This window comes from Nuphar pumila, chromosome 12 (assembly GCF_984573655.1).
Source record: "Nuphar pumila chromosome 12, dmNupPumi1.hap1.1, whole genome shotgun sequence".
Classification (NCBI taxonomy): domain Eukaryota; kingdom Viridiplantae; phylum Streptophyta; class Magnoliopsida; order Nymphaeales; family Nymphaeaceae; genus Nuphar; species Nuphar pumila.
The window spans coordinates 31,100,950-31,222,845 of NC_143260.1; the positions used below are offsets into that span (position 1 = coordinate 31,100,950).

At 37.8% G+C, this 121,896-nt stretch overlaps 1 protein-coding gene across 1 annotated transcript; it reads left to right on the forward strand.

The window, feature by feature from the left end:
* Positions 1-80,410: 80,410 nt before the first annotated feature.
* LOC149820523 (syntaxin-32-like) lies at positions 80,411-121,678 on the forward strand. Its single transcript, XM_089982292.1, has 6 exons — positions 80,411-80,558; positions 88,412-88,745; positions 112,275-112,525; positions 112,752-112,921; positions 120,766-120,963; positions 121,323-121,678. The coding sequence occupies exons 2-6, from the start codon at positions 88,511-88,513 to the stop codon at positions 121,480-121,482; spliced, it is 1,014 nt and encodes a 337-aa protein (XP_089838418.1). The 5' UTR covers positions 80,411-80,558; positions 88,412-88,510; the 3' UTR covers positions 121,483-121,678.
* The last annotated feature ends 218 nt before the right edge of the window (positions 121,679-121,896 follow it).

Here is a 121,896-nt window from a genome sequence, read left to right on the forward strand (position 1 = left end):
ACTCTTATTATAGCTGTTGGACTACAATCCAACAACTATTATTGAACTAGATGCTAAAAAAGAAAATAAAGGAAAATAGAAAAAGAAAATAATAAAAAGAAAAATACAATAATAATATTAAATAATATATATGTATTACAATTTACATTTTAACATTTCTTTCCTTTCATCATTTGTCCTTCCATAGTTTGGGGGTTTGTATGTTCGAACATGATTTCCTAGTCCAGATATGGAAAGAACCGAGTCATCATCACACTTGGTGATTCTACTCTTGAGCCTATTTTCTTCCATACTTAGCTCTTCTATGGTGTCTTCTATCGAAGGCACCTTCCCTCGATGAAGAAGAATGGACTTAGTAGATTCGAACTCCGGTTTTAATCCGTTAATAAATTGAAAAAAGTGCTCCACATTTATTTGGTTTTAGCAGAGTTTTATATCTTGTGGGCAATGCTGTTAAATTATGTAATCTCATCTTGTAATCAAATATATATTTTTTATATATAAGGTAATACATATACATATATATAATATATGTATATGTATCTACCTATTATATATATAAAATATATATTTATTTCTTTTCAGTTGTAAGGGTATATTTGTCTTTTTACACATTCTTTTTTGAGAATATGTATGTAATTTATTTCTTTTTGTTTTCTTTTTTTTGTTTTATTCTTTGTTGGCTTTTAGCACATGAAGGGGCCCACCCAACATGATCGTTGGGCCCTCCAACAATTATAATTACAACCGTTGGAGGGGTCCCAACGATCATATTGGGAGCCCCTCTATGGCCTCTCATTGTGTATATATAGGGGTGTTCCCCCTTGTGTTTGGCTATGGCTTTGGGTCAAAACCCAAGTATTCAATAAAGCTTTTATTCATTTTTTTAGTGTATTTGTAAGATTGATTGATTTGTGTTTTTGTGCACAAGTGTTCTTTGTGTTCTTGTTGTGCATATGTGCACTTGTCTTTCATTAAGAACATTGGGTCTTGATTATAGTATCTTGTTGAAGATAATTTTATATGGTATCAGAGCTTGGTTTGAGGAAGAAAGATCATGCATTCTCCACATTCTTGGGTGCCTCGAAAAACGTGCCTTCAAGCCATTGGAGATTCGAGTGGATCATTTCCTTCGGCCAAAATTTTAGAAGTCTTCTTTGTCAAAAAAGACTTAAAAATCTATTAAGGTACGTGTTCTTTTTTATTTCTATCCTCTCTAATGGGCGAAAAAGACTCTCACTTCTCCCTTGGGTTTAAACTCAATTGTTCAAACTATCATGTTTGAGCAAATAATATGGAAGCCCATATTAAAAGGAAGGGGCTTTGGGGGTATGTTCAAGGTTCGATACCGGAACCCGAACCAAAAATTACTATTATGGAAAAAGGAGATATAAAGATTCTTGAAGGAGAAGAAAGGCAAAGAGCTCTTGAAGATTATTCAAAGAAACATCACGAATGGGAAATGAAAAACTTCAAGATCTTATCGTGATTTTTCTCATCCATTGAAACTAAGATCAATGCCAACATCATCAAATTCAAGAAAGCTTCCGAAGCTTGGCTATATCTTGAAAAAATGTATACATCAAGAGATTTATCGCACAAATGCTACCTTCAAAAGAGGGCACTAACCCTACAACAAAATGAGATGACTATTCATGAATACTTTGCCGAATTGTCTTCCATTTGGGACGAGCTTGCTATGCTATAACCCAAATGGAGTGGTGAAACTATCGAGCTTAGACACAAGCAACTTGAGGAAGATCGTTTTTTTAACTTTCTAAATGACTTTAGATCCGAATTTGAACAAATTTGGTCCTCTCTTTTTTCTTCTTTCACGTCTTTCTCCATTGAAGATGTTATTACTAAATTGAGTGGGGAAGAAACCCGTATGGGTATTAGTAAGAGCAAACCTAGCATCATTGCTACCTCTTCTATTCAAGAAGAAAGTGAAGGAGTAAATGTTGTTTCAAGACCGGGTAACAATGTGAGGACTTACAAACCTCCTCACTTTAAGAATCAAAATCAAGGAGGAAATGGGCAAAATAGAAAAAGAGACTATAGCAAACTAACATATCATTTTTGTAAAGAATCGGGGCATATCAAACCTATTTGCCCAAAATGGAAGAAATTGCTTGCAATGGCTGCCACATTTAAACCGAAAGAACGGCCATCCTTTTCCAATGGGTCTCTTTCTTTATAACAAATTATGGAAGCTCTTCAACCTCTTCTCAAGGGAGGAACTTCCGGAGCCACTATGACAACCTCTTTACCTCTCGGTAAGATATCTTGGCTTTTAGATTCCGGTGCATCATTTCATATAACCCCAAGTGCTTGTTCTCTTTTCGAATATTCTAAAAACTTTTTTCCATCTTTTGTCTCAACGGCAGATAGAACATCTCTTGAAATTAAAGGAATAGGTAATTTCGAAAAACAAGATTTTTTTATTCCAAAAATTAGATTCATACCAAACTAAATTTGAATTTGCTTTCGGTTTCTAAATTCTTGGATCATGGTTGCGATATAAAATTCTCTTTTGATAAATGTTGGATACAAGATCGTCGGTCCGGGAGGTTGATTATGGAAGACTCTAGGAGAAGAGATCTCTACTATGTTGACTTTCTCCAAGTTCTCAAGAATCAATTTTGTAATGTTGTCCAAAATAAGGATACTTATGTATGGCATAAGAGACTTGGACATCCCAATATTGTTAAAATTTCATATTTGCCTTTTGTTAAACACCTTTGTAAAGGACGTTTTGTATGTAATGAATGTATTCTTGGGAAAATGAAAAGTTTACCTTTTTATCAAAGATCCATGTTTACAACAAAGCCTTTTAAAATCGTTCATTCCAACGTATGGGGTCCGACTTCTGTGATATCTAAAGGAGGATTCTCATATTATGTGATTTTTGTTGATGATTACACTAAGTATTGTTGGATATATTTTCTCAAATATAAACATAAAGTTTTTTCGACTTTTAAAACTTTTATATGATGATTTTAAATCAATTCAATGAAAACTTAAAAATTCTTAGATCCAACTCCGGAGGAGAATACCTCTCAAATGATTTCAAGAGTTATCTTGAAAGTTGTGGTATTCTTCATCAAAAATCTTACGCAAAAACTCAATAAAACGGATTAGCCGAACGAAAGTATAGGCACATTATTGAAACAACTCAAACTTTGCTTATTTCATAAAACATTTTAAAAAACCTTTGGGCTGAGGCAACCCTTACTTCGGTCTATCTCATAAATAGACTTCCATCAAAGAATTTGAACAAAATTTTCACTTTTGAAAAATTATACGAGAAGGAACTTGACTATAGTAGGTTAAGGTTTTTTTGTTGTAAATGTTTTGTCCTTACGGATAAAAATGATAAGTTTTCTCCAAAGGCCATTCCTCGTGCCTTTCTTGGTTATTCGGAAACCCAAAAGGATTTTAGGTGTTATGATGTTAGAAATGACAAATTATATGTATCCAGAAATGTGAGTTTTTTGGAAAATCTTAGTGGTTTCGAAAGTCTTAAAACTCATAATGAGAATGTGGATTATTCCTTTTTATTTGAATTGTTAGCTAAAGATGATGATACAAGTGATGATGAGTCAACTCAAAATGACTCAAGTGATAATGAAATCGAGGAAACTATCACCCCTCTGCTCTCCCCTCCGCATCAACGTATCGATGAGGGATCATCTAGAGATCCCATCACCTATGTTCATAGAGATAAGAACACCTTCAAAAGTGCTCTTGAAAGATATGATGACACCAGTAGGTCTGTTCCTCAAAGTAAGGAGAACCTGTGAAGGACCGAAAGACATAAAAAACTCCCTCTAGGTTTATTTCGTATGACTCTTTTTCACCCAAATATAGAGCATGTTTTAGTGTCATTCACTCAAACATAGAACCTAGAAATTTTGAGGAAGCACGAAAATGTTCAGAATGGACAGTAGCTATTGAGAATGAACTCGGGGCTCTGAAAAAAGCCAAGACTTGAGAATTTCAAGATCTTCCCAAGGGTAAGAAAACAATAGGGTGTAGATGAGTATTTAAGGTTAAAACTAAGAGCGATGGATCTCTTGAGAGATATAAGGCTCGATTAGTTGCAAGGGGTTATAGTCAAGACTATGGGATTGACTATGAAGAAACTTTTGCTCTCGTGGCTCGAATGGTCACTGTCTGATGTCTCATCATCGTTGCCTCCATCAACAAGTGAAACATCTATCAAATGGATGTTAAAAACACATTCCTAAATGGCGATCTAAATGAAGAGGTATATATGGATGTTCCACCAGAAATGGAGACTCCCAAAGGGAAACTGCTTCGCCTTCGAAAAACACTTTATGGTTTAAAACAAGCCCCCAAGGCTTGGTATGATAGGTTTAACTCTGTAATGTTAGAAAATGGTTTTTCATCCTGTTTTACTGATACTGCCTTATTTGTTAGAAAAAACAATGCAGGGATTGTCATTCCACTTTTATATGTGGATGATATGCTTATAATCGGAAGTGATTCTAAAGGGGTTAAAAGCATAAAATCATTTTTAAATAATAAATCTAAAATGTCTGATTTGGGATTCCTAACTTATTTTTTGGGTATTAAAGCAACATACTCTCACAGAGGGTATTTTTTATCTCAAACTAAGTTTGCCTCTGAGATTATTGACAGGTCAGGTATTACGAAAGATAATGTTTGTAAAACTCTTGCTATAGTGGGAGCCAAAATGAAGATTGATGATGGTATTCCTCTCTCTGATCCTACCCCTTACAGACAACTTGTAGGATCATTGATGTATCTGAGTATTACTAGACTAGATATTTCTCATGCAGTTCATACTGCAAGTCAGTTTTAACATACACCAACATCGGTTCACATGAGTGCAATTTTGCGGGTCATAAGATACATAAAGGGTACATTAAATAAGGGAGTATTCTTATCCTCTTCTTCTAAATTAAAATTAATTGCTTATACTGACTCTGACTGGGGAGGTGACCTAAATAACCGTCACTCCACCGCTGGTTTTTGTGTATTTTTAGGAGATTGTTGATCTCATGGAGATGCAAGAAGCAGTAAAAAGTGTCTTTATTCTCAACCGAAGCTGAATATCGTGTCATAGCAACTACTACCATGGAAATTGTATGGATTCATCAACTATTAGACGACATGGGGATCACAATAGAAGGGCTCACCAAGCTATGCTGTGATAATAAGAGTGCAATATAGATTGCCAAAAATCATACTTTTCATGAGCGGACTAAACACATTGAGATGGACTGTCACTATGTTCAGGAAGCGTATCTGAAAGGAGTTATAGATCTTCCATATGTAACTTCAGAATATCAATTGGCAGATTTCTTCACCAAAGCTCTGTGTGCTCCGCGGTTCAATTTCCTCTTCGACAAACTTTCGGTCATCCTGCCCTAGGTTTGAGGGGGGTGTTAAATTATGTAATCTCATCTTGTAATCCAATATATATTATATATATATAAGGTAATACATATACATATATATAATATATGTATATGTATCTACCTATTATATATATAATATTTATATTTATTTCTTTTCAGTCGTAAGGGTATATTCATCTTTTTATACATTCTTTTTTTAGAATATGTATGTAATTTATTTCTTTTTGTTTTCTTTTTCTTTCTTTTTTCTTTTATTCTTTTTTGGCTTTTAGTACATGGAGGGGCCCACCCAACATGATCGTTGGGCCCTCCAACGGTTATAATTATAACCGTTGGAGGGGTCCCAATGATCATATTGGGAGCCCCTCCATGGCCTCTCATTGTGTATATATAGGGGTGTTCCCCCTTGTGTTTGGCTATGGCTTTGGGTCAAAGCCCAAGTATTCAATAAAGCTTTTATTCATTTTTTTAGTGCATTTGTGAGATTGATTGATTTGTGCTTTTGTGCACAACTGTTCTTTGTGTTCTTATTGTACATATGTGCACTTGTCTTTCATCAAGAACATTGGGTCTTGATTATAGTATCTTGTTGAAGATACTTTTACAAATGTCACTTCGGTTCAAGAAGTGTCAACTCTTTCCATAACTCCGATAAGTCATTATAGTATTGTCTAATACTCTTGTCTCCTTGAACCATATTTTTAACTTTGATTTGTAAGTTGCACACATGTGCAATATCTTTAAGAGAATACATTTTCTTAAGATAATCCCAAGCATCATTGGCATGCTCAAATTTTGCAAGGCTTGAGCATTTCTTGATGTCCACGTTAGATATGAGCCAAGACATAATCTTGGCATGTCTCATTCTCCATTCTTTCCATTTTTTTCGTAAGTGGCAATAGCTTTATTTTTTTTCACTTCCGTGAGAGGAATTTCTCTCTCTCCTTCTATCTTTGTAATGATTAGTGTAGGTTCCAAATCGATCTCATTTACTAATCCCCACAAGCCCTTTCCTCATATAAGATGTTTCATGATAGAAGCCCATGTAACATAGTTTGAGTTATTTAGTTTGATGGGCTTAATGGTGACATTATCGTTGTCATCTATTTTACAAATATTAAGAAAGGAAATGACGAGGAGAAGAGTAAAGAAAAAGATGGGAAAAGAGAGGACCAAAGACAATGTTACTCCACCACGGATGATATGCATAAGAATCCCTCCAATCTCCCAAGCTTTCACACGATCACCACTTGTAAAGAACTTCACCTCTTTCTTTTAAAAAAATGATTTTTGAATGACATGTTTTTCAATGTACCGAGAAACCTTAGCTTGATCACTCCGATGACTTTGATACCATGTAAGGAAATGAAGTCGACAATTGGATCTCCAAATGATGCTCACAACCAATCTCACAAAAGAACCACAGAGGTTCGCAAATAGCATACACTCACAAGAACCACTAGGGTTCATACACCAAACTCAAAAAAAGTATACAAAGCAAAAGGGAATAAGAAAAGACTTTTATTCAAGTGGGAGAAACCCATACTCAAGAATACAAAATAAGAGGGAAGAATCTCCTATTTATAATACAAGAGAATGAGAGGGAAGAGGGAGTCGTTGGGCTCCCAACGGCTCACTCTTCTTTGTGCTTTTTGACTTTGGTCAAAAAGCACAACGGCTACATATGAGGGATGTATTATATATGAGATAAGCTATGAGATTACAAATGATAGTTTTCTTTTAACAGACCCCGTTATAACCAATTTGGATTAGGGCCAAGTACAGTCACACCAGCCAGGAGTAGTGGGAATCAGGAACAACGGAAAACACCAAGTCACCAGGATGCTAGGTGGGCAGCGACACAACATGTCAGGGGCGCTGCTGCTCCAGAGGAAGAACAGGAAAAGAGAATGGCACAACCCTCATGGGGCACGTCTCTACCTAAGAGAGGTAGAGGACACATGAAGATACATCAATATCTTCGTGCCTTTCGTACTACAACAGTACCGGTATCGTTAAGGATTCCTTCAAACTTGAAAGGCGAGGAGGAGCCCATGTATAGCCCAAGTACCCCTTAGTGGGCTAGTGGGGTTCCGAGATATATATAGTAGAGTGTGGAACCCATGGAAAAACTTTATTTAATGGTCACTTTGTTTTTTTTGTAAAGATGTTGTTTCCCATAATAAGTAATAGCTTTGTGATGAGTGTGTTTGTCTGCATAATGTTAATGAATGCTTAATATATATGTATACATGTATAACCTTACCTAACTTATGAATGCAATATAAAGACTCACCAAGGTACATCCTACCAATCGAGGGGCTTTCAGGCTAGTAGGAGTCAGGCTACACCCTCGCATATGAGAAAAACTGAGGATGACCCAACAACGAGAGATATTGCAAGCCCCAACATACTGGCCAACCCTTAAGCTTCTCAAAGCGCATCCCATCACAATATGGGGGCTAAGGGTGGAGGAGTGTCATCAACATCACAGGGACAAGGGCATACCAGCATAGAGAGTGCGCCTCCTGGATATACCACCAAAAGAATTTTGTGCCAATTGCTGCAGAATTCAAAGCAGTGAAGCTAGAACCTGGTAGTGTCAAGATACAGTTCTTGGGCTGAAAAGTTCAAGAATATGAGGGTGCCTACGTTTGACGGTATTACAAGGGAAAGATGTCGTAGAGAAGTGGATGATGCAAGCAGAGAAGATATCAGATGTCATACAGTGCCTGGAAGACCAGAAAGCATGGGTCGTTGCATCCAACTTGGTTAGAGATATAGAGTACTAGTGGTGATCCATCAAAAATGTGTTGGGAGATGGAGAATTTGTTCTCTGAAAGACCAAAAAGCATGGGTCGTTGCATCCAACTTGGTTGGAGATATAAAGTACTAGTGGTGATCCATCAAAGATGTGCTGGGAGATAGAGAATTTGTTCTCTGGAAGACTTTCAGGAACAAGTTCTATCGACAGTTCTTCCCAATAATAGAGATGATAGAGAATGAAAAAGAGTTCAGGAAGCTGAGACAAGGGAGTATGAACGTGGCGAGCTACACGACTATGCTCAACTCTTCTGGTTGGATAAACTTTTATCATTTTTTTCCCTAATGCTTTCTGTTTTGTTGATTCTAAGTGTCACTTCTTTTATTCAAAGAGATGGTCTTTTCCAGCGTTTGTGGCTTTGAGCATCAGTCACTAACTTAATTGTAAGGTATATCCATCAGCTACAGCTATAAACCAGCATTATACTATTATTTTCTTTTGAATCTTGCTATTATTATTGTTTTTGAGTTAGCATTACACTTTTGTTAATTCTTATATTTTTCTTCCTCTTTTCTTATGTATAGCTATTATTTAGATGGTATGGTTTAACATCTGATTGTCTTTTATATGTATATTATCCCCTGCATTTGCACGGATTTTGTATATATATATATATATATATATATATATATATATATATATATATATATATATATATATATATATATAGAGAGAGAGAGAGAGAGAGAGAGAGAGAGAGAGAGAGAGAGAGAGAGAGAGAGAGAGAGGTTCCAAAGAAAATTTGTCCCCAAGCCAATTTTTGGCTCATCCATTTAGCTATGTTCTTGGCCATCTTGTAAATTCTTTTATAGGAGCATGAAGGTACAGTTTATATCTTTGTGTACGTCATTGAAAGTGCCTATGATTCCTCCCAAGCATACTTGCCACAAAGCAAAGTCCCGTTGCCAACATCCAGTATGTGAATAATCTCCAGAATCACTCAGTGGGGCATGTAGAAGAGAGGCTGGTTAATTTGATGGAATGAGTAAAGGCTTAAAGTTGTTGCTTACATTTCTTGGTTAGTGACATTCTGTCATTTATCTTGTAAATTTTGCCACTTTTGATAAAATACTTTAATAAAATCATGTGGTTGCAGTTGCAATATGGAAACAAATATTTTGACATTACTTTTTGTGTAATTGTTTCAACAATTTGAGATTGGTGTTATGATGATGAAGCATATAGCTTTATATGGGAGTTTTGGTTTGCTCCATTTATTCTTCCTTCCTTTTTTTTTCTTTTTTTGGGTAACAGTCTCCTATCTACTGCTTGCTGAGAATGAATTTTCAAATTTTTAAACTTTGTGGTGAAAATGATTTAAACTTCGGTTTTCCCTTCTGATGAAATGCATTCATCTGTGGAAATTTGATCAGATTCATTGTTTCAAACATCTAGTAGAATGTATTTAAAGCAGACTGTAGCATGGTTTCTTCCTGAAATTTCTCCATTTGTTTATAGATTTTTAGGGTACGTATAGCCTTCACAACATTTGTGCCTTCTCATATATTGATTTTTTCAATTCATTTGATTGCTTATTACTCTGTATCATAGTCACAAATATCAGCGATATTTTCAAAATATCATGATATTATCATTGTAAATTCAGCGAACAATAATATAGGTAAAGTATCATGATATTTTGAATATATCGCCAATTTGATAGTATCACAATATTATCACGAGAATATCTTATACTTGTGATATTATCAATTAGTTTTACTGTTTTTATTTATTTTTTAGATTTTAAATATGTTTTTCTTCTTTCTTTCACATTTTACTTATTTCTTTTATCATTTATGTATTTTTTATCTAAACATGATATTTTCCTAGTTTTTATATTTTTTAAGCCCCGAGATTTTCCCAATATTTATGACCAAACCTTTAATATCACGAGAAATAACCTGGACCGATATTTGTGACTATGCTCTGTATCACCACACCTTTTGAAGAACTCTTTTTGTTTGGATGGCCATGGTGGGGTTTCTGCTAAGCAACCGGGCTTATGACACTGTAACATGTTGGTTATGGTTGTTGGCTGTATACTGCATCCAGTAATCTTGATTGGCCATGTTTTCTTTATTCGGGACTACATAACAGGGGAATCGTGCTTTAATTTTTTTCAACTGAGGCCATATTGCTGCATGCAGTCTTATGGCGCTTAAAACTGTTGTACTTTAAGCCCATTTGCTCCCAATGGTTCTGATAACAACTGATGAACGAACACCATGAATGTCCTTAGGTGGGTTATTTTGTTTTCAGTCATTGGATACATTCCAAATAGAGGATTTCATAGAAGGGTATCACATGTATGGATAGAATGACTCCTAAAATCCAGAGAAACAAGCCACGAGTTTGTGGTGCCATATCTACAAAGCAGTGTTGTAATGGGAACAAAAAGGATCTGGATGAGACCTTGTAGGAGAGTAGAGACTACCCCTACATGTGGCAGCACACCAATGTAAGTTTTGTGTTTCCAATGGTGCATGACGCATGCCTTTAGTTGGGTTAGGTGGCTAATGTTCATTAGGGATGGAGATTAGTATCGGAAAACTGATCCACTGCTCGATTGATCAAGTTGATCTTTTGGATCTGCACTTTTTTTTTCGTTCCCTTCTTTTTTTCTTCTTTTCCTTCTTTTTCACTAGGAATTCTGACTGGCAAACATTAGGTGCATTAGAGAAAGTTCATTAAGCAGACATGATCCACTTCCGAGTTCTGCGATCTCTAGATAAGAATCTAGTGATCTAATTTGCTTGATAAACTATTCAATAACTAGAAAAACTGCAAATAAGACAAAATTTTCTTCATATAATCCCATACTTGCCAATAACGTTTGATACTCCCTGATTTGTAATTGCCACACTCATAACTGCACCTGTTAATGACATCTTTTTCATTTCTTTTTTTACATGTACCTTTTTTTTTTTGCTAGGCCAAGGGAAAACCTCCAATCACCACATTACAGGCCTCTTTTAGTAAAGCCTTTGAGGTTCCCCCGGACTACCAAGGAGTACACGGAGGTTCGACCTTGCAGCAAGGGATGCACCTCATGGGTTTCGAACGCATGGCTTCCTGTCAACTTGGTGATGTTCACAAGTTGCCCCTACCAGATGAGCAGAGCTCTTGTGGGCATTCTTTACATTTTCATGTAATACCTAGTAACATTGATTTAGCTTTTTGTATGGTGTGAAAAAAAAAACTGAGCTATCATAAGCTTACTTTTCTTGGATGCTAAATTGCCATTGTATTTGGCATGTTGAAGATTAGATAGCTATCTTTTCAACACGACCATGCTTTAAAGTGAAGCATAAGTTGACCGCTAGGAGTTTTCCTCTAATCTATTCAAGCTTTGTGCAGTTCGTTCATTTCCATTTGCTCCTATCATACCAACAAGGTTCGAGTGATCATTAATGGCTTAGTGATGGTCTCTGTCACAGTGGCATGCCATTTAGAGAGCGTCATGGGTGACAGGAGTCGGGCACATTGACATGACCTTGACAAGCATGGACGCTATCTAATGTTTTTAATGGTTTTTAATACATATATTTTTGCATACTAAATTATCAAAAATAGTTTTTTACTGAATAAAAACTTAAAAAACTGTTCTCGTACTCTAATTTTCAATTTTTTTCTGAAATTGCGTATTTAACTTGCTGAATCTTTGTGACATAGCTAATTTGCTCAATGGCAAGCTGGGTTCTGACTGGAAAAGGCTGGCTTGATTCAGCCAAGTAAATCAGGGATGCCAAAGGCTGAAAGCCATTAGGCAAGGCTGAACTAAGATCAAAATAGGTTAAATGGTTGACTGGCCCCTTTGTTCCTGTAAGTCGTTCCTAAATTGTACCTATTTTTGTTTTTAACATTGTTATGACTGCAACATGATAAATCACTCATTAAAGTGTAATTAAAAATCCAAAACTTCAAAACCATGACATAAGAGAGAGAGAGAGAGAGAGAGAGAGAGAGAGAGTCCTATTGTTTTCTGAGAGTGAAAGCTGACTGTAATTCTTCTGTTAATAAAGATGGTAGCCATATGATAGTGACAGTGTCCTTGTTCTCCGACAGTGGAATGTCTATACTATTTTAAACAACCTATGCATCAACTGACTAATAAGTACCGTTGGGGTTTGGCACAGGGTTGGGGCCTTGGCAACTAAGAGGATGGTCAGGGTATGGGCGTGGTTTTACATTGCTGGAGAAGCATGTGTTGGATATAACTGATCTGGGTCCAACTCATTCAGGTGACCCGCTTTGACACCATTAGTGAGCCAATGGAGAGATAGTGGGTGAGAGTTACTTTGTAACTGCCTCTTTCTCATTATATAAAGGGTAGGCTGCCATGAAAATGATGAGAGTTTCGTTGTATGCTTACCCAAATTTCACATTCAGAGAACGTGGTATAGGGTCTTGCTCATCGTCGACCTAAGGCCTGGGCTCATCGTGGGCATCAACCCGATGAGAAGAATGTTGAACACTCGCATGCACACTCTATGACGTCGCGTGTGGGGCCTGTTGGCATTTGTTGTGACCGTCGCCATGGGGCGAGGTAAGTCGCAGGTTAACAACGCATGTCGCAGTGGAGCGACTGTAACAGATTGAGCATGCCATCGTGGGGCAACGTGACTCATCTATATTTAGCAAACTGTCGCCTGAACTCCAGCAACTGTCGCCATGGGGCGACAGTGTTTTCGGGCAGACTCGATCCATTTTTTTTTCGTTTGTTTGTCACCGAAATGGCTTTAAAAAAAAACAGTGGACCGTCGGCGATTTTGCTGGTGGCACTAGATGCAGTAGGCCAACAGTTGGTCGCCGGGTTTCAGGTTACCGGCCGAACATCGTCGTGGGGCGATGTGGCTCGTCGGTTACTGGCCGACTATCACCGGCATCAATCAATCAAAAAAAAGGAACGGATCACATTTTATCTGTGTCGTAGGGTTGCAGGATCGTCTGCCAGCGTCGGGGTTGCCTCAGGGTGTCTTCGAAAGGAGGGGAGAGCTTTCGCCGTCTGACGACATGCGGCATCCGAAACCCTCCTTTTCTCTCCTGTGGTCGTTGGGCTGCAGAGGGGTTTACCCTCGCCGGTGTGCTTTTGCCAGAGAAACGGGCTAATCGGCGTGAGGAGATATGTCGAAAGTGGCGGCCGTTGGTCGTTGGCGACTTTGTCGGCACCACTGGAGCATCGCTGGGGGCATTAGGGCTCCTCTGAGCACCGGCCGTCATCGCCATCAAGATCTGCATCAGGATCATCCGGTGTCAGTGACCTCTGGTTGTCGTTCAGGTGACATTGGTCGCTGCTTACAGCATTTGGCGTTGTCTTGCCCCTTTTCTCTACTCCTTCAACAGTTGGGCTACCAGTGGAGTTGCTGTCGCCGAAGTTTGAGAGGGGGATATGAGGTCGCCATCGTCGGCGACCAACCGATAGGAGCGTCAGTGCCTGCATCGGCATGTCACCATGGGGCGACGTACACCTTTCGCAGGCGATGTGGGTCACCACCGCGTGAAAGTCGTGTCATTCAGTTTTTTAGAAATCGAACGCACGTTGTTTCCGTTTTACCCATTGGGTAACCCAGATTGGACCGGGTTTATTGACCCGGTGACAGGCCCGATCCAAACCCATTTTGGGTGGATCGGGTCTGACAGTTTCCGTTTAGATCAGACCCATACCCATAAGGCATTCGGGTCTGATCCTGTGGACCCGGACCCATTTAGCAGTGGGTTCGGGTCTGGGTCAGAACCAACATTTTGGATCGTGCTTAGGATTTGATCTTCTAGAGGGACCCAGATCCATTTGAGTCTGGGTTGGTGATCGGATCCAACCCGGTTGGATCGGAGCCAAACCCATTTGGTTTTGGTTCTAGTATGATCCGATTGAACAGGGTCAAGATCCAAAACAATTTGGATCAGGTTATGATCCAGACCCATTAGGTATTCGGGTTTGGGTCTAATTCGAAAGACCCAGATTCAGTTTTGGATCGGGTTATGGTCCGAACCCATAAGATATTCGGGTATGGATTTCATCTCGATAGCTCAGATTCGACGCGGTTGGATCGAAACTGGACCCATTTGGTTCTGGGTCTGGTCTGATCCGGTTGAACCGAGTCAAGATCCAAAATATTTTAGACCGAGGTATGATCTGCACCCATCAAATGTTCGGGTCTGGATCTAATCCAGATAACTTGGATCCTATTTGGATCGGGCAAACCCGGATCCAGTAAGGGTTCAGGCACTATTTGACCTGAATCGGATCAGAGACCGATACAACCCTTTTTCTGAAACCGGTTCAGAGTCATTTTTGACCTGTTTCTTCCAGTTTTTCACCAGTTCCGGGAAGCTAAGACCCTGTTTTCATAAATATATGAAGATACATGGATTTTAGCATACGATTATAGGGTTTTATGAACCTTTGTTCATATTTGGTACCGGTTCATAAGGTTTAGAACTGGTTCGGACCCTTAGATGATCGGTTCAGGGCCGTTTTAGACTGGTTCAGGGTGTTTTCAGATCGGTTCCTGCTTGAGGACTCTGGGTTTTACCCATATGAGCATGTTTTTATTAATTTTCATTCTTTATAAAGTGTTCATTCTAAAGATAGCATGACTTATGCATGTTAATTCATGTGTTTTATGTTGATTAAGTTATGCATGATGGTTTTAAGCGTGAATTATGACTAAATTCATGAATATTAGTTTATGCATATTACTTGAAGCATGAACTTATATTATGTCACGAATATACATGCATTAAAATGTGAGTATGAGTGTGCTCTATAATACAAATATGTTTTCGGTAAAACATCTTGATTGACTGATTCATGTAATCACCAAAGTGATCTGAGTTGTGTTGATTGAGGATTCTTTAGACCATATTAAGATTCGTTATTATGATTGTGTGTGAGTTTATGAAACATCGATTCTGCCCAAAGGTAGGTTGTTGTGTTGCAAATTCACATAGAGTGTAATAGTATATATATATTCCAACTTATGAAGCATGTTCATACACAAAGGTATAGTGTTGAATTACCTCTGGTTACATAATATGCTAGTTTCATCAACTGAAGTCAATTCCTTGATAATTGAAGATACAGAGCAATTATGAGTATTGTTGTTTCCACCAAAGTGGAACGATAATGACTCAACTATGTTTGTATCAGAAAAGGTGAATAATAAAGGGTCTCATATTTACCTTTTTCAATATAAATCTCGTATAGAGTGATTTATCTTTCACTCATACAGAGAATAGAACAGTCATTCTGAGGATGTCTATGAAAAATGAGAGTGCTTAAAAAGATATCCATGAGAAGTGAAAGTGTTTGAATAATCTTAGTTTATTGCTTTTGCAATTGCGAGTGAATCAGAATATTTGAGGTGTCATCTCTCACTGCAGAACAGTGAAGAAATTTCTGAAATCCATTGGGACAGAAATTATTGATTTTATATAAGATTTTATCTCAGGTCATTTGGATAAGAAGCTTCATTATAGATCTTGAGATTGTGGATTCTATTGAGAGACCACTAAAGATCTTTTGTGATAATGAAGCAGCCGTGTCTTTTTCAAATAACAATAAGAGCTCAACATCGTGTCAACACATGGAGTTAAAATATTTTGTTATTAAAGAAAAGACTGAGAATCATCTGGTATGTATTGATACAATTGAGATGAAGAAAATAACTGTGGATCCCCTTACTAAAGAGCTAGCACCGGGATTGTATTTCCAACATGTAAAGGGGATGGGTCTTTTTCATTCCTTCTGATGTATGATAATACATTATGTGATCACATTTGTGTATATGAATTTGATTCTCTGTGGCTTTGTAAATTAATGATTTTGCATAAAGGATCTCTCATATGGGTTAGAGAGAATAGCAGAATAACAATATTAAAGGACCAATAGAATAGGTAAGAGACCAACTTATTCATAAAAGTAATTTCAACATACTTAAGCACTGAAGGTGAATTATAGTGTAGTACATGAGAATATGACATTTCATAAAGGTGTGTTTATTTTCATGACTCATATGATTCATTCTTGTGATAAAGGATAGCATGTGAACCCACATAAAGAATTAAATCGAGATAATGGTATAAACCTCGATCTAGTACACTTTAAGTGTCAATGGGTCAAGTGGGAGAATGTTGAACATAACGGATCTGGGTCCAACCTATTCAGTTGACCTGGTTTGACACCATTAGTGGGTCACGTAATGGGGAGATAGTGGGTGAGAGTTACGTACGTAACTGCCTCTTTTCCATTATATAAAGGAGGTAGGTTGTCATGAAAATGATGAGGGTTTCGTTGTAAGCCTACCCAAATTCCACATTGAGAGAACATGGTTTAGGGTCCTGCTCACCATCGACCTAATGCCTAGGCTCATCGTGGGCGTCGATCGGATGAGGAGAACGTTGAACACCTACACACACTCTATGGTGTCTTCATGTATGCTTTTTGTGTATGATATTGCAGGAAACACCAACAAAGCGATCGTAAGTTGGCTGGGTTGACCATCACCGCTTTTCTTCTGTTCATGTAAAAAAAAGTACCCTTAATGTGATGGCGCACAAGAGCTTCACACTCTTAGCTAAATGAATTGGCTTACAACATTCAAGTTCAAGGAAGTTGACAGTTTGGTACCTAAGGTCCTCTGGTGAGTAGTACTCGTAGAGTTTTACACTCAAGAACCACAAAAGGAGCCATGATCAACGTGGCACATCTCAACCTAAAAGAGATGTCCGAACAGTGCAGCAACACATTAAAAGTGTACTGCTTCACACTTTGTCAATAACTAAACAATAATTTTGTTAATAAAGATGGATTTTGTTAACCATAAGATCATTAGGCCTTTTTTAAACAAATCATGAAATAATTACTTTACCCCAATATGATGCTGCTTATCAGTTCAAAGCATGGTCTAATGGTAGTCCGTCATAGCTCGCTTTGATGTTGTTCATTCATACGATGAATGGCATCTCAAATACCATGGATGGACTCTGCGTCTTCTAGATGGGTCTCACATTTTTTTCAGAGAGCTGTTGATGCCCTAGATTAATGGCATTTAAGGTTTGCAAAATAAATGGCTGAAAATAGTTCATATGTATGGTATTTGGAATGCTGTTCATCACTGATTACTGTCAGAGCACACTCTGACTTGATACACACTTATGCCAGAGGAATGTTGTTCATCTTACAAACGGGGGCTCCACTTATCTGGTAGGAGCACTAGTGCACATCACCTTGTGTTGGGACGCTGCTGGTTCAAAACCCAATGGAATAGTTAGCAGTCTGCCTAACCCCAGCTAGACTTTCAAAAAAAAAAATGTTCATCTTAAAAATCAAAAAATCAATAACAGCCATCAAACAGTGAATAAGGCTCATTGTGAGCCGATCATTTTAAAACCATTAATAAACATAATCGACATCTAAAAAAGAGGGGGGCCCATCCAAGTTTGAATGTTGTTCATCTTGAGATCAACCGCATTCAAATGGGATCTGATCTGACATGATCCAAAGTCCTTGAAAACCATAAGCCTGGACAACTACTAGTGACATAAACGTTATGGGAATCTACTTTTTGGTTAGGTTAATAATCACCACTAGACCAATTGTGCATCACTTAGCAAGTGTATATTGATGTGATGGATGCAGGGGCAGAGCCAGAAATTTAAAGTAGGGTGAGCACAAAGCACTATTAAAAAGAAAAATATTTATTAATAATATATTTAAAAAAAAATCAAATAATTATTGTAAAGCTTACTTTTGACAATTATGCATTTCGACGAAATTAATAATGAACCTCTTGATTTAGTCTTGTAGAGCCTTTTAATAAATGAAGACCCAAGTTTGCACCAAATATGCAACATCAATCTAATGTTTACATTGTAAAAATATTTACCAAACTGCTTCCATAAAAGTGTAGCTATATGAAAGTTCAAAACAAATCATGTAAAAAAAAACTAAAATCATAACAGAATTAAACATGAGTTATGAATATTACTAATTGAAAAACACAAAGAAAACCCTAAAATCCTAATAAAAATCAAATCAAATCAACATTATTGCTAATTGAAAAGACAAACAAAGCAGAGAAAATGATAAACCTAGTTACACCTTCATGTCATTTGAGACAATCCAAATTCAAATCTTAAATCCTAATAAAAATCTTAGATCTCTCATATATGTTAATTGATTCAAAAAAATCCTAATATTCTAACCAAAATCAAGCACTCATTTTTTATGGTTTATGCTTAATGCTAATTGAAAAAGAAATTCACATAAAAACCCAAAAACCATAATTAAACATTTATGTTATAAAAAAACAAATCAAAACCCTAATTTTTACAAACATTATAAATTATGCATTTATGCTAATTGATAAAAAAAACTCTCTAATATTATAACCAAAATCAAATCACACAATATTCATGAATTCTTGCCTAATTCTAATTTTAAAAAAATAGAAAACCTTAAAATAATAACTAAACATTTGTCATTCTAAAAAAACAAAATCAAAACCCTAAATCCTAACAAACATCATACATAGATATGCCACTAGAGAAAAAAAAACCAAGTAAATATCTATGTCATATTTTTGAAGAAAATATTTATGTCATTTGAAAAACTAAAATAAAAAGTCTTAAATCTTAAAAAATCAAATATTTAAAGGTTTGGTCACCAAAATCAAGCACTCATTAATGGAATCGTGATTATTGGTAATTGAAAGTAAAAATAGCAAAAAAACTTAATTAAATATCCATGTTATTTGAAAAAATCCAAATTATTACCTTAAATCCTAAAGTAAATTATAGATTTATGCTAATTGAAAAAACAAATAGAACCAAAATTCTAACCAAAATCAAGCATTCATTATTCATGCCTAATGCTAATTGAAAAAAAAAACTAATCAAACTTTCACGCTATTATAAAAATAAATCAAATACCTAAACCCTAACAAACATTAAACATTATGCTAATTTAAAAAAAAAAGAGAACTCCTAAAATCAAAACCTTATCAAGAATTCATCCATGATTCTTGGAATACTTAAAAAATGAAAACAACTGAGAAGAAGAAGACCCGGCCACTGGGGTGTGCATCTGAAAACAGTGGCGTAGCTAGGATTCATGTGAGGGGGGGGGGGGGGGGGGGGGGGCAAACAGGGGTGCAGCAAAAAAAAAAAAATTGTGTGATAGCCAGGGGTTCGGGGGCAGCGCCCCCGAAAAAATGTTTTTTGAGATAAAATAAAAAATGGCTATAATTATTAATAAAAATCTATTGCATATGGACGAATCAAACTATTTGCTGCAGTCAGGGCTGGGCTAGGACTGGGCTTTAAAAAAAAAAAAATTTAACTGTTTCGGGAGGCAGGACTGGGCTACAGCCCAGTCCTGCCCACAGTGAAAGCACTGGGTCAGGGTGGGTGGGACACAACCTTACCTTTCAAAGGGTTAGGGTGGGCACTACCACCCAGACCCGACGTTTGACATGGTCAGGGTGGGCACTGCCCACCTTGACTGTCACTCCTAATGGAGAAATTTCTGGGTCATGGTGGGCACGTCATGGAGGGATGGTGTTATGGATATCAGAGAGATGCTGGATCCAATGCTGGCCATAAAAATCAAATAATATATAAAAACAAATGAAAATCGTTTTGGTAAAGGAATTCTAAGTTGAGTAGATTTTCATGTTTAGTCACTTGAAGTGCAAATATTAGCCAAAAAATACACTGGTTTCCTTTCGGTGTAGATTTGCCAACTTATACTCTGTCAAGGGGAAGACAAAGTTGTCAGGATAACATCTCTCACTAGAGATGGTTGTTTCTTAAACTGTCTCTCACTAAGAGAGAGAGAGAGAGAGACGAAAGTAATTCAACATTATCACTCATGAAGATCAACAAAATGTTGAACCCATGAACTGAACAAGAGCAAAAGCCAAAACAAATAAAGAAAGCACAAGAGAGAGAGAGAGAGAGAGAGAGAGAGAGAGAGAGAGAGATGTGGCATCAAACATAACCAAATAATTAATGCACTTTCATTTTTCACTGCAGTAATGATAGTGATAAAGAGTAGTACAAGCCCCAAATCAAGTGCACAATGCTACACTTTCACTTCTAAGAAACGAGTGAAAACGTGCTCCAATCTTTTTCCATACTTCAAGATTTTCAAGAGAAGTGTGAAGTAGCATGCCTTTTTCTTTTTCAATTAAAAACACAAGAAGCTACACAAAACTATGGGCTTCTTTCTAACTTGGATGTCAAAAGAAGAAGATTAATTAAGAAAAACCACCAAACTTGTCAGTTATTTATAAGAAGCGACCCAACATTTGGGTTCTTGCACTCGACTACCTACTCTATCAAAATGCTTTTCAAATATGCGCCTGAGGTATAAAATGGCATTTTTAGCCCGTCTTACAGAACACCTCATATATCTTATGGTCTTTTCTTAAAAAAAATAATAATGAGAGGCATTTTAATCAATTTGTTTTTGACTAAGCAAAGTTGAACTGATGATTTAAGACGGCACATGTCCTTAAGAAATAAATTATAAAATCAGGTGGTTAAATGTACTAAGAAAAGCATTATTTAGCTTTTTGTAAATAGCTGACAAGTTAGATGAGATGAGGGGTTTTTTCTTTAACCTAGCCAATAAAAAAAGACATATATAAAGAATGGCATAAATAGTTTTTTTTAATATAGTATAGATTTTTCTTTTAAAGAATATATAATCATAATTCATGCTATTTTTTTTTTTCGACAAAGGATAAGGCATGCAAAAGTCGTTCTCGTGGTTGGCTTTGCCTATGGAGTTTTCTGTACAGCCACACTGTGTGTGTGTGTAACTTGCCCCTAATCAACCAGCCAACCAGGAGGGGTTAGATCCCATTTTTTGATTTGTGAGCCCAATTAATTGACTTAAACTTGACTTAGGCCCATTCCCTGCTTACTCTTTGCCTTTTATTTGAAATCCTGAACTACAAAAATTAGATGAAAAAATACACCTTGATTTTGAATTAGAGATTTTAATTTCATTGAAAAACAAGTAATGATTTTAAGAAAAAATGGAAAACCGTTGTTCTTTGCAAAATAATGAATGACTAGGAAGATTGTAAGCAACCAACACCTTATTTCTAACAAAAACCAAGTAAGAATTCGACTGCTTTAATTATTTCCATTAATGCTTAAGAACACTAAGGACAAGATAATAAAAAACTAACAAACATAAAGTGGTAAAGCATGACATATAATAATAAGGGATCAGGTTATAAGAAAAGAAAAACAAGAGGTCTAGCTAAAAATTCATCTTTCTGGTTTGATAGATGGCATTCAATGATAGACCCTCAGTTTGGTTCATCATGGATCCACTGTCCAGGGTGAGGTCTTCTGGGTCTGGATCTAGGACTTGAAGATATGGTCTGGTTCATGTTTGGTCCATAAAAACACAATAATGCCACTTTAACGTGATCTGGCATGGAATGATACCATTCAAGTGCATCATGGAAACTTGTATGGGTCCCACATGTAGACAACCACCACAAAGGCCAAGCACCAAAACAAGATCTTGTGTTGCCCAAATAGTCCAAAGAGGTGTGGTCTATGCTTTGATAAAACCCCTCCTAACCAAGAACATGAGAAGAGTACATTAGTTCAGCAACATCCTCCCTCCAAGTAGAAGTGAAAGAAGACATGCAAATTGATTGTAGACCCTGTAGGAAGATTGCGCCAACTCATAGAGTTTGCATTGCCCTACCTACCTTGCATTCATTCCCATCTTGTTTGGTTTGTTTTAAGCCTCAAACGTAAAATACCTCTCTCTCTCTCTCCCTCCCTCTCTGTGGTTGTGGCTCTAGGGGTTCATCAAATGGGCTGCATTAGACAAATGGGCATGGCTTGCTGGCCCACAATGGCTCAAAACAGTTAATGTATTTGTCAGCCCCTCTTCATAGTTTATAGGGCCACTATATTGTTGTGCCCCTTTATTGGTTACAAGTTGCAGCTATTTACAAAAAAAACTGGCTAAATTTTGGGTTATTACATTGAACAGCCTACTTTATCCCAATGCATTTTAAAGATCCACATGATGTATAAAATGACATTTTTGTCTTGTTTATGTAGAGCAATTCATCTTGTGTTAGCCTACAATCTTTTGTTAAATGATCAATAATGAGGGTATTTTAGCCACCATGTTTTGACTAAACAAAAATCAAGGGAATGATTTTAGGACCCCAATTATGCCTTGTCTTTTTATAACCAAGCTGGGGCTAGGCAGACCCATACCAGTTATACAATAAGGGCTACACCCGTGGGTATCATAGTCATGATGTCCCAGTATTATCTATTTTGGTATTTTCTCAACGGAGCCTGGATACTTCATTTTATTGTTCCAAGTCAAGGAGAGCACTTGCCCCAAGAGGGTTGGCATAGTGGGGTGGGGGCCTTGGCTGCTAGAAGAGCAGGCAAGGCTAGATTCTCACAAGCCAACGCCTAGCATAGGCCTCCGGGGTAGGGGTCTTAGAGTTGGAGACAGGCTGCACCAGCACGACCAGGTCTTCGTACCGGGTGCGGTTAATTTCTTTGGTTTATAAATCCAAAAAATAAAGTCAAGGAAAGTACTTGGTGAAATTCACAAGTCCCGTTCCAATAGGGATGTCAATGAGTCAGACTTTATCTGATATCCAACCAAATTCAATTATGTTTAGTTGCATTTGGTAGGCCAAAATGATGCAGATATGGTTTTGAAATTTTGCCACCGAATCCAATAAATATCCGAATGTGTTTACATGTAATAAAGCAGATTTGTATCGGCTTTTTATCATCTGAATTTGGATCCGTTTGGCTAACATCCGATTAGTCGAATATACATTGGCTACATCAGATCTGAATCCCAACTGTTTACATCCCTACCTTCCAAGGACCAAGCTCGTCTTTGAAACCTAAATTATAAAAAACAGGGGGCTAAATTTGCAAGCTGAAATGTTGGGCAGCTTTATTATTAGCCAGTTTTTTGTAAATAGCTTATAAGTTGTATGGCAAGGTATCCTGTGATGATAGGCTACTTATGGATCAACCCAATATCCAAAGTTGCCTGAGTTTCCACATTTACTAACAAGGATAAGTCTGGTAATTTGAATTTTCACTGGCACCAACATGTTTGCTTTGATCCCACTTGAATCTATGAAATTCTGAAATCTGAGCTTCCTTCTTGTCGTGGGAAAAAAAATTCCAAGAAAAAACATAAATTTATAAACTTTCGAGGACAGCCATAGCTTGTCTCAAGATAATCTTGAAAACAATGCAACAAAGGGCTAGCTCATCATTTGGCTTTTCTAAGCTAAGGTACAACAATATGTGCCTGTGCATGCATTCACTCAAGTTTATGTCATGAATGTTCTATGTCAGTACATGTACAAATTCCAACACATAATGAACACCACAAAGAATGTACTGCATGCATAGTCCTCCTCCATACATGTAACACATGACATGCATTTGCACGTATAGCCACAAGCCACAGTAGATGTCCCTGGTCTTTGGCATCATATGAAACATGACCAACTTATATAATTCATTAAATCAAACCCCTCTATTTTTCCAGTGTGGCCTTTAGTGTCTTTGTGTCCTTGCAAAGGAAGATGCTTCATTTGTGTTCCACATTTCTTTGTTTCGTTCCTCTCTAAAAGCATCATGCAGTAGATTCATAATGCTCTGCTGGACCACAACCATATATGTATGGGAAAATATTAGCTACTTAATGAGCGAGAAATCATAGGTGCAAGTTGTATTGACTCAATCTAACCACATAAATGTATTCAGCATGGTTTGTTTGCTAAGGATCAAGCCTTGGATCGTGCTTTTCTAATGTAAAAATGTGATTTTTTGAGTTATGAAATTTTGACACATTGTGGGCCGTTGATTTTTGAACCCTTTTAAAAACCTAATTACTTGTCAAAATCACATGATTCAAAAGTTTTCTACTAAACAAACCATGTAGATCACATCCGTAACATTTTATCAACAGAAAGTCAGATATTTTTTAATTAAAAAGTGATTTCTACTCATTAGTTCCTTACCTTCATTAGTAGCCAATATATATATATATATATATATATATATATATATATATATATATATATATATATATATATATATATTCCACTTTTAAAGATTTTGTTCAGATATTTAGTATGGAAATTTTGTGTTATTTCATTCTCAGAAATACCTTTCAGAAAAATAACATTCATTTTTAGATGTATTTTTTCATAGCAAAGTTTATGAGGTTAACATCATTTCACTTTTTGCATCTAGAGCTTGGTAATGTTTGTTTAATATTCATAGAGATGATTAAGGCTTTAGAAATGCCATATAAAGAGCCTAAATAATAGTAAAACCATTTTTATATTTAATGTTTTTGACAAACCAGTTATACTATTAACAAATTAACAAACAACCGAATGATAGGAAATTTAGTTATTAAAACAAACAAATTTGATAACTTTTGGAAATACATTAATTAGACCATGCTTTTTTTTTTCACGCCAAAGGAAAAACCTCATTCACTGACCACACATCGGCAGACTTCTAGTTGGTAAAACCCTTGAGTTCTGCCCTGCTTGTTGGGGAGTACACCAACTTCAACCCTGCGATGAAGGATGTTGCCACGGGTTTCAAACCATGGCTGGCCCATGTCAGGTCACAAGCATGGCCACTTCTAGCCAGGAAAGCGGAGCCCTTATAGACAATTAAGCAGTTTTTAGTGATTATAAACAAATATCTCTGAATGACAAGAAAAAAAAAAAAACAGACTGCCATTATGGGTTACTGCTCCTTATAGGCTTAAGTATGCAAAGGGAAATTTGATTTCAATCAGAAAGATCTAAGTTAAGAACTGAAAAGCATTTGCTTTGATTGAGAGAGATCAATGGAGGAGAGAGAGACTGTGCAGATCTCATAAACACAACCACCATATGCAGGGGCAGATCCAAGGGGGGCGAGGAGGGGCTCGAGCCCCTCCTAGCATAAGTTTTGAAATTTTTTGCCCCCTTTTAAACACAAGTATCTTAGTCATCCACAAGTTTTGAAATTTTAGTTTTGTATTTTATTTTATTAAAAAAAAATTGCCCTCTTTTTAAGCAAAATATAAAAATTAATATTGCCTCCTTTATATTTTAGTTTTATATTTTATTTTAGTATAAAAATTTTTTGCCCCTCTTTAAGCAAAATATAAAAAATTATATTTCCCTTTATATTTTAGTTTTATATGTTATTTTATTATAAATATTTGTTGCCCCCTTTAAGCAAAATCCTGAATCCGCCACTGACCATATGTTTGAACCAATTGTACAATGCATTATCAACCTACACAGTAGTGGCAAAAAAATCGTTCATATCCTATAAAATGAGGAACATGCATCGAATCATAATTCAGAACCCACCACTAACTTAAGTGAGAAATAAAATCTACAAATCCAAAATGGTGAGCCCAATTGTGTGCAGAACCACCAGCAAGTTGTGCCAAGCCATGTGTTCCATTCTTCTATCTTGCTAGACTTTTTTATTTTCCCCATCAATGAATCCTAATGAAGATGCATTAACAATGTGTATAGAAGGTCCAGTGCTCCACTTCACAAAAAAATAGCAAAATTATAATAGCTCTCTCTCTCTCTCTCTCTCTCTCTCTATATATATATATATATATATACAAAACCTACTAAATGAAATATGATAGTAGATTTTCAGTATTTTTTTGAAATTCTGACCCCATAGATGTGTTGATTTACTAGAAATAGACACTTGGATCATGCATTTTGGATAAAAAATGGTATTTGGAGCCTCAAAAATTTATGAACATTTTAGGCCGTTGATTTTTGAAACCATATAAAAACATATCCATGCATTGGAATCAAATGTTTCAAGAAGTGATTCCTACAAAAACAAGCATATAGATCAACAGTCAGAATTTCAAAAAAACACCAGAAATTCATGAAAATACAATAGAACGTTTGATTTAGTAGGTCTTGTATTTTGTAGGTTTCCATTTCACAGGAAAAAAAATGAGCAAAGTGTCCAAATATACTCTGCAGACAACTTGAGTTGTCTATTTTGTGATGATAACTTTAATTCCTTGACCAACATCATCCTGGGGATACATGGAATCTGGAAACCAACATCCTCCCTTAACCAGAAAAAGAAAATTGAATAAATTAAAAAAAGGCAGACAACAGTGCAACTGCATGCAGGATTTTGACTTGTCGTAGGGTCCCATCAACTATGAGACTCGATTGTTTGCTTGGATCTAGCCACCAATTGTTACATCTAATCATATAGATATGTTTTAAAATATTTAACCATATAGATATGTTTAACATAGCTTATTCATCATGTTAGTAGGATTAATTGTTAACAATAAACTATAAACATTCATTTTGATGGTAAAAAATTGATGGCTCAATTCATAACGATAAGGGTGTATAAAAAATGGCCCCAAACATCAACTTTGACTCAACCTTAATACATGAAAAAAGTAAATAGAATGGGTCAAATATGATCCAAAGGTTAGTTTTTGCTTTTGAAGATCAGATCCATACAAATCAAGAGTACACCACTATAAATTATCATGGTTCGCTTTTAAGGATGAGCTTACACTACAAGAAAAATGTTATTTAGTGACAGAAATTTGCGATAGAAATAATCCATAGCAAAGTTGCGATGGATTAGCGAGAAAAAGCTATCCGTTCCTAAAATTAGAATTAGTTGTGGAATTAACGACAGAAAAATTCTGTCACAAACGTCATCACACATTTGCGATGGATTAGCGACAGAAAAATTCTGTCTCACACTCTGTCGCAACTTTGCGATGGATGAGCGACACCGTTTTTCCGTCGCAAATTGGCGACGACATTTATGACAGAATTTTTTCGTCGCTAATCCGTCGCTAAATTTCTTGTAAAACCCTAATGTGAGCCCCCTTTTTTTTTCCTTTCTATTTTATTCATCGCACACACTCGCCCTTTCTCTCGCCTTGTTGCTTGCCCTCCCTTCTCCCACTGTCCGCATCACCCAGCACATATCAAGGCGTTGCTCACCCTGCATCACTTGCCTCACCGCCAATGGCATCCTCCGCACAACTGTGCCTCACCATCGAGCATGTGTGCCCCTTGTCTGCACGCCCCTGCACTCCCTCCACTCCAACGTCGTGCGCCTCAACACACGGCCATCCTAGTACCATGCTGCTCACCCCACCCCTGCCGCATGTCGCACGCCACGCTCGCCGCAACGCCATGCGCTTCACGCACAGTCGTCCCTGCAAGTGCTGCAATCTCCCGCCTCCACGCGCACCGCACAACCTTCGTCGTGCGCCTCAACGCGTGAGCATCTCTGCATTACGTGCACTTTGCGCGTGCTCCCCACGGGCACTACCGCGCCAACTCTTTCCTACTCCCACACGGGCTTCCCTCAACACCTCGTGCAACCTGTCGCACTCAATGCGCTTTTGCCTGCGCCTCTTGCTCGTCTGCCGAAGCCGATGCCGGCGACCTCCTCCCCAGGTACGTCTCCTCCATTCCCTTCTTCTTTCCCCTCGTCTCTCTCTCTCTCTCTCTCTCTCTCTCTCTCTCTCTCTCTCTCTCTCTCTCTCTCTCTCTCTCTCTCTCTCTGCTCTCTATAACCCAGCGGGCCGACAGAAGGGGTCGGGAACCCCCCCCCCCCCCCCCCTCTTTTATTTTTGGCAGGGGTCGATGCCTTTGCCCCTCTTTTTATTTTCGGCAGGGGCTGATGCCCTTGCCACTCTTTTATTTTTTGCAGGGGTCGATGCCCCTCTCTCGCCCCCGCCCTTTCTCTCGCCCTTTCTCACCTTGCTCGCTCGATATAACCCCAGCCTCTGCCTCGCTCCGCAGCTGACCCACGACTGGATCTCCTTCATTGGTGAGTCTGCAAGTATACCGCCTCTCTCTCTCTCTGTCAGGCGGTGGTGGAGCCCCTGCCGCCTCTTGATGGGTTGCTACCTCTGTCGTATATAAATGTGCTTTGCAGATGCGTAGCTGAGCTAATTGCGCGATGCTTAGTGCTAAGCATCGTATGCAGCTAAAAATGCAATACATAAAGAAATAAGAAAAAAATGCAAAGGCAATAGCATGCAAATCGAGTAAATACCCATGGTGAGTAAGTGATGCAAGCGCTTAACAAGTTATTTAATTTCTTGGATGCAATAATTTTCTGTTCACACACTTACTTAGTTGTGGATATCTAGGACTGCTTTGATGGAGTTCGGAGATCATGTTAAGCATGATTTTAATGTATAAAAATAGAAGTGCTCTTATTTTTGGAGTTCGGATTTCATGTTAATCATGGTAGTAGTTAGCGGGATATACATGTTTGATATTGTTTTGATATAAATGATTTAAATGTATTGCAATGTTTGATGTGACTGTATTCATGCTTGCATGCAGTTATTTTCAATTTGATTATGCCTTCCATGTGAAATTGTATCATGAAAACATATTTCAAATAAATGTATTGTGTTATGAATGGGTTTGCACATGAAAATAAATGATAAGTTATCAATGCTTCAAACATGCTTCAAATGAATGGTTTTGCACATAAAAATATTAATTTATCAATGCATGCATCATAGTTCTTATGATTGAATGACATCACATATATATATATATATATATATATATATATATATATATATATATATCAAATCATTACATCCACCATGAATGCATGATAAATTAGATATTTTCTTCATCATAACATTCTTATGATTCTCTTTTAACTAAGTAGGATAATATCCGTAACATCATAGAATAAAATGGCTGCAAACCATGAATGGATGTACCGTAGGATAGTTACCAATGAGGTATCACTTGAATATATAGATGGTGTTGACAGTTTTATTAAATTTGCAACGACAAGTGTCAGTATAGTGGATCTCACTGGTCGGATCAGGTGCCCCTGCACGATGTGTAAGAACAATCGATTTGTAGAACCTCACGGCGTTAGACATCATCTATACAGGAAGGGTTTTGTGAGTGGTTATCAGAATTGGATGCTTCATGGTGAAGAATTTTAGAATAATTTTGATGCATGGGTGGATGTGATACACGATAATCCATATATGAATTTGATATTTGATGCTGCAAGACCAAAATTAGGTTCTACTATGGGTCCTAGTGATATACCAACTAGGATAGAGGAAGAAGCAACAAACGATGCAGCTAGTAGATTTTATGATTTACTTAGAGATGTTGATGAGCCACTTTGGAATGATTGCAAGAGTCACACTATCGTGTCTGCAGTTCTTCAACTACTGAATTTGAAGTCTGAGTATAATTTGAGTCAATCATATTTTGATCATCTGTGCTTTATTGTGAAGAGTATGTTGCCCAAAGATGAGAAATTGCCACAAAATTTCTATCGTGCAAAGGTTATGGTCAACGCTTTAGATATGGGGTATCAAAAGCTAGATGCTTATCCAAATCACTGCAAGTTGTATTTCAAAGATCAAGAAAATAGCATATTATGTTTGTCATGTGGGCATCCTCGGTTCAAGTCGAAGATAAGAGGCAATGGTAGTACGAGATCAAAAGAAGTGTCATACAAGTCACTCCGCTACTTCACTCTCACCCCTAGATTGCAACGATTGTATATGTCTTCGAGGACAACTAAACACATGAGATAGCATGCAAATAAAGTTTGACATGATGAAGACAAGATCACGCATCCTGTTGACACAAAAGCTTGGAAGTACTTTGATCATACTCATTAGACCTTCGTAATGGAAGTGATAAATGTTAGGCGATATGGCGATGACTCCACTCATTACTTTGTACTCAGCATGGGGAAACACTTTAATCGTACTCCTTACTTTGTAGGAGTCATATGAGCAACAGATGGTAAAGCAATATGGTGATGACTCCACTCACCATGCGTCTTTTGATCCTGCATTATGAGTGACTACAACCGATGAACCAAAAAAGGGTCGTGTGTTCGAGTTTTAGTGTAACATGGATATTACACCAGTCGTTGGCTTCTGCAGTCAGGGCTCTCAGAGTTCTTCTGCCAGCATCAACTCCCAGCGTTTGATTAACTCTGCTAATTCTTGGGATGGTTTATGCCAACTTCTTAAGGACACAGTGCGTGACTTTTTACATGAAACCATTTTCAAAGTTGTCCGTAATGAGTTGTGCAACTTTTTTCAGGATAAGAGAACTTCGTCTGCAGGTGCCTGTCAGGTATGAAAGTTTCATGTCATTTGTTTCATGTCGTTAGATTTCAAGCTAGTATATGCATGATTTCATCACATATGAGCATGATTTCATCATTATGAAAGTTTTTTTACTGCCTTATAACACATATATGCATGATTGAATCACTATGAAAGTTTTTTGACAACCTTAGAACACATATTAGCATGATTTCATCATTATGAAAGTTTTTTTACTGTCTTAGAACACATATATGCATGCTTGAATCACTATGAAAGTTTTTTAACAACCTTAGAACACATATATGCATGATTGAATCACTATGAAAGTTTTTTTACAACCTTAGAACACATATATGTTTGATTGAAGCACTATGAGAGTTTTTTGACAACATTAAAACACATGTAAGCATGATTCCATCACTATGAAAGTTTTTTATTGCCTTATAACACATATATGCATGATTGAATCACTATGAAAGTTTTTTTATAACATTAGAACACATATAAGCATGATTCCATCACTATGAAAGTTTTTTGACTGCCTTATAACATATATATGCTTGATTGAATCACTATGAAAATTTTTTACAACCTTAGAACATATATATATAAGCATGATTGAATCACTATGAAAGTTTTTTGACAACCTTAGAGCACATATATAAGCATGATTGAATCACTATGAAATTGTTTGACTGCCTTATAACACATATATGCATTATTGAATCACTATGAAAGTTTTTTGACAACCTTAGAACACATATTTGCATGATTGAATCACTATGATTTTTTTTTACTGCCTTATAACACATATATGCATGATTGTGATACAGAATACATTTATTTGACAGCCTTAAAACACATATATGCATGCTTGAATCACTATGATATTTTTTTGACAACCTTAGAACACATAACTGCATGATTGAATCACTATGATTTTTTTTTGTCTGCCTTAGAACACATTTGAATTCAGTTAATGTCCTTCACTTTATTGCTAGCTAGTCTATGTGTAATTCATTCATGTTACTTTGATTGCCTTAGATTATGTGCATCACATATAATTTATTTTATTATATTTTGTTTATCAATACTAACCTTTCGGTTCTCTTGTAGGATGCTGGAGATAATCAGCATAGAGGAATTGATGGTGGCATGGATGAAAAGGCAAATCGAGACAATGAAGAGGATGATGCTCAGAATCTTGACGATGATTAGATTCATGTATTGCATTTGTTGCACCTTCTTGTTGTTTCAAAAGAAACTCTTTGTATATGTTCACTTATAAATAATTAAAACTTGATGAGGATTATAGTGGATCGATAAATTTTTTCACCTTGTATCTTGTTTTAAATTTATTTCAGCTGCTTTGTATTTGTATTTTGTATGTGTACTTTGTTTTTTATACACAGGATATATAAATTGTATAACAAGAAAATTTTTCTCAATATTTATATTTCAAACAATTTTTTTTTAATTTTTTATTTTTATGATGGATAATATCCGTCGCTAATTAGTATCGGCCTCCAATTTAGCGACAGATTAGGGACGAATATTTATCCGTTGCAAAACTGAATCGGCCGATGTTTTGCGATGGAATGTAATCTGTCGCAAATCTGTCGCTATAATAGCGACGAACACATCTATCGCAAAACCAAATCTCTACAGATTAGCGATGGCCTCGCGATGGATCATGGCATTTGCTAATCCATCGCAAATTAGCGATGAAAGTAGCGACATATATGTTTCGTCGCTAATTAGCGACTAGAAAATTTGGATGAAAGTTATTTGTCGCTAAACCTACAAGAAATTTGTGGATTAGCGACGGTCGTAATCTATCGCTGAACAGTTTGGTGATGGATAACGACCATCGCCAATCCATAGATTTCTTGTAGTATTATATATATATATATAGAGAGAGAGAGATAGATATATATATATATAGAGAGAGAGAGAAGGTAGTAGCTACTAACAACCATACTAACCAAGAAGCAAGAGTGATGTCATCTCCAGACAAGGACAAACATATTTCAAATTACCTACTATGGGTATTGCTACACAGTTCCTGATCGGATTCATGATTGTCCTCCCTAATAGAATCTTCCACTATAGAAGTAAAACCTGCATCAAAAGATAGTCCAAAGAATAGCAAATCTAATTCTAAGGTTTCGAGATCTGAGTCTATGATTATGTTATTCTTTAGGTGTTTCAGAATTTTAATGGGAGTTTATGAAGAATTGGGATCTGCATTGTCAACTACTTTGAGTGAAGTGGAAATGGATTTGACTTTTCAAAACTCCTCTTGAACCTTTTTAGAGGAACACAAATCAAATCTCAATCTTTTTGGAAGAGATCTTGTAGTCTGAAGTCCACTCATTCTGAGTCAAAGAGATTTGGTTTCTCTCTAGAATGCCTCTTGTAGGATCCTTGATGAACAAATTGACCAAACAAGGGCTTCTCAAATGACTTGTACTGATAAGTTGTCTTCTTTCTGTATCCAATACATTCTCTCCAATTTCATTCAACAACTTTCACTGGCCTTCTCAATTCCTCTTCCGGATTTAGACTCATTTGTAGCATGTGTTGCTAACACCACCTTCAGGTTTTCTAATAAGTAAGATAGGGATCTTCGGGTTTAGGAACGTGCTCTTATGTCCGGAGCTTTCAAAGATTTTTACTATGTATTACTTAAATATATATATATATATATATATATAGTGAGAGAGATAGGCATAATGTGGAATTCATTGTGAGTTTGACGTTCCGTAGGACAGGACGCCACTGATCGTGTGCATGATCATCCGCTGACACGCAGTTAAAAAATATCTTCAGTAGCGGTTGTGGCTGACGCTAAAGACCCCTTTTCGCACCACATCAATACGCGAGGCCCAATCGTGCATGTGTGTGTATAGGGTAAATATTGGCTATCAGTGAAGGTAAAGAATTCAAAAAAAATTGATTTTTCATAGATCAAATGTTAGATGTGATCTACCTGGTTTTCTTAATAGGAAACCTATTTTGAATCATATGAATATGACAAGTACTTAGGTCTTTAAAGGGTTCAAAAATCAACAGCCTGCAATGTGCCAGATTTTCATAACTTAAAAAAACCTGTTACATCAGAAAAGCAAGATCCAAGACTTGATCCTTAGCAAACAAACCATATTGAACACATCTTTGTGGTTAGATTGAGTCGGTACAACTTGCACCTATGATTTCTGGATCATTAGTTTCTTCCCTTCATTAATGGCAAATATCTTCCCATATAGTTTCTAGATCATTACTTTCTTACCTTCATTAGATTTTTCTGATTTTAAGGGTGAGTCTTCCTTCGACAGTTTCCTCCAAAAAAAAACAGAGGTTCATACCAAAAACTTAAAAAAAGGTAAGGCCCATTTTGGAATTATGGGCAAAAGGTTGGTAACTAGATGGAATTTTTCCTTAACAAATCAGAAGGAAATGCGGTAGGGTTTGGCGGGAAAATTTTGGACCTATTAGTTGCATAAAAGTTTGGATCGGGTGCAATATGGTTTGCACAAAAATCTGTGCATTAAGCACCCGATCGCCCTCCATCAAGTCTTGGGTCCCACACCTGACAGGCCCTCCCCAAGATGGAGGGTGATCAGGTGCTTAATGCACAAATATTTGTGCAATCATATTGCAGCTGATCTTTTCACCATATTTTTGTTATGCCTCTTCCTATATGTCCTTTTTCTCTAGGAACATCCACCTTTAATTCTAAAGAATATGGGGCTTTGGCTTCTAAATACAGGGCTAAACCATTTCTGTCCCTATGGACAAACTTCACCATGACACGCTGACAGACTGTCCAAGCCTGGACTAGATAGGCCTCTCCCTCCAAACGTTTGTTAATCAGACACACATCTCTTCTGGGTGCTTCAATCACCACGCATTGGTCTGTTGCAACCTCGGCCAAGACCTGCACCCATATTGACCAATCCCTGTACTGAACTGGAGAAGTGGAACATCTATGTTGATGACGACTCTTTAAACCAGTTTCTGCATTCATCTATTACAATTAAGCAGCATATTCTATCTTGTTATGGAATAAAATATTGATTGTGTATCTTGAGAATGTTTCTAGGTATTGGCTAATCATGCTTCCTACGTCATGCTTAGTAGATAAGCCATTTACAACTAAAAACATAACTGACTTTGTTTTTTAATTGAAATTCATACGTGAAAATAATTATTATTCAAAGTTGTACCAAGTTATATTGGTTTATCTCTTAAATTTATAGCCCTGGTATATGCTGCTGCATCTCAATTATAATTAAGAGTTAAATTAAAATACGTTTCTCTTTGCATATTTTACCCCTCTTTATATATATATAGAGAGAGAGGGAGAGATTAATGGGTCAATTATGAATGAAACTTGCTAAATGAGTTTCATGTTTTTTTTGTTTTATTTTTAATTTTTGACTGTACATATGTGATCAGCTATTGAAGTGTTCCATTATGATACATGGGTGGGTTTTTATAATGTTCAAAAAATCAATGGTCCAAAATCTTTGTAAATTTTTTAGGCTCAAGATATCATTTTTTTCATTGAAAAACACATGATCCAGGTGTAGATTCCTTGTAAATCGACCATGCCCAACACATTTATATGGTCGAAACTGCGAAAAAAAATCAGATAAGCAAAAAAACCCATTTAGTACATTTCATTTATCACTGACCCATTTTCTCTCTCTCTCTCTCTCTCTCTCTATATATATATATATATATAGTAATGCACTCGTTCTGCCCCATTTTCTGGTTTTGCCCCATTAGGACCCTTCAAAATTGGTAGTTTTCACTATTTTTCTCATATCTAATACCATATATGTGATCTATAGGTTTTGTTTAGTGAGAACTGACTTTTGGATCACTAGAATCTGACCTGTATACAGGTTTTTTCAGTGATCCAAAATCACTGGCTATCAACTTTTTTTCAGCTCATAAAATCACATTTTTTGTTGAAAAAACATGATCCGAGAGTCGATTTACACTAAATCGAGCATGCTAAACACATCTAACGATTCAGATATATCATAAAACACTTCAAACTATAGGGCCTAACGGGACAAAATGAGAAAAGAGGGCCTAATATGATCAATTCTCATATATATATATATATGAAAAGGGGACTCTCAAACCAAAGGAAGGTCCAAAATCTACAACAAATGATAATTGATGGAGAACGATCAAGTTCTCTATCAATCAGACTTTACATATTGGATTTTTATCATTTAGTAAGCAACATGTTTTGGATTATGAACTTTAGATGTTTAGATGTGTTTTTTAAAGCGCTAAAAATCAACGGCCCACAATACTTTGTATTGTAAAGTTTTAAATGCATTATGAGCCATTAATTTTTCTCATTTTGAAAAACATGTCTTCATGTAAAACATATTTCTTACTAAATAAATTATAAAAAACAAATATATAAAGTTTGATCGATGAAATGATCAAGCATTAGAGAAGGGGAGTTATTCGATCGTTGTTGGTTGCAGATTTTTGACGTTCCTTTGGTTGGATAGTCACTCTTAAAAAAAGCAATGAAACCATGTTTGCCTTCATGTAGAAGTAGTTTTGTATGAACTGTGTAAAACTTGGTTGCAGTGTTCTTTTTTCTCTCTTTTTCTTTAAAATGGTTGGATGAACTCGAGCCCTCAATCTGTTGTTGGATCAATTTTGGTGTCATTCCAAGCTTATGGACCCCTTGTACTAGAGCGCCAAACTTCCAAGTGGCTTCTGCTAAAATATCTAGGAGTGCCTGAATAGCTCATTTTGACTTAGAGATCATGAAGACACCTTCATTTTTTCAAGACCAAACTTGCTCTAACATGTTCCTTGAAACCATAACATTGAAATTGTTGGGTGACAATCTAAGATTTTGTCATTGGTTGTAGATTTTGGACCCTCCTTAACTACCTTCAATAGGAATTAGCAAACTTGGCTTCAGTCTCGACTGGAAGGATGTTGTTGCTTCTCTCTCACTCTCTCATTATTGAAACTTGGTGGGTTCCAAAATCTGATATGGATCAAATTACTGGATCAATTTGGGCATATGCTAGAAAGAGGACTCAAACCTCCATCTATGTAAAAACACATGCTCTCTCAATTGAGTTATTTTAGCTCAGCTCTAAATATGGGGCTCTCCACAATCTTCTGACTGAGCATAAAGAATGTTTTGTCTTATGAACTGATGACCATGATCTTCATTTATAAGCATTCTTGAGGATTGAATTTAGTCCATCACTAATTAGAGATAGTGCCCCATAAAATTCAATAACCCCTTTCATAACCATTTTTTAGGTTATATATAGCCCATAAAGTCATAAAATTATATTCCATAATTTTGCTTAATGAGCCCACCAATCTTGTGGCCCTTGGGGTTCCATTTGTGAGACCCTATGATCACATTAGATCCAACATCTCCCACTTAGTCGTATAGGCAGAATACTCATTGAATCACAATCGGTTCATCATGTATTGCATATAACATGTCATGATAAAACATGCACTAAATAACCATGCACAATTCCTTGGGTTATATGAATGATATTTTTTTCACATGTTATGGGTTATTTCCCAAATAATCATGTGAATTTTCCATCATTCAATTTTAAGTACAAGGTTTTCACATATGCTATGGGTTATGTATTACTTAGTCATGTAGTTTTTTCATCAATATATGAACCATGATTCTTTTTCAAATATAATATGAGTTTAACCATGGCATCATAAGGTTTTACATACACTAGTTGGATTTTTCTTATATGATATATTACCATCATGAAGATTTTCACAAACTAGGTTATTAGGTTAATTTTTCATCATAATTCTTTCCTTAATGTGCAATATAATATACAATAATTTATTTTCAGTATTCACCATTCACTTCATACTCTACTATGTAGTTCATAGTTTTTGAGCAAAGTGAATACATCATAATGTGAGTCTCGCATAGTTATGGGGTTTCACATTTATTCTTTCATGACCATACCATAGGACATCATAATATACTAATAACCTAGCATAAAGTCTTACTATGAATTTTCATCAATTCATGATTAAATATGATTTGCCAAACATAACAAATACTTTCATTTTTCAAAATTTTACCATAGTTCGTACTCCCACTATCCATATGCATTATCACATGCAACATTCTTAAATTCTCATCAGATTAACTACCACATGATCATCTTGAATCAGTATATCCACATTCAAATCTCATGGGGTTATCTCATTACCATTTGAATATGTCAAACATGATAAGACCATCTCAAGGCTTTAATCAATCCACAAGCTTGTGAATATATAAGTTCAGGTCTATTACCAGATCCACTTAAAAAAATCTAGATCCAAATTCATTAAATTTATATGAGCTCATATCCAAATCCAACTTGAGATATTATCTATCAAGTCTAACATTATCCATATTAAAAATTCAAATGGATATAACATTATTCTTATCTTACATCCAACATTATTCTTATTTAGATCTATCTGGGTCAAACGAGGACTCATATTGAAATATTTTATTATTAGGTCCAAATATCCATTTTGATACTATCCAGATAAAACCTAGATCAAATCTAGATTCATATATCATATCTGGGTATTATACTATCTAGATCTAACACTAAATTTGTTCAATAAAAAAACTATCCATGCAACAAACCATAATTGGGTTCATATCATAATATGAGCTTTGAGTCAAAACATATTTTAAACTGGATCTCAATACTTGATCCATGATCCATGTTGAGTTATTTGATCAACATCCAAATAACCTCAAAAATACTCATAAAATGACCCATTTCGATATAATAATAGTTCAAGTATGCTCAATGATGTTTTCTGAATCTAAAACTTATTAACTGGATATATTTAGGTCTATTCAAGTTCAACAAGATCCAATAGCATTGTCTGGATCCAAAACTAATTCAACTGGATCTAAACTCATTTAACTGAATTTATCCAAATCCATACAGGTGCAACCAGATCCAAAATATTTCATCGGATCAAACCAAAGTCTATATCACCTTATTTGATCCAAACATTTGATTCAATACTGATCTGATCCAATCTTGATCCAAATATCAGATCTAATGGATCCTAGTCTAATTAAATGTGATCCATATAAAAAATAGATCAATACAAATCATATTGAATCCAAATCCATATATATTAGCATCCAAACATGAACAAAATATATAGCATATCAAAAACTAATATATAAACACAGTATTTCAGGATCCAAAAATATATGCATGCTAAAAAATTAGACCTCTCTCATGCCAGAGTAGATTATAACTAGATCCAAAAGAAATTTACTGGATCCAACTAGGTTTATAAGAAACTACATTTACCAACTTGATTTAATTCAGCTCCAAACTTGTCTGGATAAATCTTTGAGAGGTATTCTGCAAGCTAGAAGCACTTTTCTATAAAATCAAAAAGTTAGAAGATAGTTCTAGGTAAAAAAATAAACTAGAACCATGTAACAGAGTATTCAGAATTTTTTTGAGTTAAATAGAAAATTCCAGGTACTTTTTCTATAATTTAAAAAAAGTTCAAGGGTTGTTCTAAAAAATAGACACATAACCCGGTCTCGGGTATTTTCCAGAGAGCATGCCTATTTTTGGAATTTTCTAGAAATAGAGGTCCATGTTCTGTAAAACATAGGGGCACAAAAGAAATTAACTAAAAATATTAGGGTTCATATCTTAATTTTATCTCAAAAGTTTTTCTCAAACCCTAGCCTCCCTTTTTTCCTTTTTTCCTTTTTTTTCTTTTTCTCTTTTCTTTTCTTTCTTTTATTTTTTTTCTTTTTCTTTTTTATTTAATTTTTCACCTTTTTATTCTTTTTCACCCTCCCTCGTAAAAGGAGGAGGCCTTTAGGGTTTCTCCCTTTCATGAAAGGGGGAAACAAAGAGAAGACAGAAGGTAGGGAGGCATCCGCCTAAGCTGTGAGTTTCGGCAACTACTCATTCGATGGGGGTCTCCACCATCTCCAGAATCCCAGCCTCAACTCCCTCTGCCTTCGCCGAATCTTCGACTCCTTAGATAAGAATGACGATGGGGAGGTCTCCATCGACGAGCCTGGCCGAAAGCTGTAATGGCTTGGCCTGGAAGACAAGTGGTCGAAACATCCTAATTCCAACAGAGTCAAATCTGACAGCGTATGTTGGTGTCTCGTCGGGCTTGAAGAGCCCGTAGTTCATCTCTAACGTTGGCTCGGGCCTCAGGTTCTTGTTAAACAAGGCAAACATATACACATCGGCATCTGCATTTGCTCTACCATGATCTTTATCAGGTTCCTGTTGTATGTCTAGGCATTCTTCAATGAAGCGTTGGTCTCCTTTGGGTCCCCCTTCAACGTCCACCCTATCTGTGACACCTTATGAGGGTGATCAAGCCATTGTACGAGCACATCTCCAAGAGGCATGACAAGAAGGTGAGCTTCTCTGCCCACCTGAACCACTCTCCACTGGCAAAGTGCTCATCGTCGGAGACCATCTCGACATTGCCTCCTATGCCCGCCACTGCTTCGGTGAGGCAGGGGAGCTTTCTAGTTGGACTCTAAGTCATCTACCTCACTAGTGTGCCTAGCAGGTGTTCTTCCTCTTCTTATATGTTGACTTGAGTGCCTATTTTTTTCTGCAGTGGTCAAGTTTTGGCGGCTCGACCAGCTCCCTCCAATAGAGTTGTCGTAGGGGTGTTCTTCCACCCTATGATGCCAACTACGTCCACTCTGCTCTACTGCCTCTCATTGAAGGTTCTGCCAGACTTAGCAACGATGAATACAGTCTCTTTCCTCATGTATCATCATCGGTCGTGCCCGATAGTTCTTGGGTTTTCCTGTGAGGGTTATACTTGTGTCGATTGGCAACAAGTCTTTGTGCACACCAAAACTATGGCTCTAGTACCAATGTTTGAACCTGATGGTTCTGAAATACGATATAGATTGAGTCACTAGATCGAATGAGGCATATGCTAAAAAGAGCACTCAAAATGCATGCTTTCTCATTTGAAATATTTCATCATATTTCTAAATATAGAGCTCTCCACAATCCACTAATCACAAAGAATGGCATGTCCTAATGATTGAATTTAATGCATTACTAATTAGAGATAGCACCTCATAAAATCTAATAACCCTTCTATAATCAATCTTTAGGTTACATACATCCTATAAAACTATATAATTATATTTCATAATTTAGCTTAATGAGCCCACCAAGGTTGTGGATCTTGGGGTTCCATTTGTGAGACCCTATGACCAAACTGGATCCAAATCCAAGATCCAACACTCACCATGTTGAAGGTATTCTCTAAAAACCTTGTTTTGGGAGGCTGTAGGTCGTGCGCTAACATTTGTAATCACCTATTGCACAACATTAAAGATGGGGCTTATCTATTTTAAAAAGGTAAGCCTGCTACAAACAGGGGCTTTGCTTGTTTGGTAGGAGTAGTTAGTGCATGTCACCTTATGTGGAAGGTTGCAAGATCAAATCCTAATGGTATATGGTTGTATAACTGGTAGAGGTCAGACCTAGCCTCAACTTTCTCTATAAAAGAATGATAATCCACCTTATAGTCCCCGGTAGAGCGAAGGTGTATCTAATATTTTTTTATTATCACTAATAAAGGGTAGGAGGTCTTTCCTCCAGCGATTCCTATTTGGAAAAAAGAGTGGCAAAATATGGAAACCAATGGTTCAAATCTATGGGACGGTTTTGCATAAAAATGCAAAACCATGGTCCACAAACTGTAACATTTTTTATAACATTATGCACATCAACACCAATCTCACCTACCAATCATGCTATGTCACAAGCGCATGATGACATTTTGGCCACCTGTCCCGGATGGACATCAACCATACACTTGTGACATATTGACATGCACGGACATATATAAAGTACAAACATTAATTCTGTCACGGGCTTACATTTTTCAATAAGCCAGTGCAACGCGACAGTCCTTCCATACCGCCACAAGCCTTTCTATTGCACTCTCACGGACATAGAATGCTTCACAAACCTGCGATATGTCAAGTTACCTAAGCTAGCCAGCCTAATGGCCAAATGTCGTGTAACAACACCTTCCCATGTGTTGAATCATTTTCATTGGCCTTGTGCACCACCCCATGCGCAGCTGCCTAGCGGAAGCTAATTAAGCACATTTTCAAATGCGTATTCCATGTAGTTTATGTCGCTTAGTGTATAGTTGTCTCATACCAGCTATCACTTCTGAAAGAGGCACAAACTTTGCCTTAGCCTTGTGTGTCATGGAGCGTATTGTGACTCCATGCGCACGACACAGCAAAACCTCACCACCGAAGAAACAAGACCTTGCGACCCCCAGTTCAAAACCAGTTGATGATTGAACACCATAGTGAAGAGCATTAGTCAGACTCATTCGTCGGTGCCTAGGCATTTACTCACATAGCTCTGAGTCACCATACTCGGTTGGAACCACCTAAGGTGATTCTTGGGAGAATTAGCCCTAACCCACTCGCACCCGTGTGCGTCCAACCACTACACGTGGAAAATTCTTGCAAGCTGAGAGGTCCTTAACCAAATCTCCAAAGGCAACAAATTCTGATTTGCTGGCACTGCTAAACCAAACAACGCTCCACGTCTGTGCCGCCACACAGTGATGCACTAACGACGATATCAATGCCTATCACATGTTGTGCTACCACCACACATCATCGATCAAGCGAACACATACCACGCGTTCCTATACTCGATGCATTTTTCACTCAGTAGAGCTTTGTATTGCACATGTCTTATTCCGAAAGATCAACCTAGGACATTCTCCCCCACCCAAAACCATTGTTGTCCTCGACAATGTTGGTGTAGGTAAGAACACAGTCTTTACTGATATGTTAGTTTTTCTTTGTACTTATCTTTGGTTTGCTTTTTCTTCAGCCTACTTAACTTGTTCTGGTTTACATCTACCATCGTCGCAACCTTTAACACTCTAATTCACATACCTTTAACGTATCTTTGATCACTTAGACAGTGGTCTTCTACTTTATCAACATCGAGCTTTTTTTGCTCGTGAGACCTAGTGTAGTCTCGTACACAAGCAAGTCATTCTTGCCTACATGACAAACTTGTCATCTTTATTCTTGTGGTTGAGGTGCCTTCCAACCCTAGCAAGGGAAATTTCAATCCCTTCATGGTCCTCTCAGAGAAAGACGACCACCAATGCATGTCGCAGGGATATCAACTCCCTTAAGCACCAACTTGCAATTTTTCAACAGTTCAAACTAGTCCTCAAGTGGGGGATACCTTCTTGCGTATCACCTCAAAGTAGTCATTCAATGCATCTTCGTGAGAACTCATCCTCACAAGGGAACCTTGGCCCAATGTTGTAACTTCCCTCCTGAAGTCAGCACACTGTAACTCTCTCTCAAAGTCAGCAAAATATTATCGCAGAAACTGACGAGCCACGAACAACAACTTTTTTTGCACATACAATCCATAGAGGATCTGCCAACTCAAGAAACCAAAATAGTGAGCATTTTGCTCAACATGGGCACTTTGCTAACCCACAATCTTGAGAGAGAATCTAAAAGTTTAGTTGAGTTTCCCATACCCAAAGGTGCAAATTCATCCAACCAAATCCAACGTGCATTTTCTGTATACACAAGGCAAATGTCACGCTCCACCTGTGAGCTTAACGCACAACTGGTAGAAATATTTTGGCTTATTTATGCTCCCTTAGTCAACTGAACAACAACCTTACACTTTTACTTATCATTGACAAGATGTCACATACCATCCTACTAATATCTTGCTTTTGTGCTCGGTCAACCACACTTCAGCTGCGAAAATTTGCATAACCAAGATAAATCATCATTGTTCTCTACAGTGTCGCACATAATAAACAACAAGGTCTCCGTGAATCTTTCTTCTCTGATACCAATTTGTTACGGACTTACTTTTTTTAATAAGCCAGTGCGATGCTAATGGTCCTTCCATATTGCAGCAAGCATTTCTATCGCTCTATCACAGGTATAGAATGTTTTACAAATCCGCAACATGCCAAGCTGCCCAAGCTAGCCAAAAGCCGCGTAACAACACATTCCCATGTGTTGAATTATTTTCATTGGCCGTACGCACCACCCCGTGCGTAGTTGCCTAGCAGAAGCTGATCAAGTGCATTTTCAAATGTGTATTCCATGTAGTCCATGTCGCTTAGTGCATAATTATCTCATACCAATTATCACTTTCAAAAGAGGCACAAACTTTGCATTAGCTTTGCGTGTCATAGAGTGTATTGCGACTCCATGCGCACGACACAACAAAACCTCACCATCGAAGGAACAAGACCTTGCAGCCCCCAGTCTGAAGACCAGTTGATGATTGAATATCATAGCGAAGAGCACCACCCAGACTCATTCGCCAGTACCTAGGCATTCACTCACATAGCTTTGAGTCACCATACTCGATTGAAACCACCTAAGGTGATTCTTGGAGGAATTAGCCTTAACCCACATGCACCCCCATGCATCCAAACACTACATGTGGAAAACTCTTGCAAGCTGAGAGATCTTTAACCAAATCTCCAAAGGCAACATCCTCTAATCCGCTGGCACTGCTTAACCAAACAATGTTTCACGTTTGTGCCATCACACAATGATGCACTAACGATGATACTGATGTCTATCGTATGTTGTGCTACTACTGCACATCATTGATCAATCGAACGCATACCGTGCATTCCTACACTCGGTGCATTTTTCACTTGGTAGAGCTCTGCACTGCACATGTCCTATTCTGAAAGATCAGCCTGAGACAATTTCAATATATTTAATAAATGTTAACTCATTTTTTTGACAGAAAGTTGGGGTTAGGCAGACCCTATCAGTTATACAATCATATATTACTGGAATTTGAGCTTGCAACGTCCCAACTAGAGGTGTTAACGAGTCTGGTTTACCCGAACCCAACCCGTATATGGGTCTGAATATGGTGATAAATAATATGATGTGATTAAGACCTGGATTTGAAGGTTCGATTAATATATAGATCTAGGTATAGTTTGTGAAATTTTATATCAGGCTTGGTCTCGATCCGAGTTCTGGTTAAGACCTGTAAATTTTCAATGTAAAAATGTAAAAAAATATTATTTTATCGAGTATGGACTGAGTCTAGTTAATGTAGTTTTTATCATGTCCGAGTATGGTTTCTTTTATAGTGGACTCGATTAGATTGAGGGTTCGAACCGGATACCATACCCAAAAATCGAGCTCAAGTCTGGTTCTACGTGGGTTCGAACTAAAACCGACCTGTTGACAACCCTAATCCCAACACAAGGTGACGTGCACTAACTGCTTATGCTAGATAAGCAGAGTCCCTGTTGGTAATATTAACTCTCTTTTTTTCCACGGAGAAACCTGAGGTTAGACAGACCCTTACCATTTGGGGTTCAAACTTGTGATGTCCCGACACAAGGTGACGTGCACTAACTGCTCCAACTTGACAAGCGGACCCCCCTTGGTAATTTTAACTCATTTTACTAATACTTTAGTTTGCAAAATCGTGTTACGGGTATCCTTGTGACGTACTTTCATAATAATTTTCAAGCTCACGTGTGAAATTCGTGTCACGTGTTGGGTGTCTTTGTGGCGTAGTATTCATTGACAAGGATCCATATAACCCTATTAACCAAGAGCAGCAATTAAAGACCAACTAACACACACGTGCATATAATTGAGTTTTAAATGTGTTTATTTTATTTTTGACATGTAGCCCCTTGGTGTTAGTGTAGGGATGTCAACGGGTTTGATTCAGGTTTTAATATAGGCATTATCAAATCCTACTTAATCATATCTGACCTAATCGGATTCGATTTCGCAAGGATTGTGCGTATCCCTACTAGGAAGTATGTTGCTTAAAATCTTAATCTTGTCTTTTCAAGAATATTCGGGATTATCCTACTACAACAAGATGTGATGTAGTTACCATAAATGAAAGTGGAATATTTCTCTTGGGACTCATTTTACCCAACTGATGATGCTAGCTTGAGACTAGGGAGGTAAAAATGCTCATTAATTTTCTTGAAATTAATGCATTATACAATAATAAATATATATTCAATAACTAGATTTAGTATGTAATCATAAGTACACGTCTTATTTTTTTGGATAACAACCATCCCATGGAACGGGATGAATGACATGAAATGAGAATGATGGTCAAAATCAAAACCCCTTAAAACCAGAATTATGAAATGAGAATGATGGTTAAAATCAAAACCCCTTGAAAAGCAGAATTTTGAAAGTGCGAGAGTAACCAATAATCTTTGCTCAGCCGATGCCAGGTGACTCCTGGGGGCCAAAGGGTGCACTTTACACGGTCGAAAAAGCTTGTTTCATCACCTCTCTCTCTCTCTCTCACAGGACCCCACCTAGAGAGCTCCCCAAGCCTATAAATGCTGGGGTTCCTCTTCTGGCGGCCTCCCAACCTCGACAAGAACCGATGGCGGCCATCTCCCAATTTACGGCCGTCTCGGAATCTCAGCCAATCCGCCTGAAAACCGGCTCGGGCAGGCGGTTTTCCGAGGTGCTGAAGCAGCAAAAGACCAGACTGTACATACTGAGGCGCTGCATAGTGATGCTCATGTGCTGGCACGCCCACGCTCTCTCTGACTGACCCACCGGCGCCATATCCGGCTACCCAGCTGATAACTTGCCGGAAACTTATCACAGGTCGTGCATCGGTAGGACGACAGCCGCCTCTCCAGATCCACCCGCTTCGGTAGATACCCCGGAGGTTTCTCGATGATGCCGGATTCACGATCGTCAAAAACTCCGGCTGCTGGATTCTGGCGAAGTTGTGAGGAATTTCACTTGCTGCTTCGGACATGTCTGGCACACTTGCGGTGGGAAGGCCAGTGGTAGTTTGTAAATTATTGGTAGAAATAGGGTTGTTTCTATTGCTAACGGGCGATCTTTGCTTTTTTTTATTATTACTTGTGTGATCTAGACTGTTTATCTATCAACCAACGGCTTGGATCGGGTGTCTCATGGTTTTTTTATCTCAATGTAGTATGACAATTTACACCGGAACCAATTAAATGGTTTGGACTTGGTCGACTAGGGATGGGCTCACCTGGATGTCATTCGGATTTGGGTCGGATATCCAACCGAACCCAAATCTGTTTATCCGGACTCAGTAAAGGAAGTCAGATTCGACTAATACTGTTTTAGTATTTTATTTCAGAATCTGTATCTGACTCTAAAACCAACAAGGCTAGGTCAGGTGTTATTGGACCATGTCTTAATCATGGATCATGATCCAAGTCCTACAGCTGGGCCTAGCACATGAATCGGTGGCAATTCTAGAAAATCTTTTTCTTTTTTTTTCTTTTTCTTTAGCCAAGTGCTTTGTCTAAATAAGATGTTCGGATTTCTTAGAAATTTTGCTAATTGAATGTGATATGTGTCATTAGGTTGAGAAAAAAAATTTGATGACTCATAATTCTTTATTTTTTTCACTTTACCTATATGGTTTTATTTACACAAATAATCATCATGGTTAACCTTTTTCTATTTCCCACACTTAGTAAATAATAGAAATACTATGAACTCTTATATATTAAAAGAAAAAAAGGATGCATTAGCTGATGTCACTCTTTAATGGATGCTTGTCTAATATAATGCAAACTGCCACCCTTATCATAGAAAAGACCTAAGTCAGTGGCACTAGTTTTGTTTGATGTAATAAGAACTTTTTTTGAAGCTATGCATTTATTATTTGTTTGGGCCCACAGACATGAATTTATGAAATTTTGGCCTTATTTGGTTTGGCTTGATTTATGAGGTGTTTGATTGCCTGAGAACTCAAATACAAGGATTAGCCACAGACCCGTGTATTAGAAATCCAATCACATTAATTTCAAATTACCTTCAAGCCCTGATACAAGGCAATCAAACGCACCATTAGAGTATGTTTTAGCTTACATGATAATCAAGCCTTACCTAGAACCTTTAATGCCAAAAAGAATAAAAAATATTGGAGATGTTTTCTAACAACCAAGGTGAAAGTTCACTGAATTTTTAGTTGATGGCAAGAACTATTTTTTTACTAAGTCTTAGGGGGGGATTTGTTTCATGCTCTTTCCTGCGAAAGAGCTCTCTTTCATTGGAAATAGAACATGTTTCTTAAAAGGGTGAAACAAACAAATGGATGATGAATATGTGGTAGCATCCCCTAAAAAAAAAGATAAATATGTGGTAGGACCATATTGTCACGGGCCTATTTCCTTCGATAGGCCAATGCGGCCCGACGGTCCTTCCTTACCGTCGCAAACTTACTTGTCAGCTCGTTTGCTAGTCGCAAAAGATTATAATCAGAGTGCAAGAGAGAAAGAGAGAATAGAGGGAGAAGAATTGCAATCATAATGAGGGTGAACAAAAGAAAGCTCAACGCATTTAATTCATTCATAATTTTGCCCGCAGGCTATTACAGTTCAAGTATACAGCTGCCCCTTCGGGGTTTGATTCACCTGAACTGGGCAGCTTACATCAGACTCGACAAAAGCAAAACAGACTCTAAGCGCAACTTTACAATGTAAGTTATAAGGGAACATGCTTCCCCCTTCAAATAATGTGTCGTCCTTAGCATCATATGTTTCATGGTAAGCCCTGACTTCAGCCGGGTAGCGGTTGTTCATTCGGAATGCAGGTTCCCACGTTGGTTTCGTTGTTTCCTCCCACTGTACTAAGTATTTCTTCGTTTCGCCCAAGTAGTTGACCTTATGACGAAGGATCTTACTGAGATGCTTCTCGACTCGTTGTATTGGCGGAGCCCTCTACATGATGGGAGCATGTTGTGGCACGCTGCATTCTGGATCTCTATTGTCTGGATAGAACTGCTTGAGGTTGCACAGGTGGAACATCGAGTGCACCTTGAATTCTTAGGATAACTCTAATTTGTTGACCTTCTTTATGATGGTGAAGGGTCCTTCATACTTTCTAAGCAGTCTGTGGTGCTACCCACAAAAGATGTTTGTGCGACCTGGATATAACTTCACCAACACTTGGTCCCCAATTTGGAACCCAGTGAGCTGACGATGCTTGTTCGCCTACTTCTTCATTTTATTTGCCGCCTTGTGTAAGAATGTCTTCACCAACTCATTATGTTTGTGTCAGTCGCGAACAAACTGATAGGCGAAGAATGACCTTTCCTTTTCTTGTGTGGTAAGAGTATGTGGGGTCAGTGGTTGTTGCCCCATGGCTATCTCAAACGGGTTGTGGCCTGAAGACTCACTCTTCTGCAGATTGTAACAAAACTATGCAACGTTAAGGCGTTTCACCCAATTTTTTTGATTGACATTAACAAAGTTCCTAAGGTACTGCTCAAGTATCCCATTGATGCACTCTGTCTGCCCATTTATCTGCAGATGAAAGCTTGTTGAAAATAGCAAATCAGAGCCAAGTAGCTGAAATACTTCATGTCAGAACTTGCCCGTGAAGCGAGTATCGTGATCACTTACAATACTCTTTGGTATGCCCCAGTGTTTCACCATATGATTTATAAACAACTCTGCAGGGCACTCCTTCGAAGTTGGGATGAAGGTGACATACTTTGAGAAATGATCCGTCACAACCAAAATAGAACTGAAGTCCTCTAATTTTAGCAGACTAACAATGAAGTCCATGGAGATGTTATCCCAAGAACGTTCTGAAATTGGTAGAGGCTCAAGGAGATCGACAGCTTTCTGGTTTGTCCTCTTATCTTGCTGGCAGATGAGGCATGTCCGCACATACCCATTAACATTGTCCCTCATCTGCAAAATAGTAGCCGCGCTCAAGGAGTGCTAAGGTCTGCTCCTAACCAGGATGGTTGGCTTATAGTGTATCATGGCAATCTTTAAGCAATTTTCGACGGAGGCTTCTTCATCGTTGTACAAAGACGTGTCACTCTTTTGTCACGAGAAGGTCATCATGTAGCCAAAATCGCTGAGTATTCCCTACCCACACCAGAGAGATAAGGTATTGCATTGTCGGATCCTGCTGTGTACCTTTGCGAATGCGGCTCAGCAATGCACCCTCCAAATACACTTCATAAGGCTCTCCGTGCATAGCTGTCAGTTCAGCCCTGCGGCTCGGAGCATCCGCAACAACGTTCGTCTTTTCAACCTTGTACTTCAAGATAAAGTCGAACTCAACAAAAAACATCTGTCACTGAGCTTGTTTAAGCGTCAGATTCTTCTGTGTCTGAAACTAGCTCGTGGTCACATTGTCCATCTTGACGATGAACTCGATACCCAAGAGATAGTGTTGTCAGGTCCTGAGGCAATACACGATGGCGGTCATCTCACATTCATGAACCGTGTAATGCCTCTCTGTATCCTTTAGCTTACGACTCTCATATGCAACCGAATGACCCTCCTACATAATAACTCTGCCAATGGCAAAGTATGAGGCGTCTGTGTGGACCTTAAAGAGTTTTAAGTGATCATGTAGTCGCAACACTGACTCTCTCACAAAGGCTTTCTTTAAGCCATCGAAGGCATCTTGGCACGCTCCTGTCTAGAGTCATATCTGGTTCTTTTTTAATAAATCTGTGAGGGGCGCAACAATGAAGAAATAGCCTTCGATGAAACGCCGATAGTAGTTTGTCAAACCAAGGAATGGCCGTAACTCTGGCACTTTGCTTGGCGGGACCCATTTCTGGATGACCCTTATCTTTTGTCCATCCATACGCAACACACCATGCCCCACAACGTGGCCAAGGAAGCTGATTCGGGGGGCATGTTACAATCCCTGAGATTGACAGAGACAAAACGTGGCCAAGGAAGTTAATTCGGGGGGCATGTTGCAATCCCTGAGATTGACAGAAACGAAATCACCAATATTTTGGAGATGTTGCATGGACAAAACTTTGAGGTGAGCTTTAAAGATGAGGAGTTATGATGTGTATATGTTGGTTTTTCAATTTCAAATTCCTTTTACTGTTATGTATCAGAAGGAGCTATGATTCAACCTGTTAAAATATTCAGATCCAGATTCTATAGTTGCTGAAGGCAATAGACCTTATTTGAAGTAGCATAAGGTGATTGTCTTGCTCTTTAGAGCAAGCGGCTACCTGCCTATAAAAACATTAGGTCTGAACTGATTTTTTGGTTCTTGAACGAGTTCAATTATGTGCTCACATCACATGGAGCAAGTATTATGTGTAAATGCTAGTACTGAGAAGGTGTAGATCAACTATTGAGATTGTGTCCACAACATAGAGTCTTAATTTTAGATCTTAGAATTAGAGAATACCGCAAAAGGGATAGACATATGATAGATCCTAGAATTAAGTGGTGGGCACTGAAAGAAGCTAAACAAGGAATGTTTGTAGAGCGGGTAGTTAAGGAAGTTGATTGGTGTCTCGAGGAGGATTCATAATCTATGTGGAATAAGATAGTGGGTGACATGAGAAAGGTGGCTAAGGAGGTATTGAGTGAGTCTAAAGGCGGTGCACCGCTAGGTAAGGATACATCGTGGTGGAACGAGGATGTCAAATTAGCTATTAAGGTTAAAAAAGAGTGTTATAGAAATCTAAGTAAAAATCGTGATAATGAGAATTTGGAGAAGTATATGATAGCAAAGAAGAAAGCTAAAAAAGTAGTTAAGAATGCGAGGGATAAGGTATATAAGGAGGTTTATGACAAGTTGGATACCAAAGAGGGTGAGAAGGATATTTATAGGCTTGCAAAGATGAGAGATAGAAAATCGAGGGATCTGGGTATGGTTAGATGTATCAAAGATGAAACGCAAAGGGTTTTAGTCAAAGATGAGGAGATTAAGGAGAGATGAAAATATTATTTTGATAAGCTATTTAATGAAAGTCATGCTCAGGATCTTGGAGACTTTTCAATTCCTTTTCATGAGATGAATCGTGACTTTATGCGCAAGATTCAAAGGAAAGAAATTGCAGAGGCTTTGAAGAAAATGAAATCAAGAAGGGCAGTTGGCCCATATGGTATACCTATCGAGGCTTGGAAATGCTTGGGAGAGAAAGGTTTAGAATGGTTGACAAATCTTTTTAACAAGATTTGGCGGACAAATAAGATGCCTAATGAGTGGAGGAAGAGTACTTTGGTGTCTCTAGATAAGAATAAGGGTGATATACAAGATTGCACAAACTATCATGGTATAAAACTCATGAGTCATACTATGAAACTTTGGGAGAGAGTGATTGAGTCTAGGTTGAGGAAGATTGTCATGATATCGGAGAATCAATTTGGTTTTATGCCTGGAAGATCAACTATGGAAGCTATACATCTTCTTAGACAACTTATTGAGAGAAATAGAGAGAAGAACAAAGATTTGCATATGGTTTTTATTGATTTGGAGAAGGGTTACGATAGAGTACCTAGGGACGTTCTCTGGTGGACAATGATGAAGAAAGATGTTTCTCTCAAGTACATTAGTATAATTAAAGATGTGTATGAAGGAGTAGTAACCAATGTCCGCACTTGTGGAGGGGTGACAACCAATTTTCCTATAACGGTTGGGTTACATCAAGGATCTGCTTTAATCCCTTTCCTATTTGCTATAGTGATGGATGAGCTTACGAGATCAATTCAAGAAAATGTATTGTCGTGTATGTTGTTTGCTGATGATATTGTTTTGATTGATGAGTCTAGAGCTGGGGTTAATGCTAAGTTAGAATTATGGAGACAAACATTGAAAGCAAGAGGTTTTAAGTTGAGTAAGAGTAAGACAGAATACATGGAATGTCGATTTAGTAAGCAACGAAGTAGTGATGGGAGTGTAGTGAAGCTTGGTGAGCAAGAAATACCGGTGAATGATTATTTCAAATATTTGGGATCCATCATTCAAAAGTATGAAGAAATTGATGGAGATGTAAATCATAAGATAAAGGTTGGGTGGATGAAATGGAAAAGTGCAACTGGAGTGCTGTGTGATCGTAGAATGTCATTGCGGTTGAAGGGAAAGTTTTATAGGACGACTATTAGACCCGCTTTACTATATGGTATGGAATGTTGGGCTGCCAAGAGACATCATATTCAAAAAATGAGTGTAGCTGAGATGCGGATGCTTAGATGGATGTGTGGAAATACAATAAAAGATAAGATTCGGAATGAGGAGATACGTAAGAAGGTAGGTGTTGCACCCATTGAAAATAAGATGAGAGAGAATCATTTACGGTGGTTTGGACATATTCGACGAAGGCCTAATGATGCTCTAGTTAGAAGGATGGAGAAATAGAAAAATATATTAGTTAAAAGAGGTTGGGGTAGGCCTAGAAAGACATGGATGAAGGTGATAAGAAAGGATATGAATGCTTTGAACCTCGCCGAGGACATGTCATTGGATAGAAATGAATGGAGGAGAAGGATTCATGTGGAAGACCCATAATGATTTTCTTTGTTGGTTCATATCGCCGACCCCAATTGTTTTGGGATGAAGGCGTAGTTGTTGTTGTTGTTGTACTCATTTTCAGCATCACTATGTGCATTTTTTATTCGAGTCAAGGTAGTTGTTGAACAACAGTTTTGGGTTGATGCTTGAGGTGGTTATGAATAATTTTTTTCTTTGACAATTATGAATAGTTTCTATAGTTCTTTTTGGGAGGGAGAAGTTGTACTTCAACTATTTGATGAAATGCCTAAAAGAGATTGTGTCTCCAGAATCCCATGTGTTTGTTTCTCTATCCAATTTGAGTGTCACTATATGTAAATTTTTTTTAGTCTAGTAGTTGTATAGCAAATTTAGTTTGATGCTTGAGGTAGTTGTGAATGAGAACTTTTTTTTATAACTATTTGGATTTAATTCCTTTATTTGAAGTTTTTGTTCAAGTGAAAAGTAGAAGAAATTTTGTTATCAGTTACTGTTAAGATTTTAGTGTAAATGATAGGAAACAGTCAAAATTTTGAAAATTTTGGCATTTCTCAAACTTGTATACAATATTGAGAATGATCTACAATTCGGTGTATGGTGATCGTGCATGAGGTTTGTTCCTAGTGTGGTGACTATAACTCAGATGTGCCTAGTGATGGAAGTTTACATGCATCTGTATGCATTTTCAAAGCTAAATTCAGTGGGATATTGCATAAGCACTCAGGCATGTGCGAAGTGTGAACATGCATGTGGGTTGGCATCTAGATGCCAGACCTTGACCGATAAATAGAACCTGGTAGTCACTGTGGGCAGAGCTTCATAGCCATTAATTTTAATGGTTTTTTTTTTCTAATTATTATCAATGGTAACTATTTTTTTGTAAAATTTTAATGGTTCACACTCTTTTTAATATTTTAGTGGTATTTGTTCTTAGAAAATACATAATCTTGATGTTATTGACATGTCTAATTGATATGAATTGTTCATTAATTATTTGCACACTTTTTAAAATGCAGGTAAGAACATTATGTGAGAAAGTTAAAGAGATCTTGACAGAAGAAAGCAATGTCCAAGTGTGAATGTGCTCATGTTCCTTGTAAAATATTTCTTTATTCAATGTCTTTTTTGTCAAAGCTTTCCAAAGTTTTGATGCTTATATCAAGATGTAGTTGAACTTTCATATAATGATTGGTAATTAGCTTAGATCAGATATTCATGTGCTTTTCTTGATTTAACATCTAGAAATATGTCTTTTAGTATTATTTTAACTTCAAAATGAGGTGATTTAAAAGTCGGTATGCTCTGTATGAATATATTTTTTAATGCAATATTTTCTTATATTACTATCCAACACTTTTTGGTTGTTTGTCAAGAATTGTTGTTTTTGTGAGAATGCTACTCTTATTACGCAGATTATAATGCATAACTTTCAATATATATTTTTTTAAATGTGGATCCTTTTTCTCCTATATGCTGATTGTGAAAAGCCCTGCGACAATTTGTGGTGATACCCATGGACAATTTCATGATCTTACATAGCTCTTTCTTAAAGAAAATGTACTTCATATCATCTCAGTGTTCTTCTTCTTGAGCTTTGGATATTGGTAACAAATTTAAACAAATAATTAGCAACAATGAATTCTTGAGCATGTGATAATTGATTTGTAGTTGCGAGTTAGTAGCTTCAATTGTTTGTTGTGAAATTGAGTCTTGGAGCATTATTTATTCAATGCTATAATTATTCAGTCCTCTAGTATGTTCCATGGTATATTTTGATTTGTTTTTTTCAAAAATTTGGTTCAAATATTTTTCTTTCCATGTAAGTATGAAAGTTTCTTGTCATTAATAAACAAGACTATTGTTATGACAATAGAGGAATTCAGTGGCTTTTGTTTTTTGTCAGTGGTTTTTCCTCATATACAGTGGTTGTCTGCAAATTTTCGCTAGCATTTTTTAGGTTTTTTTTAGCCGTAGATGAGTACTAATGATGGCTCAAGCCATCACTATTAACATGTATTCATGATGGTGTGAAGACGTCACTTGTGTGGACCTACAGTGATGGTCAAACAAGGAATTAGTGACTATCTCTATAAGTAATAGTGACAGACACTAAGCTATCACTGTCACTATTACTTATAGTGATGGCTCCACCCTTTTAAGTGATGGATTGGAGCTGTCACTATAGGGTCATTTTGGTGTAGTGACCCCAAAGAGTCCCATTCGGAAGCCATGAAACTCCATCATCAAAACAAGCAAAGATGATAAAGATAAAGCACCCTTGTTCGTAAGTGACCACCTAGGCGGCGAAGTTGAGTCATGAAAAATCATGAACTGCTTAAAACATTCAAACACTTTGGCAATCCCTTTCCACACACTGGATCCTTTCTTCCAAGATGAGTTAGGACCTCAAATAAGTGGAGGACCAAGTAACCTGTATTTGCACTTTAGGAAAGAAACCCAAGGTGCTTGGATGGTATACAATCGCCAGCACTATCGGCAAAGCAGTGCATCATTAAGGCCAGAGAGTCGCCAAAAGCCCCCCACCCACCATGAAACAAGAGCCTTAGATGGGATCGACTCTCCCCAAAGAAAATATCTCAAAATGTGATTGATATGAGCTTCAACATGCCGTATGAGTGTCACTGGGACCAGTTTTGAGATATATGGGGGTCCCCCATGACCCCACCCATGATCTGATCCAATCTTCAAGCTTGGACCAAACCGAAGAGTTGTTGTGGCCATGAGCGATTTGCAGCCACAGATAAGTGCATCAGCCTGACAACCAAAAAAATTCTCAGCTAGGGGTAAATCATGGCTGGAAGCATTAAAGACCAACAAGCTTGTTGTCACGGGCTGAGAAGCGAAGGCCTCCGTGACGTAGCTTCGGGCAATCACACACACCGAAGGCAGGCCTTTTAAGCACACAAGCAACGCACAACACACGCGCACGAGCGGAAGCAAGAGTACGCGTATGCACAAGCACAAAGAGAGAGAGATGCAAAAAGCTTCTTTATAGATACTTGAAAGCAAAGTACATCAAGAGGGGAAGAGAGGGTCCGAATACATGAGGTTCTTAGGCCATAAGGCCTTGTGGAGCACTCTAGAGTGCCAAAGAGGTATATACATCAGAGCAAAAAGGTGAAAAACATGGCGGTCCGGAACACGCTCCCCCGCCTAAGTTGGCGCCGTCCTCGACGACAATTGTTCATGGTAGCCTTCTACAAGCTGTCGATGCTGAAACATGTTGCTGGCTTTCTCCCAGGTGGCTTCACATTCTGGCAATCCTTTCCACTGCACTAAGTACTTTTTGACTTCCCCTAGATAGTTGTTGGAATGGTTGAGGATGATATCTGGATCTTTGTCTGGTACACTAACTGCTGAAGGTGCTCGCTGCGGGATCGGAGCACGTTGAGGCATGCTCCATTGAGGATCTCCTTCATCTTCGTGGAATGGCTTCAGGTTACATATATGGAATACCGGGTGCACTTGAAAGTTTGCTGGCAAGTCCAACCAGTACACCAAGTTTTCCACACGTTTGATAATGGTGAAGGGGCCATCATACTTGCGAATAAGGCATCGGTGGTGGCCCCGAAAGATAGCTGTGCGGTCAGGAAAGAGCTTGGCCAATACTTTGTCTCCAACTCAAAATTCTGTTGGGTGACGCTTCTCATATGCCCATTTCTTCATGCGCTTGGTTACCTTGTTTAGATATGCCTTCACCAACTCTGTCTGATCTTGCCAGTTTCTGACAAACTGGTATGCATAAGATGCTTTTCAACGTCCTCGCGCAGCAAGAGAGTGCGGAGTTTGCGGCTGTTGTCCAGTTGCGACTTCAAATGGACTATGGCCGGATGACTCGCTCTTTTGAAGGTTGTAGCAGAATTGAGCCGCATCAAGTAAATCAACCTAATCCCTTTGGTTGGCACTGACAAAGTGCCGCAAATATTCCTTCAGCATGTCGTTTATTCTCTCTATCTGTCCGTCGGTTTGGGGGTGGAAACTTGTGCTGAAATACAAATTCGTCCCTATTAAGCGAAACACTTCTCGCCAAAACTTGCCAGTGAAGCGTGCATCACGATCACTAACGATACTCTCTGGCATTCTCCAATGCTTAATTACGTTTTGCACGAATAACTTTGCAGTATCAGCGGCTGAGCAGGTGGCAGGGCCAGGCACGAAGATAGCATACTTCGAGAACCTATCCACAACCACATAAATTGAACTGCATCTTTGTGCTTTCGGCAAGCTTACAATGAAGTCCATGGTTATGCACTCCCACGGGTGACTAGGCACAGGTAGGGGCTCCAGTAGTCCACCGGGTCTCTGATTGATGGGCTTGTCTTGTTGGCAAATCAAGCAAGTCCGCACATAGGCATCTACGTCATCGCGCATTTGCGACCAGTAGAATGCACGTTCCAACAATGCCAAGGTCCTCTATTGTCCTGGGTGACCCGCCCAAGTAGTATCATGGCACTCGTGCATCAAGCGCCTCCTCAAGGTATCTTGTCGCGGAATATATAGACGATCGCCCGCAGCGCGGAGCAAACCATCCTCTAGCCAGAATCTCTGCGTCTTTCCTTCCTTCACCAATGCAATCAATTGTTGAGCCATTGGGTCACTTTTCGAAGCTTCTCGCACTTGTTCAAGAAGATCGCTCGTTGGTTGGCTCACACTGCCCTCCCAAGCGAGCAAAGCTGCAAGTTCCGCCTTTCGACTCAAGGCGTCGGCCACAACATTGGTCCTACCTGGCTTATACTCGAGGACCATATCGAATTCTGCCAAGAAATCCTGCCAACGTGCTTGCCTTGGACTCAGCTTCTTCTGAGTTTGGAAGTAGCTTGTCGCAACATTGTCAGTGCGCACAACAAATTGTGATCCCAAGAGATAGTGTCTCCATGTGCGGAGACAATGCACGACCGCCAACATCTCGCGCTCGTGTATCGACGTTCAGCGTCGTTCAACTTTCTGCTTTCAAATGCGATGGGATGTCCTTCTTGGAGCAACACCCCACCACCATCCCCTTTTACAACTCTCACTTGCCAGTAGCCCGATCTCAAATCCAACTTAGAGAATACCTTTGCCTTTCCAAGTTGATCGAACAAGTCTGTGATCAAAGGAAGCGGGTACTTGTTCTTCACCGTCATTTTGTTCAGTGCCCTATAGTCGATGCACAACCGCTTCGACCCATCGTGCTTTGTTGAAAGAGCACGGGCGCTTCAAAGGGAGCTTTGGATGGCTGGATGATTCTTGCTTCGAGCATACCATCCAATTGTCTGCGTAATTCCTACAGCTCAGGAATTTCCATGCGATAAGGAGCCATTGCGGGTGGCCGTGCACCCGGTATTAATTCAATCTGATGATCTACCTCACGCCTCGGAGGTAGCTTCTTCGGCATCTCGGCGGGCATAACATCACTGAACTCTTTCAATACTGGCGCTAAGGCCTCTGGGACATCCGCAACTTTTTCTACCTCATTTGTAGCACGGATTGTGACAAGAAAAGTCTCGTCACCACTTTTCATGCCTCTCTTCAACTGGAGCGCAGACACCAAACGCTCACAAGGCTTCTCTGCCATCGCAGTAACCATGCAGGGTTGACTCTCACTCTCAAAGTTGACAACATTGAGGTGGGGCATCGACACTGCCTTGTTGCTTCTCAAGAATTTCATCCCGAGGATGACTTTAAAATCATCCATGGGTGCGACTGATAACGCGATCCTTCCTGACCAGTTGTGGATCCGCACTGGTACATCCCGAGCGACACCTAGATGGCTTTAGCCTCTGAATTAACCGCTTTCATGCGGCTCTCTTTTTTCTTCACTGTAATCCCAACCGTTCTGCTTCTTCATGCGAGATGAAGTTGTGTGTGGCACTTGTGTCTACCAATGCCTTGGTGAGTCTTCCGTTGAGCAAAAGTTTCAAATACATCAATTCTTTGCATACTGTCGGTTCCACACTGGTTGTGACCTTTACTGCATTCATCATCTGCATTGCACCAACTGTTGGCGCTACTGCAGGTTGATCCTCTTCCTCACCCTGAACAGCATTCGCAACTCGGGGTGCACGGTTGTCTCTATTCCCTTGACCGCGGTTTCTATTGGGACATGTATCCTGCCAATGATCCCCATGGCAGATGCGACAGTCACAGCGACAATAATTACCACCTTGAAAGTTATTCCAATTCTGATTATTATTTTGGCCATCTTGTCGGCCATGATTCTGCTAGTTTCTCCGACCAGCATTTTGTCCTTGGTCGTTCCTTCGATTGTCCATTCGATTATTGCAATCATTTCCCTGTTGTCTGCCTTGAAATGCAGAGTCATTCCTATCCAGCTCGGCAAGTTTCTCTGCAACCACAAGTGCCTCAGCCAGTGTTGCGGGGTCATGCCGAATGAGTTCTTGGTTTGCCCATCCTTGCAACCTGTTGCCAAAGTAAAACAACCGATCCTCATCATCCATTCTCTCCACTTCCAACATTATCGAAGAGAATGCCTTGACATAGTCATGTACTGACCTTGTCTGTTTCAATGCCAATAACCTTTTGCGAGCCATTTTCTCTTGATTTTTAGGTAGAAAGTAGTCTCGCATTTCCTTCTAGAGGTCTTCCCATGAGACTATAGCAACCAATCCCCGTTGAACATCACCTAAGCGACATCTCCACCAAAGGATTGCTTCATCCGCAAAGTACATTGTTGTAGTGCGCAGCCTATCTGCGTCCTCCTCTATCCTCGCAGCTTCTAGAAATTGGTCCATCTCGTAGATAAAATTCTCAAGATCCTTTGAGTCCCGCGTGCCTTTATACTTTGCGGGCTCAGGTAGCCTGTAATGTGGTCTATCCACATATGTCACAACACCGCCAGCCGGAGCAGTTCTCAACTGTCGCTCTAACTGTTTATTTTTTCGTCGAACAACATCCAATTCAGCAGCCATGATGTTGAACCGACCCAACAAATCATCAAATCTGGTGGAAAAGTCCTCCACCGAGTAGTTAAGTTTAGTGGCAAGACTTTTCACCGAGTCTTTCACTCCCTCTACCGCTGACTTGATCTCTGCATTGAGATCTCTAAAAGCGACACAAGTTCCATTAACCAACTTCTCCATGTTGGTCACTGACTCAGTCAGCTCCGCCACATCGCGCGAGATGTCTGACACCTGATCATCGGCCATGAAGTCCTCTTCAGCAGGAACCACACTGCTTGAAGGAGTCATGGCAATCTTCTTCGACGCCATTGTCACTCCCAATGTCGACAAGGCTCTGGTACCAACTTGTCACGGGCTGGGAAGCGAAGGCCCCCGTGACGTAGCTTCGGGCAATCACACACACCGAAGGCAGGCCTTTTAAGCGCACAAGCAACGCACAACACACGCGCACGAGCGGAAGCAAGAGTACGCGTATGCACAAGCACAAAGAGAGAGAGATGCAAAAAGCTTCTTTATAGATACTTGAAAGCAAAGTACATCAAGAGGGGAAGAGAGGGTCCGAATACACGGGGTTCTTAGGCCATAAGGCCTTGTGGGGCACTCTAGAGTGCCAAAGAGGTATATACATCAGAGCAAAAAGGTGAAAAACATGATGGTCTGGAACACTTGCATTGTTGCTCACTAACTGAAACAGCTTCAAAGGCTTTAATGAGTAACCACGTATGAGCCAACTGAGATGGGAAGGCATTCTAAAATCATCTGCATACTAAATCATGTACAGGTTATCTAGCTAGGCCCGTAAGTGATATTGGATCAATGAAGTTTAGGTCTACAGATTGGCGAAAGAATACAATAAAGCTCACCCTTATTATCTTAAATAGCAAATGGGAGAGGGGACAACCTTGACATATTCTCATCGGCCACCAAAGAGATTTGCGCATTCGAAATAAGCTCCATAACCCAACTGATAATTTTTTTCCCGCACCCCATAAACGACAAGCACAACTCCAAAAAAGACCATTTAATTGAGTGAAATGCCTTATGAATTACTGTCGAGTTGTAAAACAAAAGTTGGATTTCCATTGGAGATAATCGAGTGAACAACCTCGTTGACAACAAGAATACCATCATGAACATGATGGCTCTGAAGAAAATCGAATTGATAATGTGAAACTAAGTGTGGAAGCACATCTTTAAGGCGGTTGGAGAGGAGTTTGGCCATAATCATGTTTGATATTTTAATTGTTCATATTCATTTCTTAGCCACCCCTTGATATGAACCGAGATTTTCATACGTTTTTTTGTACATTCAATCCTGCAGATAAATTCAGCATGGTCCATTTGCTTGGAATAAATTATTTGATCATCATAATCGGATAAAAAAAAGTACTTGTATATTTACAAAAATTCTGAGTCATTGATTTTCAAGCCTTAAAAGATCCTTATTATATATCGAAATCGATGATCCAAGAGTACGTTTCTATAAAACTATGCATCTAGTTTACATATTTGATTGGTTTATATATTTTAGTTACCCTATATATATATATATATATATATATATATATATATATATATATATATATATATATATATATATATATATATATATATATATATAAAGTAATGATAGGATGCTCCTTGAGCGCCGACTCCCACCTAATAGAAGCTTTAAATTTTCAAATTTCTTAAACTTTCTTTGTTGATCAGACCCTATAGATATGATCTAAAAGCATTAATTACTAGAAAACAAGTTTTGGATCATGTGATTATAGCATATATGTTGGTTTTTTAAGAGCTTTATAAACCAATGGCTTATGATGTATCAAAATTTCATGACTTAAAAAAACATATTTTTATGTTAAAAAAACATGATCAGAAGTATGATTCTTATCAAATAAACTATGCTGAATACATCCATAAGGTCTGATTGAGAAGATGCAACCTACAAATATGTGTGTGTCCTCATGTTCTATTCAAAAAATAATAATTTGAATTTGTGTCCGTGTGTGTCACCTATCCATACCCTCTCGTGTCTTTGTGATATAGGGCACGTGTGGTTTTTTTGATATTTCAGTGTTTTTTGCCTGTGCCTCTCTCTCTCTCTCCTTTTTGTTGGTACCATTCTCTAACATGGAATTCCATCAGCGAATCATGTTTTTTCCTTTTCGAAAGATGGCTTCAGTTTTTTATTGTTAACCATGTCTAGAATTACAATGTGTTCTTTGTATTTCTTGTTCCTCCTCTTTATATATATATATACATATATATATATATATATATATATATATATATATATATATATATATATATATATTACCTTTAGCTTGCAGCATGTAGAGTCTTGCTATTCAATTTGTCTAACTCAAATTCTTGGTTTTGGCCTTGTAATGGGAGTGCTCTCTTATGCTTATCTTCTTAAACTATTTTTAGTTTGTAATCTGCACAAAAAGATGGGATCCTAATTTGTTTTGTGCCTTGCATCAAAATTTGTTATTAATATGAAGATGATCACGTCCCTTTCAAGCAAAATATTATTTGGGTAATGTCATTAATACATATATTATTAATGAATTGCTAATTCCCAATTCATGCAAGGGCTTGCTATATTTGCAGGATTCGGGCTAACGGCATTCAATTTGGATTTCTAATTCCTACAAGGGTTTGTTGATCACATCACACAATATCAGGTTAATATGGAAATCTTTTGGGTAACGGCTGCATGAACACGCCCCGTAACAATCGCAGAGCTACTACTTGTCATGAATAGAGGGCGGATTAGAGTTGACAAATATGGCTTTCTATTTTTCCTTTGTTGTATTTTATTAGTTGTTGTCTACTCTCATTTTCTTTTAGGGTGATCTCTCTGGCACCCTTCCATTTGATGTGCTAATTCTTTGTATCTTTAAGTCGCGATAAGGTGCAATATTTTTCTTTTTTGAAAGAATTATAAGCATTAATAGATCAGAAACAGTCACAATAGGAGCATAGTTGGGTATGATGAGATGACACGCCCACTATGACCTATGACCAAGATACAAATGGGATCCAAACAAGCCAGGAACAACCAGGCCCAACAAAGTGGGAAAAAAAATACAAGCAGTAAGAGGAAACGAATACAGTAAAAACTCTGATCACAGATTGAAATCAGTCCCACAAAGCCTCATAAGATCACTTGGTTCCTTCCAATTCCAATTCCAATTCCAAAGGGTTTCAGCGTTGCACTATATGTCTCAAGTGTCATCCGTAAACGACCATACATTTCTAACCTTTGATAATTTTCCTCTAGTGACACTGTAGAGGCTAGAAAAAATATCTCCAAGGCTGCCATCACCCCCACCAACTTTCTTGCCAAAACAATGTGTTGCATCCATCCCCAACAACGAGTAGAATCCCTTGACAAAAATCAGCTACTAACAACCATTTTGCAAGTAACGCTCTATTGCGAGTATGCAAATTATGGATTCTCAGTCCCCCTAGTTCGAGGAGTTTGAAAATAGTAGAGTAACACACCCATAAAGTGTGTGAAGCTTTGGATTTATCAGACCATATGAAACGCCTAAAAATAGCTATAAGACGCTTTTCAACCACTTTTGGCAACATGAAGATCTACAAAAAATGTTGTACTATAGGAGAAATTTTGAACTTCACCAGGTTTATGCAACCCGCTCTAGATAACAAACAAGCAGCACAAACTAGAGGACCGTATCAGAGGGAAAAGATAAGGAGCAATATTATCTCGCCATCCCTACTAAAGCTAAAGACAAGATAGAGAAGGAAGGTTAAATGAATCACCAGAGAAGGCACTATGCACACTGCATTTTCCTAGATATTTATAATCCTGTAAGAGGTTGAAGTTTGGGACACACCCTAGAATAAATCCCTTCAACCCAAGAGACACTACTCTTGGTGTCAAGACATGAAACTGTATATATTTAACCTTTAATTGTTTCATGTCTTGTATATACATATTTGAGAGAGAATGATGGTTGGGATGGTCTCCCAACATTCATCGTATGGCCACACAACCTTATATCTCTCACTTGGCCATAAGAGATATCATATATTTCCATAATTGTTCTCAACTAGAACCTTATATACGTGCTTTTTGAGTGATATTTTATTAACACTGTTCATGTGATCATGTGCACTTACCACTTAGACATACCAGAGTCCCATCTAACTCACATGTCTAGTGAGAACATCCTTAATGACTGCCTTGGTTAGCGGATCTACTACTATGTTACCTGAAAAAATATAATTCATTGCTTTTTCATTTTTAATAAGCATATCATGAATATATTGATATTTAACTTCTATACGCTTACTTTCAAAGTTATCCACTCTTGTTTGAATTAATCTTATAGCAGTTTTATTATCATAATAAAGTTGAACTAGATCTCTTGAAATATCTAGTTTCAAATCATTTAGGAAATGATTTATCTATACACCAAAGGTGGCTACCATATTACAGGCAATATACTCAGGTTTCTGGATATGTTGTGTTACGCACCCTTGTTTATTGCATGATCATGCAATTGCCCCACCTCCCAACATAAATACACAACTAGAAATTGACTTTGTTTCATCTTTATCTCCAGCAAGGTCGACATCGAAATAACGCACAAGCTTTAGTTTATCTAATTGATATCACAGGTTGAGTTCCTTAGTTTTCTTTAGATATCAAAAAATATTTTTTACTGTTTTCCAATAAAGGAGCCCATGATTACTTTGATATCTATTCACTAGACTTGCAGCAAAGTTTAAATCAGGTCTAGTGCAAAGCAATGCATATATCAGGCTTCTAATTTCCTCAGCATAAGAAACAATCAACTTTTTGTGTTCATCTTTTGGACAATCATTCTTACTTAGTTTAAGGCCTTTACTACAGGAGAACCCTTTGCCTTGATACTTTTCATTCTAAATTTTTTAGAATATGGTCAAGATATTTCTTTCTACTTAGACATAGCATTCTTAATTTTTTATTTTTTTTATTTTAATTCCAAGGATATATGAGGGTTCACTTATATCCTTCATTTTAAATAAAAAACTTAACCATGATTTGGTCTCATTTATCGTGTCTATATCATTTCCTTCAATTAATATGTCATCAACATAGAAAGATAACAAAGTAAACCTACTTTCACTATTCTTGGCATATACACAGTGGTGCAGACTATTTGCCTCATAACCCAAGTTGGTTATAGCATTATGAAATGTCAAGTACCACTGTCTTGGTGATTGCTTAAGTTCACATAAAGATTTACTCAACTTGTATACATTATCCTCTTGACCTTTAATTTCAAAATCTTCTAGTTGCTACATGAAAATAATTTTATTTAGTTAACCATTTAAGAAGGTTATTTTCACTTTTATTTGATATATATATATATATATATATATATACCAGCTAAGAATCTTGTTCAAGAACAGGAAAACGCAATCATATATGTATATATATACCTACTGCATTTTTTGTTCAAAAACAGAAAAATGCATATTCGAGTTTTTCTTAACCCTATGCAATTTAGCTCATGCTAAATCCTTATTCTATTGAAAGAAGAAAAGAACCTGTACCATTACTCACTACTGTGAAAAAGAAAAAATTGAAGAAGAAAGTGGAGAAGGAGAATCGTTGGAGGAGGTGACGGCCCCTCTCTATCTCTCTGTCTTTTCCTTTTTTCTCTTGTTCAGCCTCACCTCTCTCTCAAAATCTAATTTTGAAAGAGAAGGGCTAATGAGATTATATAACACATGGGAACTCCCATAGTGTGGGACATCCCTCATATATATATATATATATATATATATATATATATATATATATATATATATATATATATATATATATTTAGTATATAGTTTTAAATTTGTTATTTATTTTAAACACTTATTTATCCACATACATATGGATCTAAGATCCATATATATGTCCCCACTTAACGCCAGCCTCTATATATGTCTATATATAGGTCTCAGTCAATGGATCATGGACCATGTCCAGATCCATTTGACATCTGCCCATATATATGTATATTATACTAATTTCAATAACAAAAAATACATTCATTTAATAAATTTTATATTTATTAAATTTTTAAAATTAAGAAAAAATCGCAAGATATTGCATGGCCACCACTAACGACTGATCTAGTGGGTGAGGGAGTAAGAGCAGAGAACTGAAAAACCCTCAGTTTTAAATTTTTTGTTTTATTGTTTTGCTTCACCCTCCTCAAACAAAGTTTTTTTCTCCATAGAGATGAGTCAAAACCCTAAAAAAATGAGAAAGGGTTTTCTTTTTCTTTGTCTCTATATTGTGGTTTCCCTCTTTCTAAGGGTTTTCCCTTTCTTCAACGTTTGAAAGCCTCTGGCAACTAAAAAAAGGTTTTTTTTTCGCAATTGGATCATGGTAGGTCTGACTAAAAAAATTTGGGTCACTGGTAACAGACCAGGCCCAAAAGGAACAATTTTCATAATCGAGAATTTGTTTCACCGTTTGCACCCTCTATGAACAGGAAAAACATCTACTAACCTTAAATAATATTTCCTTATTTGATTTTGCTTTGAATTTTATTTTTTCGATGATGCACATGATTTTGACTGGCACACACGACCATCGACAAGGATGGACATGCTGACTCTGATACCAATGTAGAAACTTGCGTAAGTGAGTTCATAATTTGGTGGGTTAAGGCATGCACTGTTATGCTCAAAATCACCAAGAACAGTCTAAATTTCTCAACCTCTTATACTGCAATAATTATTTTTAAACGAAAATTTGATTTCTATTCTTCGATGTGAATTTACTTGCACTATGTACATTTTTTGGATATTTATAATCCTGCGACAGACTCAAGTTTGGGACACACCCATGGGAGAAATCCCTTCAGCCAAAGAGACATGACTCTTAGTGTAAAGACATGAACCTGTATTTTATATGTATATTAGTTATCTTTATATATTTAAGTTTAATTGTTTAACCTTTAACCATTTTATGTCTTGTATATACCTATTTGGGAGAGAGTGACTGTTGGGATGGCCTCCCAACAGTCATTTTATGGCAACACGGTCTTACAACGACAGTCACTTAATGTGATCATTGATTACCCATTCATCTGTGGACATAGGCTACAATAGTCAAACCATGTAAACTTATCTTCTAGCCTTCTTTCTTTATCTTCTCTTTTAGTTTTATGGTATCAGAGCCATAACCATGAGTTTCCTTATGGTTTTTTCAAGGTTTCTCAACTTGGTACCCAGCAACTCTTAATGTTGTTAATTTTGTGTCAATTAAATTGATGCATTTTAATTGTTTGTTATGAAAAACACAAATCCTTAGACTCATTGAGAGCCAAGATATATATAGATTCATTGATTGCAGATCATATATGCCTTATCAGTTCATTGTGGAAATGGATGACATTAGGATTGAAAATCTCTAATATACATCATGAAAAAAAATCTGATAAATTTATACAAGGTTGGATAACGGGAACATTATCCGAGGATATTTTCGACCTCATCATCAAATTTGAGACTCTGCTTAAGTTTGGATTGCTCTCAACGAGAAATTCACCCTTGACTCATAGGAACATGAATATGTTGCCTCCTTCAGAAGCTCCAAGTTTATCATAAGAAAAACTAGTTCATGGCAAAATACATTACCTCCTTTACAACAATAAGTGATGAACTGGCTATGATCGAGAAGCCATCTCAACAGTCTTTTCTCTTCTAAATAGCCTTAAACCTAGCTATGAAGTCTTTATTATTGCAACGTTGAAACCTCCAATCCCCATATTCAAACAGCTCATCCTTCTTCTCCAAAATCATGAGACTCTTAAGGTCATTCAAAATCTCACAAATAATGTCTCAGCTAATCTGAACTTGGCTTTTTTAATCCAACAACATGGAAAAAAATTTGGAAGAAGAGGTGAGATATGTCACATGATTATTGGTGGTGTTACCACTAATTAACATGGGAGTTGTAGTTACCATAAATAAATATAATGATCACAATAGTCTTTTCTTTTCTAAATGGCCTCGATCCTAACTATGAATCCTTCATTACTTCAATGCTGAAAACAACTCATCTCTCTCCTCTAAAATTATGAAACTTTTAAGGTCATTCAAAATCCTGAAAATAATGTCTCAACTAATTAGAAGGTGGTTTTTTTAAGCCAACAACACGAAAGAAATTTTGGAAGAGGCGAGTTATACCATCGTGATTATTGGTGGTGTTACCACTAGTTTTACCACTATCATGGGAGCTATTGTTGTTATTACCATGATTATTAGATTACAAGACCAAGGTAAGAATATTGCCTATCACAATTGTGGACAAATCTCATCAACAAAATTGTTTCTAGAACAAGAATAATTTGCCCTCCTTCAAACCTAATAAGATAAGTTGGCTAAGATTGGTGCGAGCAATATATAGTTGTTTTTTTTTCTTTTGCATCTTTTTTTATTTATGCACTTCTATTTAACTATGTACAACAATGGCAATAATAATATGGTAACAATGCGCTCTTTTGCTTCCATGGACATAGGTTCTAAAGTAGAACCATGTAAACCTTGTTTTTTGTTTTTCTTGTTGGATTTTGGATCAGATTGGATCCAACCTGAATGTGACCCATATTGACATGGACACATCAAGGGACATACATGGGTGTGGCTCTTGAGTTTTAGGGGTTACAAGATAGTTATGAGGTCTCATAATTGTCCATTCATGCCCATTAGGGACTTCCACTAGTGCCCATTATAGACTCATTATGAAGCTCCACCAAATCTTTGTATAAATAGGAGACCTATAGTGGTGTGATAAGTCTCACATTCATGTACTATTCCTCTTTCTGGGTTCAAGGGACCAAATCACCTCTCGACATTCTGTCCTGGGCTCATTGAGGGCGTCGATTGGCTGAGGAGAATGTTGATTGTCTCATCTACAGAAGCACTGTTCAGATTGTCCAAGGTTGCATCCGGCAAGTGGCTCTTCTGCAGTCCATTTTATGCTAACATTGGGTTATGAGCCTACACCATATCTCTATTGCGTATATCTTTGGTGTGGGATGTCGGATTCCTGTTTCAATTAGGTTTTGTAGCCCCACAAGAAGCCCCCTATCATGACCAGAACACATCAGGCGCTTGAGGGATGATTTAGGCCCTGTCGCAACAGGGACTGCTAGCCACCTAAGGTTGGCCATCATTGACGGCTGCCATGGCAGTTGTCGATGGTGACAAAAGGGGGTTGCTGGTGACTGTGGTTGTAAACAACCACAATTGACCACAACAGACAATCAGGTATTTTGTCATCTCCAGATGGAGATCGACTGTCACCATCAGTGGCGACTGCAAGCAGCGAAGGCACGAGCCCCCCCCCCCCCCCTGTTTAGTTTTTTCCAGTTCTCTCTCTCTCTCCACTAAAGTTGCTGGTAGGCGATTGGGTTCGACGACTCAAGGTCATTGAAGGGGGGTTGTCATCGACAACCACCTTGGCCACCTGTCGGTGGTAGGTATTGGCAGTGGATACAGTAGAAGGGAGGAGGAACCCCATTCGAATTCATTTTTATAGCCACCAGCGGATGGCCCTGGTCGACAGTGGCTGGTTGTCGGAGTCTGATGGTCATCAACAACATCTAGGGCCGACTGTCGGAGGTCATCGCCAGCTACGATGGTCAGATGGAAAGAGGAAGGGGGGTTGTTCTGAGAAACCAAAAGGTTTTAGATCAGGATTTAACTAGCTAACATCATCGGCCTCCACCGACGGCTGACCACTAGAGGGTGGTCATCGTCGATGCTGACTATGGTTGGTCGCCGGTGGTGGTGGTTGGATGGAGACTAGAGGGGGCAGAACTCTAAGAAAAGAGAAGGGTTTTCAGTTTCAGAGGGTGAAACGTCGAGTTTCCAAGGGTGAAACGTAGTGAATCTCGACTTGGTTGGACCAGGTCTCAGTCTCACCCAGTGAGATCTAGTCTGAGACACAAAACCCCTTAGGCATTCCGGGTGGACCCTATCCATGACCGACCAGGTCTAAACTGGACCAGAACTCGTACCCATTAAGGGTTTCAGGTGGATCGAGTCTGCGCTCGACCCTGTCAGACCTAGTCTGAGAGTCAGACCCATTTTAGATTTTGAGTGGACTGAGTTTGTGCCTCACCTGTACATGTTAAGGGTCTTTGGGTGGATTGGGACCACACCCAACCCTTCCTAGGTGGATCGACTTTTCACTTGATCTAGTTGGATGTGATCTAGACTCAGACTCATTGGCGAGACAGGGTGGATTAGGTATATGTCTGATCTATGGGATCCAGTCCAAGGTCAGTACCCATCTTAAGGTTTCAGACAGACCAGGTTCATGTTTCACTCTATAAGATTTGATCTATGACCCAAAACCATTAGGGGTTATGGGTGGATCAAATCCATGCCCAACCTGGTCGGACTCAGACTCATTTTGGAGTTTTGGGATGGACTAGGTTTGAGCTCGCCCCAGCGGCACCCAATCCGAATCCAAACCTAGTAAGCGGGTTTCAGGTGGATTGGTGCTAAAACTCGGTTGGACCCGGTCTGGGACCCAAACCCATTGGAGGTTCCAGGTGGACCAGGTCTTTATCTGACTCGGTCCAGGACCTGGACATGTTGGGGTTCAGGGTGGACCCAATCTGAGTTTGACCCAGTCAGACTTGGTCTGAGACCCGGACGTGTTGGGGGTTCTGAGTGGACCAAGTCTAAATCCGACCTGGTCCATGATCTGGACCAGTTGGGGTGCCTAGTGGACCGGGTGTAAGTCTGACCCGGTCAGGACCTTGACCCGATATAGGTTCTGAGTGGACCGAGTGTTTACCCAAACCAGCTAGACTAGGTCCTTAAACTTGAACACAATATTTGTGTTTCTGTTACACCGAGTCTGGTCCTGAACCGGTCTGACCCATTATTGTTTTAGAGTGGACCGAGTCAGACCCTTGGATCAGATCAAATCTAGAACCAGACCCACTTAACTATATCACATTGAACTGGTCCATGAACTAATTTGGTCCTTCTGAGACCGGTTCAAGTGATTCTCAAACTGGATCTAGTCCTTTCAGAATCGGTTCAAGTCATATTAGCACCAATTCAAATGGTTTTTTGGTTGGTTCATGCTTTTAGGAACCAGTTCAATGGTTTATGAGACCAGTTTGGGGATTTTTCTGACCGATTCAGGTGTTTTCTAGATTGGTTTTGGGCTTCATTGATCGATTTAGAGCCTGAAGTGACTAGTTCAGAGCTTTTAGTGACCAGTTTAGGGTTTTAAAGATCTATTTAGGTTGTTTTAAGACCCCAATCACGAATATTACTCAAAAATGCATGTCTTGATCATTAATCTCATACTTTTTGGTAACTTTAGAATGATATAAAACATGAACTTACGGTAAAAGATTTTAATCAACTCACTCATGTAATCACCAAAGTGATTTGAGTTGTGTTGATTGAGGGTTCTTTAGATAGTGTTGAGATTGATATTTGATATTACGATTGTGTGTAATTTTATAAAACAATGATTCTACCCAAAGGCAAATCATTGTGTTCTAAATTCGCATAGGGTGTAATAATAGGTATGTACACCAACCCATGAAACATGATTGTACCTCAAGATACATTGCCGAATTGCTTTTGGTAACATGATCTACTAGTTTCACCAATTGAAGTCAATTCCTTGATAATTGAGGATGTGAAACAGTTCTGAGTATTATTATTTTCACTAAAATAGAACGATAATAACCCTATTATGCTTGCTTTAGAAAATATGAATAATAAAGGGTCTCATGTTTACCTTTTTTATCTGAATCTCGTATCGAGCGATTAACTGGCTCATACAAAAAATAGAATAGTCGCTTAAAAGGATGTCTATGAGAGGTGGGAGTGCTTAGAATGTTGTCTATGAGAAGTAAGAGTGCTCATATAGTATTAGCTTGTTACTTTTGTAATTATGAGTGACTAAGAATATTAGAGGGATCATTTCTCACTGCGAGATAGTGAAGGAATTTTTGAAAGTAATTGGGGCAAAAATTATTTATTTTAAAAAGATTTCATCTCAAGCCATATGAATCAGAAACTTCGTTATAGGTCTTGGCATAGCAGACTTTATTGAGAGACCATCAAAGATTTTGTGTAATAATGAAGTTGTTGTGTCATTCTCAAATAACAACAAGAGTTCCACCTCAAGTCGACACATCAAGTTAAAGTACTTTATTGTTAAAGAAATAACTGAAAATCATTTTAGTATGTATTGATATAATTGGTATGAAGAAAATGATTGTGGGTCCTCTTACTAAAGGGCTAGTACCGAGATTATATTCTCAATATGTGATATATTTGATTCATTCTTATGTATGACAATACATTATGGTTATATGTAATCACATTTACGAAACTAAATTGATTCTATATGGTTTTTTATGTGTAAAGTATCTCTCATTTGGGAAGAGAGAATAGCAGAATAATAATATTAAAATGACCAATAGAAGAGGTTGGAGACCAACCTATTCATAAAGGTATTCTTAACATACTAAACACTGAAAATAAATACTTCGTAGTACATAAAAATTTGACATCGCATATAGAGGTGTTCATTTTCATAACTCATATCATTCATTTTGATGATACAGGATAGCATGTTAACCCACATAGAAATTAAATCGAGATAACGGTATAGAACCTCGATAAAATGTTTTTCCATGTCAATGGGTCAAGTGGGAGAATGTTGGATTTTAAATCGGATTGGATCTAACCTGGATGTAACCCATATTGACATGCAAAGTATTTTTTTTTTTTGCTAGGCATAGGGGAAACACTCTTGTCTCGCCACCAACCACACCCCGAGGGAGGAACAAGTGCAATGTAATTGCACAATTTTAGTGTGCTGCTGCCTGCTGAACGTGACTATTGCACACTACAATTGTGCACCTGATCCTCTCTCCCACCTTCCCCCTTCTCAAAATTACTGACCATACATTGGTAGGCTTCTTTTTATTAGAATCCTATGTACACCGAGAAAGTACACCTAGCTTTGACCTTGGAGTAAGGGGCACTCCCTGTGGGTTTCGAACCATAGCATCCCATTTTAGGCACAGACCATGTTCACTCCTAACCAAGAAGGAGAGGGGGATAGCATTAGCTACTCTTGTGGGTCGAAGAAAACCTCTAGTTAAAATTCATTGGGGAAGGTTGTTTTGACCAAATCTGACCCGTGGATGTGTTTAGAAAGGTCAAAATAGTGAAAATCAACTCTTAGATCATAGTTTTTGGACATAAAAATATGTTTTTTATGTTTAAAAATTGGATACATTGTAGGCTATTGATTTTTCAACTCTCATAAAATCTGACATATACTTCAGAAAAAATTGACCCAATGGTCAATTTCTACAAAACTTGATATGTAGATCACATCTGGGGGTCAAAAGTAAAAAAACTAAAAAAATATAAATATTACATTTTTTCACTAAGGGTTCCTGAGGGTAGCAAACATTACCCCCCTTGTGGGCATGCATGGTTTAAACATATAGGAAAATACAAGTTTCTGTCTTGCTCAAATTCAGGTAGAAGCAACAAACAAATCCAACCAAATTGTGACCTAAACATGAAACGAACCTGATTTTATTGTGTAAGTCTTTGGTGAGGGTCATTGCCATATGTGAATGAGTAGAATTTCACCAACTCATGCAATTTCAAATTTCAACTTGGTTGGACCATATGAAATGTGGTTTGATCATTAACCACTTAGATTTAGCAGTTTAGAGTGATTTTTTTTTCGTAAAGTTGCCTCTTGATGCAATCTAGACCGTTTGTTGTACTAATTAAATCGCACATATATATTTAATCTTATTGATTCATGTTAAATAGACGTAAACCAATCTATGCAGTCTGATACTTACAGATCAAGGCTGGGCTCTAATTATAACATGGTATGATCCAAATTTTTATCCTCTCCTATTTTCTTCCATTTCCAAATTTACCAATAAGCAAGGGGAAATTCTGGGTATGATTAAGAAATAGTCAGAGGCAAACTGGGTCTGGAAATGCTAAACGTAGGCTAACATAAAACCCTAGCTCAATGGGCATGATCTGACCCAAACTGAGACTTGTTTAACACCCATGGTTGCTAAAGCCTGCAAGACGTACCATTTGAATGGATTTGCTCCATTATATCAGAGTTGAATTCACAAGGCATTATCCAACTTGGCACTTTTGGAAGTGGGGAAAATCTCATGGGAAAAGAAAAAAAATCCTATGAGAAGTTGTCTTTATTCTCTTGTTTGTGTGACATGAGAAAATCAAGTTGGAAAAATGTTAAGAGTGTTTTGATTAGAGAGAGGGCGTACCTAAAAACAATAAATCTTTTATAGGAAATTTTTCTTCATCTCTGAAATGAAGAAAATTTTAGTCAGGATCAGGATAAAATAGAAAAAAAAATCTTTCAAAAGTTTCTATTGTTTGGAACGAATAGAAAAGTTTCCAACTTTTCCTTGTCGACTTTGATTTTTTTTTCTAGCATTTTCCCACTTCCAAACTTGGGCATGGACTTGTAAGCAATCAAGCTTGGCTTGTTTAAGTAGAGACCTATCTTGAACTGACACTTAATTTTGACAAATTGGCAAAGCTTGAGAATTTTTTTATATAGGCAAGCTGGGGTTAGACAGACCCCCACCAGTTACACAACATAACATTGGGTTTTGAACTTGCAACGTCCCACCACCACATGGTGACGTGCACTAACAACTCTTACCAAATAAGCTGAGCCCCCATTGGTAGCAAAGCTTGAGATATGCATACTCCTAATGACCTAACCACGGAGGCATTTCAATGGAGCATGGTTCGTTTACTACCCAACCTAGTGGTGTGGCCCGCCAGTTAGGCCCGCATGTTTAATTGGGCTGGTCCAGGCCTATTATATTATATGTAATAAATATATTATATTATATATAATATGTATTTAGGTTTTATATATATATATATATATATATATATATATATATATATATATATATATAATGAAAAACTGGAATGTGTTTACCAACCAAATATGTTTGCTGGTATGAATCAAGATTTTCATAGGGTTTTTTCAAATTTAACCTTGCATCCGGCATGGTCTATTTGCTAGGAATCGATTGTTGGATTATCGTAATCAAATCAAGAAATGCAATTTTTATGCTTGAATATTTATGAAAATTCTAGGCCATTGATTTTCAACCCATAAAAGATCCATATTATACATTTCAATTGGATGATGCAAGAGTTTGTTTCTATAAAACCAAGAGTCTAGATTACCTCCGTACAATGCAGTTTTTTAAAAAAATAAAAAAAAAACTATGAAAATCTTGTTTCATACTAGTAAACATATTTGGTTGGTAAACATGTTCCATATATATATATATATATATATATATATATATATATATATATATATATATATATATATATATATATACATGGACGGGGCCAAAAGCCAGGCTGGGCCGGGCAGCCCAGGTCATTGCCCACCTCTAACCCAGCCCACCTGGAACTCAGCGTAGTAGAACCCAGACCTGCTTGAACCTAACAAGAGCCAGGTCTGACTTTTGCATGCATGGATCAAGATTGGTATGGCCTAATGCCCAACCCTAATGTGCTCTCTTCACTTTCCAATTGAGACAAATTGAATCTTTATCTAGGGCACATTTGGAAGTGAAAAAGATGTAGGAAAAGTGATTCCAAATGGACAACGGTGACGGGCTGGGCCGAGCAGCCCATGCCATTGCCCACCTCTAACCCAACCCACCTGGAACTCGGTGCAGTAGAACCCAAACCTACATGAACCCAACAAGAGCCAGGTCTGACTTTTGCATGCATGGGTCAGGATTGGTCTGACCTAATGCCTAACCCTAATGTGCACACTTCACTTTCAAAGTGAGACAAATTGGATCTTTACCTAGGGCATGTTTGGAAGCGAGAAAGATGTAGGAAAAGTGATGCAAAATGAGCTACCTACAGATTTTTCAACCCTTCTAAATGAAAGAGTTTTTTTCTAAAAATACACTTTTTGATAGAGAAGTAACAGAGTGACTTATATGACACTTCTTTTGACCTTGTGCTACCATTTTTCTTTGTCTTTGGCTTGAACTGAGAATGTTCACATGATGGACATGATCTGTTATTTTCTTGATCTTTGAAATACAACATGCAGTGATTGGGACAAGCATCTATCTTTTGATACCTCATACCTAGAGCATTAACCATAACCTTCTCACGGTAGAGATTTTGTGGCAAATTCTCATCTTTGGGCAACATACTCTTCACAATAGAGCACAGACGGTCAAAACATGATTGACTCAAATTATACTCTGACTTCAAATTTAGTAGTTGAAGAACTGCAAACAAGATAGTGTGACTCTCGCAACTATTCCACAGTGGCTTATCAGCATCTCTAAGTAAGTCATAAAATGTATTAGCTGCATCGTTTGTTGCTTCTTCCTCTATTTCAGTTGGTGCAGCACTATGTTCCATAGCAGAACCTATTTCTGGTCCTACGACATCAAATATCAAATCTACATATGGATTATCGTGCAACACATTTACCCGTGTGTCAAAATTATTCTAAAATTTTTCACCATGAAGCGTCCAATTCTCATAACCACTAACAAAACCCTTCCTGTATAGGTGATGTCTAACACCATGAGGTTCTGCAAATTGATTATTCTTACACATCGTGCAGGGGCATCTGATCTGACCGGTGCGATCCACTGTACTGACACTTGCCGTTGCGAATTCAATAAAACTGTCAACACCATTCATATATTCATGTGATACCTCATTATCAACTATCTTATGATACATCCATTCATGGTTTACAATCATTTTGTCCTATAATATTACAGATATTATCATCACCAGTTAAAAGAGAATCTTAATAATCCTATGATAAAAAAAATATCTAATTTATCTATTAATTCTTGTTTGGTGATTGTTTGTGAGTAATTTTTTGAATGCGTAAATTTTTATGTGTAACACCATCACATCATATTTATACATATCATGAGGATATTTAGAAATATGAAATCACATTTCATAAAATGATACATTTATTTGAAGCATGTTTTCAAGATACAATTTTACATGGAAGGCATAATCAAATGGAAAATAACTTCGTGCAAGCATGGATACAGACACATCAAGCATTGCAATACATTCAAATCATTCATATCAAAATATATATCAAACATGTACCTGCAACAAATGCACTCTAATATCCCGCTAACTACTACCATGCTGAGCATGAAATCCGTACTCAAAAAATAAGAACATTTCTATTTTCATACATTAAAATCATGCGTAGCGTGATCTCCAAACTCCATCAAAGCAATCCTAGATATCTACAACTAAGTGAGTGTGTGAACAGAAAAGTGTTGCATCTAATAAATTAAATAACATGTGATGCACTTCCATCACTTACTCACCACGAATATTTACCCGATTTGAATTGCTTATGCCTTTGCATTTTTTTCTTATTTTTGTTTGCATTATATTTTTAGCTACATGTGATGCTTAGTACTAAGCATCAGACAATTAGCTCAGCAACGTACTTGCAAAGCATAAATATACAGTACAATACAGGGAGGCGGACCGAGGAGTTACCTGTGAGGTCGCTGGAGATGGGGGTAAGGTGACAGGGATATCCGGATGGGGGTGTCGGCCTCGATCGGGTGCGCGGCGGAAGGGGGTCGACATGGTTGCCGAAGAGGTAGGGGGTAACAATGAGTTACGTAGGAGGGTCGACAGGGATGTTGTCGGGCTGGGGGGCGACAAGAGGCGGGCTAGGGGGCGACAGGAGGCGGCGCGGGGTGGGGGGGACAAGAGGCGGGCCAGGGGACGTCGGGAAGCAGGCCGTGGGGCAACAAAAGGCGGGCCAGGGGTTGTCAGAAAGCGGGCCGGGGGCGACAGGAGGCGGGTCGGGGGGCAACAGGAGGCGGGCCGGGGGGCGACGGGAGGCAGGCCGGGGAAACGCGGTGGAAACAAAATAGAAAAGAGAAAGAAAGAGGGAAAATTAGAGATTTACGAGAAAATTAGCGACGAATTCGTGACGGCCAAATTATGTCGCTAATCCATCGCTAAGTTGCGACAGATATGGAGATGAAATAAAATCCATCGCTAATCCATCACAAAGTAGCGATGGATTATTGACAGAATATTTGTCGTCGCTAAAATCGCAAATAAATGATATTTTAGCGGCAAATATCTTTCTCTCGCTAATCCGTCGCTAATTTGCGATGGATTTTGTCTGTCGCTAATTAGTATTTTTCTTGTAGTGCAATTATATTAAAGCCACACCTCTAGTATGCCTTTCAATATAATCTTAGTTAGTATATTAGTAAATATGCATATATTGAGTCAAAGTTGTGATTTATCAAATAAGAATTTTGTAAATCTTATTTTTTTTTTATATTTTTATAATTATTATATGTATTAAATTTTGTTTTTTATCTCTAAAATCTTTACAACTTTTAGAGTCTTATTTTATTTAAAAACATTACTTAATGAGAGATGACCTTGTCAATTGGGAAAGTGTAGTTGAAGGTTGACATTAATGGGGTTCTTTTTCTTAATAGAAGGTTGGAGTTCTCATACCCTATAAATAAATGATCTCACTCTAGAGAGAAACAATGAAGAGATCCTTCTGAGTAGTTTTGTGTCATATAGTTAAGAGGCAAGCCCAAGTTCGCCTCGTTCAGTATGCTCATGAACCTAAGGTGGACAAAAAAGCTTGAGTTAGATTCTATTTTGATGGTGATTCAAGTTAAAGTAAATTGATCTAGCTTGTGCCTTATTTTTTCTTTTAACCTAAATAGATTTGAAAGATTTAAGTGGTGAAATGTATGTTTTCACTTTCTCTCTTTCTTGATGTTATTATTAATTTATGTATATTATTTATTCAAATTTGTGCTTGAATCATCTATATATATATATTTGGGTCATATCATACTTGAAATTAAATAGTACTTGATATAATTAGATTGTGAAAGCTATAAGTTTGCAACTGTATATTTGATTTCAATAATTTTTTATGTGTTGAAAAATTTATTCAATTATCAAAATTTTAGCTTTTTAAAACAAAATAAAATCCTTCTCCATCGTATTCGAAATTACATGACAATCAAATAGTTTCTATTTTGATATATTTGATTGCTTATTTAAATAAGTTTAATCTTATTTATGAGTATTGATTATGATTACATGTTTGTTTTTAGTTGTAACTATCTATTATTTTAAATATGATACATCTAGATAAGCTTAAATATTTTAATTGATTATTTATAATCATATATACTAATTTAGAACATTGATTTTGTCATGAAGATTTCATTTGCATATTTCAATTGACATGTTATATGGATTATGTATAGCGAATCTTATTATTATGATTGTTTTAAAAAAATAAAAAAATAAATGTATTTAGATTTTATAAAATAAATTAATTATATTTGGTACTTTATTGCAAACATATGTGGACATGTTATACTTGATTGATAATATTTTTTGTAGTATTTAAATTTTATAAAGTTTAAAGGTTAATTTTTAGATCATGTACTACCATGTTTTCTAATAATAACATGAACATTAGGTACTCAGCCCGGCTCAACTCATATAAGCTCGTCAAATAATAATAAAATATATTTTAGACATATTTTACATCATAGCATATCTAGAGCATAAGATGAAATTAGTTTGATGCAAAATTTAGATTTAATGCTAAAACTTTATTGTTATTAGATCAATAACAATGCATTTTTTTGTAATCTTATTTCTTACAACTCTAAACTAGATCACGGCTTGGCTGGCGACAAGAATGGTTAGCACTAGCATATTTTTGGGTCATTTACCAGCCCTACAGTGATGAGTGATGACATATTATTCTCAGATGTGGATCTCAAAACAAGGTCCACATTTTTGGTTTGTAATTGGTGTATCATGAACTGAGCTCTTTGCACTTGGATTCAGATTTGGAAATTGTTATTGCTTATGGGCCTTTATTAGAACCTGGATCAAACCCAATCCTTTCATAATTTTACATCTAAAACAGTTTTTTCTCAACCTTTTCTGTTGGATTTCTAATTTCTTTCAGATCTGAATCAAATCCAATCTGTTCTTGATTTTTACATGTAAAAACACATGTTTTCAATCCTTTTTTTTTGCATAAAGTTTTATCATTTAAAAATTGGATCTGGGATCAACTGATTGGATCCGGTTCTGGATTCAGACTTGGACTTGTTTCCCAATGTCAGCTCCTTCTTGAAGTATTGGTCGTTGGATAGGGATGTCAATGAATAGGATTTTATTATCGGACTGAATTAGATTCCATTTAGTGCTGAATTTTTGCTATCCGAACTTGATGGATATCCAAATTCATTTACATGGAAAAAATGGATCCGGCATGAGATTTTCACCATACGAATCCGAATTCGAGTTTGAATCCATTTAGCCAAACTCTGATTAGTTAAATATGGTATTGGCCACATCCTACCCGAATTCGAACCGTTTACATCACTAGACCTTGGAGTCTATCTGCTTCGGATCCGGACCTGCTTGGTACTGCCATGGCCGTGTGGGGCCCACTATAAATGAAGTTTAGCATCACAATAGCTAATAAGAAACCCTTCGTGCTTGAATTAATTACGATAATACTTCCCAGGTCCCTTTTGTTTTCCTGCTTCTTCCCTTCCCAAAGCTGATGCATTGATCTTTCTCTCTCTCTCATTTTGGGTGATGCATCGATCTCTCTCTTCTCCCCTTTTCTTCCCAGATTGAGGTACGTTACCAGCAATTCGATCTCGTTTTCTTTCGCATATGATTTTGGTTTTTGTTCGATTTCTTTTCGTTACTTTTCCCCCATTTTTTATCATGTCGGTGTTCCATTTTTTATCATGTTTTCTTTTCGCATATGATTTTGGTTTCGCCCATGGAGACTCCAAATCTTGGGCTACACGCTTTCGATTTGGGGTTGGATCTAGGGTTTCGAAGAACACACTCTTCGTTTTTTTCTGTAATTCGTTGATTTGGTCCGCAATTGGTTCCGATTGTGTGGATCGAAGTCCTTTTCTTGTTTTTTCTTTGCGCGCGATTGCGTTCAGTAATGAAAACCCCTCGATTTCGCGCGCGAAGCGAATTGTGGGCGATCCGTGGTGTTCGTGGTTTGTATCCGTAATTGAGCGTTTTTTCTTGTTAAAATTGTGATGCACCATGGTCTGTGAGGGTATTAGTGTTATTCGAATTTGGGAAATGATTGCTTTTTAGTGAGATCTCTCTCGTTGCCGAATCTGATCGGGAGAATTGGACGTACAATAGCGAACTATGTTCATTAGGGAATTTGTCTTGATCAAAGGGTGTCTTTTTCATAGAAAATTATGTGTTAATTCTTTACTTTTAAATTTGTGAAGAAAGAGAACTGAAAGAAAAATATAGTAGCTGCAGATGCATCCGTTGGAGTCACCCACTTATAAGGACTCTCCCAGAGAGGTGTCCCTATCGGATAAACCTTACCATTTGGAGGGAACAGCTATCTTAACTGTTTCCTAACGAAGGTTAATGCTATAAAAGGGGGTATTGATGAGAGACCCCAGTGGTAGCAATAGCAGAAGCTAATCAACACAGTTGATTGTCCTGGGACTGGATTCTGCTCACCATTGCTGAAGGGCCTGCGCTCATCAAGGGCTGCGACCGACTGAGGAGAGGAACGTCTCATAGACGATAGATCGGGTTCACTCATCGGCCATTATCATATGAATATGGACGCTTTAGGTATATTCCGTCTCATCTTTTGTGCAGGCGCCAACATTGAGTTATGGGCCCACCGCCATGTATTCCTCTGCGCATGGGTGAGTGTAAGGCCTTCTGGCGTTCTTTGAATTCAGGCGCGCTGACTGCATGTCACCGTGGGGTGACATGGGTCACCGGTTTCTGCGGCAAACTGTTCCCATGGGGCGACTACCATTCTCGGCAGCCATACGCCGGTGGCGTGTGCAGTCCCGGCGATCCTCTATAAAAAAAAAAAAGGATCAGACGATTTTACCTGCGCTATTGGGTTGCAGGGTAGTTTGCCAGATCTGAGGTCGCTGTGGGTTATTGTCGGAGGGGGAGATTGCTTTCGCCGTCCGGCGACATGCTGCATTTGGGGTTATTTTCATCGGATGGCTGATGTCTAGGGTTTTTTAAATTCCTTTTTTTTCTCTCATTTTCTGTGTTCCCTTCAGTCATTGGGCTGTGTTGGGGCGGTGGGTCATCGCCGGAGATCCGGGAGGCCGGATGCAGGTCTTCTTCGTCGACGTTTTTTTGGCCGGAAGGAGCCTGCAACTGCACGTCGCCGGGGGGGACGTGCATTGCCGTCAGACCATGCTGATGCCGTCTCCATCAGGATCTGCAGGGGGATTTGCAGGTGCCGGGGTTATCGTCGAAGGTGCATCACCGGGGATAGGTGACCACCGCTGGCTGGGCACCAACGTCGGTCACCGTACTGTGACGTAGGTCGCCATGGGGCGACGAAGGCGGAGAAACTGTTTCAGTAAACAAAAACCCTCGGGTTTCTGTTTTACTGATGGAAGCGGACCGGGTCCAGTATTCTAACCCCCTGACAGGCCCGATCCAAACCCATTTTGGGTGGATCGGGTCTGCTATTTCAATTGGATTGGACCCAGACCCATAATGATTTAGGGTTTGGGTCTAACCCATGTAGATCGGGTCAGATCTGGGTCCATTTTGGACCGGGTCAGCCCCGGGTCTAGTTCAGACCTGGTCCAACCCGGGTTCAGTTCGGTGATCGGATCCGACCCGCTTGGATCGGAGCCAGACCCATTTGGTTTCGGGTCTAGTCTGATCCGGTTGATCCGGTCAAGATCCAGAACAATTTGGACCAGGTTATGATCTGGACCCATAAGGTATTCGGGTTTGGATCTCATCCGGACGGCTCAGATCCAATTTTGGATCATGTCAGACCCAAATCCTCTTTGGATCTAGTCAGACCCGAATCCTATTTGAATCCATAACAGGGTCAAGATACTGTTTTCACCTGAACCAGATCAGGGACCGATATGGCCCTTTCCGGGACCGTTCGAGAAGCTAAGACCCTGTTTTCATAAATATATGAAGATACATGGATTTTGGCATACGATTATAGGGTTTTGTAAACTTTTGTTCATACTTGGCATCGGTTCATAAGGTTCAGACCCTTTGATGACCGGTTCGGGCCATTTCAGACCGGTTCAGGGTCGTTTCAGACCGGTTTCATCTTGAGGACCCCGGGTTTTACCCATTTGAGCTTGTTTTTGTTATTTTTCATGCATTTTATTTGTGATTATGTATGACTGATATTGAAATCAAGGATAGTTAGATAACTTAGTGAATTCATGTTACCAAAGTAACTGAATGCATGTATGTTATCAATTTTGTTCTATCATACAATTTCATCTAATATTAATGTTGTACTTAAATTCATGAAGCGATAAAGCGACTCAAAGGGAGTTTCATCGTGTTTGGAATTTATGTAGGGTAAAATAAGGCAAGTGTGTTGAGATACACCATGCATATGTACCTAAAGGTGCCATGTGTTGATGGTCTAGCTTCTCATGAGCCTTAAGTTTTACCAACTATGGTCGGTAGGCGTAGTGATTATGTGTGTCAAAATTCTTACCAAAGTAGGACTCCGATGACTCCCTACACTCACCCGAAAATAAGCATATCAAGAGCCTTTTATTTATTGCTTTTTCCATCAGGGTTGTCTCGTATATGCTTTCTTTTGATATATGTCTTTTGCCATGCAATTTCTGGTCATGTGATTTTAGATGACTCGAGTACTATCCATTTTCTTGATGGATCTAATTTTAGTGATTGAAAAGAAATTGTCCTTTTCACATTAGGGTATATGGATTTGGATTTGGCCTTAAGAAAGGATGAGTCTGCTGCCCCGACAGATCAGAGCACTACTGAACAAAAAGTGCTTTTGAGAAGTGGGAGCGCTCGAATAGACTTAGCCTGTTGCTTTTGCAATCTAAGGTGGCTAAGAATATTCACAGTGCTATACCGCAATGCAGGACAATGAAGAAATTTTTGAGTGCCATTGAAGCACAATTTGTCAGTTCGAATAAAGGCTAGGGCCAGTATCCTGATGTCAAAACTCATATCTATGAAGTATTCTGGAGGGGGTAATATTCGTCAGTACATTTTGGAAATGAAGAATATAGCGTCCCATCTAAATGACATAAAGCTGACCATTTCTGACTCATTCTTAGTGCATTTAATTTTGGCATCCCTACTTATGAAATGTGGTCATTTTAAGATCTCTTACAACACACATAATGATGAATGAATGTGCAATGAACTTATGTCTAAATGTGTTGAGGAAGAAGAGAGATTGAAAGGAGAGAAGGTGCAAACTACAAATATGGCTTCTCATGGATCCAAGATAGGACCAAAGAAAAATGCATTTAAGAAAAATGCTATGAAGAAGTCAGCAGGAAAAAAGCCATCTCAGAGCAAGCAACCCAATTATGCTCCCATGAAGTGCTTCTTTTGCAAGAAGAAGAAACACAGGAAGACAGATTGCATAAAGTACAAGAAATGGTTAGAAAAGAAAGGTAATTTGTCATTTGTTTCTCATAAATGTAATTTATTATATATTCTTGAAAATAGCTGGTGGATTGATTTTAGTGCTACTGTTCATATTGCCAACTGTTTGCAGCCGTTCCTGAATAGAAATGAACCACCAATGCATGAGAAGAGCATCTATTCGGGGAACAAGATGTGTTCGCATGTGAAGGGTGTTGGGACCTGCAGGATCACTTTAGATATCGGCGTAGATTTGGATCTTCATGATGTTTTTTATGTTTCATCATATAGTAGAAATTTTATTTTAATTTTAAAGTTGGATAAATTTAGATATTGTTTTAAATTTGAAAACTCCAAGTTATTCATATACAAAAATTCAATTGAAATTGGTTCTGCTTTTGTTTATGATGGTTTGTACAAATTAAACGTGAAGATCTAAACTCAGGAGTCTTTGACTTCTGAATACGCGTTGGTTGAGAATAAACGTAACATGATTAATGATAAGTCCTATATGCTTTGGCATCGAAGGTTGAGTCATATCTCTGAAAAGAGAATAAAGAGACTCGTAAATGAAGGGATTTTGAAATTCCTAGATTTTACTGACAATGACCCGTGTGTTGATTGCATAAAAGCTAATCAACAAACACATATAAAGAGGGTGTCAAACGTAGTAGTGAGATATTGGAAATAGTCCATACGGATGTATGTGGACAATTTACCCCTTATTACACAGGCAAAAGATATTTTGTCACCTTTATTAATGACTATCTCTATTTGATTTATGAAAAATCTGATATTTTTCAAATGTTTAAAGAATTTAAGAAAGAAGTAGAGAAACAAATCGATAAAGTTATTAAGATAGTCAGGTCCAATAGAGGTGGCGAATATTATGGTATGTTTACTGAGATGGGGCAAGGGGAATGGCCATTAGCGCGATTTTTCAAAGAGGAAGACATTGTGCTTCAATATACCATGACTGATAGTGCCTACCAAAATGGTGTAGCTGAGAGGAGAAATCGTACGCTTAAAGAAATGGTCAGGGCCATGTTGAATTATTCAACACTTCCCATCAAGTTGTGGGGTAAAGCCTTAAAGACTGTTGTGCATATTTTGAATAAGGTTCCTACGAAATCTGTACCTAAAACTCCCTACGAGTTGTGGACTAGTAGAAAACCATCATTGTCTTATATGCACATATGTGGTTGTCCGACAGAAGCTAAGTTGTATAACCTCCACATTAAAGCCTTTGATCTAAGAACAACCAGTGGATATTTCATTGGTTATCCAAAGAGATCAAAAGGATACAAGTTTTATTGCTCATCTCATTCACCATAGATTGTTGAAACAGATAAGGCAAAATTCTTTGAAGATGGTTCAGTCGGATTAAGTGCACTTCAAAATCTTGGTTTTGAGGAAATACATGATTCAATTTCATTACCTGTTGAGGAGAACACCGAGAGATACCATATTGTTATTCCTAATAATGATGTGGTTGATCACCCGGTTGTTGATGCACAAATCCAAAATGAACTCAATGTGGATAATGCAGAAGAGCACGAACATGATGAACAAATTTAATCTGAACCTGTAGAATGACCTGTTTGGAGATCTACAAAAGTTAGAAAATCTGTCATACATTCTGATTATGTGGTGTACTTTTAGGAGCCTGATGATTTTATAGATTTAGATTGACTTTTATAGAAGCTGTTGAAAGCAAACAATCTTCGCACTGGATAAAAGCCATGAAAGAAGAGTTGGACTCTATGGCTAAGAATTAAGTGTGGGATCTTGTCGAGTTACCTAAAGGAGTAAAACCTATAGGGTGTAAATGGGTTTTTAAGACCAAAATGGACTCCAAAGGTGACTTAGAGACATAAGGCAAGATTGATTGCTAAATGATTCACCCAGATGAAGGGCATTGACTATAATGAGACATTCTCACCTGTCTCAACTAAAGAGTCAGTGAGGATAATTTTGGCCCTTGTAGCTCATTATGACTTAGAGCTACATCAGATGGATGTGAAAACAACGTTCCTCAGCGGGGATCTGAATGAAGAAGTATATATGGAACAACCTCTTGGTTTATCTAAATATGATCGTTTGGTTTGCAAGCTTAACAAATCAATATATGGACTTAAAAATGGCTCTCGACAATAGTATATTAAATTTTCCCATATTATCGTGACTTTCGGGTTTATAGAAAACATCATTGATCGATGTATATACCTTAAAGAAAGTGGGAGTAAGTTCATCATATTGATGTTGTATGTAGATAATATATTACTTGCAACCAACGATATAAAGTTACTTATAGAGACAAAACAATTTTTTATCACATTTTGACATGAAAGATATGGGTGAGGCTGCTTATATACTTGGCATAGAGATCCGCTGAGACAGAGCAAAAGGTTTTCTAGGTCTCTCCCAAAGATCTTATATAAATAAGATATTAAAGCGATACCGGATGAAGAATTGTTCTCTTGTTACATCACCCATATCAAAAGGTGATAAACTCAGCCTAAAGGATTGTCCACAGAATGATATTGACAAAGCACAGATGAGTGCTTATCCATATCCATCAATTGTTGGCAGCTTGCAATACGCGCAGACTTGTTCACGTTCAGATATTTCTTTCGCAATAGGGATACTTGTTAGATTTCAGTTTAATCCAGGCATATCCCATTGGAAAGCTGCTAAGAAAGTCATGCAGTATTTGCAAGAGACAAAAGATTATATCTTGACGTATCATAAAGTTAATCACCTTGAGGTTATTGGCTACTCAGATGCAGACTTAGGAGGGTGCCTTTATAGTAGAAAGTCTACTACTGGTTATGTCTTTCTACTTGTTGGGGGCGTGATCTCTTGGAGGATTGGGAAGCGGACGACCACTGCTGCTCACACCATGGAGGCAGAGTTCATAGCATTGTACGAGACTACTTCGCAGGCCATATGGTTGAAGAACTTCATATCACAGTTAAAAGTGGTTGATTCTATCGAGAAGCCACTGAAGGTCTACTGTGATAATGAAGCTGCAGTGTCTTTTTCGAATAACAATAAGAGTACTACATCATGTAAACATATGAAATTAAAGTACTTTGTTGTTAAAGAAATGATAAAGAATCATCTAGTGCATATTGTTAATATTGGTACCAAAGAGATGATTGTTGATCCTCTTACTAAAAGGCTAGCACCGAGATTGTATTCCGAACATATATTGATGATGAACTTGTTAAACTCTTTTTAACATATGCATATTAATAAAGTGATCACATACAATTTTGATTCTCATTATGGTCATTTTTGTTAATCTCATAAGGATTAGAGATTTAACTAAGGATCTTTAGAATAGATTTTAAAGGCCAATCTATTCATCAAGTCATTCCCATAAGGTATTCGGTTAAGGGTTTATTACTGGGACAAGTGAGAGAATGTTGGAGTCACCCATGCATAAGGACTCTCCTAGATGTGTCCCTATCGGATAAACCTTACTATTTGGAGGGAACAATTATTTTAACTGTTTCCTAACAAAGGTTAATGCTATAAAAGGGGTATTGATAAGAGATCCCAGTGGTAGCAATAACAGAAGCTAATCAACACAGTTGATTTTTCTGGGACTCGGATCCTCCTCACCGTCGTTGGAGGGCCTCCGCTCATCAAGGGCTGCGTTCGGCTGAGGAGACGAGCGTCTCAGAGACGATAGATTGGGTTCACTCATCGGCCATTATCAGACGAACATGGCCACTTCAGTTATATTCCGTCTCATCTTTTGCGCAGGCGCCAACAACATCAAGTTTTCACTTGAGTTTCTATCGGTTAGGTGTTTGATTTTTGGGGGAGACCAATTTTTCAATCTTTTCTTGGTACGTTTTCGAGTGTACAAGTGTGAGTTGCTTTAACTATGCCTTTTTTGGTTTTGTGTTTTGTTGGAAAGCTGGGATATATATATTTTTTTGCGTGTTTTCTAATTGTTGGGTTCTTGTAAGTAATTGTTTGTGTTCATTTCTTTCTCATGTTTTATTTGTAGATGTATAACTTACAGTGAGTCCGAACTTCTCTTGTTTTCAGGTGGTGCATAAGTGGAAACTAGGAATTGGGTATTGATGTTGGTTTGGTAGAGGATCTACAGCTTAGTTTTTGCCAATTTGATAAGGCGATTTATCAGATATGCACATGAAAGTTGGTCAGTCTTCTTATAGAGATCGTACAAATGAATTCTTGAATGTAGCAGAGAAGCTTAAGAAGTCGATTTCCTCTACTTCTAATGGCCCCAGCAGTGGAAGTTCAAAGCCAGAGAGGCCACAATCTGCTATTTCTGTTCAAAAAGAGTTTAACAAGAGAGCTTCCAAAATCGGATTTGGAATTCATCAGACATCGCAAAAACTTTCAAAGCTCACACAGTGTAAGTGATTCTATTTTGTTCTGAAATGTTTTTTGGCATACAATTGTTTTCTTTAATCTTGTTCTTAGAATTGTCGCATGGTATCATAAGAATGTAACTGGCCTTGTATGGGTTGCTGACAAATTGTACTTATTCTCATTTTCCTTGTTATCATGTTTTTAGAAATCATTTAATATGTGCCTGATAGGATGGAAGCTGATCTTTTTTTCTAGACTTTCTATAATTTTTTAGCTTTGATATTTTATGAGCTATATTCTAGGGGAAGTAGAGGATGGAATAAGAAGTGGAAAGTTGAGTCTTCTTATCTAGTGGAAATAAAGGATGGAATAAGAGGTGGAAGGTTGAGTCTTCTTAGCTAGTGGACAAGGGGGGCACTACTACACAGTTAGCTGCAATGTAATATAATACTGCATGTGAATGCTCAATATTATGATGTTTTTACTGAACAGTATTGTAAGAATTACATGCAGAACTATGATAATGTTTTTGCTATATTATATTGGTTCCTAAAGTTTTATATTTTGACCCAGTGAAGACACTTGATCTCCTTCTAGAACCAGTTCTTTTCATAGACCTTTTGGTTATGTTGCAATGCTGCTTAAAATCTTGAATATAGAGAATAACAGTGACATGATGGACCAGATAAAAGCTTGAATTCTTCATTATAGCCGTATTTGCAATTTTTTTGAGTTTTATAGCTAAAGTTGATGAAGAAATATGTGGATTTCTTCAATATATGTTAGTAGGGTATTCTGTCGTACATATGTCTGTATAACTGTAGTCCAACATAGCTTCAAACATGTTCTGATTTTTCAAACATGCTTGGAATATATTGCACGGGAGAAGGGGGGTTAAGGAGTTGTAGTGAGATCCGTGGCAAAAAATAAAACTGTTTTTCTGTTAATAAAACAACCAAAAATAGGAAACAAGGTGTAACAAAATGATTTGGAATGTATTTAAGTTCACTTTGATAGTTCATTGTCAATGAGACTGAGCTTTTAAGTTCACTTTGCTAGTTCATTGTCAATGAGACTTTGAGCTGCTAGAGATTTGTCCATGTAATTTTCTTGACTGTAGGCCTTTTACTTGCTCATCATCTAATAAAAGATGGATAACTAGTTTGCTACTTACCCTTACTACAAGTATGTTTGAGTAACTAAGTTGACTCCATGGCGTATTACTTAATCATCAAGTTCAAGCGAGCAGTTTCTTGTCTTCTCTTATCCTTTTGTTCCTTTTTCATTTTGAGTGATCAGTATTTTGAAAGCTAAAGTTGATAATCCATCTTAACCATTCAATGAATAATTATTGAATTGTAAAGCCAATGGGTCGCATCCCCTGCCACAAGGTCGAAGCTGGGTGTACTCCCCGGTGGTGAAGGGGCACCTCAAGGGTTTTACCAACCGGAGGCCAACCAATGTGCGGTTGGTGATGGGGGCTTTTTCCCTTGGATTATCCAAAAATATAAAATTGTAAAAGATTGTGGACTGTTGTTGCAAACATCTGGTTCATGAAAATTAAGTGAAAACATCTACATGAAAAATTATGTGAAAGTCTAGTGTTCATGGAGTGCTATCTGTGTAGTAAAGATGGTATATACTTTCTTTTTGTTGGCAGAGATAAACACATAACAGACAATGGAAAGATGACATTTTTTGTTCAGAATATTCCACATAATATCTGGTATGAGTTCATTTATAATTTGCAGCACTGGAGTGTGCAAAGAAGGAACATTTCTAGCCACTGTTTACATGTCATTTATATGAGAGGAAAGAACCATAATGTAATTACTGAGACTCATTGAGAATTTATCACCATGAAAAGCTTGATGATGGGTGACTAGCCCATGCTTTGACAATGTGAGATTGTCAAGCTTGTGATCAACTTGCATTTCATAAGCCAGATTACCTAGGCAGTAACCATTATTTGTGCAATCAGCTATTAGCAAGATGTGTTGATTGAACTTGTCCAGATATGAAATAGAAAACACATTTTTACAGGGGCTACAAACAATTGTTCAATAATCCCACTATCCCAAGGAACCATTAATTGTTCTGATTTAAAAGAGTGCCATTCGATGGTTCAAACTGGTGCTGATTGAATCTTGAGATATTTTGAAAGTTGGAACCATAAAGAGCCATTGGATATTTTGCTTTACTTTAAAGGCTGCGAACGAGTGTTTCCCAAAGTTGTGATGCACGCCAATATCTGGAGATGATAGATTTAGTTGTCATTTAGACAGGAAAACTTTAATTTCGGTTCTGCTGTGTATATATGTGTGTGTGCACACACATGTACATGCTATCAGTGAACAAACTTAATTAGCTGGTGGCAGATCCTCTAAACAATAGGGTTTACCAGCTAGATCATCAGTTTACAATCTAAATTCCATCCTTATCATTGGGATCCCAATTCCCAAGCCTTCTATAAAGGTATCTGCCTGTCTGCATGCTCTAAATACAATGTGTAAGCTATATTTATTGGGTTTTGAAAGTTCATGATAAGGGAATTCATGCTTTCACTAGGGAGATGTGTGATGGTTGGACAGTTACAATGCTTCAACATTTTACTGATTACCAGGTTTGTCAGATGATTCACTCTGGTCTTCGATAAAAGATGGCCTTCATCTGAATTTGATGTGGATAATAGGTCAATGTACAGTTGAATTGGTTCAATCATCCAGCCAGGCTGATTTTAAAACTGGTAATAAGGACTAATGTGGTTAGTATGTGTTTTATCAGCTCATAAAAGATCAGGCTGCTCTCAGTTAGAATATCACCTGGCATCAGAAAGTAGCATCTTAAAAGTTCTCAAATGAATAACATATCAGATTGTCTTTTTCATAGCTCCATAACTTTTACTGGGCCCTTTTTTCCTGCTTTTGCAAGAGCAAATAATTCCAGAAAAAATGAGTCCTATGAATGATTGGCGCATTCAGAATTACCTATTCCCTTACACATGGCAAATATTAATCTGTTTTGGCATTTTTTGGGTTCTAGTTCTTGACTGATGCCTTCTTTCTCGTTTCACTATGAGTAGGAGCTTATCTTTCGCTCTAATCTGAGGCATTAGGCATCAGTAGCCTAGTGTATGTTAGTACGCTTATTGATAGGTGATGAAAAGAAGCATAAATGGTCGTGATCAGCGTTATCCTATCATACAATAAGATATAAACAATTGTACTATTTCATCTTTGTGTGGCACACGGTGATTCTCGTTCAAATGCAAAGGAAGCAAAACCAGGGAAACTCCATACATGGTATATCATTTGTGTTAAATCATGGGGTGTATCATGTTCTTTTGTTTTCAGAAAAAAGTGGGGTGTATCATGTTTTGTTTTCAGAAAAAAATGGGGTGTATCCTATGTCACATGGGTGCAGGTGCGGGGATGCGGCACTTCCAAAAAACCCGGGTGCGGGGGTGCGGCAGGGGCAAAAATGTAAAAAAAATTTATATATATATATATAATTTTAAAGTTTTAATAGTTTAACATTTAACAATAAACATTGTCATAAACTCATAATATGATTCATCATGCATGCAGTATATCAACCTAAATATCAAATTATCAATCAAATAAGTAAAGCAATTACATAAATCGACCTAAATAATAATTTTCTTCTTCATCATCAAATGCATCATTAGAAGGAATACTGGGCTCAGCTAAATCCATGTTTGTTACGTTGAATTCATGTTCTCCCTCGAAGTCACACTCTTCTGGGTTTACATCCCAAAATTTGGATGTTCCTTGTTTGCATTATAAACCCAATTTGAAAATGATAAATACAATACAAGTATATTTAAATGAAAACTAAGAAATAATCCAATAACTAAGAGAGTAAATTAGTACCTGTATTCATCATTGCTTCGCGAAAGTAATCGAAGATTTGAAAGAACATATACTAAATCCTCTGCACGCTTGCTGGTGAATTTGTTTTTCTTCATGTTGTGGATTTGAGAATATGTGCTCCAATTTCTTTCACAACAAGATGAACTAGCAGGTTGTGCTAGCAATTTTAATGCAAGACGTTGCAGAAGAGGTGTTTCTGATCCAAATGTTGACCACCATGTGATAGGATCTATATTATCTTCTTCTCTCGCGAATAATGCCGGTGCATATAATCTCGAAGATGAAAATTTTCCAAACTCTTGTGTGACTTGATGTAGAAGATATGCTTCTGGAAAAGTCTTGTCATACACATATTTCTATGTCTTGATAGCTCTGGGTCTAAATTTGGAGGGACACGACCAATACCACCTGCCCGCCACTTATTTGCATAATATTTTGGATTAAGAGAATGTGCCATGCAATGCAAAGGAGTGTTGCTCTTATCCCATCTTCTGACTAAAATTGAATGAATATGATTAAAAAAATCTGAATCATCCAATGCAAGATTTTTTTCTTCATGCATGAAAACTATAACTTGTATTTTTTCAATCATATTATCCCACATTTCATAAACTCTGTGAAGCATGGGTTCATCCTTATCAACTTCTCTTAACATTTCCCAAATAGGTTGCGTAAATTGAAGGAAGTATACCACTTTGTCCCAAAACTCATCATCAAGAATGAATTTCTTAATTTCTTGAGCCTTCATATCATCAGCAGCACGATAGAATGTCCAATTTTCATCAGTCACCATGTTAATCAAAGCATTCTTCACTCTTTTAATCCTCTTTATCATCACAATGATGGATGCAAAACATGTTTCAGCGACCTTCAACAATTTCAAATCAGAATGCCTATTAAATATAGCATTAGCACGATGGTGGTGAACAACAAAATTTCTAATGCTTTTGACATTTCTTTCTAAATCTTCAATCCATGAACATAAAGCATATGCTTGTGAATTTTCTTCTTCTTTGGGGTTGCATATACTCTTTAGGGCTAGATTTAAGCTGTGTGCTACACAGGGAGTCCAAAAAATATGAGGGTACTCACTCTCCAAACTCAACGCTGCACTTTACAAACTGGAGCGTTGTCTGTAATGATTTGTACCGCTTTCTGATCACCCACTTCTTTTATCACTTCTATAAACAATCCCTTCAAATACTCTGCATTTTTATATTCCCCAGATGCATCAACTGCTTTCAAGAATATTGAGCCACTAAGCGAACAAGCAATGAAATTGATTAATGGACGCCTTTGAATATCTGTCCATCCATCAGATGCAATGGAAACTCCATTTTGCTCCCATGAATATTTTTTAATTTCTAGCAACCTCTCCACATTTTCCCTCTCTTCTGCAAGAAGTGTGGTTCGTATTTTTTCTGAACTTGGAGGCACATAACCACTCAAATTACAATTTGTCAAGGATGTTACTAAATCCTTCCAATAAGGATTTCTAGCCGCATTAAATGGGAGTGAACCAGAATAAAAATACCTCCCAACTTTTCTATCCAATTCTTCTCTTCCATATGTATTGAATGCTGTTTGTATCGTCCTCTATCTCCTACATTGACTTTTCTTTTCTTTTTCAGCATCTTCTTGGTGGCTTGCAAATGACACACTGACTGCAGAAGAATCGACCATTGCCTTTCTCTTCTCATATTCTTCTTGTATTTTCTTGTATTGTCTTCGCATTGCCTCGTCAACTTTTCTGCAAGCTGAAATGCCATGTCTTGATATCTTCAACAAATGAGCCTTCACTCTTGTGTAAGACCCAACAAAATCTCTTTCGCAGAGCTTGCATCGAAATCTCTTGTTTCCACCACGTCTTTCTCCAGTTTTTGCAAGTTTATCTACATGTACCCATAGTGGCCCCACATCATCAATCCCACAAAACTAGCAGCAGAACTCACATGATGGGATGAGGATGACGCAAGTCCTTTATCTTTATCCGTCATTTTTATCCTGAAAACACAAAAAAAAATACATTACAATTTTCAAATCAATTCGAAAACACAGAGAGAAGGGGGGGCTCAGCCCCTCCCCTGCCAACCCAACAAGAGAGCGAGAGCGAGGGGGGATCGGCCCCTCCCCTGCTAAAAACAGAGGGAGCAGGGGGGGGGGGGGGCTCAGCCCCTACCCTGCCGACCCCCAAAAAAAAAACAGATGGGGGAGGGGCTCGACCCCTCCCCTGTCGACCCAAAAAAAGAGCCCGATGGGGGAGGGGCTCGGCCCCTCCCCTGTCGACCCCAAAAAAAAAACAGATCGGGGAGGGGCTCGACCCCTCCCCCGTCGACCCAAAAAAAAACAGATCGGGGAGGGGCTCGGCCCCTCCCCTGTCGACCCCAAAAAAAAAAAAACAGATGGGGAGGGGCTCGGCCCCTCCCCTGTCGACCCAAAAAAAAAAAAAACAGATGGGGGAGGGGCTCGGCCCCTCCCCTGTCGACCCAAAAAAAACAACAGATGGGGGAGGGGCTCGGCCCCTCCCCTGTCGACCCAAAAAAAAAAACAGATTGGGGAGGGGCTCGGCCCCTCCCTTGTCGACCCCAAAAAATAAAACAGATGGGGGAGGGGCTCGGAGCCCCTCCCCTGTCGACCCAACAAGAGACCGAGAGGGGGGTGGGGTGCTCGGCCCCTCCCCTGCCGACCCAAGAAGAGAGTGAGAGAGGGTACATACCTGCGAAAGGAGGAGCCTGGGAGGCGGAGCTGGGGCGGCGATGGGAGAGCGCTCGAGCTCAGGGGGAGAGAGGAGAGATTAGGGCAAAATTTTTTTTTTGCCCTAATCCTCCTTTTCATCGGGGATTTTTTTTACGCCCAAATTGTGGACAAAAATGACCTTGGGTACGTTGACCACACCCAGGGTCGTGTTGACCGCACCCGGTGCCGCACCCGCACACGCACCCGCGTCGCGTCGCGTCACGTCGATGCGAGTGCGGCATCTGTTTTGCCGGGTCCCTGTGACATAGGGTGTATCATGTTGTGTTTGTTTGCATCATATTTTGTATATACAACTTTCTGTTTTAGTTTGGAAGCTGATAGTTCTTTTACATTTTCCTTTTGGCAATTGTTTTTCCACAAGCTGGATTTTCTTAAGATCTTCTTGATCTAGAAAACTAAGAAAATCAAATAAACCTTCTTTATGATATTGAATCTCACGCTGAACATACAGGAGAAAAGGGGGGGGGGGGAGGAAATTATTCATGAGGGAGGGGGTATGCCTTGTATGTATGCTGCCCATTAGGGTTGTCAACATAGTTTTAAAACCCAGTGACTGGTCACTCAGCTCGTCCTTGATTGACTTGTGACTCGGCCGGGTCAACCTGGTGACTTGGCTGGGTCATGTTAATTTTATATTTTATATAAAATTTGTAAATATATGTATATTTTATAGTATGTTGCCAATATATTGTATATAATATGCATTATATTATATTTTTTATATTATGTTTGATGTATAATTTTATTAATATATGTATAACCATATTTATATATATATATAATATATTGTAATTATATACAAAATATATTATATATGTATATATATGCATGACTCGGCTGAGTCATGGGCAAACTTGGCCTAGTGTATAGAACGTCTGTCATCATTTTTGACCCAGTAACTGGGCAATCCGGGCCGAGTCAACGAGTTGACCCGGCGAGTTTTCAAACCATGGTTGTCAATGAGTCAAACCTTCGCCAGAAATGGGTGGGTTCGGACCTGGATCCAATTAAGAGTGCTTGTACTGAACCTGGACGGGGTTCCGATAGGATCATTCATAAGAAAAACCATACCCAGGTCCGAATAAGGATTATGTAGACCAGACCCAATGAGTACATGGTAAAATAATATTTTTATACTTGTTACATTAAAAAAATGGGGTTTTTAATCAAATCTTGGGTCAGACTGGGATTTGGTATAAATTTCATCAACCATACCCGTGTCTGTATGCTTTCCAGATCTCATAGGTTTGATCTAAATAGTTATCCGACCCGTTCCTTTGTTACTAGAGCTTGATCCCAACAAATCAAAAGTCATACCTGACCTGTTGACACCTCTACTGCCCATGTAAAATTTTCTGATCTCATTCCAAAAAGTCAAGCAACCATTCTTCAGTGATTAGCAATGTCTTTTTATCAAGGATCAATTTCCACTAGAACAAGTCCACTGCATACCCACTGAATAACGTTAAGGCGATTCCTATCTCGTTGTGAGGTTGATATCGTGGTGAAAGATTTACCGTATTTCATGCCGAGGAAGACAAAGTTTCCTCAGTAGGGTTTGAAGGCTAGCTAGTATCTCAAATCTCCTAGAGCTTGATCCTAACAAATCAAAAGTCATACCTGACCTGTTGACACCCCTACTGCCCATGCAAAATTTTCTGATCTCATTCCAAAAAGTCAAGCCACCATTCTTCAGTGATTATCAATGTCTTTTTATCAAGGATCAATTTCCACTAGAACAAGTCCGCTGCAAACCGAGTGAATAACGTTAAGGAGATTCCTATCATGTTGTGAGATTGATATCGTGGTGAAAGATTTACCGTATTTCATGCCGAGTAAGACAGTTTCCTCAGTAGGGTTTGAAGCATGGTTGCCAGTTGAGGAAGCGGGAGCGGGAAGCGGGAGCGGGAAGCGGGAGCGGGAAGCGAGGCACTTTCAAAATTTTAGGAAGCGGGGAAGCGTGGGACCACTTAGGACCGATTCGGGAAGTGTCTCGGAAGCGACCTAGGAAGCGTCTCGGAAGCGAAAAAAATAAAAATAAAAAAAAATACAAAAAATTGAAAACAGGGGAAGCGAGGGGGAAGCGTGGGGGAAGCGAGGAGGAAGCGTGGGGGAAGCGTGCTTCCCATTAAAGCGAAGCGCATCCCCCATTAAAGGGAAACGCGCTTCCCAAAAAAGGGGGACGCTTCCCTCCACGCTTCGGAAGCACGACGTTTCGCGCTTCCGAAGCGCGCTTCGGGGAAGCGCGCTTCCCCTTTTAGCTAGGCGCTTCCGGTAACCCTGGTTTGAAGGCTAACTAGTATCTCGAATCTTCTGTTTTAAAGTTAAGGCTAGGCAAAGGAATAATCAATTGCATCCTTCGAAGAGAAATCTAATTCTTCCATATCCGGTAAAAGGAGGTAGGGAATTCCACGGGAGATGACTATTAGAAGAACTAGCACCCACATCTGAATCATTTCCAATCTTTCTTTTTAAACATTGATGCAATGCTGAGAGGGGTGGTAGGCAGGGGTAGCATGCAATGTGGATCAATCTGCTCCAAGTGCTTGCAGCAGAAGTGGATGTATTTAATACTCCTTACAACTTATTATACTTGATTTTTGTTGCTTTATTTGCATGTTTATATGTGTCGTTTGTCTCTTTGTCTTGATGAATCTGTTAGTAAACGATTCTTATTCCTTTGTGTTTATGAACTGTTATTCTCTTTATTGTTGATCCTTGACACCATACGTTGTGTTGTTTGTTGCATATCTGTTAATATTTAATTTACATGTTATTGGTTTCGCTTTTTTTTAATGTGTTTGCTTTTTCTTTTTCTTTGTGGTCAAGTAGAATCTTTAAAATTTAAATGTTTTTATGTTTATTTTTTATATAACCTGCGATATATTTGAATAAGTCAGAATGTGGATCCTTTCAGCATATGTTTAACAGTTTTTTCCTTTTTTACAACCTTGGTTTTTGTTAATCTGATGCAGTAACAATGTGCACTTGCATTATTCTGTAATTTTATCTCATACTGTTTAAGATTCTCAACATTGTGGTTCTGTATGGCTGGATACTGTAGAGAGTCTCCATTTATAAGTGATTAATTTCTAAAAGTCATTGGGTTTTTTTCCATGCAAACTAAAGTGATAGAATCATAGTGAATGATCTGATAAGAATTCATCACTTGAAGTTATAGATGTTGGAACTTGGTCCGCTCAATATCCACTTGAAGGATGTGGTGGGTCCCACGAGCCATGAAGATCCGATAGAGCTTCCAGGCTCTGGCTTATACAGTTTGAGTTTGATGAATACCCAATACCTGTAACATATATAACTAATAAAATATATTTAAGTATTTAAGCATAAAACACATACTTGAAATCTTAAGCACGACCGTGAACTCACAAAATGGCTCAATTCATTTTAATATCGAACAAGTTATATATAACAAGAGAACACATACATATCGAATAAATATGGGGGTACCCCTATTTATAGACCAATGACGTTGTTTAACCAATCATTTTTTGACACACTAACAAGAGAACACAAAAATGACATGGCATCATACACCTCATAACCATTGTTGGTTTATACAAGGTGACATGGCTTTCCACTGTAAAGAAGTACGAAGAATTACAAGAACAATGTGCAAAAACACATACAAGTCCAAGAATGGACAAAACAAGGCACGATACAAGCACAAAAGTGCATAAGCACAAGTCCACTATGGGACAATACAAAGAGCCAACAAATGGCTACACAAACAAGTAAAAGAATAGGCACTTTATGTAATGAAACAAGTACATAAATACAATGCCGCAATATGGCTACAAAGGTGAACACTCACAGGAACAAGAGCTACTAATGAGCCAAATACAAAGAGCCACTAAGGGCTAATCACACAAACTCTCAAAAGAGAGCAAGGACATAAAAAATAATAAGGATTTTATTGAACAATGCTTGGCAACAAGCCTTAATAATACAAGAGAGGGAGTGCTCCCATGCATAAAGGGAGTTGTTGGGCCAGCCTCAACGGGCTAGATTTCTAGCAGTTGGACCAGCTCCCAATTAGTTGACAGGACAACAGGAGCCTGTCTGTTGTCAGCTGTTAGAATCAAAATAAAAAAGTAAAAAACAAAAAACAGAAGAAAGAAAAACTCATCAGTCCCTAGTGGACAGACTCCTATTACAACATGAAATGACTGAAATACCCTTGATGGGTATTTCAGTTTACATATATAGTGAACTATATATATACACACACACACACAAAATACAAATGAATACAAATGGCATATACACAATACATTTCAACACTTTATTGATAATATGCTTTGAAAAAGTATTTAGAAATAGGGGGGAACACATCCCCTATTTATATACAAATCACAAGGATGGAGGTCATTGGTTGGGGAGCTCCCAACAGTCATATTTATGATTGTTGGGTCCCCAATGACTCTATGGACAGAGCCCCCAATGGCAAGGTAAATTGCAAAAAATAAAAATAAAAAATAAAGAATAATAAAAGAGAAAAAGATAGTTGTTTTTAATAAACAATTATTATTATATGTAAAAAAACTAAAAATGCCCGTATAGGGCAAACTATTACAATACTGAAATATATATATATATATTAACACTCTCCTTCAAACTTACAGGGAAATGATCGAAAGTTTGTTAAGGAGAAAAATAAATTAGGGAGCAGGAAGAAGCTTTGGTGAAGAAATCCGCAAGTTGGTACTCCGATGTGACATACAAATACGTAATAGTTTCTCTTAAATACTCATCACATACATAATGACAATCCATCTCAATATGTTTGGTTCGCTTATGGAAGGTGTGGTTGCACACAATGTAGATTGCACTCTTATTGTCGTTTCACAACTTCGAAGGTATTAAGATGATTACCCCCATATCACTGAGAAGACTTTTTAGCGATACACATTTCATTGTTGTCGTAGTCATTGCACGATATTCAACTTCAGTTGAAGATAATAATACTTTTTACTGCTTTTTACATCTCCATGAAATTAGAGTCATCTAAAAATGCACAAAACTCCATAGCTGAGACTCTATCATTAGGATTTTCACCCCAATCAACATCAGTATAAGCATGTAAATCTAATGAGGAATATGAGGATAAGAAAACCCCCTTTGTTATGGTATTCTTGATGTATCTAACAATTCTCAAGACAACACTCATGTGCACAGTGGTCGGAGCATACTACCACGTGAACTGCATGAGCTATGTTTGGACGAGTGATAGACAAATAAGTGAGTGACCCAACTATGGTATAGGATCTTCAAGCAGAGTCTCATCTTTCAGCCTTCATTTATCATTAATCACTTTTGGAGTTTCTATCTTGTTATCATCTGTAATGTCAGACTTAGTACAAATATCAACAACAAGTTTCATTTGAGAAAGAATGTACCCTCTGAGAGAGTACGCAACTTTAATACTTAAGAAATATCTTAAAAAGCCTAAATCAGACATATTAATTTTTTTTTCTAAAATATTTTTAATATCACTAACTCCCTACTTGTCACATCCGATGATAATCATATCGTCTACGTAAAGTATAAGAATAATAACTTTAGAATTTATACTTTTGACAAAAAGAGTAGTGTCAGTATAGCAAGAATAAATCCAGATGAGTCATTACATTACTAAATTTATCATGCCAAGCTTTAGGGTCTTGTTTAAGACCATCCAAAGCTTTTTTAAGTGTAAGGATTTTACCTTTTTCAATACAAAACCCCGGCGGAGGATTCATATAAACCTTCTAATTTAATTCACCATTTAGAAAAGCATTTTTAGGTATATGGGTCATTTTTTAATAGATGCAACGACTATGAGTATCCAAATACTAGGGGTGGCAAAATCTGACCCGACCCGCCAACCCGCTTCTTAGCCGGGTTAGGGTTTGACTTAAACGGGTTCGTGTCGTAAGCAGGTCGACCTGCCTAACCCGTTTATTAAACGGGTCGGGTTCGTGTTAGGGTTATGCCAACCCGCCAACCTGTTTGACCTGTTTAATAAACGGGTTAGGCGGGCGGGTCAACCCGTTTACACGAACCTGTCATCCTCTCCTCTGGCTACACATCTGACCGCTCCTCCATCTAGCGGTGGCTCGACACCGGGCACCGGACGTGCCCTATCACCCAGACCCGTCTCCCTGGCCGCACGTCCCTCATCCCCAACTACGCCCTCCGCTCCCTCATCTCCCACTTCGCCCAAGCCCACCACATCCCCCTCTCCCAGACCCTCCCCACAACCCCAACAACGGCCGCCGCCGCCCACCAATCGTCCGCGGTGGCATCTTAGAGGCAAAAGGTCAAATAGTTGGTCTCCACGCTCGCCTGACTCCACTCACTCTTCTAAGCTCGAAGCCCTCTCCCTCCTACGCCCCTCCAAATACGATCGCAACTTCCGGCAGCTCCTCACGGAGTTTGGCGGGACCTCCGCCGTGCTCCTCTGCGCCGTGGACCCCCTCCTCCAGGACGCCGCCCTCTCCGTCCTCTTCAACCTCTCCCTTGACGACGACAATAAGGTGGGGCACGTGGCCGAGGGCGCCGTTGGCCCTGTCGTGTCCGCCCTCCGCTCGTGCTCGCAGGCTGCTTGCGCGCTCTCCACCACCATCATCATGAGCCTCGCCATCATGGAGGTGAACAAGGGGACATTCGGCGGGTACCCAGGCGCTATCGGGGCGCTGGTAGAGCTCCACAGGGATGGGAATTTGAAGGGGAAGAGGGAAGCAGCCACGACGCTCCCGACGCTCTGATCATTCCCGGACAACAAGCGGCGGGCGGTCGATGCCAGCGCCGTACCCATTTTGCTAGCGCTGGCTGCTGCAGGGAGTTGATGGAGCGCCCTGTCGAGGTGCTCAGCCTGCTCTTGAGGTGCGTCGAGGGACGCGAGGCTATCTAGAAGTGCAGGAGCAATGTTCAGGTGCTGGCTGGGATCCTGTTATCGGGTCGACCCGTTTAATAAACGGGTCACCGTGTCGTATCGACCCGACCCGTTTATTAAATGGGTTAACCGTGTCGTGTCGGGTTACCCATTTAATAAATGGGTTGTGTTCGTGTTTGCCACATCCGACTCGTTTAATAAATGGGTCGGGTTCGTGTTGAGGTATTCTGACCTGCCAACCCGACCCGATTGCCACCCCTACCAAATACTAGTCATTTTAGCTACTAGGGCAAAAGTTTTTTCATAGTCAATTCCATATTCTTAAGAGTACCCTTTGACTACTAACCTAACTTTATATCTTTCTAGAGTCTCATGACTCTTGGTTTTAACCTTAAAAACCTGTCTACATTTTATAGATTTTTTTTCTATGGGTAATGAAACTATTTTTCATGTTTCAGCATTTTCAAGGGATTTGAGTTTTATATTTATTGCTTCAACCCATTGTGGAAGATTTTTGGCTTCATTGTAATGCGATGGTTCATGACAGGAATGTAAAGCTATTAGACATGCTCTATAATTTGGTGTCAATGTATCATAAAATACAAACCTATTTGGTGGGTTGGAGACACGATTTGATCTTCTAAGTGAGGTTTCTTCTAAAGACGAATTTTATGAATAATTTTCTAAAGCATTTAAAGGATTCCTTTGCTCACACCATATATATATATTTGTATGGGTTTATTAACAATATCATAATTTATTATAGGTGATTCCGCATTCTCATCGCATGAATGCACAATATTGACACTATTTTCATTATCATTCAAGGTATTATCACCGTTATCATTCAAAGAATTATCACAAGAACTCAACTCTTCTTGTGGCAAGAGGTCAAATAAAAAAGTATAATCTACTTTCTTGTTTTCCTTGGTTTTCTCAAAACCATTTTCATTTTTCAAAAACATTACATCTTTAGAAACATATAGTTTGTTACTCTTAGAGTCAAAACATCTATATCCTTTTTTGTTTTCTCCATAACCCATGAATACACATTTAATGACTTTTGGAGACAATTTATCTCTTTTATATAAGAGTACAAAACACTTACAACCAAAAATTCGCAACTGTTTGAAATCGAGTGTTCTTTCAAATAATTTTTCATAAGGAGATGCATTTTGCAAGGATGATGAGGCCATTCTATTTATTAAATATGTTGATGTTAGAGCAGCCTTGACCCAAAAACTTTTTGAAATATCTTTAGAAATAAGTAGTGTCCTAGTGGTTTCTATAATATGTCTATGTTTTCTTTTGGCTAATCCATTTTGTTGGGGAGTTCTAGGACATGACTTTTGGTGACAAATATTATTTTGTTATAAATAATTTTGAAACTCATTTGATAAGTATTCACCACCCAAATCGGATCTAAGAATAGAAATATTGCTTTGAAATTGATTTTTGACAATAATAAGAAATTTCTTAAAGAAAGACAACACATTGGATTTGAATTTAAGGAAGTAGATCCACACATATTTAGTGAAACCATCAATAAAAATAATATAATATGAATATCCTCAAGGTCCACAAACATTTGAATGCACTAATTCAAACGGTCTCTTAGCGACAAAAGTTTTATTAGGAAAAAAGGATAGATTTTATCTTTCCAAAGATACAATCTTTGTAAATTAAATCTTTTTATTACAAATTTTTTTCCCAAAAGAAGAAGATATATCTTTGATTAGCTTGGATGCCTAAGTTTTTTATGCAAAGTTTTAATATCCTTATCTTGAACATAATTACAAAAAGAATTTGGAGGAAGATTTAAATAATTCATAAAGTATAGATCTCCCCTTCTTTAGCCTTGCCCAATCTGCTTCCTGGACCGAAGATCCTGCACGAAGCAAGCCTTAAATGAGAAAGAGATTTCACATTCATCATCAGAAATTTGAGAAACGAAAAAGAAAATTAAATTTAGTTGTAAAACAATCCTAACTTTTGGTACACAAATTTTGAAAAGAATCTAAAATTCCAATACTTTTAATTTATAAAGATGTTGCTTCGTCTGTGGAAACATAGGTAGTTTTTGAGTTAGTGCATAAATCAGATCGACCATTCTGATGAGGTGTCATTATGAAAGGAGGCTCCCGAATCAAGGATCAAAGATGACATATCTGGAGGAGAAGATGAAGCTATCATGGCATCCAATGTAGATGGAGTTGTGTAGCATGAAATTTGGTAATTCAAGATAGTTACGACTAGGTATCCCTTGAGCCCGGTTATCTTTTATCAAACATATGAGGGTATGAGGTTTATGCATTTCTGATTGGAACCTATATATGAATGGTTTCTTGCGAAACTGACTACATAGCAAGGGGATGCTGTTCATTGGTGGTAGGTTCAGATGTACTTTATGCAATGTAGTATTAAATGTCCTGCTTACCTGGTAAGGCTGTAGATAATAAATAGTTGTTTGAGGGGCATCTCTGGGAGCAGGATGGATGGGGATGCTGTTGTAAACATGTTATAGTAGAGTGTTATAACCAGGGCCAATGACAGGTTGATCAACACTTCTGAAAGATTGGATGCTTTGAGGATCTATTTGTCATGAACAAATGTGGAAATTCATGTTCGAGGAAAGGGTGAAAGCAGCTCTGGTGTGGGTTAAATCATGCCTGATCTGCAGCTGTATCCATTTTGACCAGACAAGTCTGGGTCCACATCTGGATCCAAGTTGTATCTCATAATGTAGATCATGATCCAATCTAAACATTGTGATATTTTATTCAGTGGAACATGTTAGCATGACCAATGGAAAATGGCAAATCTATGTAACATGGTGACATCTACCAAACTCCCCATACCTCACTCGTGTCCTATGTCTGAGGATAGGGGGATACAGCCATTTTCACCAAGTCTCCAATGTGACTTGTATATAAGGGAACATGGAATTGGCATACCTGTGTCATACACATACTGATACCAGGTATTCCTGTGTACATGTCAACTGAGCTTCGAACTTAAAGCCATTTTAAGCATATTGTGATCCAACTGATGTGTATATTGCACTCGACATCAAAAGTGTCTACTACTAACTATACACTTGGTTACAATTAACAGTCTATAACTTCATATTTGGAGTACTTTGTAAAATATAGCATAGTTGTGCATTTTTACGTGTAGCTGTACAGCTACCCACATGCCCATCCTTTTTGAAACTTTTGTGCTGTACATTTATACCCTCATCATACGCCTACCACACCCATACCTATGTGACACACTGGCAAATAGATAGTGTGGATCTGAGTTACTTATGTTTACTCAATGAACTCAGTTTTGGCAAGTCTAAACTCCAGGCCATGCAATTACCAGATCTGACCTAGATATAGAAGTGACTCCGTTATATGAATTTATGGGTCGGATCTGGGTTTGCACAGTCAAAGTTTTCCATTCACATTCGCTCATTGTTGTAGCTGGGTCAGGATCGCTGCTGTTAAGTGCATGATTGATGAAGTAATGGTTTTGGTCTACATCATGTGGATATTGTTATATGATATGGAGATATGGATCTTTTTGGAGTTAATATGATATAATGCTACATCATATGGAGTAAATGGACTGTCTGTGTGACATAATTCAGTAGGATTGTTTGGGAAATTGGGTGACTCCTGGGAAAATATCTTAAAAGAGATAATGTGCACTATAAGCACATCCACCACAAAGGGATATGTGCACAAGGGCACAAGAATACTTGAACAACAATGTACACAAAAGTACAAATGAAGAGCACAAATGCAAAAATAAATAATCTTTATTGAACAAAAGGAGAACTATGCTCCAAGTAAAAAGGATACATTTCCAACTTCTAGTGTTGGACCCCCTCCAAGTTTGACTTGATCAAAAAAAGGAAAAAGGTAGAAAGATAAGAAAAGGAAAAGGAAAAGGAAAAATAAAAGAAAATGAAAAATAATTACAATCATATTCATTAGTATGAATATGCATAAAATGGAAAGAAAGAAAGAAATACCCCTGGGGTTACATAAAGGAGAGGACAAATATATATATATATATATATATATATATATAAAACGATAGATACATATACATATACATGTATATATATATGGTATATATATGTATATGTATCTTGCTTTATATATATAAATATCTAAGTCACACAGACTCGGCTAAAAGGTCGACGCACCCGCATCGACACACCTCGACACGGGTGCAGCTTCGGACACAGGGCAAACACGGTCAACTAAGTGTCGGACTCGGTCAACGTACCAGGGCCGAGTCCGTCCACATTTTGGACTTGGTCAACTTTGACCGAGTCTATTTTTGTCCATTTATTAAAATTAATTTTGACTCAGGTCGGTCTGGATCCGGATCTGGACTCGACCTGGATCCAACACTTCTTTATGTGTTATATTTTGGTAAGTTTGTGTTGTTACTTCAATAGAATTACTTTTTTATTTTTGCTTTAAAATTATAATCTTATTATATATATATATAGCCGTGTCCCTGTTTCCAAAATTTTCGAAATTGCTCCGCACCCATGTGACATAGATAAATATATATACAAGGAGTGGTACAATTTAACACCCTCCCTCAAACTTAGGGAGCAATGACCGAAAGTTTGCCGAGAAGAAAGTTGAATCTAAGAGAGTAGAGTGCCTTGGTGAAGAAATCAACCAACTGGTATTCTAAAGTCACGTAGGGAAGATCTATAACCTTTTGCAAGTATGCTTCTTTAACATAGTGGCAGTACATTTCCATGTGCTTTGTGCGCTCATGAAATGTGTGATCTTTAACAATATAAATTGCACTCTTATTATCACAACACAATTTCGTGGGTCCCTGAACTTGAATTCCCATGTCTTGTAGCAATTGATGAATTCAGACAATTTTCATGGTTGTAGAGGTCATAACTCAATATTCTGCTTCCGTAGATGATAGGGACACCTTCTGTTGTTTTTTGCATTTCCATAAGACCAGAGATTCACCTAAAAAAATGCAAAAACCTGTGGTGGAATGGCGGTTATTCGGGTCACCTCCCCAATCAGAGTCTGTATATGCAATTAAATCTAATTCAGATGATGAGGAAATAAATACTCCCTTGTTTATTGTATCCCTTATGTATCTGATAACTCGAAGAACGACCCCCATGTGGACAGATGTAGGAGCATGTTGGAATTGGCTTGCAGTATGCACAACATGAGAGATGTCTGACCTTGTGATACTCAGATACATTAGTGACCCCACAGGTTGTCGGTAGGGAGTGGGATCCTCCAAAGGTATCCCATCATCAATCTTCATTTTTGATCCCACAACTTCAGGAGTCTCACAGATTTTATCGTCTGTAATGCCTGATTTGTCAAGAATCTCGCATGTTAGTTTAGTTTGAGACAAAAAATAGCCTCTGTGAAAATAGGCAACCTCAATGCCTAGAAAGTATGTCAGATACCCTAAGTCTGACATCTCAAATCTTTCTTTTAGAGTGTTTTTGATATTTTTGATTCCCTTAATATCACTACCTGTTATCAACATATCGTCAACATATAGAAGTAAAATAACAATTCTTGCATCAGACTTTTTGACAAACAAAGCATTGTCAGTATAGCATGAAGCAAATCCATTTTGAACCATTACTTCGTTAAATCGATCATACCAAGCCTTGGGGACTTGTTTCAAACCATAGAGTGTTTTTTGAACACGAAGGACTTTACCCTTCAATATATCCATGCCCGGAGGAGCATCCATATAAACTTCTTCATTTAGGTCCCCATTTATGAATGCATTTTTAACATCCATTTGGTGTATGTTCCATTTTTTAATAGATGCAATAGTAATCAAACACCTTACGGTGACCATTCGCGCAACAGGAGCAAAAGTTTCTTCGTAATCTATGTTGTACTCTTGATTATATCCTTTTGCGACAAGACGAGTTTTATATCTTTCAAGAGTACCATCACTCTTGGTTTTGACCTTAAAAACCCATCTGCATCTTATTGATTTATTTCCATTTGGAAGATATTGAAAAACCCAAGTTTTGGCTTTGTTGAGTGTTCTAAGTTCGTTATCCATTGCATCCCTTCACTTTATTCTTTTTTTTTTGCTTCTTCGAAGTTTCTAGGTTCTTCATATGAATGAATGACACTAAGACATGCCCTATGTTTTGGAGAAAAAGACTCAGAATATAAATCTAGAAGGATTCCTCTTAGGTCTTTCGGTTCTTCGTGAGTGGTTGGTTTGGGAAGGTTCACTAAGATCACTATACTTTCTATTGCACTTCTAAAGGCATTTCTATCTCTATGTGTATATGTAATTGGTTCACCGGTTGTCTCTTCTTCATGTTGGATTGGTAGAGGAATACTTTCACTTATATGACCGTCATCGTTCATTTCATCGTCACTAGAAAGATCCTCATTTCTAGATAATAATTCAAATAAAAAGGAGTAATCAACATTATCTTCATGAGTTTTATTTTCTTCAAAACCACTTATATTTTCCAAAAAAGTTACATTCCTTGAAACATATAGTTTGTCATTTTGGATATCATAACACCTAAATACTTTTTGTGTTTTCGAATATCCAAGAAATGCACAAGGAATAGCTTTGGGAGATAGTTTATCATTTTTGTCGGTGAGGACAAAACATTTACAACAAAAAAGTCTTAGTCTATTGTAATCGGGTTCCTTTTGATGTAAAATTTCAAAAGGAGATATTTGATTCGAGTTTTTAGATGAAAGTCGATTTATGGGATATATCGATGCGAGAGCCGCTTCAGCTCAATTTTTTTTGGATTTTTTTGAGAAATAAGGTCCTTGTAGTTTCAATTATGTGTCTTTGTTTTCGTTCGGCTAAACCATTTTGTTGTGGTGTTTTGGGACAAGATATTTGATGAATAATCTCATTATTTTCAATATAACTTTTAAATTCATTTGAAAGGTATTCTTCTCCAGAATCTAAGAATTTGTAATTTATTATTGAATTGATTTTGTATCATCATATGATAAAGCTAAGGTAGAAAAAACTTCATGTTTATGTTTGAAGAAATATATCCAACAATATCTTTAGTAATCATCAACATAAATAACATAATACGAGAACCCTCCCTTAGACATTACGGGTGCCGGTCCCCGTACATCCGAATGTACAATTTCAAAAGGCTTAGTTGAAAACGTGGTTCTTTGTCCAAAAGGTAAGCTTCTCATTTTTCCAAGAATACGATCATTACAATTGAAGTTGTCTTTACATAGATTTCTAGCAAAATGCAAATAAGAAAGCTTGACAATATTTGGATGCCCAAGTCGTTTATGCCAAACATTATATCTTTATGTTGGGCAATATTACAAAAAGAGTGTTTGGGAATTTGGAGAAATTCCATAAAGTATAGATCTCATTTCCTAGAGCCTTCTCCAATCAACTTTCCCGACCGACGATCCTGTATCCAACATTTATTTGATGAGAATTTGATATCACACCTATGATCCGATAGTTGAGAGACTGAGAGCAAATTTAAATTTAACTTTGGAATAAATCTAACTTTAGGAATAAAAAAACCTTGATTTTCAAAATCTTCAATTCTTTTTATTTCAAGAAAAAACCCATCCGTAGTAGAGACAAAAGAAGATGATAAATTTTTTGAGAATTTAGAAAGAGCAAAAACATTTGGAGTGATATGAAAGGATGCACACGAGTCTAAGAGCCAAAGAGTCTTATCGGGGGGAGAGAAGGTTGACATGACGGCTCTCGAAACAGATCCCTTGAGGAGAGGTTGAAGAGCTTCCATGATTTGATTTAGAGACAATGTAGCATTGTTGGAGTTGATGGTCCCTCCTCCTTGGTTGGTTGGAATGTTGTAGATATAGCTACCATCTTTTTTCATTTAGGACAAACCGGCTTAATGTGTCCCGGTTCTTTGCAAAAGTGGCATATGATTTAATATAGTCTCTTCTTCCATATTGCCCACCATTTTTTCTTCCTCCTTGATTTTTGTTAAAATGAGGGGGTTTATATGTTTTTATATTATTCCCCGGTCTTGAAACGACATAAGCTCCCTCAGCCTCATCTTTAGAGGGAACGGCCAACAAACTTTGATTGGTTTTATTCATTCCCAATCTAGTTTCCTTTCCACTTAATTTGGTAAGAACATCTTCTAGAGGAGGGAAAGAAAAAGAAGACAAAAGAGAGGATCTAGTTTGTTCGAACTCGGGTATAAGCCAATTTAAAAAGTTGAAGAAGTGATTCTCTTCTAATTGTTTGTGTCTCATCTCAATTGCCTCTTCGCTCCATTTGGGTTTTTGGAGAGCAAGTTCATTCCAAATAGTAGACAATTCGGCAAAATATTCTCTAACGGTCATTTTCCCTTGTTGGAGGGTTAATGCCTTCTTTTGGAGATTGTATTTATGGGACAAGTCTCTTGAAGTGTACATTCTTTGAAGATACTCCCATACTTGAAATGCTTTCTTGAATTTCAATATATTTGCATTTATTCTTGTTTCAACGGAAGAAAAAAACCATGAAAGAATTTTATAGTTTTTCATCTCTCATTCTTCATGTTTTTTGTTGTATTCTTCGAAATTTTTTTCTCTCTTCACCATTAAGAACCTTAATTTCACCCTTTTCAAAGATGGTGATTTTGGGTTCGGGTTCAAGAATAGTGCCTTTGACATATCCCCAAAGGCCTTTCCCCTTAATGTGAGCCTCCATGTTGCCGGTCCAAACATGGCAGTTGGATCCATTTAATTTGAACCCAAGGGAGAAATGAGAATCCTTTTCCCCCATAGAAGCAATCAAGAGAGAGAGAGAAAGATTCCAAAAAACTTACCACCAAGGATCTTCAAACGAGCAAGATGAAGAGAGGACGCGTTCTTCTAGGCAACCTCCAAGAGAGCGAGAAAATTCGAGCTCTCCTTCTATAAGCCTTGCTTTGATACCATGTGAAAATATCTTAAACAAGATAATGTGCACTATAAGCATAACCACCACAAAGGGATATGTGCACAAGGGCACAAGAATACTTGAACAACAAAGTACACAAAGGTACAAATAAAGAGCACAAATGCAAAAATAAATAATCTTTATTGAACAAAAGGAGAACTATGCTCCAAGTAAAAAGGATACATTTAAGAGGAGGGGTTCCCCTATTTATAATAGAGATGATGCCTTGGAGGGCCTCCCACTAGATGTTGGAGCCCCTCCAATGGTTAGAAATCTAACCGTTGGAGGGGTCCAACGTCTAGTGTTGGACCCCTCCAAGTTTGACTTGGTCAAAAAAAAGAAAAAGGTAGAAAGATAAGAAAAAGAAAAGGAAAAATAAAAGAAAAGGAAAAATAATTACAATCATATTCATTAGTATGAATATGCGTAAAATGGGAAGAAAAACAGAAATACCCCTGGGGTTACATAAAGGAGAGGACAAATATATATATATATATATATATATATATATATATATATATATATATATATATATATATATATATATATATATATATATATATATACAAGGAATGATACAATTGAACACCTCCTCCGTCCTAACCCATTCCCAAGAATTAGAAGACCCAAGGATAAGTTGTTTGGTTATGCCTTCTCACTAAATTGCTACTGATGTTAATCAATTACTTTTTCTTGTTATATGATTATAAGGGGTCTCGACCATAAAAAAAGTTTTACATGATGTATGCATTGGTACTGGGTAAGTACTTTTGTTGCTTTTTCTTCTCCTGCCTTTGTGAAATTATGTGGGTTTCTGTTTGCTGGCCACCGTTTTTTGATCTGATGGCCAACTGCTTCATGCTGATGCTAGCCTCTGGGTGAACAGTTGTAGTGTTTATGTGTAATGTCGTTGGCATGGATCTGGTAATGATGAATGTTGGCAACCAATTAGCAATTAGTAGTTGCATGTGTGTCTCAGTTCACAATCTCGGTTTCTTGATACTTATGACTTGCTCAATTTGTTTGTTGATCCATGCATAACACATCTCTGGTGCACAAGAGCTAAATAAATTTTATTTTGCAGTGGCAAAGAGGACATCCTATTATGATGACCCAACTCTGGAAATACAAGAGCTAACCGCTGTTATTAAGCAAGACATTAATGCCTTGAACAATGCTGTTGGAGATCTTCAGATCCTATGTAATTCACAAAATGAAAGCGGGAACATCTCAAAGGACACCACCAACCATGCAACTACAGTAGTAGATAATCTAAAAAATCGTTTGATGAGTACCACAAAAGAGTTCAAGGATGTTCTTACAATGCGTACAGAGGTAGGTTAATTTCTTCTATGTTTTTCATTTGGCACATGAAAGAGGGGTTTGTTAGGTCTTGTTTGGCTAAGCCCTGGTTTCCTGAGAGTCTGAAACTAAAATTCTTTGGAATGATTGATTTCTCCAAGTCCTCAGTCCAGTTGGCAGATTAAACATTTTGTTGCAGAAATTTGCTCCTCTTTATGGAGCCGAGATTAATGATTCATTTGGTTGATGCCGCATTCAGAACTTGAAGGTTCATGAAAACAGACGGCAGCTGTATACATCTGTTCCTTCGAAGGACACTAGTAACCCTTTTGTTCGGCAGCGTCCTCTAGCTGCCAAGGCAGCCAGTGCATCAACAGCTCCTCTTCCATGGGAGAATGGTTCATCATCCTCATCACCATTATTCCCAAGGTAAAATTATCCGGCATACTTTTAAACACAGGCTGAAATTTTCTCTTGCTTACTGCAGACAAATTTCAGACACTAACTCTTAAAAAGTGTAACTATATATAATATAATATACTATGTCACATGGGTGCGGGTGCGGCACTTTCAAAAACCTGGGTGCGGGGGTGCGGCAAAAATATAAAAAATTATATATATAAAGTCCAAAAGTTAGACATAAATGACCCTGGGTGTGTTGACTGCACCCAAGGTCAGGTTGACCGCATCGGGTGTGAGTGCGGATGCGACACGGGTGCGGCACCTAGTTGGAGAATCCGTGTGACATATAGGGCAAAAAAAAGTTTCTTGGCAATTTTTTTTTTAAGTTCGAGAATTGGACCAAAATGACCCAGGGTGCATTGATCGCACCCAGGGTCGGGTTGACCGCACCCGGTGCTGCACCTACGTCGAGTCGCATCGACGCGGGTGCGGCACCCTGCTAGCCGAATCCCTGTGACATAGATAATATATAATATTTATTTATTATATTTTTATTTTTATTTATTTTTCTTTTCTTTTTTTATATTTTTACTTTTTTGTCTAGTTCACCACATTGAACTAGACTTTTAACTAGTCAAGATCCAACTAGATTTTGTCTAGTCAATACAGTTAGCTCCAATAACTACAATTAGAGCCGTTGACTAGCTCCAACAACTCTATGGAGCATCTTAGAAGCTCCTCTTTCTCCATCTCATTTGTATATAAATAAGGGGTGATCCCCCTCTTCATTGTAACAATGCTTTTATGCATTTCATATGAATGAAATAAAGTTTATTATTTTTATCTTTTGTGTTCTTCCATTTATGCCCTTTTGTGGGTTATGGTTGTAGTGTCTTCAATAGACACCTATTACAAGCATTTGTGCTTTTGTGGAAGATCCTCATTTCATTACATGGTATCAGAGCTTGAAAGCTTCTAGTTCTTGAAGAATTTTCACCTCGTTTTCTGTGCCTCCTTAGCGAAAGTTGATTCATCTTCTTGTTCGTGATTCAAGTGATTTTGGTGCCACCTTAGTTGAAGAAAGAAGACGTTTGGAGGATCGATTATCTACACAAAAATCATAATTGTGCTCTTGTCTCTTCCTCTTTTTTTTCCCTTTTTCTTTCTCCTTTTCCTTTTTTCTCTTTTCATCTATCTTTTTTTCTCTCATCTTTGTAAAAATGGATGACAATGATAAAGTCACCATCATGCCCATGAAATTAAATGATACTAACAATGTGATGTGGGCTTCAATTATGAAGCCTTACATTTGGGGAACAGGGTTGTGGAGAATAGTAGATGGTTCCGATTCAGAACCAAAACTAATTCTCAAAAAAAATTAAAATGAGAAAAAAGTACTTCACGGAATGAGAGAACAATAAGTCTTTGGCTACTTATGATAAAAAGTGTCAAAATTATGTCATGGTTAATTAATAGCGTTGACATCAAAAAATGCTCTAATCTAGCCAAATTCGAGTATTCTAATAAAGCCTGAGAATATCTTAGAAATATGTATCCCTTAAGAACATTGCATATGTATGCAATTTGCAAGGCAAAGTTCGGACTTTGACTCAAAAGGATAAAAGTATTAGGGAATATTATAATGAGTTGTTCAAACTTTGGGAAGAGTTGGCTTTTTTTGAACCAAAATGACATTGTCCCGAAGATATCGAGCTTTGCCAAAAATGACTCGATATGGAACACTTTTACCAATTTATAAATGGTTTAAGGCCAGAATTTGAAACAACCAAATCAGCTCTTTTACATAGAAGAAAAGTTCCCTCTATCATTGACGCTATTGATGAACTAACTCTGGAGGAAAATAGTCTCAAGAAGAATACTCCAAAGAATGAAGAAGATTCCATTCTAGCCGTATCTAGACTGAAAAATTATATGCGCACTTAGGCCTCCTCACTTTGGTAGACAAAACAATGATTATGACAAAAGAAAAGTCATTTGCCACAATTGTTATGAACTGGGGCACTATAGGCCTCAATGCCCTAAGTTGAAGAGAAGAAAAAAAAGAAAGTTGCATCCGTTGGTTCAGAATAAAAAAATCAAACCAATCAAGATGCACCTGTATCTATGGCACAATTAATGGAAATCCTTCGACCTCTTTGATCATGCATATATTTTTATATTTTATTCATACTATGTTATGCATGATCCATAGAAAATCGCATTAAAAACCCATTTTTATTGTTAGTTTTGAGAAGTCGCTTTAAAATGGAAAACTTAGAAAAAATACACATTTCAAAGCTTACCCTGCATTTTTCAGTGTTTTGTTTAGTTTATGATTTTTTCTAACGTGTAGTTTAATTAGATTAGGAGTTAATTAATTAATTGTAGTTAAATTAGAAGTTTTACTTTTTGAAAAACACATTTTCTAGAGGCGACCCTTTTTGGAATTTTTGAAAACTATCCGGACTTTTGTAGAAATCATGAAAACCTAATATTTTTTAGTATAAATAGCATTTTTTCAGCATGATCACACGTTTTCCCCCTCTGGAGTTCACGCCCTCTCCTCTGCCTTTCTCTATCCTCTCTCTCTCTCTTTTTCCTCTCTCTTCCTACCGGTTCCCTCCCTGTTTTCCCTTTCTTCCTCTTCTTCTCTTCTTCTAAACTCTTTCATCGCTGGTATCTTCGTTCTTTATTCATCGTGGAGACGTGTGAGCCAGTGAAAAAGTCATCTTCTTCTCAACCCTTTCGTCGGAGGTAGGCCGCAAGGTATACTTCTTCTCTCCCTTCTCCGTAGTATTTAGGATCATGGCTTGCATTGTTTTTTTTAGTTTTTATTCATCCTCATCGCACAGAGCATGATTCCATGTTTGCTCTATTTGATTTTCAGCATATTGCAACTTATTTTGTGTTTTGTTTTGCAGGGAAGCGTTCAGACGTGTGGTGAGCCCTCAAAAGTACCCTCGAAGAGCCCTCTGAGGTCCCCTCAAAAGGTCTTAAGGCCCCTCAGAGCTCCTCAAGGAGCTCTTCAAGAAATAGAAAATAGATGATGAAGAAAAAGAAGAGAGATCATAACTACCGAAGGACAACGAAGGGACACAAAGCTCAAGCATAGGACGTTTTTTTCTTTTCTTTTAGATTAGGATTTTTATTATTTTATTATTTAATTTGGGTTTGTAATAAAACCATTTATTTATTTGTTTAAGCCCTCTGCAGGGTGATGCACTCTTTTTATTTAGTTAATTAATTTTTATTTTCAAGGCAATAAAGAGTAGCTTAGTTATTTATGAAATATAAAGTATTTTTCCCGTTCCCTCAGATCAACTCAGACTCCACCACTCGTGCGAGCCGGTTTTTATTATTTGGTGTCTGACTTGCATAAACCGTTTTCATAAAAAATATTGCTTTAAAAATTTATTTCATAAAACTTACACCACTCTTCTCAAAGGAGCATCCTCTTCAACTGAAGCTTCAACCGGAGCAGTTATCTTATCATTTTTCGATACTGATAATTTTTCTTGGCTCCTTGACTCTGGTGCTTCTTTTCATGTGACTCCAAATATCAATAGAGCGTCTGAATGTCTTGACAATAACTCAAGTGTGTCAAAAGTTTTCACAGCTAATGGTACATCCCTTGATATAAAAGGAATAGAAAATTTTGAAAACCTTCATAAATAAAAAAAATCTTTATTTCAGAAGTTAGATATATTCTCAAACTAAATTTAAACCTTTTATCTGCTTCTCAAATATCTGATTATGGGTGTAACATCCCCTTCTCTTCTCATGGTTAGCGGGTACAGGATCGTCAGTCAGGGAAGCTGTTTGGGGAATGCCATAGAGAAGGAGGACTCTACTATATGAATTTTTTGGAATTACCCAAGAACGCCTTTTGTTATAATGTTCAAAAATTGGATTTGAATCTATGACACAAAAGACTTGACCATTCTCACATATCCAAAATTCAACACTTTTTAAGTTTTGAAAAATTTTGCAATTATAAAAGTTTTGCTTAATTTTCATGGTATTACACGTCAAAGATCTTATCCACACAGAGCTCAACAAAATAGTTTGGCTGAACGGAAACACAGACACATTATGGAAACTGCTAGGACTTTATTGATAGCAAATAAAATTTCAAAAGAATTTTGGGCAGAATCTGCCCGAACTGCTATCTATCTCATTAACTGAATAACATCTTTGAAAAATATAACTCCGATTGAAAAACTTATCAAATTATCTCCTGATTACTCCAGATTAAGAGTTTTTGGATGAAAATGTTTTGTCTTCACCAGCAGAAATGATAAACTCTTTCCCCAGGCCATTACTTGTGCCTTTTTAGATTATACAGATAATAAAAAAGGCTATAGATGTTATAATTTTAAAAATGAAAAATTGTATGTGTCAAGAAATGTATCATTAAAAAAGAAAGTTTTTTTTTTTTGAAAAGACTAAGGAAGTAACCAAATATTCTTTTTTAATATATTTAACTTCAAAATTTGATGAATATGACCATGAACATGACCTAGACGATAATCAAGGTATTGTTGATTCTGAACATAATGTTACTAATGAAGAGCAAACCCATAGGGACACGAGTTTACAATACCCTAGACATAGAGAATCCAATCTTGCATGTGCATTGAAAAAATATTCCGAAGCACAAACTAGAAGGTCATCCCGAGTCTAAGCCTCTCAGAAAATTTGTGTCCTACGAGTCTTTTTCACCCACATATAAGGTATTTATTACATTAATATATTCGTATATAGAACCTATATCCTATACTCAAGCCAAAAATCACATAGAGTGGGTAGAAGCTATGAAGGCAGAATTAGAAGCATTAGAAAGGGCAAACACTTGTACCATTCAAGATATTCCACAAAGAAAGAAACCTATAGGTTGTAGGTGGGTTTATAAAGTCAAAATCAACAGTGACAACTCTTGAGAGATATAAAGCCAGATTAGTAGCTAAGAGGTATTTCCAAGAGTATGGCATTGATTACGAAGAAACTTTTGCTTCCATTGCTCGGATGACCATAATATGGACACTAATAGCCTTAGCTTCTATTAGGAAATGATTCATATTTTAAATGGATGTTAAAAATGTTTTTCTCAATGGATACTTAGTTGAATAAGTTTATATGAAAGCACCTCCTGGTATTAGTATTCCTAAGGGTAAAACCTATGTCACAGGGACTCGCCCAACTGGGTGTCGCACCCAGTGTGGTCAACCTGACCCTAGGTGCGTTGATCGCACCCATGGTCATTTATGTCCAACTTTTGGACTTTAACTTTATATATGTCACAGGGACTCTTCCAATGGGTGCCGCACCCATGTCGCACCCGCACCCGCACCCGCACCCGATGCGGTCAACTTGACCCTGGGTGCACTCAACACACCCAGGGTCATTTATGTTCAACTTTTGGACTTTATATATGTATAATTTTTTATATTTTTGTTGCACCCCCGCACCCGAGTTTTTTGAAAGTGTCGCACCCCCGCACCCGAGTTTTTTGAAAGTGCCACACCCCCGCACCCGCACCCATGTGACATAGGGTAAAACTCTTCGTTTAGAGAAAACTCGTTATGGTCTTAAATAAGCATCAAAAGTCTAGTATGATAGTTTTAGTCACGTTATGCTTGATATTGGATTTAGAACTTGTTTAACTGACACTGCATGTGTTTATTAAGATTTCTGATGTAGGAATTATTATTCTTTTCTTTATGTGGATGACTTGATCATCACCGGAGACGATAAACAGGGAGTTGAAAACATTAAAAAACTTCTTAAAAATCATTTTAAAATGTCTGATTTAGGTCTATTGAGATATTTTTTAAGAATTGAAGTTGCTTATTCCCCTCGAAGATATTTATTATCTCAATCTAAGTTTGCTTTTGATATTGTTTTCCGGTCTGAAATTACAAATGATAAGAGGGTGAATACTTTATAAGTTGTCAACATCAAAATATAAATCGATGACTGGGAACTTCTTGATGATCCTATCCTTTATACATAGCTCATTGGAGATCTTTCTTATCTCTCCATTACTAGACCTGATATAGCACACGTTGTACATACAACTAGTCAATTTCAGCATGCTCCCACTTTTATTCACATGGGAGTAGTTTTGTGAATTGTTAGATATATCAAGTCTTCACTGTCACATGGCCTCTTCTTGTTTGTTTCATCCTCATTAAATTTAATTGCTTACACTGATGCTGGCTGGGGGAGGTGATCTCAATAATAGGCACTCAACCACTGGTTTCTGTGTTTTCTTAGGTGAATCCTTGATTTCGTTGTAGTGCAAAAAGCAACAAAATGTCTCTCTTTCGTCTACTGAAGCTGAATATCGAGTCATGACCACCACAACAATGGAGGTAGTTTGGCTCAGAAAACTGTTGGCTGACATGGGAGTTGAAATGACATAAGCTTCGCGCATATGCTGTGACAACAAAAGTGCGATCTATATTGCCAGCAACCGAACATTCTATGAAGTATGAACACACTAAACATATTGAAATGGATTGTCACTACGTTAGAGAGAAGTATCTACACGGAACTATTGATCTGATATATGTCACATCATAATATCAATTAGCAGACTTCTTCACCAAACCTCTCGATGCTCTTAGATATCATTTTTCTTAAACAAACTTTCACTCATTGTACTGTAAGTTTGAGGAGTGTTAAAAAGTGTAACTATATATATAATATATAATATTTATTTATTATATTTTTATTTATTTTTATTTTTTTTCTTTTTTATATTTTTACTTTTTTGTCTAGTTCACATTGAACTAGGCTTTTAACTAGTCAAGATCCAACTAGATCTTGACTAGTCAATATAGTCATTGGAGCTAGTCCAACGGGCTACTATTAGAGTCGTTGGACTAGCTCCAACGACTCTATGGAGCTTCTTAGAAGCTCCTCTTTCTCCATCTCATTTGTGTATAAATAAGGGGTGATCCCCCTCTCCATCGTAACAATGCTTTTATGCATTTCATATGAATGAACTAAAGTTTATTATTTTTGTCTTTTGTGTTATTCCATTTATGCCTTTTTGTGGGTTATGGTTGTAGTGTCTTCAATAGACACCTGTTACCAGCATTTGTGCTATTGTGGAAGATCCTCATTTCATTACACTAACTTATATATTCCTTCTAAACTGTTATGATTGATATCTTTGCCTTGGTTTGTTTCTCCCTTTTCTTTTGTAAAAATCTGGACATGAATTCCTATTGGTTCCTTTTATTCCTTTCTTTTCAAATATCTTTGGGAAACTTCCCACAAGAAATGTGTATTGAATATTAGAAAGAAAGAACATTGTATGTGCTGTGGTTGCTGACTTCAGTCAAAAGTTGCTTGTTGTGCAAAATGAGGCCCTTTATAAGTTCTGGAAATTTATGCTGCAATTTTCAGGAATTTTGTTGTTTAACTTCTTAGTATTGTGCTGCCTTAGTGTTTATTTATCATGTGCTTTTTACTGTCCTTGATTATTCAGTTCTTTTTTCCCTTTTCTAATATACGTTATCTTAAGGCCATGTTTGGAAGTGATAAAAAATTTCACAAAAATTGAATATTTATATTTATATGAAAAGCATGAGATGTACACTAAGAAAAATTTCACCACCATTTCTCCACCTTTGTAGTGGGGAAACTTTTCATATGGCACCTATGGGAAAATAATATAGAAAAATGTGATTTTTTTTATGTGAAAAAATTTCACTTGTCGGGAATGGCACATTCTATTTTTCATATTTTGTGCAGAATTATCCCATCTTTTTCCCATTGTCAATTATGGCCTAAAGGTGGTTTTAGTCATTCAAGAGAAAATAAAAGCAATAAGGTTAATTTTGTGCATCTGGTATATGTAGGAGGCAGATGAACGGAGAGCCATCAACTCCTATGGGTTCATCATCTTCTCAACAGCAACAGTTGGTTGCAATGCAAGATACTTACATGCAGAGTAGGGCAGAAGCTCTCCAGAACGTGGAATCAACCATTCTAGAGCTCAGTAACATCTTCACTCAGTTAGCTACCATGGTCTCTCAACAAGGGGAGCTTGCCATCAGGTGTGTGTGTGTGTGTGTGAGAGAGAGAGAGAGAGAGGTCATGTGCCTAGTAACATCTTCACTCAGTTAGCTACCATGGTCTCTCAACAAGGGGAGCTTGCCATCAGGTGTGTGTGTGTGTGTGAGAGAGAGAGAGAGAGGTCTGTCCCTTGAGGCACATGAGCCATTCCACTCTCAGAGGACCATGGACGAGAGAAAAATGACAATGTGCAGCTTTCAGCTCACCATGTCTTTGTACATGGAATCAACACTGAAACATTAAGAAGATTGATGCACAACAAGATGAAGATGATACCTTCCAGTGCCATTTTCACTTTCCATGTATTAGATAATCTGAATGCTTTTGTTATTCATGGCAGGATTGACGAGAACATGGACGACACGCTGGCAAATGTGGAGGGAGCACAAGGGGCGTTGCTTAAGTACCTCAACGGGATATCCTCCAACCGTTGGTTGATGATCAAGATATTCTTTGTATTGATTGTATTTTTGATGATTTTCCTGTTTTTTGTTGCTTGAAACAATGAATAACGAAATTCAAGGACTGTGCTTCCACAATTTGTTGCTCATTCCCCTCTTTCATCGAAGGGAGGGAATTCACATTTATCTTCGGTGTTTTGGTTAGTTTAGAAGAATACCCTCCCTCCTGTAATTGAGCATATGATGTATAAACAGACCCCAAGAGCAGTTCATCTATACTATTGGATTTTCTTCACTTGGAACATCCTTAACTAATTCAGATTTTCGAGTCTTCTAAAGAGGTTAAAATGTCGACTTGTGGGTGATTCTAGGGTTTGAGACTTTGCTCAGATAGGTTTGGGTTGTATCCATCCTTTTTCAGCATCTTACATTTCCTTGGCTGGTGGTGAAGAGTTGGAGGGTTCTTCGTGGTCCGAAAATGGTTATTGGACCAAGTTGGTCGTAATCGGTGCG

Coding starts and splice junctions, on each gene's coding strand:
- LOC149820523 (XM_089982292.1), top strand. CDS start 88,511: ATGCACATGAAAGTTGGTCAGTCTTCTTATAGAGATCGTACAAATGAA. Junction 88,746..112,274: donor ACTTTCAAAGCTCACACAGT/GTAAGTGATTCT, acceptor TTTATTTTGCAG/TGGCAAAGAGGACATCCTAT. Junction 120,964..121,322: donor CAAGGGGAGCTTGCCATCAG/GTGTGTGTGTGT, acceptor TATTCATGGCAG/GATTGACGAGAACATGGACG.